The 144,179-nt window shown below is 51.2% G+C and overlaps 3 protein-coding genes across 16 annotated transcripts in view; 1 reads left to right on the top strand and 2 right to left on the bottom strand.

The window, feature by feature from the left end:
- The first annotated feature begins 14,998 nt into the window (after positions 1 to 14,998).
- Positions 14,999 to 18,766, top strand: LOC138643518 (proline-rich protein 36-like). Its single transcript, XM_069732417.1, has one exon. It carries the CDS (start codon positions 14,999 to 15,001, stop codon positions 18,764 to 18,766), a length of 3,768 nt encoding a protein of 1,255 aa, XP_069588518.1.
- Positions 18,767 to 33,527: 14,761 nt separating this feature from the next.
- Positions 33,528 to 106,960, bottom strand: FAM83H (family with sequence similarity 83 member H). The gene is made up of 5 exons (XM_069732142.1): positions 106,829 to 106,960; positions 62,782 to 63,270; positions 48,875 to 49,039; positions 36,812 to 36,936; positions 33,528 to 36,681 (listed from the first exon to the last, which is right to left on the bottom strand). Exons 2-5 carry the CDS (start codon positions 63,235 to 63,237, stop codon positions 34,035 to 34,037), a joined length of 3,393 nt encoding a protein of 1,130 aa, XP_069588243.1. The 5' UTR covers positions 63,238 to 63,270; positions 106,829 to 106,960; the 3' UTR covers positions 33,528 to 34,034.
- Positions 106,961 to 137,511: 30,551 nt separating this feature from the next.
- Positions 137,512 to 144,179, bottom strand: part of SCRIB (scribble planar cell polarity protein) — a 201,415-nt gene continuing 194,747 nt past the window's right edge. For all 14 annotated transcript variants that reach the window (XM_069732145.1, XM_069732154.1, XM_069732146.1 and 11 more), the window contains one exon: positions 137,512 to 141,194. In XM_069732145.1, coding sequence (XP_069588246.1) covers positions 141,019 to 141,194 — 176 coding nt within the window. In that variant the 3' untranslated portion in view covers positions 137,512 to 141,018. The remainder of the gene's footprint in view (positions 141,195 to 144,179) is intronic.

A 144,179-nucleotide genomic window follows, 5' to 3' on the forward strand; every position in this document is an offset into this window, starting at 1 on the left:
TCATTTCCCAGCTCTGGGTGCAGCTGAAGCCCCAATGAGCCCCCTCAATGTCTCCCATTATAGCGGCTTTGTAAGTAGAGATGGCTTATAAAAAAAGTTGGTTAGCAACTTAATTTAACCCCTTCATGACCCAGCCTATTTTGACCTTAAAGACCTTGCCATTTTTTGCAATTCTGACCAGTGTCCCTTTATGAGGTAATAACTCGGGAACGCTTCAACGGATCCTAGCGGTTCTGAGATTGTTTTTTCGTGACATATTGGGCTTCATGTTAGTGGTAAATTTAGGTCAATAAATTCTGCGTTTATTTGTGATAAAAACGGAAATTTGGCGAAAATTTTGAAAATTTTGCAATTTTCACATTTTGAATTTTTATTCTGTTAAACCAGACAGATATGTGACACAAAATAGTTAATAAATAACATTTCCCACATGTTTACTTTACATCAGCACAATTTTGGAAACAAAATTTTTTTTTGTTAGGAAGTTATAAGGGTTAAAATTTGACCAGCGATTTGTCATTTTTACAACGAAATTTACAAAACCATTTTTTTTAGGGACCACCTCACATTTGAAGTCAGTTTGAGGGGTCTATATGGCTGAAAATACCCAAAAGTGAGACCATTCTAAAAACTGCACCCCTCAAGGTACTCAAAACCACATTAAAGAAGTTTATTAACCCTTCAGGTGCTTCACAGCAGCAGAAGCAACATGGAAGGAAAAAATGAACATTTAACTTTTTAGTCACAAAAATTATCTTTTAGCAACAATTTTTTTATTTTCCCAATGGTAAAAGGACAAACTGAACCACGAAAGTTGTTGTCCAATTTGTCCTGAGTACGCTGATACCTCATATGTGGGGGTAAACCACTGTTTGGGCGCACGGCAGGGCTTGGAAGGGAAGGAGCGCCATTTGACTTTTTTAATCAAAAATTGGCTCCACTCTTTAGCGGACACCATGTCACGTTTGGAGAGCACCCGTGTGCCTAAAAATTGGAGCTCCCCCACAAGTGACCCCATTTTGGAAACTAGACGCCCCAAGGAACTTATCAAGATGCATAGTGAGCACTTTGAACCCCCAGGTGCTTCACAAATTGATCCGTAAAAATGAAAAAGTACTTTTTTTTCACAAAAAAATTCTTTTAGCCTCAATTTTTTCATTTTCACATGGACAACAGGATAAAATGGATCCTAAAATGTATTGGGCAATTTCTCCTGAGTACACCGATACCTCACATATGGGGGTAAACCACTGTTTGGGCACATGGTAAGGCTCAGAAGGGAAGGCGCGCCATTTGACTTTTTGAATGAAAAATTATTTCCATCGTTAGCGGACACCATGTCGCGTTTGGAGAGACCCTGTGTGCTTAAACATTGGAGCTCCCCCACAAGTGACCCCATTTTGGAAACTAGACCCCCCAAGGAACTTATTTAGATGCCCAGTGAGCACTTTAAACCCTCAGGTGCTTCACAAATTGATCTGTAAAAATGAAAAAGTACTTTTTTTTCACAAAAAAATTCTTTTCGCCTCAATTTTTTCATTTTCACATGGGCAATAGGATTAAATAGATCATAAAATTTGTTGGGCAATTTCTCCCGAGTACGCCGATACCTCATATGTGGGGGTAAACCACTGTTTGGGTGCACGGCAGGGCTCGGAAGGGAAGGCGCGCCATTTGACTTTTTGAATGGAAAATTATTTCCATCGTTAGCGGACACCATGTCGCGTTTGGAGAGCCCCTGTGTGCCTAAACATTGGAGCTCCCCCACAAGTGACCCCATTTTGGAAACTAGACCCCCCAAGGAACTTATCTAGATGCATATTGAGCACTTTAAACCCCCAGGTGCGTCACAGAAGTTTATAACGCAGAGCCATGAAAATAAAAAATAATTTTTGTTTCCTCAAAAATGATTTTTTAGCCTGGAATTTCCTATTTTGCCAAGGATAATAGGAGAAATTCGACCCCAAATATTGTTGTCCAGTTTGTCCTGAGTACGCTGATACCCCATATGTGGGGGTAAACCACTGTTTGGGCGCACGGCAGGGCTCGGAAGGGAAGGCACGCCATTTGGCTTTTTAAATGGAAAATTAGCTCCAATCATTAGCGGACACCATGTCACGTTTGGAGAGCCCCTGTGTGCCTAAACATTAGAGATCCCCCACAAATGACCCCATTTTGGAAACTAGACCCCCAAAGGAACTAATCTAGATGTGTGGTGAGGACTTTGAACCCCCAAGTGCTTCACAGAAGTTTATAACGCAGAGCCATGAAAATAAAAAATAAAAATTATTTTCTCAAAAATGATCATTTAGCCTGCAATTTTTTATTTTCCCAAGGGTAACAGGAGAAATTTGACCCCAAAAGTTGTTGTCCAGTTTCTCCTGAGTACGCTGATACCCCATATGTGGGGGTAAACCACTGTTTAGGCACATGCCGGGGCTCGGAAGTGAAGTAGTGACGTTTTGAAATGCAGACTTTGATGGAATGCTCTGTGGGCGTCACGTTGCGTTTGCAGAGCCCCTGATGTGGCTAAACAGTAGAAACCCCCCACAAGTGACCCCATTTTGGAAACTAGACCCCCAAAGGAACTTATCTAGATGTGTGGTGAGCACTTTGAACCCCCAAGTGCTTCATAGAAGTTTATAATGCAGAGCCGTGAAAATAATAAATACGTTTTCTTTCCTCAAAAATAATTATTTAGCCCAGAATTTTTTATTTTCCCAAGGGTTACAGGAGAAATTGGACCCCATAAGTTGTTGTCCAGTTTCTCCTGAGTACGCTGATACCCCATGTGTGGGGGTAAACCACTGTTTGGGCACACGTCGGGGCTCAGAAGGGAAGTAGTGACTATTGAAATGCAGACTTTGATGGAATGGTCTGCGGGCGTCACGTTGCGTTTGCAGAGCCCCTGGTGTTCCTAAACAGTAGAAACCCCCCACAAGTGACCCCATTTTAGAAACTAGACCCCGAAAGGAACTTAACTAGATATGTGGTGAGCACTTTGAACCCCCAAGTGCTTCACAGACGTTTACAACGCAGAGCCGTGAAAATAAAAAATCATTTTTCTTTCCTCAAAAATGATGTTTTAGCAAGCATTTTTTTAGATTCACAAGGGTAACAGGAGAAATTGGACCCCAGTAATTGTTGCGCAGTTTGTCCTGAGTATGCTGGTACCCCATATGTGGGGGTAAACCACTGTTTGGGCACACGTCGGGGCTCGGAAGTGAGGGAGCACCATTTGACTTTTTGAATACGAGATTGGCTGGAATCAATGGTGGCGCCATGTTGCGTTTGGAGACCCCTGATGTGCCTAAACAGTGGAAACCCCTCAATTCTAACTCCAACACACCCCTAACCCTAATCCCAACTGTAGCCGTAACCTTAATCACAACCCTAACCCCAACACACCCGTAACCACAACCCTAACCCCAACACACCCCTAACCCTAATCCCAACTGTAGTCATAACCCTAATCACAACCCTAACCCCAACACACCCCTAACCACAACCCTAATTCCAACCCTAACCCTAAGGCTATGTGCCCACGTTGCGGATTCGTGTGAGATATTTCCGCACCATTTTTGAAAAATCCGCGGGTAAAAGGCACTGCGTTTTACCTGCGGATTTTCCGCGGATTTCCAGTGTTTTTTGTGCGGATTTCACCTGCGGATTCCTATTGAGGAACAGGTGTAAAACACCGCAGAATCCGCACAAAGAATTGACATGCTGCGGAAAATACAACACAGCGTTTCCACGCGGTATTTTCTGCACCATGGGCACAGCGGATTTGGTTTTTCATATGTTTACATGGTACTGTAAACCTGATGGAAAACTGCTACGAATCCGCAGCCAAATCCGCACCGTGTGCACATAGCCTAATTCTAAAGGTATGTGCACACGCTGCGGAAAACGCTGCGGATCCGCAGCAGTTTCCCATGAGTTTACAGTTCAATGTAAACCTATGGGAAACAAAAATCGCTGTACACATGCTGCAGAAAAACTGCACGGAAATGCAGCGGTTTACATTCCGCAGCATGTCACTTCTTTGTGCGGATTCCGCAGCGGTTTTACAACTGCTCCAATAGAAAATCGCAATTGTAAAACCGCAGTGAAATGCGCAGAAAAAAACGCGGTAAATCCGCCATAAATCCGCAGCGGTTTAGCACTGCGGATTTATCAAATCCGCAGCGGAAAAATCCGCAGAGGACCAGAATACGTGTGCACATACCAAAACCCTAACCCTAGCCCTACCCCTAACCCTACCCCTAACCCTAGCCCTAACCCTACCCCTAACCCTATCCCTAACCCTAGCCCTACCCCTATTCTAACATTAGTGGAAAAAAAAATTTCTTTATTTTTTATTGTCCCTACCTATGGGGGTGACAAAGGGGGGGGGGGGTCATTTATTATTTTTTTTTATTTTGATCACTGAGATATAATCTATCTCAGTGATCAAAATGCACTTTGGAACGAATCTGCCGGCCGGCAGATTCGGCGGGCGCAATGCGCCCGCCATTTTGGAAGATGGCGGCGCCCAGGGAGAAGACGGACGGGATCCCGGCAGGATCGGTAAGTATGATGGGGTGGGGGGGACCACGGGGGGGGGGGGATCGGAGCACGGGGGGGGGGGAATCGGAGCGCGGCAGGCGTGGAACGGAGCACGGGGGGCGTGGAACGGAGCACGGGGGGGCTGGAACGGAGCACGGGGGGGTGGAACGGAGCACGGGGGGGTGGATCGGAGTGCAGGGGGGGTGATTGGAGCACGGGGGGGTGATTGGAGCACGGGGGGAGCGGACAAGAGCACGGGGGGGAGCGGAGCACTGGATGGAGGGGAGCCGGAGCAGTGTACCGGCCAGATCGGGGGGCGATCGGTGGGGTGGGGGCACATTAGTATTTCCAGCCATGGCCGATGATATTTCAGCATCGGCCATGGCTGGATTGTAATATTTCACCAGTTATAATAGGTGAAATATTACAAATCGCCACCCCCCCCTGGGGTAAACTACCACTCCCCCTGTCCCTGCAGATCGGGTGAAATGGGAGTTAACCCTTTCACCGGATCTGCAGGGACGCGATCATTCTGTGACACAGCATATGCGTCACAGGTCGGATTGGCACCGACTTTCATGACGCCTACGTGGCGTCATGGGTCGGGAAGGGGTTAACGTCCTGTCGTCATCCTCCCTCCTCCACCTCTGACATGTGGCCCTGATGTGGATTAGTGGTTTAGGTTGTTGAGAGCTTTGTTCCCTTCCGTGACCGCGAGGTTTCTGGACGATCCCTCTAGCCTTACCTTACCGGCTGTATTGGAGTTCTTCTCCGACTCATCCTGGCAGCAGAACAACGGCATGAATATACATTCAGGGGCTTCTCACAAAATGAGAAAATCATGAAAAAGTGAATTTATTTAAGTTCTTCAACACAAAAAGTGAATCTCCTATATTATATAGAGTCATTACACACACAGTGATCTATTTCACGTGTTTATAATAATAATAATCTTTATTTTTATATAGCGCTAACATATTCCGCAGCGCTTTACACACATTATCATTGCTGTCCCCATTGGGGCTCACAATCTAAATTCCCTGTCAGTATGTCTTTGGAGTGTTTATTTCTGTTAATGTTGATGATTATGGCTTACAGCCAATGAAAACCCAAAAGTCATTATCTCAGTAAATTAGAATACTTTATAACACCAGCTTAAAAAATGATTGTAAAATCTGAAATGTTCCCTACTGAAATGTCTGATCAGTAAATTCTCTCAATACTTGGCCTTTTGCATCAATTACTGCATCAATGCAGCGTGGCATGGAGGCGATCAGCCTGTGGCTCTGCTGAGGGGTTATGGAAGCCCAGGTTGCTTTGATAGCAGCCTTCAGCTCCTCTACATTGTTGGGTCTGGTGTCTCATCTTCCTCTTGACAATACTCCATAGATTCTCTATGGGGTTAAGGTCAGGCGAGTTTGCTGCCAATCAAGCCCAGTGATACTGTTGTTTTTACACCAGGTATTGGTACTTTTGGCAGTGTGGACAGGGGCCAAGTCCTGCTGGAGAATGACATTTCCATCTCCATAAATCTTGTCGGCAGAGGGAAGCATGAAGTGCTCTACAATGTCCTGGTAGACGGCTGCGCTGACTTTAGTCTTGATAACACACAGTGGACCTACACCAGCAGATGACATGGCTCCCCAAACCATCACTGATTGTGGAGACCTCACACCAGACCTCCAGCAGCTCGGATTGTGGCCTCCACTCTTCCTCCAGACTCTGGGACAACAGTCCGGTTCTTCTTCTCCTTGGCCCAGGTAAGACGCTTCTGGCGTTGTCTATGGGTCATGAGCGGCCGGACACAAGGAATGTGACACTTGTAGTCCATGTCCTGGAGACGTCTGTGTGTGGTGAAGCAATGACTCCAGCAGCAGTCCGCTCCTTGTGAATCTCCCCCACATTACTGAATGGCCTTTTCTTAACAATCCTTTCCAGGCTGCAGTTATCCCGGTTGCTTGTGCACCTTTTTCTACCACACTTTTTCCTTCCACTTTCCATTAATATTCTTGGATACAGCACTGTGTGAACAGCCGGCTTCTTTACCAATGACCTTTTGTGGCTTCCCCTCCTTGTGGAGGCTGTCAGTGACGCCTTCTGGACATCTGTCAGGTCAGGAGTCTTCCCCATGATTGTGGAGCTACTGAAACAGACCGAGGGACCTTTATAAACACTTAGGAGCCTTTACAGGTTATTATTAATTATTCTAATTTACTGAGATAATGACTTTTGGGGTTTCGTTGGCTGTAAGCCATAATCATCGACATAAATAATAATAATAATCTTTATTTATATAGCGCCAACATATTCCGCAGCGCTTTACAGTTACATCGACATTAACAGAAATAAACACGTGAAATATATCACTGTGTAATGACTCTATAGAATAGAAGAGATTCACTTTTTGTATTTAAGAACTGAAATTAATTAACTTTTTCATATTTTAATTTTGTGAGAAGCACCTGTGTGTGTGTGTATGTATATGTATAGAGATTGTGGATTAATATATATATATATATATATATATATATATATATATATATATATATATATAGTATATATCAGTGTGTATATGTATGTATATATATATACAGTGGGGCAAAAAAGTATTTAGTCAGTCAGCAATAGTGCAAGTTCCACCACTTAAAAAGATGAGAGGCGTCTGTAATTTACATCATAGGTAGACCTCAACTATGGGAGACAAACTGAGAAAAAAAAATCCAGAAAATCACATTGTCTGTTTTTTTATCATTTTATTTGCATATTATGGTGGAAAATAAGTATTTGGTCAGAAACAAACAATCAAGATTTCTGGCTCTCACAGACCTGTAACTTCTTCTTTAAAAGTCTCCTCTTTCCTCCACTCATTACCTGTAGTAATGGCACCTGTTTAAACTTGTTATCAGTATAAAAAGACACCTGTGCACACCCTCAAACAGTCTGACTCCAAACTCCACTATGGTGAAAACCAAAGAGCTGTCAAAGGACACCAGAAACAAAATTGTAGCCCTGCACCAGGCTGGGAAGACTGAATCTGCAATAGCCAACCAGCTTGGAGTGAAGAAATCAACAGTGGGAGCAATAATTAGAAAATGGAAGACATACAAGACCACTGATAATCTCCCTCGATCTGGGGCTCCACGCAAAATCCCACCCCGTGGGGTCAGAATGATCACAAGAACGGTGAGCAAAAATCCCAGAACCACGCGGGGGGACCTAGTGAATGAACTGCAGAGAGCTGGGACCAATGTAACAAGGCCTACGATAAGTAACACACTACACCACCATGGACTCAGATCCTGCAGTGCCAGACGTATCCCACTGCTTAAGCCAGTACATGTCCGGGCCCGTCTGAAGTTTGCTAGAGAGCATTTGGATGATCCAGAGGAGTTTTGGGAGAATGTCCTATGGTCTGATGAAACCAAACTGGAACTGTTTGGTAGAAACACAACTTGTCGTGTTTGGAGGAAAAAGAATACTGAGTTGCATCCATCAAACACCATACCTACTGTAAAGCATAGTGGTGGAAACATCATGCTTTGGGGCTGTTTCTCTGCAAAGGGGCCAGGACGACTGATCCGGGTACATGAAAGAATGAATGGGGCCATGTATCGTGAGATTTTGAGTGCAAACCTCCTTCCATCAGCAAGGGCATTGAAGATGAAACGTGGCTGGGTCTTTCAACATGACAATGATCCAAAGCACACCGCCAGGGCAACGAAGGAGTGGCTTCGTAAGAAGCATTTCAAGGTCCTGGAGTGGCCTAGCCAGTCTCCAGATCTCAACCCTATAGAAAACCTTTGGAGGGAGTTGAAAGTCCGTGTTGCCAAGCGAAAAGCCAAAAACATCACTGCTCTAGAGGAGATCTGCATGGAGGAATGGGCCAACATACCAACAACAGTGTGTGGCAACTTTGTGAAGACTTACAGAAAACGTTTGACCTCTGTCATTGCCCACATAGGATATATTACAAAGTATTGAGATGAAATTTTGTTTCTGACCAAATACTTATTTTCCACCATAATATGCAAATAAAATGTTAAAAAAACAGACAATGTGATTTTCTGGATTTTTTTTTCTCAGTTTGTCTCCCATAGTTGAGGTCTACCTATGATGTAAATTACAGACGCCTCTCATCTTTTTAAGTGGTGGAACTTGCACTATTGCTGACTGACTAAATACTTTTTTGCCCCACTGTATATAAAATGTGTTTATGGTTCCGTTACATATGTACACAATAAATATATATATACATATATATATATATATATATATTTATTGTGTACATATGTAACGGAACCATAAACACATTATATATATATATATATATATATATATATATACATACATACATATACACACTGGTACAGTTAGGGCCAGAAATATTTGGACAGTGACACAATTTTCGCGAGTTGGGCTCTGCATGCCACCACATTGGATTTGAAATGAAACCTCTACAACAGAATTCAAGTGCAGATTGTAACGTTTAATTTGAAGGGTTGAACAAAAATATCTGATAGAAAATGTAGGAATTGTACACATTTCTTTACAAACACTCCACATTTTAGGAGGTCAAAAGTAATTGGACAAATAAACATAACCCAAACAAAATATTTTTATTTTCAATATTTTGTTGCAAATCCTTTGGAGGCAATCATTGCCTTAAGTCTGGAACCCATGGACATCACCAAACGCTGGGTTTCCTCCTTCTTAATGCTTTGCCAGGCCTTTACAGCCGCAGCCTTCAGGTCTTGCTTGTTTGTGGGTCTTTCCGTCTTAAGTCTGGATTTCAGCAAGTGAAATGCATGCTCAATTGGGTTTAGATCTGGAGATTGACTTGGCCATTGCAGAATGTGCCACTTTTTGGCACTCATGAACTCCTGGGTAGCTTTGGCTGTATGCTTGGGGTCATTGTCCATCTGTACTATGAAGCGCCGTCCAATCAACTTTGCAGCATTTGGCTGAATCTGGGCTGAAAGTATATCCCGGTCCACTTCAGAATTCATCCGGCTACTCTTGTCTGCTCTTATGTCATCAATAAACACAAGTGACCCAGTGCCATTGAAAGCCATGCATGCCCATGCCATCACGTTGCCTCCACCATGTTTTACAGAGGATGTGGTGTGCCTTGGATCATGTGCCGTTCCCTTTCTTCTCCCCATCATTCTGGTACAGGTTGATCTTTGTCTCATCTGTCCATAGAATACCTTTCCAGAACTGAGCTGGCTTCTTGAGGTGTTTTTCTGTCTATTTTTGGTATTGATGAATGGTTTGCATCTAGATGTGAACCCTTTGTATTTACTGTCATGGAGTCTTCTCTTTACTGTTGACTTAGAGACAGATACACCTACTTCACTGAGAGTGTTCTGGACTTCAGTTGATGTTGTGAACGGGTTCTTCTTCACCAAATTAAGTATGCGGCGATCATCCACCACTGTTGTCATCCGTGGACGCCCAGGCCTTTTTGAGTTCCCAAGCTCACCAGTCAATTCCTTTTTTCTCAGAATGTACCCAACTGTTGATTTTGCTACTCCAAGCATGTCTGCTATCTCCCTGATGGATTTTTTATTTTTTTTCAGCCTCAGGATGTTCTGCTTCACCTCAATTGAGAGTTCCTTTGACCGCATGTTGTCTGCTCACAGCAACAGCTTCCAAATGCAAAACCACACACCTGGAATCCACCCCTGACCTTTTAACTACTTCATTGATTACAGGTTAACGAGGGAGACGCCTTCAGAGTTAATTGCAGCCCTTAGAGTCCATTGTCCAATTACTTTTGGTCCCTTGAAAAAGAGGACGCTATGCATTACAGAGCTATGATTCCTAAACCCTTTCTCCGATTTGGATGTGGAAACTATCATATTGCAGCTGGGAGTGTGCACTTTCAGCCCATATTATATATATAATTGTATTTCTGAACATGTTTTTGTAAACAGCTAAAATAACAAAACTTGTGTCACTGTCCAAATATTTCTGGCCCTAACTATATATATATATATATATATATATATATATATATATATATATATATATATATATATATATATATATATATATATATATATATATATATATATTATTAATCCACAATCTCTATTAGCCAGACAACACTGCGGCTGAGAGAAATATGTGCAGGCTTCCGTGTACCGATGCCACAGAAAATAAATGCTGAGCAGAAGGTGAAGTAGATCCAGGAGTCTCTATATATACAGTGGAGCAAAAAAGTATTTAGTCAGTCAGCAATAGTGCAAGTTCCACCACTTAAAAAGATGAGAGGCGTCTGTAATTTACATCATAGGTAGACCTGAACTATGGAAGACAAACTGAGAAAAAAAATCCAGAAAATCACATTGTCTGTTTTTTTATCATTTTTTTTGCATATTATGGCGGAAAATAAGTATTTGGTCAGAAACAAACAATCCAGACTTCTGGCTCTCACAGACCTGTAACTTCTTCTTTAAGAGTCTCCTCTTTCCTCCACTCATTACCTGTAGTAATGGCACCTGTTTAAACTTGTTATCAGTATAAAAAGACACCTGTGCACACCCTCAAACAGTCTGACTCCAAACTCCACTATGGTGAAGACCAAAGAGCTGTCAAAGGACACCAGAAACAAAATTGTAGCCCTGCACCAGGCTGGGAAGACTGAATCTGCAATAGCCAACCAGCTTGGAGTGAAGAAATCAACAGTGGGAGCAATAATTAGAAAATGGAAGACATACAAGACCACTGATAATCTCCCTCGATCTGGGGCTCCACGAAAAATCCCACCCCATGGGGTCAGAATGATCACAAGAACGGTGAGCAAAAATATCAGAACCACGCGGGGGGACCTAGTGAATGAACTGCAGAGAGCTGGGACCAATGTAACAAGGCCTACCATAAGTAACACACTACGCCACCATGGACTCAGATCCTGCAGTGCCAGACGTGTCCCACTGCTTAAGCCAGTACATGTCCGGGCCCGTCTGAAGTTTGCTAGAGAGCATTTGGATGATCCAGAGGAGTTTTGGGAGAATGTCCTATGGTCTGATGAAACCAAACTGGAACTGTTTGGCAGAAACACAACTTGTCGTGTTTGGAGGAAAAAGAATACTGAGTTGCATCCATCAAACACCATACCTACTGTAAAGCATGGTGGTGGAAACATCATGCTTTGGGGCTGTTTCTCTGCAAAGGGGCCAGGACGACTGATCCGGGTACATGAAAGAATGAATGGGGCCATGTATCGTGAGATTTTGAGTGCAAACCTCCTTCCATCAGCAAGGGCATTGAAGATGAAACGTGGCTGGGTCTTTCAACATGACAATGATCCAAAGCACACCGCCAGGGCAACGAAGGAGTGGCTTCGTAAGAAGCATTTCAAGGTCCTGGAGTGGCCTAGCCAGTCTCCACATCTCAACCCTATAGAAAACCTTTGAAGGGAGTTGAAAGTCCGTGTTGTCAAGCGAAAAGCCAAAAACATCACTGCTCTAGAGGAGATCTGCATGGAGGAATGGGCCAACATACCAACAACAGTGTGTGGCAACCTTGTGAAGACTTACAGAAAACGTTTGACCTCTGTCATTGCCAACAAAGGATATATTACAAAGTATTGAGATGAAATTTTGTTTCTGACCAAATACTTATTTTCCACCATAATATGCAAATAAAATGTTAAAAAAACAGACAATGTGATTTTCTGGATTTTTTTTTCTCAGTTTGTCTCCCATAGTTGAGGTCTACCTATGATGTAAATTACAGACGCCTCTCATCTTTTTAAGTGGTGGAACTTGCACTATTGCTGACTGACTAAATACTTTTTTGCCCCACTGTATGTATATATATATATATATATATATATATATATATATATATATCCTCCAATAATTGATATTCAGTGTCACAAACTTCTTTGCCTATTATAATGCAAAAAAAAAAATGCAAGCATAATGCACAAGGTGCCACTAGGTGGTGCTAGATTGACACGAAAGAAGGTTAATGGCTACAAAGTACAATTCAAGCGTAATGCACAAATGTGCCACTAGATGGTGATATACAGCAAAAATGCTAGAGTAATGCACACAAATTGCCACTAGGTGGTGATAGATTACCACAAAAAAAAATATCAAAACTTGCCATTCCTCTGTGGTCGATTCCTTTTAACCCCTTAAGGACCAGGGGCATTTTCGTTTTTGCATTTCCACTTTTCGCTCCCCTTCTTCCCAGAGTCATAACTTTGTTATTTTTCCGTCAATATGGCCATGTGAGGGCTTGTTTTTGGGGGACGTGTTGTACTTTTGAATGGAACCATTGATTTTATCAAATCTTGTACTGGAAAGCGGGAAAAAAATTCAAAGTACAGTGAAATTGAAAAAAAAAGTTCAATCCCACAATTGTTTTTTTGGATTTTTTTTTCTACCATGATCACTAAATGCTAAAACTGAGCTGCCATTATGATTCTCCAGGTCATTATGAGAATGCTTGGTCTGGGGGAAATTGTGTGTAAATGGGTTAGTAACTGGCTTAGTGATAGAAAGCAGAGGGTGGTTATAAATGGTATAGTCTCTAACTGGGTCGCTGTGACCAGTGGGGACCGCAGGGGTCAGTATTGGGACCTGTTCTCTTCAACATATTCATTAATGATCTGGTAGAAGGTTTACACAGTAAAATATCGATATTTGCAGATGATACAAAACTATGTAAAGCAGTTAATACAAGAGAAGATAGTATTCTGCTACAGATGGATCTGGATAAGTTGGAAACTTGGGCTGAAAGGTGGCAGATGAGGTTTAACAATGATAAATGTAAGGTTATACACATGGGAAGAGGGAATCAATATCACCATTACACACTGAACGGGAAACCACTGGGTAAATCTGACAGGGAGAAGGACTTGGGGATCCTAGTTAATGATAAACTTACCTGGAGCAGCCAGTGCCAGGCAGCAGCTGCCAAGGCAAACAGGATCATGGGGTGCATTAAAAGAGGTCTGGATACACATGATGAGAGCATTATACTGCCTCTGTACAAATCCCTAGTTAGACCGCACATGGAGTACTGTGTCCAGTTTTGGGCACCGGTGCTCAGGAAGGATATAATGGAACTAGAGAGAGTACAAAGGAGGGCAACAAAATTAATAAAGGGGATGGGAGAACTACAATACCCAGATAGATTAGCGAAATTAGGATTATTTAGTCTAGAAAAAAGACGACTGAGGGGCGATCTAATAACCATGTATAAGTATATAAGGGGACAATACAAATATCTCGCTGAGGATCTGTTTATACCAAGGAAGGTGACGGGCACAAGGGGGCATTCTTTGCGTCTGGAGGAGAGAAGGTTTTTCCACCAACATAGAAGAGGATTCTTTACTGTTAGGGCAGTGAGAATCTGGAATTGCTTGCCTGAGGAGGTGGTGATGGCGAACTCAGTCGAGGGGTTCAAGAGAGGCCTGGATGTCTTCCTGGAGCAGAACAATATTGTATCATACAATTATTAGGTTCTGTAGAAGGACGTAGATCTGGGGATTTATTATGATGGAATATAGGCTGAACTGGATGGACCAATGTCTTTTTTCGGCCTTACTAACTATGTTACTATGTTACTATGAGTTTGTAGATGCCAAACACGTCCAGGTTCTTTTTTATTTAAATGGTGAAAGAAAATCCAAAGTTTGTACAAAAAAAAGTCTCAATTTCTCGTGATCTCAGGTTGGCTTAGGGCTTATTTTTTGCGAGCTGAGCTGACGTTTTTATTGATACCAGTTTGGTGCAGATACAATCTTTTGATCGCCGGTTATTGCATTTTATTGCAATATTGCGACGACCAAAAAAAACGTAATTCTGGCGTTTTGACAGGAAGCTGCAATCATCCGATTACTTGTGTTACACATAGGGCCCTGCTCTGTGCAGCAGAAATGCTCACTTGCTCTGAGTGCCCACTATCTGGCTATGACAAACCCCAGGGGTCTCCTACAGACCCGGAGTTGTCATGCCAACCCATCGGCGACCCGCGGTCATGTCACAAGGGCGCCAATGGGCGGGGTTAATGATGCATTTCCTGCGTGTGCATGTTAAATGTCGCTGTCAGAGTTTAACATGTTAACAGTCACGGGTGGATCGCAATTCCACCCGCGGCTGTTAGGGGCACATGAAAGCTGGTCTGATCAGATCAGCTGTCATAGACCGGAAAAGGTGCGGGCTCATCGCCGGAGCCTGCACCAAACAGGGAGGTTTCTAATGTTGGATATAGCCATCATAGGACGTTAAGGGGTTAAAGTGCCCCAGTGATCAAGATTGTGCTCAGCAACTACAGAGACAGGTCGGTGCCATTATACTGATTACACTGAATCCATCTTGTGGTTGTTGCGTAATCCTTATTTTCAATTTTGAGTTAATGATATGCTGCGGGGCGGCCGGTGGGCTGTGGCGAGGTCTTCATGTGGTGCTCTGCTTACATACTCACCAGTATGTCTTCTGACAGGTCACTGATCCGTCTACTGCCACCCAGTGTCCCGCTCTTCTCCCCTCCAAGATCCTGTTACCCAGTGTCTCGCTCTTATCACTTCCAAGATCCTCTGCCACCCAGTGTCCCGCTCTTCTCCCCTCCAAGATCCTGTTACCCAGTGTCTCGCTCTTATCACTTCCAAGATCCTCTGCCACCCAGTGTCCCGCTCTTCTCCCCTCCAAGATCCTGTTACCCAGTGTCTCGCTCTTATCACTTCCAAGATCCTCTGCCACCCAGTGTCCCGCTCTTCTCCCCTCCAAGATCCTGTTACCCAGTGTCTCGCTCTTATCACTTCCAAGATCCTCTGCCACCCAATGTCCTGCTCTTCTCCCCTCCAAAATCCCCTGCCACCCAGTGTCCCGTTCCTCTCCCCTCCAAGATCCCCTGCCACCCAGTGTCCCGCTCCTCTCCCCTCCAAAATCCCCGGGCACCCAGTGTCCCGCTCCTCTCCCCTCCAAGATCCCCTGCCACCCAGTGTCCCGCTCCTCTCCCCTCCAAAATCCCCTGCCTCCCAGTGTCCCGCTCCTCTCCCCTCCAAGATCCCCTGCCACCCAGTGTCCCGCTCCTCTCCCCTCCAAAATCCCCTGGCACCCAGTGTCTCGCTCCTCTCCCCTCCAAGATCCCCTGCCACCCAGTGTCCCGCTCTTCTCCCCTCCAAGATCCTCTGCCACCCAGTGTCTCGCTCTTCTCCCCTCCAAGATCCTCTGCCACCCAGTGTATCGCTCTTATCACTTCCAAGATCCTCTGCCACCCAGTGTATCGCTCTTCTCCCCTCCAAGATCCTCTGCCACCCAGTGTCCCGCTCTTCTCCCCTCAATGTTCCCCTGCCACCCAGTGTCCCGCTCTTCTCCCCTCCAAAATCCCCTGGCACCCAGTGTCCCGCTCCTCTCCCCTCCAAGATCCCCTGCCACCCAGTGTCCCGCTCCTCTCCCCTCCAAAATCCCCTGCCTCCCAGTGTCCCGCTCCTCTCCCCTCCAAGATCCCCTGCCACCCAGTGTCCCGCTCCTCTCCCCTCCAAAATCCCCTGGCACCCAGTGTCCCGCTCCTCTCCCCTCCAAGATCCCCTGCCACCCAGTGTCCCGCTCCTCTCCCCTCCAAAATCCCCTGCCTCCCAGTGTCCCGCTCCTCTCCCCTCCAAGATCCCCTGCCACCCAGTGTCCCGCTCCTCTCCCCTCCAAAATCCCCTGCCTCCCAGTGTCCCACTCCTCTCCCCTCCAAGATCCCCTGCCACCCAGTGTCTCGCTCTTCTCCCCTCCAAGATCCTCTGCCACCCAGTGTCTCGCTCCTCTCCCCTCCAAGATCCCCTGCCACCCAGTGTCCCGCTCTTCTCCCCTCCAAGATCCTCTGCCACCCAGTGTCCCGCTCTTCTCCCCTCCAAGATCCTCTGCCACCCAGTGTCTTGCTCCTCTCCCCTCCAAGATCCCCTGCCACCCAGTGTCTCGCTCTTCTCCCCTCCAAGATCCTCTGCCACCCAGTGTATCGCTCTTATCACTTCCAAGATCCTCTGCCACGCAGTGTATCGCTCTTCTCCCCTCCAAGATCCTCTGCCACCCAGTGTCCCGCTCTTCTCCCCTCAATGTTCCCCTGCCACCCAGTGTCCCGCTCTTCTCCCCTCCAAGATCCTCTGCCACCCAGTGTATCGCTCTTCTCCCCTCCAAGATCCTCTGCCACCCAGTGTATCGCTCTTCTCCCCTCCAAGATCCTCTGCCACCCAGTGTATCGCTCTTCTCCCCTCCAAGATCATCTGCCACCCAGCGTATCGCTCTTATCACTTCCAAGATCCTCTGCCACCCAGTGTCCCGCTCTTCTCCCCTCAATGTTCCCCTGCCACCCAGTGTCCCGCTCTTCTCCCCTCCAAGATCATCTGCCACACAGTGTCCCGCTCTTCTCCCCTCCAAGATCCTGTGACCCAGTGTCCCGCTCTTACCACTTCCAAGATCCTCTGCCACCCAGTGTCCTGCTCTTCTCCCCTCCAAGATCCCCTGCCACCCAGTGTCCTGCTCTTCTCCCCTCCAAGATCCTCTGCCACCCAGTGTCCCGCTCTTCTCCCCTCCAAGATCATCTGCCACCCAATGTCCCGCTCTTCTCCCCTCCAAGATCCTCTGCCACCCAGTGTCCCGCTCTTCTCCCCTCCAAGATCCTCTGCCACCCAGTGTCCCGCTCTTCTCCCCTCCAAGATCATCTGCCACACAGTGTCCCGCTCTTCTCCACTCCAAGATCCTGTGACCCAGTGTCCCGCTCTTACCACTTCCAAGATCCTCTGCCACCCAGTGTCCTGCTCTTCTCCCCTCCAAGATCCCCTGCCACCCAGTGTCCTGCTCTTCTCCCCTCCAAGATCCTCTGCCACCCAGTGTCTCGCTCTTCTCCCCTCCAAGATCCTCTGCCACCCAATGTCCCGCTTTTCTCCCCTCCAAGATCCTGTGACCCAGTGTCTTGCTCTTATCACTTCCAAGATTCTCTGCCACCCAGTGTCCCGCTCTTCTCCCCTCCAAGATCCTGCCACCCAGTATCCCACTCTTATCACTTTCAAGATCCTCTGCCACCCAATGTCCCGCTCTTCTCCCCTCCAAGATCCTGTGACCCAGTGTCTTGCTCTTATCACTTCCAAGATCCCCTGCCACCCAGTGTCCCGCTCTTCTCCCCTCCAAGATCCTCTGCCACCCAGTGTCTCGCTCTTCTCCCCTCCAAGATCCTCTGCCACCCAGTGTCCCGCTCTTACCACTTCCAAGATCCTCTGCCACCCAGTGTCCTGCTCTTCTCCCCTCCAAGATCCCCTGCCACCCAGTGTCCTGCTCTTCTCCCCTCCAAGATCCTCTGCCACCCAGTGTCCCGCTCTTCTCCCCTCCAAGATCATCTGCCACCCAATGTCCCGCTCTTCTCCCCTCCAAGATCCTCTGCCACCCAGTGTCCCGCTCTTCTCCCCTCCAAGATCCTCTGCCACCCAGTGTCCCGCTCTTCTCCCCTCCAAGATCCTGTGACCCAGTGTCCCGCTCTTACCACTTCCAAGATCCTCTGCCACCCAGTGTCCTGCTCTTCTCCCCTCCAAGATCCCCTGCCACCCAGTCTCCTGCTCTTCTCCCCTCCAAGATCCTCTGCCACCCAGTGTCTCGCTCTTCTCCCCTTCAAGATCCTCTGCCACCCAATGTCCCGCTTTTCTCCCCTCCAAGATCCTGTGACCCAGTGTCTTGCTCTTATCACTTCCAAGATTCTCTGCCACCCAGTGTCCCGCTCTTCTCCCCTCCAAGATCCTGCCACCCAGTATCCCACTCTTATCACTTTCAAGATCCTCTGCCACCCAATGTCCCGCTCTTCTCCCCTCCAAGATCCTGTGACCCAGTGTCTTGCTCTTATCACTTCCAAGATCCCCTGCCACCCAGTGTCCCGCTCTTCTCCCCTCCAAGATCCTCTGCCACCCAGTGTCTCGCTCTTCTCCCCTCCAAGATCCTCTGCCACCCAGTGTCCCGCTCTTACCACTTCCAAGATCCTCTGCCACCCAGTGTCCTGCTCTTCTCCCCTCCAAGATCCCCTGCCACCCAGTGTCCTGCTCTTCTCCCCTCCAAGATCCTCTGCCACCCAGTGTCCCGCTCTTCTCCCCTCCAAGATCATCTGCCACCCAATGTCCCGCTCTTCTCCCCTCCAAGATCCTCTGCCACCCAGTGTCCCGCTCTTCTCCCCTCCAAGATCCTCTGCCACCCAGTGTCCCGCTCTTCTCCCCTCCAAGATCCTGTGACCCAGTGTCCCGCTCTTACCACTTCCAAGATCCTCTGCCACCCAGTGTCCTGCTCTTCTCCCCTCCAAGATCCCCTGCCACCCAGTCTCCTGCTCTTCTCCCCTCCAAGATCCTCTGCCACCCAGTGTCTCGCTCTTCTCCCCTTCAAGATCCTCTGCCACCCAATGTCCCGCTTTTCTCCCCTCCAAGATCCTGTGACCCAGTGTCTTGCTCTTATCACTTCCAAGATTCTCTGCCACCCAGTGTCCCGCTCTTCTCCCCTCCAAGATCCTGTGACCCAGTGTCTTGCTCTTATCACTTTCAAGATCCTCTGCCACCCAATGTCCCGCTCTTCTCCCCTCCAAGATCCTGTGACCCAGTGTCTTGCTCTTATCACTTCCAAGATCCCCTGCCACCCAGTGTCCCGCTCTTATCACTTCCAAGATCCTCTGCCACCCAGTGTCCCGCTCTTCTCCCCTCCAAGATCCTCTGCCACCCAGTGTCTCGCTCTTCTCCCCTCCAAGATCCTCTGCCACCCAGTGTCCCGCTCTTCTCCCCTCCAAGATCCTGCCACCCAGTGTCCCGCTCTTCTCCCCTCCAAGATCCTCTGCCACCCAGTGTCTCGCTCTTCTCCCCTCAATGATCCCCTGCCAGAGTCCTGCTCTTCTCCCCTCCAAGATCCCGTCACCCAGTGTCTCACTCTTCACCCCTCCAAGATCCCCTGCCACCTTTTGTCCCATTCTTCTCCCCTCCAAGATCCATCGCCACCCAGTGTCTCGCTCTTCTCCCCCCAAGATCACCTGCCACCCAGTGTCCAGCTCTTTCCCCTCAAAGATCCATCACCAACCAGTGTCCCGCTTTTCTCCCTTCCAATATTTCCTGCCATCCAGTGACCAGCTCTTCTCCCCTCCAAGATCGACTACCATCCAGTGTCTCACTCTATACCAGAATGAGGGCCATTATACCAGGATTCGGACATTATAACAGGATGGGGGACATTATACCAGGATGGGGGACATTATACCAGAATGGGGGACATTATACCACAATAGGAACAATATACCAGAATGGGGGACATTATACCAGGATGGGGGACATTATACCAGAATGGGGGACATTATACCACAATAGGAACAATATACCAGAATGGGGGACATTATACCAGGATGGGGGGCATTATACCACAATAGGGGCAATATACCGAGTGGGGGTTAATATACCAGGATGGGGGCCATTATACCAGGATAGGGGACATTATACCAGGATGGGGGGTATTATACCACAATAGAGGGAATATACCAGAATGGGGGCCATTATACCAGGATGGGGGACAATATACCAGGATGGGGACCATTGTACCAGGATGGGGGACTGTGAAGAGCAGAACAAAAATGATTACCTCAATGAACAAAAAAAAAAAAAAAAAGAATTTGTGATAAATATTGACCTGTCCATTCAAGGACATTTTAGCTATAGTATGAAATCCTGTTTTTCTTGTCTGTGGAATTGCCTTTGTACTGTTTGTTGTGAAACTGCCGCCCACGAAACTGTTTTCTTTTCTTTTCTTTCTTTCCTGTTTTGTCTCTTTGTTTAAACATGCAAAACTTGTATAACCACTAAACAACTATATAAAGAAGGGGTAGCACCTTGAAGGCGGGCGTGCTTCAGAGACTTCCCAGTGATACACTATACAAGACGTGTCTTGTGTATTATTTCTGGTGATTCCCCACTTCCAAAGGCTGCTCCGACTGAGTGTGATCCTGACATTTCCTGGCGCCCGAACAGGGACCCGAGGTCTGTGTATTCCTTCAAGAACACCGGCAGAATACGAACGAAAAGAGAATCTGGGATAATGGACGGCAGATGAACAAAAACCTGGCCAGGTAAGAGACACTGTTAGATCTCTTATATCTGCCCTGCACTGTCCGTAAGATTTTCTGTGTCGTGTTCTTTAGCGGGTAGTTCTAGTAGAGGAGGATACCTATAGCTCGGGTTCTTGAACTATTTAGGAATTGATCACCTCACGGAGTACAGCATTGAATGAGAGTGAATGTGAATAGAAGGTGTGTGGAAGTTGGGAATAGCCCTATAAGCCGCCCAGGGGGTTGAAACAGAAGAAGTGACTGTCCCACTGGGCAACGTGGTTGCGTCCTTTCGGGGAGACCTCCGCGCCTATGTTCAATCTCTGATCCTGTCTTTGACAAAAACCTGGTGACGGATAAGTGTATGATAGTATGAGCCCAGGACAGATAAATTAGCCTGGGACAAGAATACGTTGTATGTGATAGTATAAGCCCAGGACAGATAAATTAGCCTGGGACAAGATACGTTGTATGTTCTTTTTCTGTCTGGTTGCATTTGTGTTGTTTGCTATAGGTGCAGGAATCAGGATTTTCTTACATCAACACAGTTTAAACATCCTAGCTCCTTAGGAAGAAGATAACGAGGTATTCTCATACCCAAACGCCACCTAGGGCAAGAAAAAGACATCCTAGCTCCTTAGGAAGAAGGTAACGAGGTATTCTCATACCCAAACGCCACCTAGGGCAAGAAAGCTCAGGATAAGAAAATGGGGAATAAGCAAACAAAGTCGGAACCAGAAGAATTAGATATCTATACTATCATAAAGGAGAGAAGTGGTGAAGATGCCACTAAGGGGCTGAAAAAGATTTTTAGTAAGTTTGGAGTTACTAGGGCAGAAGCTTTTAGTAGAAAACTATGGGAAGGAATTCAGGAAAGGAAAAAAGGCATAATCAGAGACAAGAAATGGATAGATCAGATCCAAGCATTGATTGATGTCTCTAGGGTAGCAGAAAATGAGGGATGGACATATAATCAACAGAGTAAAAAGTGGTGTATTAGACCCACAGGCTGTGGAGAAAAACAAAATGTGGAATCTAAAAATACCCCACCCCCATACCTTAACCCACATGCCCCATCTTTTCTCCAAACACCACCTCAAAGTTTAGCCGGACCAGGAGGATGGGTATGTCCGCACTGTGGACAACAAAATCCAGACTGGAGAAATGATTGCCTAGCCTGTGGTACACCTAGACATGGCGCTGTACTTGCCCCTGTTAGGGTAGTACCAAGACCCTTTAGGGAACCTGGTGCTGACGGAGTAATGGGAACTAGATATCACCAAACTCGACAATATTTCCCTTGGTCCCCCGCTGAAGGCATGTCTCTCTTGCATAACGCACCAGATCCCACCCAGTGTCCAGTTAGATTTGCACAATATATACAGCAAATTATGCAGACTCACGCTGGAGTTTGGGCAGATGGAGAAGAATTATGTAGAATGAAAATGACTCCTGGACTCTTCCAGGAGCTATTAGCAAATCTACAGGTACATAGGCCCCAAGCAGGAGATGGTGCCTTACAAACGATAGAATCAGGTACACAATTTGTAGATCACTTAATGGTTTTCATGAGGGAGAGACAGAGGCAGAGAGGAACAACGGGAGTGGTGGCTCCGAAATCTGGACAATCAGTAGACGAATATTATCTAAGTGTAGAAAATAATTTCAGAGATGAAGGCATGGATCTAACCGCTCCAGGAATGATGAGGTTAGTTACAAAAACCTTTATAGATGGATTGTCTCCAAAAGTGAAGGAAAAGCTTAAGGCCGCAACCCCTGATTGGAGAACCTTGGAAGACCCACACCTGGCTAGACAGAAAGCTGTAGGGATAGAAATGGACTTAAGAGAAAATTCTAAGCCAGTAAGAATTGCACAGGCTAATACTGGCTCTGCTAATCAAAAGTTTACTTGTCATTACTGTAAGAAGCCAGGACATTTCCAAAGGGAATGTAGGAAGAGAAAAGCAGATATAGATTCAGGAACCTTTGTACCCAAAAATAGGATAAATAACCCAGTGCCTGATCAAACAGACAGCTCAGAATGACTGAAAGTTATGCAGGTCTCTCTTCCTTCTAGAAGACCAATAATACAAGTTGAAGTTGAGGGTAAAAATGTACCTTTTCTGATAGATACGGGAGCAACATCCTCCATTTTAAATCAGGACTTTTTACCATATCCTGACAATATATCCTCAAAGGTTACATATGCAGAAGGGTATGATGGTAAAATTCAGGCGTTGCCCTTTACAAAACCTTTAAATGTGAGCTTTGGCCCTAAAACTTTTGTATCCAAATTTTTATTTGCTAAAGGTGCACCTACCTGCTTGTTGGGTACTGATGTCTTAAGTAAAATGCATGCAAACATCCATTTTAGAGAAGATGGCACAGTTATGCTGACCATCCCTGAAGATGCAGAAACTCTGGAACCATATGTTAGAATACAGGCAATGGAGGATTTTCCCGAAATTTACACTCAACAAGCAAAAATTGACTTGTCTCGGGTTCCTGACAGCCTATGGGCAAAAGGAGACACTGATGTAGGATTTTTATCAGTAGCTCGTATACTGTTAGAAACTGCCCCGGGAACCATATTACCTCAGCTTAGGCAATACCCCATCAGCGCCCAGCAAGAACAGGCGATTTCTCAACAAATTCAGGATTATGTGTTACAAGGTGTTTTGGTAGAAATCAGGTCACCCGCCAATACACCCTTATATCCTGTTAAAAAGAAAGTGTCCTCCAAAGAAACTATGGTGAAATATCGCATGGTGCACGACTTACGGGAAATCAATAAGGTTTTGGCACCGGTCACCCCTGTGGTACCGAATCCTCATACCTTACTGTCTCAAATTCCCAGCACTGCTGCATATTTTACGGTAATTGACTTATCAAACGCATTTTTTTCTGTGCCACTACATAAGAACTGTTGGCATTTGTTTGCCTTTACATTCAAGGGTAAACAATTAGCATGGACAAGATTGCCACAAGGTATGGTACACTCACCAACTTTGTACTCTGAAGCAATGCAGACCGTGCTAAAAAATGTCATCCCAGAACCAGGAGTAGTCATTCTACAGTATGTAGATGACTTACTTATTTGTTGCCCTGATGAGCAGACGGCAGTTACCTCAACTGTTAATTTCTTAATTTTCCTAGCGCAAGAAGGCTGTAAAGTAAATAGACAGAAACTCCAGGCTTGTCAACAAACAGTCGTGTTTTTAGGTCACTGCATATCACAGGGCATCAGACACCTCACACCTCAACGTACGGAAGCCATACGTAACATGCTTGAACCCAGGAATCACAAACAGCTGCGTGCTTTCCTAGGTATTGTTTCACACTGTAGACAGTGGATCATACATGCAAGTCAACTCATGCAGCCTTTATATGACTGTATTGCCAACACACCATATTCACTCAGTGAAGAGGCTAAACAGTCATTTTCCTCTTTGAAAACAGCACTGGTATCAGCTCCGGCTTTGGGACTCCCAGACTACACTAAACCTTTTCAATTGATGGCCGCTGAGATATCCTCACATGCTACAGGGGTGCGCACACAAAAACATGGAAACAAACAGAGACCTGTGGCATACATATCAGCTCATCTGGACCCTGTAGCTAGAGCCGCACCTTCTTGTGTAAGAGTAGTAGCCGCAATGTTATTATATAAAGCGTCGGAGATTGTTCTTGATCACCCACTTCTAGTTCAGACCACTCATGATGTACATGGCATTCTTAACCAGGTCCAACCTAAACATATTTCAATGGCCAGACACCTCCGTCTCCAATGTTCCCTACTACTGCCGCCCAACATTTCCTTTGCCAGGATTCAGACTCTTAATCTCGCGTCTTTGCTCCCTTTAGAGTCTGAGGGGGGTACCATACCTGAGGAAACTGCACTCTCCAACTCCTTTGACCCATCAAAGTCAATGCATGATTGTGTACAATTAATGGAACAAGAGACTCAGGGCTTATGTAATGTACGTGACAAGCCACTCTGTAATGCTGCATTTGAACTTTTCATAGATGGCAGTAGATATGCAGATATGAATGGACAATTTCATACAGGTTATGCGGTAGTAACTCAGCATGAAGTGCTGAAAGCAGAACCTCTCCCTGCTAATCAGTCTGCACAAGAAGCAGAACTTACGGCATTAGTTGAAGCTCTAAAAATAGCCAAAGATCAGACAGCAAACATATACACTGAATTCTAGATATGCACATGGCATTATTTTCGATTTTGGCGTAATATGGAGAGCCAGAGGTTATGTGACTGCTTCAGGCCAGCCTGTTAAACATGCCTCCCTCATTAGACAGATTCTGGAGGCAGCACAAGAAACTAAAGAAATAGCGGTGATAAAGGTAGCTGCACATGTGAGACTCGACACCGAGGAAGCCAGGGGTAACGATAAAGCCGATAAGGCAGCAAAACAGGCAGCACGTAAACCCTTACATCATGCCCACACACTAGATAGCTCTGAAGATGATGAGGAAAGATTGAAGGAAGCTCAGAAACAGGTAGACGACGAAGAACGAGGGCAGTGGCAGAAAAAAGGGGCAGAAGATCAGCAAGGATTATGGAAAAAAGGAACTTTGTTGTGTTTACCCAGAGCCTGGTACCCCGCAGTGGCAAGTGACCTCCACCTACCCACGCATGTGTCGGCAAATGGTATGACGCTCAAGGTAAAAGAAAGGTGGTTGGCTCCAGGCTTTGGTAATTTTGCTCGGAACATGTGTGCTGCATGCGCTATATGCCTGGCACACAATCCAGGTCAGGCCATTAAAACCCCAACCAAGCATCATGTAAGACCACTGTATCCCTTTCAAAGACTCCAGATCGACTACATCCAACTTCCTAGGTACAATGGATACGAATATGTGCTTGTGTGTGTGGACATGTTCTCAGGGTGGCCAGAGGCTTATCCAGTTCGTAAAGCTTCAGCAAAAACTACTGCCATTCAAATAGCACATGAACTGATACCCCGTTACGGCATGCCTGAGGTGATCGAGTCAGATAGGGGTACCCATTTTACTGGGGAAAAATTCCAGAATGTTATGAAAATGTTGGGAGTAGAAAACCAGTTTCACACTCCATATCATCCACAGAGTTCAGGTAAAGTGGAAAGATTAAATGGGACAATAAAATTAAAAATCCAGAAGGCCATGGCAGAAACAGGAAAGCCTTGGACCGAGTGTCTACCACTTGCCCTGTATTCCATCCGAAACACCCCAAGGGGGAAGGCTAAGCTGTCACCACATGAGATTCTTTTTGGTAGAGCAGCAAATTTGGGTTGTTATTTTCCACAACAACTGATGTTGAATACTGAGACTTTAACTGCTTATGTACAAGAATTACAAAAACGTTTAACTAAAGTGCATTCGCAAGTTTTTGCTTCCCTTCCAGATCCAGAAAATCTCGAAGGAGGCCACAAGTTGGAACCTGGTGATCAAGTCTACGTGAAAAGACACACCAGAAAGACTCTGGAACCGAGATTTGACGGACCTTTCCAAGTCCTGTTAACAACTCCAACAGCAGTCAAGCTTGAAGGAAAGGCATCATGGATACATGCAAGCCATTGCAAAAAAGCAGTATAAGACTCATGATATTGATGTTAATAATGTTAACCTCAACGGAGGCATGGGAAAGACTGAATTCTCTAGCCCCTTTGAACAATAGATTCGTACAACATCATAGAAAATTAGTGCATGACTTGTTAAATAATACGCAACCCCTGGCAGATTGTTGGATCTGTACCCATTCACCAGTATCAGCCACAAGTATACCTTTTCTAGCAGTTCCCGTGTCAGCTGAAGAAATATTCGCTTGGCCTAATTGTTCAGACAACCTGGCCAACAACCAACCTGGCAATACTAGACTATGGAATACTACAATCGCCATACCAATTGTGGGATGGGTAGAATTTCCTTGGTGGCAGGGCAATCTTACAGGAAAAATAGACAACTTACAATATTTAGCATTCAAGGGAGGAAAATGGGTACCTAGGAATAAGACTGGATTAACTGATTTAGGACAGGTCCCCACTGAAAATCTACAGCTCAGTTTCAGTACAACCACCCCTTCCTCTGATGCTTTCAAACCTACAGTATTGGAAAGATACATACATAATAGAAAATGGGAACATTCTGAGTTGTTCCCCCAAGGTGATGCAGACAGTTGTACAAGTAAGCCGGGGAACCTGGTTTGTAATGAATCCAATGAGTATGAGATTTAAATTAAAAGACGTACAACGACTCAGGGATCAGTATGACAAAGACAATGACCAAAATAAGGATAGCTGGTGGTCAGATACCTTTTCTTTTCTTAACCCGGCCAATTGGTTCAGAGGGATCGGTGGGTGGGTTACCGGGATTATGCAAAGCCTAATACATACAGTTATGGTTATTGTAATTATATATGTATTATTCAAGGTTGTACTCAAGGGTATCTCGGTATGCACAAATAAATTTTGTGTAATGGATGCGAGAATATAAAGTTGTTTTTTTTTTGTAATATCACAAAAAGAATGACTAAAATGATCGACAAGGTTTTGAATGGAATATGTCAAAGGGGGGATTGTGAAGAGCAGAACAAAAATGATTACCTCAATGAACAAAAATAAAAAAAAAGAATTTGTGATAAATATTGACCTGTCCATTCAAGGACATTTTAGCTATAGTATGAAATCCTGTTTTTCTTGTCTGTGGAATTGCCTTTGTACTGTTTGTTGTGAAACTGCCGCCCACGAAACTGTTTTCTTTTCTTTCTTTCCTGTTTTGTCTCTTTGTTTAAACATGCAAAACTTGTATAACCACTAAACTATATAAAGAAGGGATAGCACCTTGAAGGCAGGCGTGCTTCAGAGACTTCCCAGTGATACACTATACAAGACGTGTCTTGTGTATTATTTCTGGTGATTCACCACTTCCAAAGGCTGCTCCGACTGAGTGTGATCCCGACAGGGACATTATACCTCAATAGGGACAATATACCAGAATGGGGGACATTATACCAGGATGGGGGACATTATACCACAAGAGGGACAATATACCAGGATGGGGGACATTATATGAGAATGAGGCCATTATATCAGGATGGGGGACATTATACCACAATAGGGACAATATACCAGAATGGGGGCCATTATACCAGGTTGGGGGCCATTATACCAGGATGGGGGACATTGTACAAGGATGGGGGACATTGTACCAGGATGGGGGACATCGTACCATAATAGGGACAATATATCAGAATGGGCCCATTATACCAGGATGGGGGGCATTGTGCCAGAATGGGCCCATTATTCCAGGATTGGAGGCACTGTGCCAGAATGGGGCCATTATACCAGGATGGGGAGCATTGTTACATGAGGGGATAAAACATATATGAGGTGGAGGTTCACCGGACTCTAATGACGCAACTGCGACAGTATATGGATCCTTTGCTCTCTCCTAGCTTTATACATTGAGGACATTACCCCTACGAATCCCCCATCCTCACAGATGACACCAGGCTATAATGTCAGCAGGTGTGCACCAGAGCTGAACTTTGAATTCTGCTCCTGAACTCTCCCCAGACCTGATGACGCCTTACATTTCTTAGGACAATGTCCTCTCACTTCTTTCCAATGTACATATCTTACAGACTTCATAGAGGGGAGTCCTGTTTGGGACCATCCACATGCAACCAGTATTTGTCCTTCATATATAGGGTTAATGAACTGTGCACGGTGATGATCATGGCACTGTCACATGGATGATTCAAGGTCAACATGCTCAACTGAGAAAGAAGAAGACCCCCATCTTCCTCCACGTCCATCATCCCAGGTGGCCCTAATAACAAACCAGTCCTCGGAGTTGGAGGACATTGCTCCTTCCTCTGTTATTCTTCAGTATGGCTGAGGTGATGCTGACGGGAGTAGGTATGGCAGGAACTCATCAGAATGGCTGCTGGAGAACCCCACCCCTGAGTGGGCAGCGGGCGACCCCACCCCCGAGTGGGCAGCGGGCGACCCCACCCCCGAGTGTGCAGCGGGCGACCCCACCCCCGAGTGTGCAGCGGGCGACCCCACCCCCGAGTGTGCAGCGGGCGACCCCACCCCCGAGTGTGCAGCGGGCGACCCCACCCCCGAGTGTGCAGCGGGCGACCCCACCCCCGAGTGTGCAGCGGGCGACCCCACCCCCGAGTGTGCAGCGGGCGACCCCACCCCCGAGTGTGCAGCGGGCGACCCCACCCCCGAGTGTGCAGCGGGCGACCCCACCCCCGAGTGTGCAGCGGGCGACCCCACCCCCGAGTGTGCAGCGAGCGACCCCACCCCCGAGGGATCACAAACGACCCGAACCCCGAGTGTGCAGCGGGTGACCCCACCCCCGAGTGTGCAGCGAGCGACCCCACCCCCAAGTGTGCAGCGGGTGACCCCACCCCCGAGTGTGCAGCGGGTGACCCCACCCCCGAATGTGCAGCGGGCGACCCCACCCCCGAGTGTGCAGCGGGCGACCCCACCCCCGAGTGATCACAAACGACCCGAACCCCGAGTGTGCAGCGGGCGACCCCACCCCCGAGTGTGCAGCGAGCGACCCCACCCCCAAGTGTGCAGCGGGTGACCCCACCCCCGAGTGTGCAGCGGGTGACCCCACCCCCGAGTGTGCAGCGGGCGACCCCACCCCCGAATGTGCAGCGGGCGACCCCACCCCCGAGTGTGCAGCGGGCGACCCCACCCCCGAGGGATCACAAACGACCCGAACCCCGAGAGTGGAGCACATGGCCCAGTGAGCTGATGGAGTGGTGCGTGACCTGGTCGGTCCATCAGGCTTGTCCAGTTATGGGAGCCCACCCGTCCGGAGTCCGTGGAATATTGGGGGCTACATACACAGGTTATCTGCACGGTGCACACAATGAGGAGACGGCTAGAGGAGAACGGCTTTATTCAAGCACATTATACCGGGGCGGTCTGTATTCCACCATGTACAGGTGCCAGGAGGGAAGGACACGCACAGAAGCAGAAGACGTCCTCACACCATTACACGTAGTAGTCACGGAGCGCCCGCTCTGCAGCCCAGCGGGATCCACCTCAGTAGTATATAATCAGTGCTGCCCCGATGCGATACGGAGCGCGGTCCATCACACAAGCCCTCCACTGTCCCATCCTGGCAGCAAAAAATACTTTGTTTCCATTCCTCACACTTCACAAAAGATCTGAACGTAAACTATGAGCATGGCCATTCCTGGACACCAAGCCGAGGATGAAAACACACAGAGCGCTGGTGCTGCCCCGGGTCTGCGGCGGTGTCACAATGCGTCAGCACTGCCCCGGGTCTGCGGCTGTGTAAGAATGCGACAGATTGCGCCGGGTCTGCGGCTGTGTAAGAATGCAACGGATTTCCCCGGGTCTGCGGCTGTGTAAGAATGCAACGGATTGCCCCGGGTCTGCGGCTGTGTCACAATGCGTCAGCGCTGCCCCGGGTCTGCGGCGGTGTCACAATGCGTCAGCACTGCCCCGGGTCTGCGGCTGTGTAAGAATGCGACAGATTGCGCCGGGTCTGCGGCTGTGTAAGAATGCAACGGATTTCCCCGGGTCTGCGGCTGTGTAAGAATGCAACGGATTGCCCCGGGTCTGCGGCTGTGTCACAATGCGTCAGCGCTGCCCCGGGTCTGCGGCGGTGTCACAATGCGTCAGCGTTGCCCCGGGTCTGCGGCTGTGTCACAATGCGTCAGCGTTGCCCCGGGTCTGCGGCTGTGTCACAATGCGTCAGCGCTGCCCCGGGTCTGCGGCTGTGTAAGAATGTGTCAGATTGCCCCGGGTCTGTGGCTGTGTCACAATGTGTCAGCGCCGCCCTGGATCTTCGGCTGTGTCACAATGTGTCAGCACCGCTCCGGATCTGCGGCTGTGTCACTGTCAGCGCCGTCCGGATCTGTGGCTATGTCACAATGTGTCAGCACCGCCCCAGATCTGCGGCTGTGTCACTGTCAGCGCTGTCCGGATCTGTGGCTGTGTCACAATGTGTCAGCACCGCCCCGGATCTGCGGCTGTGTCACTGTCAGCGACGTCCGGATCTGTGGCTGTGTCAGCGCTGCCCCCGGTCTGCGGCTGTGTCACTGTCAGCGCCGTCCAGATCTGTAGCGGTGTCACAATGCGTCAGCGCTGCCCCGGGTCTGCGGCTGTGTCACAATGCGTCAGCGCTGCCCCGGGTCTGCGGCTGTGTAAGAATGTGTCAGATTGCCCCGGGTCTGTGGCTGTGTCACAATGCGTCAGCGCCGCCCTGGATCTTCGGCTGTGTCACAATGTGTCAGCACCGCTCCGGATCTGCGGCTGTGTCACTGTCAGCGCTGTCCGGATCTGTGGCTATGTCACAATGTGTCAGCACCGCCCCGGATCTGCGGCTGTGTCACTGTCAGCGCTGTCCGGATCTGCGGCTGTGTCACAATGCGTCAGCGCTGCCCCGGGTCTGCGGCTGTGTCACAATGCGTCAGCGCTGCCCCGGGTCTGCGGCTGTGTAAGAATGTGTCAGATTGCCCCGGGTCTGTGGCTGTGTCACAATGCGTCAGCGCCGCCCTGGATCTTCGGCTGTGTCACAATGTGTCAGCACCGCTCCGGATCTGCGGCTGTGTCACTGTCAGCGCTGTCCGGATCTGTGGCTATGTCACAATGTGTCAGCACCGCCCTGGATCTGCGGCTGTGTCACTGTCAGCGCTGTCCGGATCTGTGGCTGTGTCACAATGTGTCAGCACCGCCCCAGATCTGCGGCTGTGTCACTGTCAGCGACGTCCGGATCTGTGGCTGTGTCACAATGTGTCAGCGCTGCCCCCGGTCTGCGGCTGTGTCACTGTCAGCGCCGTCCAGATCTGTAGCGGTGTCACAATGTGTCAGCGCTGCCCCGGGTCTGCGGCTGTGTCACAATGTGTCAGCGCCGCCCTGGATCTTCGGCTGTGTCACTGTCAGCGCCGTCCGGATCTGTGGCTGTGTCACAATGTGTCAGCACCGCACCCGGATCTGCGGCTGTGTCACTGTCAGCACCGTCCAGATCTGTAGCGGTGTCACAATGTGTCAGCGCTGCCCCGGGTCTGCGGCTGTGTCACAATGTGTCAGCGCCGCCCTGGATCTTCGGCTGTGTCACTGTCAGCGCCGTCCGGATCTGTGGCTGTGTCACAATGCGTCAGCGCTGCCCCGGGTCTGCGGCTGTGTCACAATGCGTCAGCGCTGCCCCGGGTCTGCGGCTGTGTCACAATGCGTCAGCGCTGCCCCGGGTCTGCGGCTGTGTAAGAATGTGTCAGATTGCCCCGGGTCTGTGGCTGTGTCACAATGCGTCAGCGCCGCCCTGGATCTTCGGCTGTGTCACAATGTGTCAGCACCGCTCCGGATCTGCGGCTGTGTCACTGTCAGCGCTGTCCGGATCTGTGGCTATGTCACAATGTGTCAGCACCGCCCCGGATCTGCGGCTGTGTCACTGTCAGCGCTGTCCGGATCTGTGGCTGTGTCACAATGTGTCAGCACCGCCCCAGATCTGCGGCTGTGTCACTGTCAGCGACGTCCGGATCTGTGGCTGTGTCACAATGTGTCAGCGCTGCCCCCGGTCTGCGGCTGTGTCACTGTCAGCGCCGTCCAGATCTGTAGCGGTGTCACAATGTGTCAGCGCTGCCCCGGGTCTGCGGCTGTGTCACAATGTGTCAGCGCCGCCCTGGATCTTCGGCTGTGTCACTGTCAGCGCCGTCCGGATCTGTGGCTGTGTCACAATGTGTCAGCACCGCACCCGGATCTGCGGCTGTGTCACTGTCAGCACCGTCCGGATCTGTAGCTGTGTCACAATGCGTCAGTGGTACCCCGAATCTGCGGCTGTGTCACGTGTCAGCACCGCTCCGGATCTGCGTCTGTGTCACAATGTGTCAGCGCCGCCCTGGATCTGCAGCTGTGTCACAATGTGTCAGCGCACAACTTATTTCTCCAGTAGAGATGAGCGAAGCTGCAAAAATTAAAATTCCGGAAATTGGAATTGCACCGAATTTATTTCACGTGAACCGAATGTGCGCTGCTCTGCTCCCAGCGCTCTGCATAGGCAAAAATAAAACCTCAAGCGGCCTTGCAGCCCTGCACCCGTCGTGTTCTTTGCACCGGGCCATCCTGACAGTCTTCAGCCGCCCACCATCTCCAGCGCCTCCTGCCCCATTCACTCTCACGACGTTGCGGAGCCGTCAGCACAAGAGGCGCCGGAGATGGCGGGCGGCGGATGCTGATGATGGTCACGTGAAGACGCCCAAAGTGGGGATGCGCTGTGGGGTATTTTTTTATTGTTCTTTTTAACCCCTTCCCAGCTTTTTATAATGCAGCAGAATTGTGGCGGTCTGGATTTAACCAAATCGATTGGCGAATACTGTGGATCCGCTTTTGTAAAATTTGCCGCAGGTTCGATTTGCTCAGATCTAAGCTGCAGAAGCAGAACCAGATCGGTGTTGGGTTTTCAGCCTCTGAATGTAAACAAGACTGTTTGTATTCACTGACGGAAGGCGAGGAATGGAAAAATCAAGTCTATTAGAAAGTTCCAGAACCCTTAATTCCACAAAGACCGTCCCTTTAATTTTCGGCCTCCCTGTATACTGCACTGCTGGAATGAATCTTATGTATTGCTGTATCCTCCCTCTGGAATCCTACAATATGTTGGTGCAGAGGGAGCAACCGACGGGGCAGTAATACCTTCCCCAAAGTGGTGCGGGAGAGGATCCGTCAGGACCGGGAGAGGATCCGTCAGGACCGGGAGAGGATCCGTCAGGACCGGGAGAGGATCCGTCAGGACCGGGAGAGGATCCGTCAGGACCGGGAGAGGATCCGTCAGGACCGGGAGAGGATCCGTCAGGACCGGGAGAGGATCCGTCAGGACCGGGAGAGGATCCGTCAGGACCGTGGGCCACCCAAGATTTAGTGCCAGGAAACCATCATTCACAGGATTTACATACTGCTAAGAAATATACACAGCTATATACAAATGGTAGAAAAATTCGGAATAGTTCAGTGCTTCAACCTGCAGGGGGAGCTGCACAACGACCCCACGCGGCCTCCACCCGAAGGTTGTCATTCGATACCGGTCAACTTTTTTCCCCTCCATTGAATAAATTAATATTGGATTCTGACTCAGGAATTTCTGAAGCTTGGAGTCCCACTAAGACAAAGCACGATGAGTCTTGTAGCTATGGAAGAGGCAGTAGTCATGGCCAAGACAAAAGGCACCGGTGGGATCGTTCTTTGGTGACAGGTCGGAGGTCAGTACCATTTCTGAAGGTTCAGTTCGTGCAGAAATTTCCTTCTAGCTACATGGAAGTTTCCATGACACAAGAGTCCAGATAAGCCAAAGATGGAGATTTCTATGTGCAACCTTAGCAGGGGTTATGACACAAAGAACGTTATTGGCACCAGATGGAAACACTTGGATCAGGTCTGTGGTCATTTCTTAATAAAAGTTCCTAATTTTCCTAGCAGTTTCCCCACTTTCTTATCCTTCGAGTCATCCTCGTTCTCCTCTACTTCTTCCTTTTTGCAAAACACTTCAAACCTGCTGTAAACACGTTTCTCCTTCCGGATACTCTCCATTCGCTTTAGCAGGTTATCTCTGTCCTCTGGAGAGGTCGGAGAAGGTCGTGAGAACCGGCTTCGACTTAGAAAACTTCCCGACCTAGTGATAGAAGTTGAGTCTGAAGAGCTGGCATCTTCTGCTTTGGTCTCTGTTGAGGTGGAATTGGCAGTAGCTATGTCCGAATCATTGGTGCTCAAAGCCTGAGATTGTTTGGCCATCTCCGCCCGATTCTTCTGGCTGTTGGCGGATATTTGCTCTAATATCACTTTGGTGTCATCACGTAGGTTACTACTGAAGATAACATTTGAGGTTGAAGAGGACAACCTGGACTGAGAAGTAGATGTGGTTTTGGGTGGAGAAGTAGATATTATCTTAGTGGTCTTGTCTTCAGTCTCCACCACTGATGTTGGCTCTGAGACCTCTGTTTTTGAGAGGCGTCTGAGGGCATTATTCTGTTTCTCTACTTTAGCTGCATCTGAAACAGCCTCTTCTTCTGCCTTCTTCTCTGTTTTTGACTGGAGAAATTGCTTAAGTCTCATGGAGCCTCTGCGGATAAACTCCATTGGTGTTGGCTCTGTTTTTGACAGTTCCTCCTCTGGTTTGGTTGTGGTGGGAGAAGTGATGACAGGCGTTGGGTTTTGGGACATACTTTCTAGAGCATTTCCAAATAGAAGACCAGAGTTTATTTTGCTCGAGGGCTTTGGCAATTCAACCTCTAAAGATGATTTTGGTGGGTCTATAATTTCAGTAATAATAGGTCCACTTTCTTTCGGCTCTGGAAGAGCAGCCATGTTGCTATCGACTGTCTGGATACTTGAAACCCTTTGTTCCACCTTGGTCATTGTGCTTGTCTGTCTATCTTTGCTGAAAAGATCTTGGAACTGAGAAGTGACCGAAGAGCGATATTGTGACTCGAGAAGTGTTCGGCTGAAGGAATCCTTATCTAGAAGTTTGGATTCTAGAGCTTTGTAAGCCACAGTTTCAGTAGTGCTCTTCTTCTGCCCTTCTTCTGTCTCCTCCTGGATGACTTTTGTGGCCGCTTTGGCTTGCATTACGGAGGTCACTTCATTGTCTTTGCTGCCTCCCCTGTATTTCTCCAGGATCTCAGCTACTTTTGATGACGTCTTGATGATTTCATTGTCTTTGACCACCTCACTCGTGCTCTGCTCCTTTTGAATGACCTGTACAGCCTCAGCAGTGGAGCTATGCTGCTCCAATTTCGAGTTACTAAATATCAGTGATGATCGTAGGCGGGAACTTCTTTGAATTAAGGGGTTAGTCCGCGTTCGGAAAGAATCATGTCGTGATAAGAAGGTGTCTTCTTTCTCCTTCTCCATCATAGCCATCTCTTTGCTTGCATCTACTTGCATAGGAGCTTCACTAACAGCTAATATGGGTTTATATGGGGGGATCGGATCAATGGAATACTTTGCTAATGTCTCAATTGTAGATACTGGTTTTTCCACCATAACTGGGGCTTCATCAAAAGGTTCAGAATCTAAAGTCATTATCATTCCTTCTTCATCCTGGTCAGGCTGAATTCCACTCAAGTATGAAGAGATGCGCCAGCTGCGCAAACCTTGTTTGTTATCTTGAACTTTTTTATCTGCATCTTGGTCTTGGAAAAATTGCTTTTGCTCGGTGCTCTGCTTTTGTGTGGGAGACATTTGACACATAAACTTCTGACGTCCTTGAGATCTTTGTCCAAATCTTCCTTCGTTTCCCAGCACCACTTGGTCTGAGCCTTGTTTAACTTCTCTTGAGGAGCTGGAGGGGTTGTAGCCCAGTCTGGTGTGTGGACCCTCAATTGCATAATTACCTTCTCCCTGCAAAGCTTTGTAAGGGGGAAATCTGGAATCCATGTCATCTGAGTCTTGCAAACCCTGTCGGTTGCCTCGAATCTTTTCGAACAGTCCCTGAGTCCTCCCTGTGCGATCCATTTGTACAAACTGACTTTTCTGGAACTGGCTGGACTGGAAGCGGTACTCGTTATTGTCGGTGTTCATAAACATCTGCCTCGAGTACTGCTTTGAAGCGGAGTAGTTCTCGAAGGTGCCTTCTGCAAAGCTGTGCCTCTTAAAGGCGTCAATGTCCAAGTGCTTGTTTTGCATGAAGGACATCTGCATTTTATCCATTTGCATCTGCATTTGGTCAGGAAATTTTGGCCCATGGAATCTCATGCCAGTATTTTCCATTGTGTGCCTCATCATATCTTCTCTGCGGAACGACTGCAGAAAATGTCGATCAGGATCTACACCGAAGGAATTGAAAGAGTTCTGGGAGCTGTCATCTCTGGGGTACATGAAATGAAGCTTTCGATCATAGAAAGGACGAGGGCCGGCAAATGGGACCATCCCCATGTAAGGCTTTTCCATCTTGATCAAAGCATTATCAAGGGGGATAAGAGGGTCAGACTGTGCAAACAGAATCCGGAACTCTTCATCAAAGCTGGAAACCAGTTCTCCCTGGAAGATGTGAGCGATGCTGCGATGGATCTTCTCAAATGACCACATAAAGCTGTGAAAACAGAAGAACACGGCACAGGTCTCAACAAAAATCCACAAAAAGATGCAAAAACATACAGCGGATCGAACTTGCAGGACCCGCCACACCAGTCAGGCAGATAAGAGTCTGACATGCAACTCACCTGTATGTACCACTCAACACCACCATGCAGTCCACCAGCATGAACTTCTCCAGGAGGTTCCCCTTGAACGTAGTTCCTGTCCTGCAGAAATATGTGGGGCCCGAGACGGTCCGCACCCTCAGGAACTGTGAAGGAAAAAAAAAAGAAGAGGCACATAAGTGTGAATCCAATAATCAGGAGACAGCATGACCATGTCAGGGGAAAAGAACCAGAACCTTGCAGGCTCCCAAATACCAGTATCACTCAAAATACAGAAAACTTTTACAAACTATTCCATGATTCCCAGAGGATCAAAAAATGTGTTAAGTTGACACCTGTCCATCCAGTGCAGTCCGGACAGGGAATGTCACAGCAGGGCAGATTGTGACGTCACATCGTACATAGTCTGATGACTTATCTACATGTACAGTACAGTGTAGCAGTGATACCCCGTGCCCCTCCAGCAACAGCAGTGCACCCCAATAGTTACACCTGCTTCAGTCCAAAAGCTGCTCGGCTTTATCTGCAGAGATACAGTGAAATAGAGCAGACGAGAGACAGAGGACAGACGGCATCTGAGAGACAAGGTCACACTGCACCGTCATCACAGGAAGAAAAACGCACACCGTGATGGGGGAAGAGTTCGAATATTCACAGGAAAATACAGTGAGAGTGCAGTCTACCATGGTCAAAAAGTGCCACCTGCAACCAGATGCTACAGTCAAGTCCCAGTGCCCCATTCACTCCTACACTGTGGTTATCATCCCGTACCAGTCACTGCCAGACTCTGGTCATCGTCTTCCCTGATCATTCTAATGCTCTGGTCATCATCCTGCCCCGGCCATTCACACATTGTGGTCCTCATCCTGCCCCGGTCATTCTCACATTGTGGTCATCATCCTGCACCAGTCATTCAATCATTCTAAGGCTCTGGTCATCATCCTGCCCCGGCCATTCTCACATTGTGGTCATCGTCTTGCCCCGGTCATTCTAAGGCTCTGGTCATCATCCTGCCCCGGCCATTCTCACATTGTGGTCATCATCCTGCCCCGGCCATTCTCACATTGTGGTCATCATCCTGCCCCAGTCATTCAATCATTCTAAGGCTCTGGTCATCATCCTGCCCCGGCCATTCTCACATTGTGGTCATCGTCTTGCCCCGGTCATTCTAAGGCTCTGGTCATCATCCTGCCCCGACCATTCTCACATTGTGGTCATCATCCTGCCCCGGCCATTCTCACATTGTGGTCATCATCCTGCCCCAGTCATTCAATCATTCTAAGGCTCTGGTCATCATCCTGCCCCGGCCATTCTCACATTGTGGTCATCGTCTTGCCCCGGTCATTCTCAGGCTCTGGTCATCATCCTGCCCCGGCCATTCTCACATTGTGGTCATCATCCTGCCCCGGCCATTCTCACATTGTGGTCATCATCCTGCCCCAGTCATTCTCACATTGTGGTCATCATCTTTCCCAGGTCATTCTCAGGCTCTGGTCATCATCCTGCCCCAGTCTCTCTCAAGCAGTGATAATTGTCTTGCCCTAGTCACTCTCATGCTCTGGTCATCGTCTTGCCCCTGTCATTCTCACACTGTGGTCATTGACCTGCCTCGGTCATGCTCATGCTCTGGTCATAGTCTTTCTCCAGTAATTCACACAGTGTGATCATAGTCTTATACCAGTCATTCTAACACTATGGTTATCGCCCTGCATTGATCTACATCCTGCCACTGACATTTTCACTCTGTGGTCAATGTCTTGCCCCGGTCATTCTTACTGTGTGGTTATCGTATTGCCCTGGTCATTCTCACGCACCAATCCCGGTCAAAGTCTTCCCCCGACCATTCTCACGCAGCGGTCATTGTTTTGCCCAGGTCATTCTTACTGTGTGGTCATCGTCTTCGTCTGAACATTCTCACGCACCAGTCATCGTCTTGCCCTGATCATTCTCATGCATCGGTCATCGTCTTCGTCTGAACATTCTCACGCACCAGTCATCGCCTTGCCCTGATCATTCTCACGCATCGATCATCATCTTCCTCTAAACATTCTCACACACCTGTCTTCATTTAACCTAGGTTATTCTCACACACCAGTCATTGTGTTCCTCCGACCAGTCTCGCGCACCGGACATCGTCTTGCTCCTGTCATTCTCACGCAGCGGTCATCATCTAGCCCTGGTTATGGTTATTTGCAGAACGACTGTCTTATTTGCCTAAACTTTAGTCAAAAACTTTTTGTTTTAAACTTTAGTAAAAACACAAACGTGGCAAGAAAAATCTCCATTAATGACACCTTCAGGGAAGAAGCTCCTCTCCTCTCTCCTGATGGGACAAATTTCAAGGAGATGAATCCACACAGAAAATGTAAAAATATTAAAAGGAGGGATAAAGAAAGATTTCAAGAGGTACAAGAACTGGGAACCAAAGTGAGGAGCTAAGCAGCGAGGGAGTGCAATATGAAATGCGCAATAGTGCCAAGACTAATGGCAGAGGAGAACAGCAGTGCATGATGGGAACTGTAGTCCATTACCCACATGAGCAGCTGGTGAACCACGACCGCTCCTGGTGCTCCGAGAACAAGCAACAGTGCGGCAAAAAAAGGTCATCAAACAGACGGTGCCAGTGGCCAAGAAGTCCGAGCTGGAGACAGAAAGTGCCAAGAACATGGAAGCCCAGAAGCCAGAGGACCGGTGCTGAGCATCTGCCCAGGACAGCCCATACTGCCACAGGAAGAAGCCGGGGGCTTGGTGGCCGACAGCCGGGGGCAAGTTATCTTATAGAACACGAGAAAACAACTTTATAACAGATCTGATAAGACAAAACCGCTTCTTTCTCCACCAGGACTGATCATCCAGTCTCAACATTCTCAATTCACCGGAACATTTGTATTCAGTGCAGACAGGTTGTCACATTACTGAAATCGGAGGGGACGGGTGGTGCCAATAATGGTCCATGGAGAATTGTACCTAGTGGTACAGAAGAACTTGCAGCAGAAATCTGTACTTGCCTTTAGCTCCTGCCCTATATGACTGCCTCTAGCTCCTCCCCATGACTGCCTCTAGCCCCTCCCCTCCCTTTAGCCCCTCCCCTATGACTGCCTCTAGCTACTCCCCATCTGGCTTATTTTAGCTCCTTCCCCTATGACTGTCTCTAGCTCCTCCCCCCTGCCTTTAGCTCTCCCCCTATATGACTGTCTCTAGCTCCTCCCCCCTGCCTTTAGCTCTTCCCCTATATGACTGTCTCTAGCTCCTCCCCCTGCCTTTAGCTCTTCCCCTATATGACTGTCTCTAGCTCCTCCCCCTGCCTTTAGCTCCTTCCCCTATATGACTCTCTAGCTCCTCCCCCTGCCTTTAGCTCTTCCCCTATATGACTGTCTCTAGCTCTTCCCCCTGCCTTTAGCTCTTCCCCTATATGACTGCCTCTAGCTCCTCTCCCGCTCTGCCTGCCTTTAGCTCCTCCCAGTATATGACTGTCTCTAGCTCCTCCCCCTGCCTTTAGCTCTTCCCCAATATGACTGTCTCTAGCTCCTCCCCCTGCCTTTAGCTCTTCCCCTATATGACTGACTCTGGCTCCTCCCCCTCTGTCTGATTTTAGCTTCTCCCCATATATGACTGCCTCTAGCTACTACCTCTATGTGTCTGCCTCTAGCTCCTCTCCCTCTCTGCCTGCCTTTAGCTCCTCCCCTATATGACTGTCTCTAGCTCCTCCCCCTGCCTTTAGCTCTTCCCCTATGACTGTCTCTAGCTCCTCCCCCCTGCCTTTAGCTCTTCCCCTATATGACTGTCTCTAGCTCCTCCCAGTATATGACTGTCTCTAGCTCCTCCCCCTGCCTTTAGCTCTTCCCCTATATGACTGACTCTGGCTCCTCCCCCTCTGTCTGATTTTAGCTTCTCCCCATATATGACTGCCTCTAGCTCCTCTCCCTCTCTGCCTGCCTTTAGCTCCTCCCCCCTGCCTTTAGCTCTTCCCCTATATGACTGTCTCTAGCTCCTCCCAGTATGACTGTCTCTAGCTCCTCCCCCTGCCTTTAGCTCTTCCCCAATATGACTGTCTCTAGCTCCTCCCCCTGCCTTTAGCTCTTCCCCTATATGACTGACTCTGGCTCCTCCCCCTCTGTCTGATTTTAGCTTCTCCCCATATATGACTGCCTCTAGCTACTACCTCTATGTGTCTGCCTCTAGCTCCTCTCCCTCTCTGCCTGCCTTTAGCTCCTCCCCTATATGACTGCCTCTAGCTCCTCCCCTCTGGTAGATTTTAGCTTTTCCCCTATGACTGCCTCTAGCTCCTCCCCCTTCCTGTGACTGCTTCTAGCCCTGCCCCCTCTGATTCAGGCCCCTCCCATTACATAGGAGACAATGTCGTTTATAAGATTCTCTCACTAGTGGAGCTTCTTTCTTCACTGAATCCAGAAATGAGAGTGAAAGAAGCAAGTTTTTTTCTGATAAGAGAAATTACAGAGTTTTTTATTTTCACTATGGATTTTGACATAAAAGTTATAATGAAGGCCGTGTCCAGTAGACAAAGCTCCTGTGCAGGAAGCGCCATTGTGGACTAAAGGTTTCCCTCTTCTCATTTTAGGAGCGGTGTAAGTGGAGCAGGAAAGGAGCAGCAGCAGTGGAGAAAGCGCCATGGACTCTTGGGACAACCATACTGCTGGCATTCACTGGTCTTGTGGCGCATGAGTTGGTACCCAAGTATCGAAGTGAAGAAACCCCACAGACGACTCTGCAGAGAGCACCGAGGAGGTGCCCAATTCAGTCTATACATGCCCAGGGGAGCGGGCTGTGAGGGGGCCCCATCAGACCAATGGCCACCGATCTGATACAAGAGAGGTCAGAGGTGGTGGAGTCCGTGCACAATAGGCCTGGAAACAGAAGAACAATGTCGGCCAGTAAGAACCAAAAGCATCGCCTGTGCCAATGGGAGGGGAGGAGTCCACCATCCCTAGCTCGGAGAGGAGAGAGGCTTAAGGAAAGAGGTGTAAGGAAAGAGGCGCAAGGAAAGAGGCGCAAGGAAAGAGGCACAAGGAAAGAGGTACAAGGAAAGAGGCACGAGGAAAAAGGCACGAGGAAAAAGGCACGAGGAAAAAGGCACGAGGAAAAAGGCACGAGGAAAGAGGCACGAGGAAAGAGGTACAAGGAAAGAGGTACAAGGAAAGAGGCACGAGGAAAAAGGCACGAGGAAAGAGGCACGAGAAAAAAGGCACGAGGAAAGAGGCACGAGGAAAGAGGTACAAGGAAAGAGGCACGAGGAAAAAGGCACGAGGAAAAAGGCACGAGGAAAGAGGCACGAGGAAAAAGGCACGAGGAAAGAGGCACGAGGAAAGAGGCACGAGGAAAAAGGCACGAGGAAAGAGGCACGAGGAAAGAGGCACGAGGAAAGAGGCACAAGGAAAAAGGCACAAGGAAAAAGGCACAAGGAAAGAGGCACGAGGGGGATCCTTTGTAGTGAACCTAAACTAAAACCACACATATCTGAACGGCCAAGCCTGATAGCGAGAAGACCAAAAAATCTGAAAGACTGTTTGAGTCACAGCCACTTTAAACGCCAGGTAACTAGGCTGAACAGAGGAATTAGGCTTACTGGCACATTTCCTTGTGGCAATTGTAGTATATGCCCGTTTATTGGCAGTAATGAAATGTTCTTCTCATCTCTTTCCCCCTCATTACAGATGGCTGTGAAAACGTATTTCAACTGCAAATGACGTAATTTGGTCTATGCCCTCATCTGCCCATGCCGAAAGACATATGTTGGCCAAACAACACAGGAGTTAAAAAGAAGAATACAACAACATCTTTCAACTATAACAACGGCAAAGAAGGACTTGGAAAAGGGCAAAACATTGTCCTCTGTGGCATCGCACTTTCTGTCGACACATAATTCACAGAGCAGAGGAATTAAGATCGTGGGCCTGGAATCTGTTCAACCAGACATCAGAGGTGGAGACATCACGCTCGAACTGCTCAGACGAGAGTCTAAATGGATTTTCAATTTGAATAGTCAAACCCCATTTGGACTTAATGAAGATCTATTGTTCACAGGGTTTTATAAACAATCTTGAAACCGTATTCCATAGGTTTTGGGTTTGAATAAGCAATTGAAGCCCTTTTGTCTGAGACTATGCTCAAGCGTATATGTACAGGATTGAAAGAAGGCCTGAGCAGGTTCATGATAAGCTTGTAATCTTACCTCCCTGTTTACCAGGTCTTGATCTCTGCATGAACAGTATGATCTTCTTAAGGGTGGTATGAGGTAACTGACCAAATGTCTGCGTGAACAGCATAGTATTCAACCCCCCCCCCCCACACCCTCCCACCCCCAGCTACATTTGCACCTGCCATGATATGAGTGCTCTATATCCTCCATGAGATATGGGGACATTGGGGCCTGCATATTGGTAGTTGGTGGCTGGTTTTGGTAATAAACCTAGGTTCTCTAAAAAAATGCGCCTTTGAACTGTTCTGTGGTAACTATGGTGTCTATAATCCCATGGCTTTGATAGTGAAGTCTAATATGTGGCTCTGGAGTCAATCTCCTCTGATGTTACTTCTTGGTTGGAGTCTCGGTCTGTCCACTCTCGGAGACATTTGACCCTCAAAAAATCCCTTTGTAATTTGAGAATAGCAGTATCCAGTGCTTACGGACATCCAATTTGGCTCGCCGTGATCCGTTTGTATTATGAACATTACCTCTATGTACACATATTTATCTCTACTGTATTGACGGTCCTTTCCCCGTTTCAATATATGCTGGATAATTGGTATCCCCACTGTATGAAGGTTGACCCCTAAGTAGTGGAGATCTACATGGGTTCCTGAGGATTCTTACTACACTGTATACCATATCAGTGATACTAATGTCCATGTTTATTTAATTTCAATGATCAGGGCTTGTAACGTGAGGATTTTCTTTATGTGTTCGTGCCGTTTTAATGTAGCGGAGGCTGTGCTTACCTATATGTACAGTGTTTGGTTGTCCGTATTGGGCACGCACTAAGCGTTTATGGCAAGTGTATCAGGGGTATGATGCTATAAAGTGGGGAGCGACCACCAGGCGTGTGTACACCAATGAGCTCACTAATGTTCATGAGTGATATTCAGTGCGTGTTGCACTGATGGTATTGGGGTCCATGGCTAAATAACCCCAACTAATATGGGGGTCAAATGGGGTGAAACCCCACAGGCACACGCATTACTGAAATCTTAAGGAGGTTGTATCCACTTAAATTTGCCCCTTTTGTGTGCCTATGAGGAATCTTGGCATTTGTATTGAGGGTGTGATGATAAAAGATGGTAGTTATCCTCTTCTGCATATGCGCTTTGATGGGTCCACTGACTGCTGCACGGTTTAATTATCACCTTGCAAAAACACGTTATAATCAGTATGACGTTTAACAGGGAGAGCTCTTTTATATTCCTGTGCCGCCAGTATGTAGTGGTGTGATTCACACTGAAGCGATAAGGTGCGGCAAGACATATTGGTATAGACTCTGTAGGTGCTGCTGTGCTCCTCAGTTTCTGTATACATCTGGTGACTATGGTAACAGGACTGAAAGTGTGACGACACACAGCAGGAGGAATCTCCTGACGTGTGCACACTGGTTAATCCAGGGATTGCAGTATTTACATGGTGCTATGGCAACCACTCCAAGGGCATGGTGAGGAAGGTAGGAGGAGGGGGGGAGCCCTCCAGGCTCACATGTTTGCTTAGCTCACTAAGCACCGCCTCTGGAATCACTGGGTGATGGAACACATGCCGGCCTCTGGTAAGCAGCACAGCTGCAACTGCTTAAATTGCAATTACTCGATTAGATAAGGACGCAGGATCTCCATAGGAGCTACCCCTGACGAAGCCACTGGTGTGGCGACACGCGTAGGGTCTCTGCTCCTCCTGTTGATACCCCCCTTGGCTATGTACAGAGCTTGAACAGCTCCTGGGTTTGCATACTGGTTTCTTGTTATTGGTGATCTGAATCCTCACTCCTCAGCAGATCCTTTTATTTCCCTTACTATGGGAGCTTTTGCAATTTAATGGCACAGGTTATATACCACGTTAGACTAGACCAGTGGAAGCGCTACACAACTAACTCTGCATTATATACAACTCTATACCTTAATGGAGTAGACCTACATGCTATATGTGTGGTTTGGGATCAATCTGATTCACTGTGTATGCTTTATTAAGCTTTTGTCTATGTCTTATGTTATTGCAAAAAGGTTATATTTTTTTTTTTTTTTGCATATCTGCTTATTTGTGTTACATAGGTAATCCTGCTGGTGTGAGGTATTCACAGACTGGTGCATTATATATCATGGTCACAACTATACTTCTTAGGTTGTGTTGCTTTACCCTATATTCCAATAGTGCTGTTCATGCAGACATCTTACACTGTACTATATATTATTATTAGCCATTACAGTGTGTTTGGGGAGGGATCGCATCTAGGAGGAGGGTTCTATTATGGGCCATTTGTTCATGTTTCTAGGTCCTATGTGTGACCAATTTTAAATGCTTTTAATTGTGTGCTCCATGTGGTTGTTTCCTATGTCCATGAGTGTTATTCTAATAAAATTTGTAATTTTCATATTTAATCCATTGCTTTGGGTGATCCCCTTTTATGGTCTATTTCTTGTGTTGTTTTTTCACAGGTACAAGGAAAGAGGCACGAGGAAAAAGGCACGAGGAAAAAGGCACGAGGAAAAAGGCACGAGGAAAGAGGCACGAGGAAAGAGGCACAAGGAAAGAGGTACAAGGAAAGAGGCACAAGGAAAGAGGCACGAGGAAAAAGGCACGAGGAAAAAGGCACGAGGAAAGAGGCACGAGGAAAGAGGCACGAGAAAAAAGGCACGAGGAAAGAGGCACGAGGAAAGAGGTACAAGGAAAGAGGCACGAGGAAAAAGGCACGAGGAAAAAGGCACGAGGAAAAAGGCACGAGGAAAGAGGCACGAGGAAAGAGGCACGAGGAAAAAGGCACGAGGAAAGAGGCACGAGGAAAGAGGCACAAGGAAAAAGGCACAAGGAAAAAGGCACAAGGAAAGAGGCACGAGGAAAGAGGCACGAGGAAAGAGGCACGAGGAAAGAGGCGCAAGGAAAGAGGCGCAAGGAAAGAGGCGCAAGGAAAGAGGCACGAGAAAAGAGGCGCAAGGAAAGAGGCACGAGAAAATAGGCACGAGGAAAGAGGCACGAGGAAAGCGGCACGAGAAAAGAGGCACGAGGAAAGCGGCACGAGAAAAGAGGCACGAGGAAAGAGGCACGAGGAAAGCGGTACGAGAAAAGAGGCACGAGGAAAGCGGCACGAGGAAAGCTGCACGAGGAAAGCGGCACGAGAAAAGAGGCACGAGGAAAGAGGCGCACGGAAAGAGGCGCAAGGAAAGAGGCACGAGAAAAGAGGCGCAAGGAAAGAGGCACGAGAAAATAGGCACGAGGAAAGGCACGAGGAAAGCGGCACGAGAAAAGAGGCACGAGGAAAGAGGCGCAAAGAAAGAGGCACGAGAAAAGAGGCGCAAGGAAAGAGGCAGGAGGAAAGAGGCAGGAGGAAAGAGGCACGAGGAAAGAGGCACGAGGAAAGAGGCACGGGGAAAGAGGCACGGGGAAAGAGGCACGGGGAAAGAGACACGGGGAAAGAGGCACGAGGAAAGAGGCACGAAGAAAGAGGCACGAGGAAAGAGGCACGAAGAAAGAGGCGCAAGGAAAGAGGCACGAGAAAAGAGGCACGAGGAAAGAGGCACGAGGAAAGAGGCACAAGGAAAAAGGCACAAGGAAAAAGGCACAAGGAAAAAGGCACAAGGAAAGAGGCACGAGGAAAGAGGCACAAGGAAAGAGGCACGAGGAAAGAGGCACGAGGAAAGAGGCACGAGGAAAGAGGCACGAGGAAAGAGGCACGAGGAAAGAGGCACGAAGAAAGGCACGAGGAAAGAGGCACGAAGAAAGGCACGAGGAAAGAGGCACGAGGAAAGAGGCGCGAGGAAAGAGGCGCGAGGAAAGAGGCACGAGGAAAGAGGCACGAGGAAAGAGGCACGAGGAAAGAGGCGCGAGGAAAGAGGCGCGAGGAAAGAGGCGCGAGGAAAGAGGCGCAAGGAAAGAGGCAAGAGAAAATAGGCACGAGGAAAGAGGCACGAGGAAAGCGGCACGAGAAAAGAGGCACGAGGAAAGAGGCACACGGAAAGAGGCACACGGAAAGAGGCGCAAGGAAAGGCACGAGAAAAGAGGCGCAAGGAAAGAGGCACGAGAAAATAGGCACGAGGAAAGAGGCACGAGGAAAGCGGCACGAGAAAAGAGGCGCGAGGAAAGAGGCACGAGGAAAGAGGCACGAGGAAAGAGGCACGAGGAAAGAGGCACAAGGAAAGAGGCACGAGGAAAGAGGCGCGAGGAAAGAGGCGCGAGGAAAGAGGCGCGAGGAAAGAGGCACGAGGAAAGAGGCACGAGAAAAGAGGCGCGAGGAAAGAAGCACGAGAAAATAGGCACGAGGAAAGAGGCACGAGGAAAGCGGCACGAGAAAAGAGGCATGAGGAAAGAGGCGCAAGGAAAGGCACGAGAAAAGAGGCGCAAGGAAAGAGGCATGAGAAAATAGGCACGAGGAAAGAGGCACGAGGAAAGCGGCACGAGGAAAGCGGCACGAGAAAAGAGGCACAAGGAAAGAGGCACAAGGAAAGAGGCACAAGGAAAGAGGCACGAGAAAAGAGGCACGAGAAAAGAGGCGCGAGGAAAGGGGCACGAGGAAAGAGGCACGAGGAAAGAGGCACGAGGAAAGAGGCGCGAGGAAAGAGGCACGAGAAAAGAGGCGCAAGGAAAGAGGCACAAGAAAAGAGGCCCAAGGAAAGAGGCACGAGGAAAGAGGCACGAGTAAAGAGGCACGAGGAAAAGGGGCGAGAAAAGAGGCGCAAGAAAAGAGGCACGAGGAAAGAGGCGTGAGAAAAGAGGCGCCAGGAAAAAAGCGTGAGGAAAAAGACGCGAGGAAAAAGGCGCAAGGAAAAAGGCGCAAGGAAAAAGGCGCAAAAAAAAAGGCGCAAGGAAAAAGCCACGAGGAAAGAGGCACAGGGAGAGACGCGTGAGGAAAGAGGTGCGGGTAAAAAGGGACACGAGAAGAGGGGCACGAGGAGAGGAGAGCGAGGAGAGAGGCGCAAGGAAAGAGGCCCGGGGAAAGAGGCGGTGGGAAAGAGGCCTGGGAAAAGAGGCCCGGGGAAAGAGGCCTGGGAAAAGAGGCCCGGGGAAAGAGGCCCGGGGAAAGAGGCCCGGGGAAAGAGGCCCGGGGAAAGAGGCCCGGGGAAAGAGGCCCGGGAGAGAGGCGCGATCAGAGCCTGTGGAGCCATAGATTCTGGTTCAGTGCAAAACACATTCACGAGCTCACCATGAGCGACAGAGCCAGAGAAGCCAAAGTGAGCACAGCAAAAGGGCACCTGGTGAACCGAGAGGCCGAGGGAAGCGGGAGGCCGGAGATCATCTGCCCCTCAGGCCCTGCCTTAGGAGGATACAATGCTTTTACTGGCATATTCCTTTAACATGTGTGACATTCTCCTGCAGAGTCCTTAGTCTGAACAGGGTTTACAGTTTCGTATGATCACCGTCAGGTACTGATGACCTTTGCACCACGACGTGACGCTGAGCATTCTGGGAGCTCACGCTCAGCAGCTGCCGCACCGTCGGCCGCTCCCTGCTGCACCGTGCAGTGTTTATCGATGGTGGAGAGAAAAGCAAGGCCCACCCTGACAGTAACTACACCAGGAGAGGATCAGCAGCTGCATGGAAATAGCAGAAAATATTCCCCTCCAAACTCAGAGCTATGATCCCCTGCAGTGAGGTCGGAGTCCCAAGAGAACGCTGTGCACGCGGGGGATCAACTATGGAAGGAAAAATATGGATATCTCTGGATCTCTCCAGACCGTACAGCTCTGCAGGAAGAGGGGCATCATGAAACTCCAGGGCCCAACACAATCTGGAACTGGCCCCCAGCAACGGTGTGCCATGAACTGGGGTCTGATGTGGAAGGTCCTCAGAGGGACAAATGCCTCTGCACCCCGGTAGCTACGCCCCTGTCTACAACATCGACTGCAGGTCGGAGCGCCATCTTTCTCCGGGGGTCTCACCTCCACAAAGTTCAGGTTGACTCTGCACTTGGACGCCATGTCAAGGAAGTGCTGAGAGTTCATCTCGTCCAGGATGATGTAGACTGGAACCCGCCGAGCGGCAGCATCCAGGAGGTCAGACAGGATGTCAACGTCGGTGAAGATGTCCATGACAATCCCAATGACCTGAAATGTGAAGACGACACAAATAATGAGAGATAGTTACCAACAAGGAGCTCTGAAGACCCCAGATAAGATTCTATCACATTTGTCAGAGAGTTAAGGGGACAAATGTATCTGGAGGAGACAGCGGAGGGAGGCTGGAAGGAGGAGGAGAACTGAGGAGCCTGGAAGGAGTAGGAGAACGGAGGAGCCTGGAAGGAAGAGAAGAACGGAGGAGCCTGGAAGGTAGAGGAGAACGAAGGAGCCTGGAAGGAAGAGAAGAACGGAGGAGCCTGGAAGGAAGAGAAGAACGGAGGAGCCTGGAAGGAAGAGAAGAACGGAGGAGCCTGGAAGGAAGAGAAGAACGGAGGAGCCTGGAAGGAAGAGAAGAACGGAGGAGCCTGGAAGGAAGAGGAGAACTGAGGAGCCTGGAAGGAAGAGAAGAACGGAGGAGCCTGGAAGGAAGAGAAGAACGGAGGAGCCTGGAAGGAAGAGAAGAACGGAGGAGCCTGGAAGGAAGAGGAGAACGGAGGAGCCTGGAAGGTAGAGGAGAACGGAGGAGCCTGGAAGGTAGAGGAGAACGGAGGAGCCTGGAAGGAAGAGGAGAACGGAGGAGCCTGGAAGGAGGAGGAGAACGGAGGAGCCTGGAAGGAAGAGGAGAACGGAGGAGCCTGGAAGGAGGAGGAGAACGGAGGAGCCTGGAAGGAAGAGAAGAACGGAGGAGCCTGGAAGGAGGAGGAGAACGGAGGAGCCTGGATGGAGGAGGAGAACGGAGGGGCCTGGAAGGAAGAGAAGAACGGAGGAGCCTGGAAGGAAGAGGAGAACGGAGGAGCCTGGAAGGAAGAGGAGAACGGAGGAGCCTGGAAGGAAGAGGAGAACGGAGGAGCCTGGAAGGAGGAGGAGAACGGAGGAGCCTGGAAGGAAGAGAAGAACGGAGGAGCCTGGAATGAGGAGGAGAACGGAGGAGCCTGGAAGGAAGAGGAGAACGGAGGAGCCTGGAAGGAAGAGGAGAACGGAGGAGCCTGGAAGGAGGAGGAGAACAGAGGAGCCTGGAAGGAAGAGGAGAACGGAGGAGCCTGGAAGGAGGAGGAGAACGGAGGAGCCTGGAAGGTAGAGGAGAACGGAGGAGCCTGGAAGGAGGAGGAGAACGGAGGAGCCTGGAAGGAAGAGGAGAACGGAGGAGCCTGGAAGGAGGAGGAGAACGGAGGAGCCTGGAAGGAAGAGGAGAACTGAGGAGCCTGGAAGGAGGAGGAGAACAGAGGAGCCTGGAAGGAAGAGGAGAACGGAGGAGCATGGAAGGAAGAGAAGAACGGAGGAGCCTGGAAGGAAGAGAAGAACGGAGGAGCCTGGAAGGTAGAGGAGAACAAAGGAGCCTGGAAGGAGGAGGAGAACGGAGGAGCCTGGAAGGTAGAGGAGAACGGAGGAGCCTGGAAGGAGGAGGAGAACGGAGGAGCCTGGAAGGAGGAGGAGAACGGAGGAGCCTGGAAGGAAGAGAAGAACGGAGGAGCCTGGAAGGTAGAGGAGAACAAAGGAGCCTGGAAGGAGGAGGAGAACGGAGGAGCCTGGAAGGAGGAGGAGAACGGAGGAGCCTGGAAGGTAGAGGAGAACAGAGGAACCTGGAAGGAAGAGAAGAACGGAGGAGCCTGGAAGGAAGGAAGAGAAGAACAGAGGAGCCTGGAAGGTAGAGGAGAACAAAGGAGCCTGAAAGGAGGAGGAGAACGGAGGAGCCTGGAAGGAGGAGGAGAACGGAGGAGCCTGGAAGGTAGAGGAGAATGAAGGAGCCTGGAAGGAAGAGAAGAACGGAGGAGCCTGGAAGGTAGAGGAGAACGAAGGAGCCTGGAAGGAGGAGGAGAACGGAGGAGCCTGGAAGGAAGAGAAGAACGGAGGAGCCTGGAAGGTAGAGGAGAACAAAGGAGCCTGGAAGGAGGAGGAGAACGGAGGAGCCTGGAAGGTAGAGGAGAATGAAGGAGCCTGGAAGGAAGAGAAGAACGGAGGAGCCTGGAAGGAGGAGGAGAACGGAGGAGCCTGGAAGGAAGAGAAGAACGGAAGAGCCTGAAAAGGAAGAGGAGAACGGAAAAGCCTGAAAAGGAAGAGGAGAACGGAAAAGCCTGGAAGGAAAAGGAGAACGGAGGAGCCTGGAAGGAAAAGGAGAACGGAGGAGCCTGGAAGGATGAGGAGAACGGAGGAGCCTGGAAGGAGGAGGAGAACGGAGGAGCCTGGAAGGAGGAGGAGAATGGAGGAGCCTGGAAGGAGTAAAAGAACAGAGGAGCCTGGAAGGAAAAGGAGAACGGAGGAGCCTGGAAAGAGGAAGAGAATGGAGGAGCCTGGAAGGAGGAGGTGAATGGAGGAGCCTGGAAGGAGGAGGAGAACAGAGGAGCCTGGAAAGAGAAGAATGGAGGACCCTGGAAGGAAAAGGAAAACGGAGGAGCCTGGAAGGAGGAGGAGAAGAGAGGAGCCTGGAAGAAGGAGGAGAACGGAGGAGCCTGGAAGAAGGAGGAGAACGGAGGTTCCTGGAAGGAGGAGAACGGAGGAGCCTGGAAGGAGGAGAACGGAGGAGCCTGGAAGGAGGAGAACGGAGGAGCCTGGAAGGATGAGGAGAACGGAGGAGCCTGGAAGGAAGAGAAGAACGGAGGAGCCTGGAAGGAAGAGAAGAACGGAGGAGCCTGGAAGGAGGAGGAGAACGGAGGAGCCTGGAAGGAGGAGGAGAACGGAGGAGCCTGGAAGGAGGAGGAGAACGGAGGAGCCTGGAAGGAGGAGGAGGAGAACGGAGGAGCCTGGAAGGAAAAGGAGAACGGAGGAGCCTGGAAGGATGAGGAGGAGAACGGAGGAGCCTGGAAGGAAAAGGAGAACGGAGGAGCCTGGAAGGATGAGGAGAACGGAGGAGCCTGGAAGGAGGAGGAGAACAGAGGAGCCTGGAAGGAGGAGGAGGAGAACGGAGGAGCCTGGAAGGAAAAGGAGAACGGAGGAGCCTGGAAGGATGAGGAGAACGGAGGAGCCTGGAAGGAGGAGGAGAACGGAGGAGCCTGGAAGGAGGAGGTGAATGGAGGAGCCTGGAAGGAGGAGGAGAACAGAGGAGCCTCGAAGGAGTAAAAGAACAGAGGAGCCTGGAAGGAAAAGGAGAACGGAGGAGCCTGGAAAGAGGAAGAGAATGGAGGAGCCTGGAAGGAGGAGGTGAATGGAGGAGCCTGGAAGGAGGAGGAGAACAGAGGAGCCTGGAAAGAGAAGAATGGAGGACCCTGGAAGGAAAAGGAACACGGAGGAGCCTGGAAGGAGGAGGAGAAGAGAGGAGCCTGGAAGAAGGAGGAGAACGGAGGAGCCTGGAAGAAGGAGGAGAACGGAGGTTCCTGGAAGGAGGAGAACGGAGGAGCCTGGAAGGAGGAGGAGAACGGAGGAGCCTGGAAGGAGGAGGAGAACAAAGGAGCCTGGAAAGAGGAGGAGAACGGAGGAGCCTGGCAGGAGGGTGAGGAGAACGGAGGAACCTGGAAGAAGGAGGAGAACGGAGGAGCCTGGAAAGAGGAAGAGAAAGGAGGAGCCTGGAAGGAGGAGGAGAATGAAGGAGCCTGGAAGGAGGAGGAGAATGGAGGAGCCTGGAAGGAGGTGAACGGAGGAGTCTGGAAGGAGGAGGAGAAAGGAGGAGCCTGGAAGGAGGAGGAGAAAGGAGGAGCCTGGAAGGAGGATGAAATCCAGGGAACCTGGAAGGAGGAGGAGAATGGAGGAGCCTGGAAAGAGGAAGAGAACGGAGGAGCCTGGAAGGAGGAGGGGAACGGAGGAGCCTGGAAGGAGGAGGAAAACGGAGGAGCCGGGAAGGAGGAGGAGAACGGAGGAGCCTGGAATGAGGATTACGAGAACGGAAGAACCTGGAAGGAGAAGAACGAAGGAGCCTGGAAAGAAGAAGTGAATGGAGGAGCCTCAAAGGAGGAGAACGGAGGAGCCTGGAAGGAGGAGGAGGAGGAGGACGAAAACGGAGGAACCTAGAAGGAGGAGGAGAACGGAGGAACCTGGAAGGAAGAGGAGAATGGAGGAACCTGGAAAGAGGAGGAAAACGGAGGAGCCTGGAAGGAGGAGAAGAATGGAGGAGCCTGGATGGAGGGGGAGAATGGAGGAGCCGGGAAGCACAAGGAGAACAGAGGAGCCTGGAAGGATGAGGAGAATGGAGGAGCCTGGAAGAAGGGGGAGAATGGAGGAGCCTGGAAGGAGAAGGAGAACAGAGAAGCCTGGAAGGAGGAGGAGAACGGAGGAGCCTGGCAGGAGGAGGAGAATGGAGGAGCCTGGAAGGAGGAGGAGACGGGGGAGGAGCCTGGAAAGAGAAGAATGGAGGAGTCTGGAAGGAGTAGGAGAACGGAGGAGCCTGGAAGGAGGAGGAGAACGGAAGAGCCTGGAAGGAGGAGGAGAATGGAGGAGCCTGGAAGGAGGAGGAGACGGGGGAGGAGCCTGGAAAGAGAAGAATGGAGGAGTCTGGAAGGAGTAGGAGAACGGAGGAGCCTGGAAGGAGGAGGAGAACAGAGGAGCCTCGAAGGAGTAAAAGAACAGAGGAACCTGGAAGGAAAAGGAGAACGGAGGAGCCTGGAAGGATGAGGAGAACGGAGGAGCCTGGAAGGAGGAGGAGAACGGAGGAGCCTGGAAGGAGGAGGAGAATGGAGGAGCCTGGAAGGAGTAAAAGAACAGAGGAGCCTGGAAGGAAAAGGAGAACGGAGGAGCCTGGAAAGAGGAAGAGAATGGAGGAGCCTGGAAGGAGGAGGTGAATGGAGGAGCCTGGAAGGAGGAGGAGAACAGAGGAGCCTGGAAAGAGAAGAATGGAGGACCCTGGAAGGAAAAGGAAAACGGAGGAGCCTGGAAGGAGGAGGAGAAGAGAGGAGCCTGGAAGAAGGAGGAGAACGGAGGAGCCTGGAAGAAGGAGGAGAACGGAGGTTCCTGGAAGGAGGAGAACGGAGGAGCCTGGAAGGAGGAGAACGGAGGAGCCTGGAAGGAGGAGAACGGAGGAGCCTGGAAGGATGAGGAGAACGGAGGAGCCTGGAAGGAAGAGAAGAACGGAGGAGCCTGGAAGGAAGAGAAGAACGGAGGAGCCTGGAAGGAGGAGGAGAACGGAGGAGCCTGGAAGGAGGAGGAGAACGGAGGAGCCTGGAAAGTAGAGGAGAATGAAGGAGCCTGGAAGGAAGAGAAGAACGGAGGAGCCTGGAAGGTAGAGGAGAACGAAGGAGCCTGGAAGGAGGAGGAGAACGGAGGAGCCTGGAAGGAAGAGAAGAACGGAGGAGCCTGGAAGGAAGAGGAGAACGAAGGAGCCTGGAAGGAAGAGGAGAACGGAGGAGCCTGGAAGGAAGAGGAGAACGGAGGAGCCTGGAAGGAAGAGGAGAACGGAGGAGCCTGGAAGGAAGAGGAGAACGGAGGAGCCTGGAAGGAGGAGGAGAACGGAGGAGCCTGGAAGGAGGAGGAGGAGAACGGAGGAGCCTGGAAGGAAAAGGAGAACGGAGGAGCCTGGAAGGATGAGGAGGAGAACGGAGGAGCCTGGAAGGAAAAGGAGAACGGAGGAGCCTGGAAGGATGAGGAGAACGGAGGAGCCTGGAAGGAGGAGGAGAACAGAGGAGCCTGGAAGGAGGAGGAGGAGAACGGAGGAGCCTGGAAGGAAAAGGAGAACGGAGGAGCCTGGAAGGATGAGGAGAACGGAGGAGCCTGGAAGGAGGAGGAGAACGGAGGAGCCTGGAAGGAGGAGGTGAATGGAGGAGCCTGGAAGGAGGAGGAGAACAGAGGAGCCTCGAAGGAGTAAAAGAACAGAGGAGCCTGGAAGGAAAAGGAGAACGGAGGAGCCTGGAAAGAGGAAGAGAATGGAGGAGCCTGGAAGGAGGAGGTGAATGGAGGAGCCTGGAAGGAGGAGGAGAACAGAGGAGCCTGGAAAGAGAAGAATGGAGGACCCTGGAAGGAAAAGGAACACGGAGGAGCCTGGAAGGAGGAGGAGAAGAGAGGAGCCTGGAAGAAGGAGGAGAACGGAGGAGCCTGGAAGAAGGAGGAGAACGGAGGTTCCTGGAAGGAGGAGAACGGAGGAGCCTGGAAGGAGGAGGAGAACGGAGGAGCCTGGAAGGAGGAGGAGAACAAAGGAGCCTGGAAAGAGGAGGAGAACGGAGGAGCCTGGCAGGAGGGTGAGGAGAACGGAGGAACCTGGAAGAAGGAGGAGAACGGAGGAGCCTGGAAAGAGGAAGAGAAAGGAGGAGCCTGGAAGGAGGAGGAGAATGAAGGAGCCTGGAAGGAGGAGGAGAATGGAGGAGCCTGGAAGGAGGTGAACGGAGGAGTCTGGAAGGAGGAGGAGAAAGGAGGAGCCTGGAAGGAGGAGGAGAAAGGAGGAGCCTGGAAGGAGGATGAAATCCAGGGAACCTGGAAGGAGGAGGAGAATGGAGGAGCCTGGAAAGAGGAAGAGAACGGAGGAGCCTGGAAGGAGGAGGGGAACGGAGGAGCCTGGAAGGAGGAGGAAAACGGAGGAGCCGGGAAGGAGGAGGAGAACGGAGGAGCCTGGAATGAGGATTACGAGAACGGAAGAACCTGGAAGGAGAAGAACGAAGGAGCCTGGAAAGAAGAAGTGAATGGAGGAGCCTCAAAGGAGGAGAACGGAGGAGCCTGGAAGGAGGAGGAGGAGGAGGACGAAAACGGAGGAACCTAGAAGGAGGAGGAGAACGGAGGAACCTGGAAGGAAGAGGAGAATGGAGGAACCTGGAAAGAGGAGGAAAACGGAGGAGCCTGGAAGGAGGAGAAGAATGGAGGAGCCTGGATGGAGGGGGAGAATGGAGGAGCCGGGAAGCACAAGGAGAACAGAGGAGCCTGGAAGGATGAGGAGAATGGAGGAGCCTGGAAGAAGGGGGAGAATGGAGGAGCCTGGAAGGAGAAGGAGAACAGAGAAGCCTGGAAGGAGGAGGAGAACGGAGGAGCCTGGCAGGAGGAGGAGAATGGAGGAGCCTGGAAGGAGGAGGAGACGGGGGAGGAGCCTGGAAAGAGAAGAATGGAGGAGTCTGGAAGGAGTAGGAGAACGGAGGAGCCTGGAAGGAGGAGGAGAACGGAAGAGCCTGGAAGGAGGAGGAGAATGGAGGAGCCTGGAAGGAGGAGGAGACGGGGGAGGAGCCTGGAAAGAGAAGAATGGAGGAGTCTGGAAGGAGTAGGAGAACGGAGGAGCCTGGAAGGAGGAGGAGAACAGAGGAGCCTCGAAGGAGTAAAAGAACAGAGGAACCTGGAAGGAAAAGGAGAACGGAGGAGCCTGGAAGGATGAGGAGAACGGAAAATTCTAGAAGGAGGAATCTGGAAGAGGAGAGAGGCAGCCAGAGGTGTAAAAGGAGTAAAGAGGAGTCAAAAGGCTGAAGAGGACAGAGGAGTCAAGTGGAGGAGGAGGACAGAGGTGTAAAACAAAAGAGTCTGGATGGCGGAGGAGAACAGAAAAGTCTGGAAGGAGGAAGAGAACAGAGCAGTCTAAAAGGAGGCAGAGAAAGCAAAAAAAGAAGGATGAGAACAGAGGAATTTGGAAGGAAGAAGAGAAGAACGGAGGAGCCAGGAATTAGGAGGAGAACGGAGGAGCCAGGAAGGAGGAAGAAAACTGAGGAGCCTGGAAGGAGGAAGAGAACCAAAAAGCCTGTACGGAGGATGATAATGAAAGAGCCTGTACGGAGGATGTGGAGAATGGAGGAGTCTGGAAGGAGGAGAACAGAGAATATGGGAGAAGGAGGATGAATTTAAGAAGAGAGGAGTCTGGAAGGAGGAGGGGAACAAAAAAGTCTGGAAGGAAGAGGAGGAAAAGGAGAACACAGGAGTCTGGAAGAAGGAGAACAAAGGAGTCTGGAAGGAGAAGAGGAGTCTGGAAGGAGGAGAACAAGAGAGGAATGTGGAAGGAGGAGGAGTGTGGAAGGAGGAGTCTGAAAGTAGGAGTAGGAGAACAGAGGAGTCTGGAAGGAGGAGAAGAAGAGAAGAATGTGGAAGGAGGAGGAGTCTGAAAGTAGGAGTAGGAGAACAGAGTCTGGAAGGAGGAGAAGAGAGGAATGTGGAAGGAGGAGTAGGAGAACAGAGGAGTAGGAGATCGAAGGAGGAGAAGAGAGGAATGTGGAAGGAGGAGTCTGGTACGAGGAGTAGGAGATCAGAGGAGTCTGGAAGGAGGAGGAAGTGGAGAACAGATGAGTCTGGAAGGTTTAACTATATATGCTGCCAACAACATGGAGGATTCTGCCTGCAGGCGGAAAAGTCTAGAGGAAAAAAAAATCAAAAGAAAAAACAGAGGAGTCTGGAAAGAAAAAAGGGTTCTGATAAAGCACAGTTGAGAGCAGGGGAACAATGCAGTCTTATGAAGGAAAGGAAAATCTAGCCTGGAAAAAAGAAAAGGGGAAAGCAGATTCAGAAGAACACGAGTTTGGAGCAGGACACAAAACGAGTCTGGAAGCGGACGCATGAGTCAGGGGAGGAAAAAGAATTCTGGAGTAGAAGAAAGGAGACTTGACGAAAACAGGGAAGTCTAAAAGGCAAAATAGGAGTTGGGAGGGGAAAAAGAATTCTGGAGAACAATGCAGTCTGGAGGAGAACAGAGTATACAACAGAAAAAAAGGGTCTGGAGGGGGCGAGTCCAGAGGGGAGAGAGTGGAAGTCCAGAGGGGAGAGAGTGGAAGTCCAGGGGGCAGACAGTGGAAGTCCAGAGGGGAGAGAGTGGAAGTCCAGAGGGGAGAGAGTGGAAGTCCAGAGGGGAGAGAGTGGAAGTCCAGAGGGGAGAGAGTGGAAGTCCAGAGGGGAGAGAGTGGAAGTCCAGAGGGGAGAGAGTGGAAGTCCAGAGGGGAGAGAGTGGAAGTCCAGGGGGCAGACAGTGGAAGTCCAGAGGGGAGAGAGTGGAAGTCCAGAGGGGAGAGAGTGGAAGTCAAGAGGGCAGACAGTGGAAGTCCAGGGGGCAGACAGTGGAAGTCCAGGGGGCAGACAGTGGAAGTCCAGGGGGCAGACAGTGGAAGTCCAGGGGGCAGACAGTGGAAGTCCAGGGGGCAGACAGTGGAAGTCCAGAGGGGAGAGAGTGGAAGTCCAGAGGGGAGAGAGTGGAAGTCCAGAGGGGAGAGAGTGGAAGTCCAGGGGGCAGACAGTGGAAGTCCAGAGGGGAGAGAGTGGAAGTCCAGAGGGGAGAGAGTGGAAGTCCAGAGGGGAGAGAGTGGAAGTCCAGGGGGCAGACAGTGGAAGTCCAGGGGGCAGACAGTGGAAGTCCAGAGGGGAGAGAGTGGAAGTCCAGAGGGGAGAGAGTGGAAGTCCAGGGGGCAGACAGTGGAAGTCCAGGGGGCAGACAGTGGAAGTCCAGAGGGGAGAGAGTGGAAGTCCAGAGGGGAGAGAGTGGAAGTCCAGGGGGCAGACAGTGGAAGTCCAGAGGGGAGACAGTGGAAGTCCAGAGGGGAGAGAGTGGAAGTCCAGAGGGGAGAGAGTGGAAGTCCAGAGGGGAGAGAGTGGAAGTCCAGAGGGGAGAGAGTGGAAGTCCAGGGGGCAGACAGTGGAAGTCCAGGGGGCAGACAGTGGAAGTCCAGGGGGCAGACAGTGGAAGTCCAGGGGGCAGACAGTGGAAGTCCAGGGGGCAGACAGTGGAAGTCCAGGGGGCAGACAGTGGAAGTCCAGGGGGCAGACAGTGGAAGTCCAGGGGGCAGACAGTGGAAGTCCAGGGGGCAGACAGTGGAAGTCCAGGGGGCAGACAGTGGAAGTCCAGGGGGCAGACAGTGGAAGTCCAGGGGGCAGACAGTGGAAGTCCAGGGGGCAGACAGTGGAAGTCCAGGGGGCAGACAGTGGAAGTCCAGGGGGCAGACAGTGGAAGTCCAGGGGGCAGACAGTGGAAGTCCAGGGGGCAGACAGTGGAAGTCCAGGGGGCAGACAGTGGAAGTCCAGGGGGCAGACAGTGGAAGTCCAGGGGGCAGACAGTGGAAGTCCAGGGGGCAGACAGTGGAAGTCCAGGGGGCAGACAGTGGAAGTCCAGGGGGCAGACAGTGGAAGTCCAGGGGGCAGACAGTGGAAGTCCAGGGGGCAGACAGTGGAAGTCCAGGGGGCAGACAGTGGAAGTCCAGGGGGCAGACAGTGGAAGTCCAGGGGGCAGACAGTGGAAGTCCAGGGGGCAGACAGTGGAAGTCCAGGGGGCAGACAGTGGAAGTCCAGGGGGCAGACAGTGGAAGTCCAGGGGGCAGACAGTGGAAGTCCAGGGGGCAGACAGTGGAAGTCCAGGGGGCAGACAGTGGAAGTCCAGGGGGCAGACAGTGGAAGTCCAGGGGGCAGACAGTGGAAGTCCAGGGGGCAGACAGTGGAAGTCCAGGGGGCAGACAGTGGAAGTCCAGGGGGCAGACAGTGGAAGTCCAGGGGGCAGACAGTGGAAGTCCAGGGGGCAGACAGTGGAAGTCCAGGGGGCAGACAGTGGAAGTCCAGGGGGCAGACAGTGGAAGTCCAGGGGGCAGACAGTGGAAGTCCAGGGGGCAGACAGTGGAAGTCCAGGGGGCAGACAGTGGAAGTCCAGGGGGCAGACAGTGGAAGTCCAGGGGGCAGACAGTGGAAGTCCAGGGGGCAGACAGTGGAAGTCCAGGGGGCAGACAGTGGGAGTCCAGGGGGCAGACAGTGGGAGTCCAGAGGGCAGACAGTGGGAGTCCAGAGGGGAGAGAGGGGGAGTCCAGAGGGGAGACAGTGGAAGTCCAGAGGGGAGACAGTGGAAGTCCAGAGGGGAGACAGTGGAAGTCCAGAGGGGAGAGAGTGGAAGTCCAGAGGGCAGACAGTGGGAGTCCAGAGGGGAGAGAGTGGAAGTCCAGAGGGGAGAGAGTGGAAGTCCAGAGGGGAGAGAGTGGAAGTCCAGGGGGCAGACAGTGGAAGTCCAGAGGGGAGAGAGTGGAAGTCCAGAGGGGAGAGAGTGGAAGTCCAGAGGGCAGACAGTGGAAGTCCAGAGGGGAGAGAGTGGAAGTCCAGGGGGCAGACAGTGGAAGTCCAGAGGGGAGAGAGTGGAAGTCCAGAGGGGAGAGAGTGGAAGTCAAGAGGGCAGACAGTGGAAGTCCAGGGGGCAGACAGTGGAAGTCCAGGGGGCAGACAGTGGAAGTCCAGGGGGCAGACAGTGGAAGTCCAGGGGGCAGACAGTGGAAGTCCAGGGGGCAGACAGTGGAAGTCCAGGGGGCAGACAGTGGAAGTCCAGGGGGCAGACAGTGGAAGTCCAGGGGGCAGACAGTGGAAGTCCAGGGGGCAGACAGTGGAAGTCCAGGGGGCAGACAGTGGAAGTCCAGGGGGCAGACAGTGGAAGTCCAGGGGGCAGACAGTGGAAGTCCAGGGGGCAGACAGTGGAAGTCCAGGGGGCAGACAGTGGAAGTCCAGGGGGCAGACAGTGGAAGTCCAGGGGGCAGACAGTGGAAGTCCAGGGGGCAGACAGTGGAAGTCCAGGGGGCAGACAGTGGAAGTCCAGGGGGCAGACAGTGGAAGTCCAGGGGGCAGACAGTGGGAGTCCAGAGGGCAGACAGTGGGAGTCCAGAGGGCAGACAGTGGGAGTCCAGAGGGGAGAGAGGGGGAGTCCAGAGGGGAGACAGTGGAAGTCCAGAGGGGAGACAGTGGAAGTCCAGAGGGGAGACAGTGGAAGTCCAGAGGGGAGAGAGTGGAAGTCCAGAGGGCAGACAGTGGGAGTCCAGAGGGGAGAGAGTGGAAGTCCAGAGGGGAGAGAGTGGAAGTCCAGAGGGGAGAGAGTGGAAGTCCAGGGGGCAGACAGTGGAAGTCCAGAGGGGAGAGAGTGGAAGTCCAGAGGGGAGAGAGTGGAAGTCCAGAGGGCAGACAGTGGAAGTCCAGAGGGGAGAGAGTGGAAGTCCAGGGGGCAGACAGTGGAAGTCCAGAGGGGAGAGAGTGGAAGTCCAGAGGGGAGAGAGTGGAAGTCAAGAGGGCAGACAGTGGAAGTCCAGGGGGCAGACAGTGGAAGTCCAGGGGGCAGACAGTGGAAGTCCAGGGGGCAGACAGTGGAAGTCCAGGGGGCAGACAGTGGAAGTCCAGGGGGCAGACAGTGGAAGTCCAGGGGGCAGACAGTGGAAGTCCAGGGGGCAGACAGTGGAAGTCCAGGGGGCAGACAGTGGAAGTCCAGGGGGCAGACAGTGGAAGTCCAGAGGGGAGAGAGTGGAAGTCCAGAGGGCAGACAGTGGGAGTCCAGAGGGCAGACAGTGGGAGTCCAGAGGGCAGACAGTGGGAGTCCAGAGGGGAGAGAGGGGGAGTCCAGAGGGGAGACAGTGGAAGTCCAGAGGGGAGACAGTGGAAGTCCAGAGGGGAGACAGTGGAAGTCCAGAGGGGAGATAGTGGAAGTCCAGAGGGGAGACAGTGGAAGTCCAGAGGGGAGACAGTGGAAGTCCAGAGGGGAGACAGTGGAAGTCCAGAGGGGACAGGGGGAGTCTATAGGGAGACGGGCGAGTCCTGAGGGGAGACTGTTGTGAATTCTGTTGTCAAGCTCCCTCCTGTGGTCATAAATGGTACTTCGGCTGGTTCTGTCCATGGGCTTCCTCTGTTGGTTGTGAGTGGGGCTGCGGCTTCTGAGTTTCCTTCCACAGGTGACGAGGTTAATTCGTTAGCTGGCTGCTCTATTTAACTCCACTTAGATCATTGCTCCTTGCCACCTGTCAATGTTCCAGTATTGGTCTAGTTCACTCCTGGATCGTTCTTGTGACCTGTCTTCCCAGCAGAAGCTAAGTTCCTGCTTGTTTTTCTTTAGTTTGCTATTTTTCTGTCCAGCTTGCTATTTTGATTTTTGTCTTGCTTGCTGGAAGCTCTGGGACGCAGAGGGAGCGCCTCCGCACCGTGAGTCGGTGCGGAGGGTCTTTTGCGCCCTCTGCGTGGTCTTTTTGTAGTTTTTTGTGCTGACCGCAAAGTTACCTTTCCTATCCTCAGTCTGTTCAGTAAGTCGGGCCTCACTTTGCTAAATCTATTTCATCTCTGTGTTTGTATTTTCATCTTTACTCACAGTCATTATATGTGGGGGGCTGCCTTTTCCTTTGGGGAATTTCTCTGAGGCAAGGTAGGCTTTATTTTTTCTATCTTCAGGGCTAGCTAGTTCCTTAGGCTGTGTCGAGTTGCATAGGGAGCGTTAGGAGCAATCCACGGCTATTTCTAGTGTGCGTGATAGGATTAGGGATTGCGGTCAGCAGAGTTCCCACGTCTCAGAGCTCGTCCTATATTATTAGTAACTATCAGGTCATTCCGTGTGCTCTTAACCACCAGGTCCATTATTGTCCTTACCACCAGGTCATAACAGGAGACAGTGGAGGTCCAGAGGGGAGACAGTGGAAGTCCAGAGGGGAGACAGTGGAGGTCCAGAGGGGAGACAGTGGAGGTCCAGAGGGGAGACAGTGGAGGTCCAGAGGGGAGACAGTGGAGGTCCAGAGGGGAGACAGTGGAGGTCCAGAGGGGAGACAGTGGAGGTCCAGAGGGGAGACAGTGGAGGTCCAGAGGGGAGACAGTGGAGGTCCAGAGGGGAGACAGTGGAAGTCCAGAGGGGAGACAGTGGAAGTCCAGAGGGGAGACAGTGGAAGTCCAGAGGGGAGACAATGGAAGTCCAGAGGGGACAGGGGGAGTCCATAGGGAGACGGGCGAGTCCAGAGGGGAGACAGTGGAGGTCCAGAGGGGAGACAGTGGAAGTCCAGAATATGAATCTAGAGATTACAATAAATATACTGCTATGAGGAGTTTGATGGCACAAAGGTGTCTGGAGAGGACATTACATAGTATGAACATGTTATGCCTATTGATAGTGAGTAGATAGGACTCTACGTGAGTCCTAATACGAGTTGCCGCTCTCTCACCTGCTGTGCTGACCGGATCATCCTCCGCACCTCCTCCTTAATACTGGGACTATCAGGTGGGGGTGGATGAATCAGAGTTGTCACCTCCGTCCCCTGAAAGCCAAATATAGTGGGCCACCCGAGGTCCAGCTCTGGGGCGGCTGTGTCTGAGTGCATGGGCCAGTAGGTCCCTGACGAGCCATCGTCCTCCTCTTGTCCAGTGTAACTATGGTCCGGGTAAAAGCTTTCCTGCGTGGCCTCTGGGGGTCTTTGCAGGTGTTTTGAGATATGGTCAACTTCAGATTGACACAAGAAGTCTGGAGCCCCCTCCTCGGACAGGAATCGATCGTACGCTTCTGCTCCATCCTCAGCTAGGACATCAATTGCAATGCGGTAATACTCCTTGTAGTGTGGGGGCAGGTAATTGGGGTCCAGAGGATTATCCCCCTGTGAAGAACTCTGGGACCGACGTGCCATGGGTCTACACCAGAGAGAGGGGAGGGAAGAGACCTAGAAAGAAACAAAAAAATATTACAACATGGCCCCATTACTGGGAGAGACCCCCAGCCCACCCTCTATACTGGGATTGGCCTCCATCATTCGGCTTCACACCATATTCTGGATTTCTACTATGTTGAAGAAACTTTTACAAACCTGTGATCTCCCACTATGGAGACCCATGCTACTACTCTCTGTTATCTGCTAAGGCTATATCATACTACTGCACATGGACACATATTTGCCAAAAACGTACAAAGGCAAGGCATGCTGGGTAATGCTCATCGTCATTTAATGCATTTTGGGTACGAGCCCAACTGCGGGTGGATAGGAGAGGGTCCTGGAGAGAGGCGAGTGGGCCGCTATGACAGGGTGTTGGAGAGGAAAGAGCAGTGAGAGACAACAGGGTGCCGGATATGGACAAGTGGGGCGAGATGGCAGGGTACTGGAGTGGGGCGAGACAGCAGGGTACCAAAGAGGGATGAGTGGGGCGAGACGACAGAGTACCGGAAATGGACGAGCGGGGTGAGATGGCAGGGTGCTGGAGTCAGGGACGCCGAGCGATACGGCAGGGTGCTGGAGTCAGAGACGCCGAGCGATACGGCAGGGTGCTGGAGTCAGGGACGCCGAGCGATACGGCAGGGTGCTGGAGTCAGGGACGCCGAGCGATACGGCAGGGTGCTGGAGTCAGGGACGCCGAGCGATACGGCAGGGTGCTGGAGTCAGGGACGCCGAGCGATACGGCAGGGTGCTGGAGTCAGGGACGCCGAGCGATACGGCAGGGTGCTGGAGTCAGGGACGCTGAGCAATACAGCAGGGTGCTGGAGTCAGGGACAAGCGGGGCGAGACGACAGGGTGCTGGAGTCAGGGATGCCGAGCAATATGGCAGGGTGCTGGAGTCAGGGATGCCGAGCGATACGGCAGGGTGCTGGAGTCAGGGACGCCGAGCGATACAGCAGGGTGCTGGAGTCAGGGACGCCGAGCGATACAGCAGGGTGCTGGAGTCAGGGATTCCGAGCGATACGGCAGGGTGCTGGAGTCAGGGACGCCGAGCGATACGGCAGGGTGGAGTCAGGGACGCCGAGCGATACGGCAGGGTGCTGGAGTCAGGGACGCCGGGGCGATACAGCAGGGTGCTGGAGTCAGGGACGCCGAGCGATACAGCAGGGTGCTGGAGTCAGGGACGCCGAGCGATACAGCAGGGTGCTGGAGTCAGGGACGCCGAGCGATACGGCAGGGTGCTGAAGTCAGGGACGCCGAGCGATACGGCAGGGTGCTGGAGTCAGGGACGCCGAGCGATACGGCAGGGTGCTGAAGTCAGGGACGCCGAGCGATACGGCAGGGTGCTGGAGTGACGCCCGCTGGGTGCTGAGGCCTCGTAGAGCAGCTCTGGGTGTGACCAGGATTTACAAGGAGAGTATTTATGAATGGAATTTAAGAGGATTTGCAGACTGTCGGTTCCACTCCTGACACATAACTTGTATAAATATATATACAGCCGCAGCGACTCCACCCAAAACACACAGCCCCAAACCAATAACCTTCCCACTATGGACGCTGACCAGAAGGCCCAGGCGTCCTCCAGGGGCCGAGCGTCGGGGGCCAGCATCACCTGATGTGGAATATTGCAGCACATACAGAGAGGCCTCTGCTGGCGGCAGCTCAGGACGCCCCGGGGCGTCTCATACAACCAGGTGTATCACCTTCAGAGATTGACCGCCGGCGGAGCCCACCCTGCACCACCGCTATGTCAGGAATGACAGGCAGCCTTCACAACCAGGCGACTGCAGCGGAAAACCCGGAACAGGCAACGGCTCATGGGAGGAAAGAAGACGATCTCACCGATTCCACCGTCTGGGACACCGCGTGTGAGGAGACACCCTGGTCCTACGTCACTTCCTCACTGCTCGGAATAGCCTGATGACTCTCCAAAAGGTGTGGTACTACAACGCTCAGAAATCCTTGAGCAGACTACGGGGACGGCGTAGATTAGTCATTGTGCACTCCTAGCACCAAACTCCTAATCACTGAGGTGCGTCTATGGGAATCGGTTCATTCTGGAGGACCGAGATCCACCACTAGGTCACACGATCCACAATTCTTGGTTCTGGAGGTCATTTGGCTTCTTCCAATGATTATCGGGGCCCCGGCGGCAATCACCAGCTCCACATACGGCGACTGCGGGGACTTCAGGCCACTGCATTAACCAGGAGTTTTCATCTTCATGAAGTCATTGACGCATTTGAGGAGCGGAAACCTGGGGAACATCCGCGCACCAAACACGCAGGACCATGATGGTCGGTGGACACCTTTGGACATCTGGGACCTCTCGCTGATGGCCAGTGGGCTCTCATCAGATAAAGGGCAATGACTTTACAGACTTTGTTTCAAGACACAACTGCAAATATGGTGGAGCTCAATGACCCCGAGAAGAGGAAAATCTGAAAACACAAGGACAACGCTGAACGCAAACACGAAGATCTGGGACCAGATCATAAACCTCTACAACGCCCCGCAAGCTTTATTCTAGGAAACACAACTATCAGCAAGACGAGCACAACCACAAGAGAAATGGTGGATCCCGGGAAGGCAGAAGGTGACATCCTGGCATGTTGTGTCACTATCTGACGTCCATAGGCCCGGGCCTCCTCACTGGATGAGGAATGATGGCTGATTGAAATCTCAGTCCCCTCCCCGCTGTCACCCACCGATCCAGATCTGGCCTCATAATGGAGGCACTCACCACAGAATGCCAGGAATGAGCCGGAGAATTTGGAAATTGTAAAACCACATTTTAAATAGATTTGTGAATGAAGTGCCTATCCCCCAGCACGCGACCGCACCCCAAGGCATGACCCCCCCCCTCAATGCACAAATCCCAGCCCAGCACCCTAAGACATGACTCCCCCCCAATGCACGAATCCCCGCCCAGCACCCCAAGACATGACTCCCCCCCAATGCATGAATCCTTCCCCAGCACCCCAAGACATGACTCCTCCCCCCAATGCACGAATCCCTCCCCAGCACCCCAAGACATGACTCCCCCCCAATGCACGAATCCCCGCCCAGCACCCCAAGACATGACTCCCCCCCAATGCACGAATCCCCGCCCAGCACCCCAAGACATGACTCCCCCCCAATGCATGAATCCTTCCCCAGCACCCCAAGACATGACTCCCCCCAATGCACAAATCCCTCCCCAGCACCCCAAGACATGACTCGCCCCAATGCACAAATCCCTCCCCAGCACCCCAAGACATGACTCGCCCCAATGCACAAATCCCTCCCCAGCACCCCAAGACATGACTCGCCTCAATGCACAAATCCCTCCCCAGCACCCCAAGACATGACTCCCCCCAATGCACGAATCCCAGCCCAGCACCCCAAGACATGACTCCCCCCCAATGCATGAATCCTTCCCCAGCACCCCAAGACATGACTCCCCCCCAATGCACGAATCCCTCCCCAGCACCCCAAGACATGACTCCCCCCCCAATGCACGAATCCCCGCCCAGCACCCCAAGACATGACTCCCCCCCAATGCATGAATCCTTCCCCAGCACCCCAAGACATGACTCCTCCCCCCAATGCACGAATCCCTCCCCAGCACCCCAAGACATGACTCCCCCCAATGCACGAATCCCAGCCCAGCACCCCAAGACATGACTCCCCCCCAATGCATGAATCCTTCCCCAGCACCCCAAGACATGACTCCCCCCCAATGCACGAATCCCTCCCCAGCACCCCAAGACATGACTCCCCCCCCAATGCACGAATCCCCGCCCAGCACCCCAAGACATGACTCCCCCCCAATGCATGAATCCTTCCCCAGCACCCCAAGACATGACTCCCCCCAATGCACGAATCCCAGCCCAGCACCCCAAGACATGACTCCCCCCCAATGCACGAATCCCTCCCCAGCACCCCAAGACATGACTCCCCCCCCCCCCCCCCCCAATGCACGAATCCCTCCCAGCCCCCCAACATTTATCTCCCTTATGGAGGGGACATCTCTCATGTGAACGCTGCACCATTTCCCACATTTCCTCCCTCAGAGGGTTGTAGTAGACTAACGATGGTGGAACAGTTTTCTGACAATGTCAGTCCCAGCACTGATAACGAGAACCTACAGCACTGTGCTCGGCGCCGGCAGCCATTCTGCTACCATACTTCATAACCATAAATCATCTCCATCTATTAAAGACCAGTGTGAGCACGAAGCTCCGGCCTCTGGCTGACAACCATGGCTGCAAGCCCGACTACTCAGCACACTGGGCCGAGGTCTCAAACTGCATTCCTCAAGGGCCGCAAACAGGTCACGTTTTCAGGATTTCCATGTACTGCACAGATGATAATTTAATCACCTACACACATAATGATTCCAGCACCTTGTGCAATGCTAAGGAAATCCTGAAAACACAAATGGTTTGAGGCCCTCGAGGAATGCAGTTGGACACCCCTGGTGTAGGGGAACTGTGGGGGCATCATACTGTGTAAAGTAAACTCTTAGGGCATCATACTGTGAAGGGTAACTGTGAGGACATCATACTCTGTAAGGGAACTGTGAGGACATCATACTCTGTAAGGGAACTGTGGGGGCATCATACTCTGTAAGGGAACTGTGAGGACATCATACTCTGTAAGGGAACTGTGAGGACATCATACTCTGTGAGGGAACTGTGAGGACATCATACTCTGTAAAGCAACTGTGAGGACATCATACTCTGTAAAGGAACTGTGAGGACATCATACTCTGTAAGGGAACTGTGAGGACATCATACTCTGTAAGGGAACTGTGAGGACATCATACTCTGTAAGGGAACTGTGGGGGCATCATACTGTGAAGGGGAACTGTGAGGACATCATACTCTGTAAGGGAACTGTGAGGACATCATACTCTGTAAGGGAACTGTGGGGGCATCATACTGTGAAGGGGAACTGTGAGGACATCATACTCTGTAAGGGAACTGTGAGGACATCATACTCTGTAAAGCAACTGTGAGGACATCATACTCTGTAAAGGAACTGTGAGGACATCATACTCTGTAAGGGAACTGTGAGGACATCATACTCTGTAAGGGAACTGTGAGGACATCATACTCTGTAAGGGAACTGTGGGGGCATCATACTGTGAAGGGGAACTGTGAGGACATCATACTCTGTAAGGGAACTGTGAGGACATCATACTCTGTAAGGGAACTGTGGGGGCATCATACTGTGAAGGGGAACTGTGAGGACATCATACTCTGTAAGGGAACTGTGAGGACATCATACTCTGTAAAGCAACTGTGAGGACATCATACTCTGTAAAGGAACTGTGAGGACATCATACTCTGTAAGGGAACTGTGAGGACATCATACTCTGTAAGGGAACTGTGAGGACATCATACTCTGTAAGGGAACTGTGGGGGCATCATACTGTGAAGGGGAACTGTGAGGACATCATACTCTGTAAGGGAACTGTGAGGACATCATACTCTGTAAGGGAACTGTGGGGGCATCATACTGTGAAGGGGAACTGTGAGGACATCATACTCTGTAAGGGAACTGTGGGGGCATCATACTGTGTAAAGTAAACTCTTAGGGCATCATACTGTGAAGGGGAACTGTGAGGACATCATACTCTGTGAGGGAACTGTGAGGACATCATACTCTGTAAGGGAACTGTGAGGACATCATACTCTGTAAGGGAACTGTGGGGGCATCATACTGTGAAGGGGAACTGTGAGGACATCATACTCTGTAAGGGAACTGTGGGGGCATCATACTGTGTAAAGTAAACTCTTAGGGCATCATACTGTGAAGGGGAACTGTGAGGACATCATACTCTGTGAGGGAACTGTGAGGACATCATACTCTGTGAGGGAACTGTGAGGACATCATACTCTGTAAGGGAACTGTGAGGACATCATACTCTGTAAGGGAACTGTGAGGACATCATACTCTGTAAGGGAACTGTGGGGGCATCATACTGTGAAGGGGAACTGTGAGGACATCATACTCTGTAAGGGAACTGTGGGGGCATCATACTGTGTAAAGTAAACTCTTAGGGCATCATACTGTGAAGGGGAACTGTGAGGACATCATACTCTGTGAGGGAACTGTGAGGACATCATACTCTGTAAGGGAACTGTGAGGACATCATACTCTGTAAGGGAACTGTGGGGGCATCATACTCTGTAAGGGAACTGTGAGGACATCATACTCTGTAAGGGAACTGTGAGGACATCATACTCTGTGAGGGAACTGTGAGGACATCATACTCTGTAAAGCAACTGTGAGGACATCATACTCTGTAAAGGAACTGTGAGGACATCATACTCTGTAAGGGAACTGTGAGGACATCATACTCTGTAAGGGAACTGTGAGGACATCATACTCTGTAAGGGAACTGTGGGGGCATCATACTGTGAAGGGGAACTGTGAGGACATCATACTCTGTAAGGGAACTGTGAGGACATCATACTCTGTAAGGGAACTGTGAGGACATCATACTCTGTAAGGGAACTGTGAGGACATCATACTCTGTAAGGGAACTGTGAGGACATCATACTCTGTAAGGGAACTGTGGGGGCATCATACTGTGAAGGGGAACTGTGAGGACATCATACTCTGTAAGGGAACTGTGGGGGCATCATACTGTGTAAAGTAAACTCTTAGGGCATCATACTGTGAAGGGGAACTGTGAGGACATCATACTCTGTGAGGGAACTGTGAGGACATCATACTCTGTAAGGGAACTGTGAGGACATCATACTCTGTAAGGGAACTGTGGGGGCATCATACTCTGTAAGGGAACTGTGAGGACATCATACTCTGTAAGGGAACTGTGAGGACATCATACTCTGTGAGGGAACTGTGAGGACATCATACTCTGTAAAGCAACTGTGAGGACATCATACTCTGTAAAGGAACTGTGAGGACATCATACTCTGTAAGGGAACTGTGAGGACATCATACTCTGTAAGGGAACTGTGAGGACATCATACTCTGTAAGGGAACTGTGGGGGCATCATACTGTGAAGGGGAACTGTGAGGACATCATACTCTGTAAGGGAACTGTGAGGACATCATACTCTGTAAGGGAACTGTGAGGACATCATACTCTGTAAGGGAACTGTGGGGGCATCATACTGTGTAAAGTAAACTCTTAGGGCATCATACTGTGAAGGGGAACTGTGAGGACATCATACTCTGTGAGGGAACTGTGAGGACATCATACTCTGTAAGGGAACTGTGAGGACATCATACTCTGTAAGGGAACTGTGGGGGCATCATACTGTGAAGGGGAACTGTGAGGACATCATACTCTGTAAGGGAACTGTGGGGGCATCATACTGTGTAAAGTAAACTCTTAGGGCATCATACTGTGAAGGGGAACTGTGAGGACATCATACTCTGTAAGGGAACTGTGAGGACATCATACTCTGTGAGGGAACTGTGAGGACATCATACTCTGTAAGGGAACTGTGGGGGCATCATACTCTGTAAGGGAACTGTGGGGGCATCATACTCTGTAAGGGAACTGTGGGGGCATCATACTCTGTAAGGGAACTGTGGGGGCATCATACTCTGTAAGGGAACTGTGAGGACATCATACTCTGAGGGAACTGTGAGGACATCATACTCTGTAAGGGAACTGTGAGGACATCATACTCTGTAAGGGAACTGTGAGGACATCATACTCTGTAAGGGAACTGTGGGGGCATCATACTCTGTAAGGGAACTGTGGGGGCATCATACTCTGTAAGGGAACTGTGAGGACATCATACTCTGTGAGGGAACTGTGAGGACATCATACTCTGTAAGGGAACTGTGAGGACATCATACTCTGTAAGGGAACTGTGGGGGCATCATACTCCGTAAGGGAACTGTGGGGGCATCATACTCTGTAAGGGAACTGTGAGGACATCATACTCTGTGAGGGAACTGTGAGGACATCATACTCTGTGAGGGAACTGTGGGGGCATCATACTCTGTAAGGGAACTGTGAGGACATGATACTCTGTAAGGGAACTGTGGGGGCATCATACTGTGAAGGGAAACTGTGAGGACGTCATACTCTGTAAGGGAACTGTGGAAGCATCATACTTCATACATACATCATCAAGTATGTACACACTTCATACATACATCAAAAAGGGCTCTAAAAGTGAACCTGGAAATTATAGGCCAGTAAGTCTAACCTCTATTGTTGGTAAAATATTTGAAGGGTTTCTGAGGGATGTTATTCTGGATTATCTCAATGAGAATAACTGTTTAACTCCATATCAGCATGGGTTTATGAGAAATCGCTCCTGTCAAACCAATCTAATCAGTTTTTATGAAGAGGTAAGCTATAGGCTGGACCACGGTGAGTCATTGGACGTGGTATATCTCGATTTTTCCAAAGCGTTTGATACCGTGCCGCACAAGAGGTTGGTACACAAAATGAGAATGCTTGGTCTGGGGGAAAATGTGTGTAAATGGGTTAGTAACTGGCTTCGTGATAGAAAGCAGAGGGTGGTTATAAATGGTATAGTCTCTAACTGGGTCGCTGTGACCAGTGGGGTACCGCAGGGGTCAGTATTGGGACCTGTTCTCTTCAACATATTCATTAATGATCTGGTAGAAGGTTTACACAGTAAAATATCGATATTTGCAGATGATACAAAACTATGTAAAGCAGTTAATACAAGAGAAGATAGTATTCTGCTACAGATGGATCTGGATAAGTTGGAAACTTGGGCTGAAAGGTGGCAGATGAGGTTTAACAATGATAAATGTAAGGTTATACACATGGGAAGAGGGAATCAATATCACCATTACACACTGAACGGGAAACCACTGGGTAAATCTGACAGGGAGAAGGACTTGGGGATCCTAGTTAATAATAAACTTACCTGGAGCAGCCAGTGCCAGGCAGCAGCTGCCAAGGCAAACAGGATCATGGGGTGCATTAAAAGAGGTCTGGATACACATGATGAGACCATTATACTGCCTCTGTACAAATCCCTAGTTAGACCGCACATGGAGTACTGTGTCCAGTTTTGGGCACCGGTGCTCAGGAAGGATATAATGGAACTAGAGAGAGTACAAAGGAGGGCAACAAAATTAATAAAGGGGATGGGAGAACTACAATACCCAGATAGATTAGCGAAATTAGGATTATTTAGTCTAGAAAAAAGACGACTGAGGGGCGATCTAATAACCATGTATAAGTATATAAGGGGACAATACAAATATCTCGCTGAGGATCTGTTTATACCAAGGAAGGTGACGGGCACAAGGGGGCATTCTTTGCGTCTGGAGGAGAGAAGGTTTTTCCACCAACATAGAAGAGGATTCTTTACTGTTAGGGCAGTGAGAATCTGGAATTGCTTGCCTGAGGAGGTGGTGATGGCGAACTCAGTCGAGGGGTTCAAGAGAGGCCTGGATGTCTTCCTGGAGCAGAACAATATTGTATCATACAATTATTAGGTTCTGTAGAAGGACGTAGATCTGGGGATTTATTATGATGGAATATAGGCTGAACTGGATGGACAAATGTCTTTTTTCGGCCTTACTAACTATGTTACTATGTTACTATACTGTGTTGGGGGCACTGTGGGGGGCACCATGGGGGCATTACACTGTGGGACCAGTAATGGCCATCACTAGCAGAGTCTTTCCGTGGCTGTGGCTCAGGCTGTGTGCACACAGTTATATTGGAGGAGCCAAATACGACGACTTTTCTCATGGAAACCTCTTCAGGAAATGTTTTTTCTTGGAGGAGTTTTTGGAGTATTTTTTCCTGGAGCGTTTTTTGCAGACATTTCGCGGGGCAGTGATACGGTTGCAGCGGTTTCCACCAGTTGGGACCTTCTTTCTCTATTTCCCACCTGGCGTTTTTCAAAACCTGATGCAGAAAAAAATGCGCCAAATACTGAACATGTGAACGGGAAAATGGTTTTACAATAGAAATGAAGAGGAAAAACCTTTTCTGGGGGAGATTTTTCAGGCGGTTTTTGAAGCGGATCTGCTCCAAAGACTCCTCAAAAAACTCAGTGCTCACGTATAATGGTCCACGGTGGATTTTTCCGCAACGGATTTGATAAATCTGCAGGGCACAAACGATGAGTTTTTGCTGCAGATTTACCGTGGATTTCACTGCTGTTTTACAACTGCGGTTTTCCATAGGAGCAGCTGTAAAACCGCTGCGGAATCCGCAGAAAGAAGAGACATGCTGCGCAATGTAAACCGCTGCGTTTCCGCATCTTTTTTTCCGCATGTGTACAGCGTTTTTTGTTTCCCATAGGTTTACATTGTAATGTAAACTCATGGGAAACTGCTGCGGACCCGCATCGTGTGCACATACCCTTAGGCTATGTGCACACGTAAGAAAAGAGGTGCAGAATTTTCTGCACAAAATCCGCAGCTCCTGGCAGAATCTGCAGCCGCGGATTTGCTGCAGTTTTTATGCGGAATTGATGCGGATTTTGTGCGGTTTTTGCTACTGTGGAATTTTAACATGGAGGGTGCAGAAATGCTGCAGATCCGCACAAAAGAAGTGACATGCACTTCTTTGAAATCTGCAGCAATTCCGCACTGATTTTTCCGCACAGGTATTTTTTTTTACCCCATTGATTTACATTGTACTGTACATCACAGTGCGGATCTGCAGCAAATCCACATGGTGTGCACACGGCCTGACTGCCACAACGAACGCCCCCAAGTGTGAGAGAGGGGAACACATCCATGTCTGCAGCGGGAGGAGCGAGCGCGACCAGAGAGCGGCCACCTGCGGCCATATCAAGGAGGAGGCCGAGACGCCCTGAACTTTACCCCACAGCGTTATCAACCAGCGAAACGGCACGTCAGGTGCAGAGTCACCTCCTACCCCACCTGCAGTGCCAGTCCTCAGCTACACCAGTCACCTCCAGAGCTGCACTCACTATTCTGCTGTTACATCATGTCTTATCCTCCAGTCACCTCCAGAGCTGCACTCACTATTCTGCTGTTACATCGTGTCTTATCATCCAGTCACCTCCAGAGCTGCACTCACTATTCTGCTGTTACATCCTCCAGTCACCTCCAGAGCTGCACTCACTATTCTGCTATTATATCCTCCAGTCACCCCCAGAGCTGCACTCACTATTCTGCTGTTACATCCTCCAGTCACCTCCAGAGCTGCACTCACCATTCTGCTCACTGACAAGACTTTTGCATCGGCTCAGACCTCTCCTTGTCCTACCTAGACAACTGTTCTCTGTTATCAGCCACCGCGGGGTGGGAGCTGTATACACTTTTCTTGCAGTCTGGACCCTCGATGATTTCATATACTGCAGCCAGGGTGGGGGGACACATATAATGGGGGGGTCCAAAGCCAAAATCTGTATATTGGTGACTACATCAACAGGAAGGAGGAGAACAATGCTCGGGATTCAGGAGAGCGGAGCGCCCGGGGAATGATCTGTGGACGGGCAGAATTAGAGGAGGACATTTGTGGTGAGGCCGGGGGCTGCACGGTGTCGGCCCCCCAGCACGGATGAGGAAATACCGCGCAGCCTCATTCACACAGCACTGATCAGTCTCATACGCAAAAAAAACGCTCCGAGTTTCATTCACGGTTTTGTTGTTGTTTTATCATTTTTTTTTTTAGGAGCAAAAGAAACCTGATGGCGGATTCTCCAGCTTCTCCTCCCAGAGCCACAAGAACAGAGAGCGCCCGGTGCCACAGAGAGAGCGGTGTCCGAGCCGCGCGTGACGCGCACAGTCGCTCCGCAAACATCCACAGACCCGTGAACAATGGGAAAAGCTCCATGAGAACCGCGGCTACAAGGAAACCCAGGTCTGAACGAGGACGGAATGTTCCATGGTTTACCCATTACCAAAAGGCGGAGCGGACGCCATCTACTGAGCGGACGTCATCTACCGAGCGGACGTCGTCTACCGAGCGGACGGCGTCTACCGAGCGGACTCCGTCTACCGAGCGGACGGCGTCTACCGAGCGGACGGCGTCTACCGAGCGGACTCCTTCTACCGAGCGGACGTCGTCTACCGAGCGGACGGCGTCTACCGAGCGGACGGCGTCTACCGAGCGGACTCCGTCTACCGAGCGGACTCCGTCTACCGAGCGGACTCCGTCTACCGAGCGGACGCCGTCTACCGAGCGGACGGCGTCTACCGAGCGGACGGCGTCTACCGAGCGGACGGCGTCTACCGAGCGGACGGCGTCTACCGAGCGGACGTCGTCTACCGAGCGGACGGCGTCTACCGAGCGGACGGCGTCTACCGAGCGGACGGCGTCTACCGAGCGGACGGCGTCTACCGAGCGGACGTCGTCTACCGAGCGGACGGCGTCTACCGAGCGGACTCCGTCTACCGAGCGGACTCCGTCTACCGAGCGGACTCCGTCTACCGAGCGGACTCCGTCTACCGAGCGGACGCCGTCTACCGAGCGGACGGCGTCTACCGAGCGGACGGCGTCTACCGAGCGGACGGCGTCTACCGAGCTGACGGCGTCTACCGAGCGGACGGCGTCTACCGAGCGGACGGCGTCTACTGAGCGGACGCCGTCTACTGAGCGGACGCCGTCTACCGAGCGGACGGCGTCTACCGAGCGGACGGCGTCTACCGAGCGGACGGCGTCTACCGAGCGGACGGCGTCTACCGAGCGGACGGCGTCTACCGAGCGGACTCCGTCTACCGAGCGGACTCCGTCTACCGAGCGGACTCCGTCTACTGAGCGGACTCCGTCTACTGAGCGGACTCCGTCTACCGAGCGGACGCCGTCTACTGAGCGGACGCCGACTACTGAGCGGACGCAGTCTACTGAGCGGACGCCGTCTACTGAGCGGACGCCGACTACTGAGCGGACGCCGTCTACTGACCGGACGCCGTGTACTGAGCGGACGCCGTCTACTGAGCGGACGCCGTCTACTGAGCGGACGCCGACTACTGAGCGGACGCCCTTCTGTGTCTGGTGATGTTACATAGGACTGCAGGTGGCATCTCCTATATTATCTGAACTCCGAGAGCTATCACTGTGCTATCTGTGGTTTTACATAGGACTGCAGGTGACATCTACTACATTATCTGTACTCAGAGAGTTATCACTGTGTTATCTGTGATGTTACATAGGACTGCAGGTAACATCTACTACATTATCTGTACTCAGAGTTATCACTGTGTTATCTGTGGTGTTACATAGGACTGCAGGTGACATCTCCTACATTATCTGTACTCAGAGAGATATCACTGTGTTATCTGTGGTGTTACATAGGACTGCAGGTGACATCTCCTACATTATCTGTACTCAGAGAGATATCACTGTGTTATCTGTGATGTTACATAGGACTGCAGGTGACATCTACTACACTATCTGTACTCAGAGAGTTATCACTGTGTTATCTGTGGTGTTACATAGGACTGCAGGTGACATCTACTACATTATCTGTACTCAGAGAGTGATCACTGTGTTATCTGTGGTGTTACATAGGACTGCATGTGACATATACTACATTATCTGTACTCAGAGAGCTATCACTGTGTTATCTGTGGTGTTACATAGGACTGAAGGTGACATTCACTACATTATCTGTACTCAGAGAGTTATCACTGTGTTATCTGTGGTGTTACATAGGACTGCAGGTGACATCTACTACATTATCTGTACTCAGAGAGTTATCACTGTGTTATCTGTGGTGTTACATAGGACTGCAGGTGACATCTACTACATTATCTGTACTCAGAGAGTTATCACTGTGTTATCTGTGGTGTTACATAGGACTGCAGGTGACATCTACTGCATTATCTGTACTCAGAGAGGTATCACTGTGTTATCTGTGGTGTTACATAGGACTGCAGGTGACATCTACTACATTATCTGTATATAGAGAGATATCACTGTGTTATCTGTGGTGTTACATAGGACTGCAGGTGACATCTGCTACATTATCTGTACTCAGAGAGTTATCACTGTGTTATCTGTGGTGTTACATAGGACTGCAGGTGACATCTACTACATTATCTGTACTCAGAGTTATCACTGTGTTATCTGTGGTGTTACATAGGACTGCAGGTGACATCTACTACATTATCTGTACTCAGAGTTATCACTGTGTTATCTGTGGTGTTACATAGGACTGCAGGTGACATCTACTGCATTATCTGTACTCAGAGAGGTATCACTGTGTTATCTGTGGTGTTACATAGGACTGCAGGTGACATCTACTGCATTATCTGTACTCAGAGAGGTATCACTGTGTTATCTGTGGTGTTACATAGGACTGCAGGTGACATCTACTACATTATCTGTACTCAGAGAGATATCACTGTGTGATCTGTGGTGTTACATAGGACTGCAGGTGACATCTACTACATTATCTGTACTCAGAGAGTTATCACTGTGTTATCTGTGGTGTTACATAGGACTGCAGGTGACATCTACTACATTATCTGTACTCAGAGAGTTATCACTGTGTTATCTGTGGTGTTACATAGGACTGCATGTGACATCTACTGCATTATCTGTACTCAGAGAGTGATCACTGTGTTATCTGTGGTGTTACATAGGACTGCATGTGACATCTACTGCATTATCTGTACTCAGAGAGTGATCACTGTGTTATCTGTGGTGTTACATAGGACTGCAGGTGATATCTACTACATTATCTGTACTCAGAGAGTTATCACTGTGTTATCTGTGGTGTTACATAGGACTGCAGGTGACATCTACTACATTATCTGTACTCAGAGAGTTATCACTGTGTTATCTGTGGTGTTACATAGGACTGCATGTGACATCTACTGCATTATCTGTACTCAGAGAGTGATCACTGTGTTATCTGTGGTGTTACATAGGACTGCATGTGACATCTACTGCATTATCTGTACTCAGAGAGTTATCACTGTGTTATCTGTGGTGTTACATAGGACTGCAGGTGACATCTACTGCATTATCTGTACTCAGAGAGGTATCACTGTGTTATCTGTGGTGTTACATAGGACTGCAGGTGACATCTACTACATTATCTGTACTCAGAGAGTTATCACTGTGTTATCTGTGGTGTTACATAGGACTGCATGTGACATCTACTGCATTATCTGTACTCAGAGAGTGATCACTGTGTTATCTGTGGTGTTACATAGGACTGCATGTGACATCTACTGCATTATCTGTACTCAGAGAGTTATCACTGTGTTATCTGTGGTGTTACATAGGACTGCAGGTGACATCTACTGCATTATCTGTACTCAGAGAGGTATCACTGTGTTATCTGTGGTGTTACATAGGACTGCAGGTGACATCTACTAGCCGCTGTCGGTGTGTGCGGAGCCGCCCGGTGCTCGTACCTGTCTCTGCCTGTCATCGCCGCATACCTCTCTGACAACCTGCCTCTACCTGAGCGCGTCTCCCGGACAGTAATTACCCCCCGGCCGGTAACCCCTTCACTGCCGGCAGCTCTGCAGACACCTGACGATGTGCACATTGCAGAGCCGCGGTGCTGCGTACATTAGGCCGCGTCCCAGAAATCTGCAGCAGAATCCTCATAGAATCGCACGGGAAAACGCATGTAATCTGCACAGGACTGCATCAAGAACGTGTAATCAACGCAGAATACCGAAGAATCAGAAACGATCCGAGTAATAAGATCGGGGGCTTCGTAGACCTCTTACCTCACACAATATGTAATCATGCGGTTTGGGGCTTTTCTGGATCTTCTCTTAGGAGCAAATTGTGTTTTCTGTTCATTTTAAGACAAATTTTAATGGTTATTTAATAAAGAATATATAAAAACACCAGTAACTTCATTTACCTAATAATATGGAAATAATATGCAATCTCTCCAAATCCTCATTGTGGGAATGCAGCCCAATAGGCAGCGGCCAATCATCTGCCCCTGTGCGGGGGTCCTGGGGGGTGGGACAGCCTCCGAGGATGATGGATCTGGAGAGGAGTCATCACCTGGACCCTCCGACCATCATCTGCCATTAGGAGCAGTACAAAGTGAGACTGATGATACATGTTACATCCACATGATGCCTGCGGAGCTTCACTCCGACCCTCGAGCAGTCTGCTGCCATCTCTTTCCAGATAAGTGACGGACACAACAGTCCCCATGATGGAAAATACAATTCCTCAGATCAGGCCACTCCACCTTACATGGGAACTAACTAAAACGCACCAGGGGGCGCTGCCGCGTGCCGGGGGGACACTGCCCCAGAGCTGCCCCAGGCCAGAGGGACGCTGCCCCAGAGCTGCCGCAGGCCAGAGGGACGCTGCCACAGGCCAGAGGGACGCTGCCACAGAGCTGCCGCAGGCCAGAGGGACGCTGCCCCAGAGCTGCCGCAGGCCAGAGGGACGCTGCCCCAGAGCTGCCGCAGGCCAGGAGGACGTTGCCCCAGAGCTGCCGCAGGCCAGGAGGACGGTGCCCCAGAGCTGCCGCAGGCCAGGAAGACGCAGCCCCAGAGCTGCCGCAGGCCAGAGGGACGGTGCCCCAGAGCTGCCGCAGGCCAGGAGGACGGTGCCCCAGAGCTGCCGCAGGCCAGGAAGACGCAGCCCCAGAGCTGCCGCAGGCCAGGACGACGCTGCCCCAGAGCTGCCGCAGGCCAGGAAGACGCAGCCCCAGAGCTGCCACAGGCCAGGAGGACGCTGCCCCAGAGCTGCCACAGGCCAGGAGGACGTTGCCCCAGAGCTGCCGCAGGCCAGGAGGACGGTGCCCCAGAGTTGCCACAGGCCAGGAGGACGCTGCCCCAGAGCTGCCGCAGGCCAGGAGGACGGTGCCCCAGAGCTGCCGCAGGCCAGGAAGACGCAGCCCCAGAGCTGCCGCAGGCCAGGAGGACGCTGCCCCAGAGCTGCCGCAGGCCAGAAGGACGCTGCCCCAGAGCTGCCGCAGGCCAGGAAGACGCAGCCCCAGAGCTGCCGCAGGCCAGGAGGACGCTGCCCCAGAGCTGCCGCAGGCCAGAAGGACGCTGCCCCAGAGCTGCCGCAGGCCAGAAGGACATTGCCCCAGAGCTGCCGCAGGCCAGGAGGACGGTGCCCCAGAGTTGCCACAGGCCAGGAGGACGCTGCCCCAGAGCTGCCGCAGGCCAGGAGGACGGTGCCCCAGAGCTGCCGCAGGCCAGGAAGACGCAGCCCCAGAGCTGCCGCAGGCCAGGACGACGCTGCCCCAGAGCTGCCGCAGGCCAGGAAGACGCAGCCCCAGAGCTGCCGCAGGCCAGGAAGACGCAGCCCCAGAGCTGCCGCAGGCCAGGACGACGCTGCCCCAGAGCTGCCACAGGCCAGGAGGACGTTGCCCCAGAGCTGCCACAGGCCAGGAGGACGGTGCCCCAGAGCTGCCGCAGGCCAGGAGGACGCTGCCCCAGAGCTGCCACAGGCCAGGAGGACGGTGCCCCAGAGCTGCCGCAGGCCAGGAGGACATTGCCCCAGAGCTGCCGCAGGCCAGGAGGACGTTGCCCCAGAGCTGCCGCAGGCCAGGAGGACATTGCCCCAGAGCTGCCAAAGGCCAGAGCGACGCTGCCCTAGAGCTGATGACACCGTACACAGGGGGACGCTGCCCCAGAGCCGCTGACACCGTGCACAGGGGGACCCCACAGTACACTGAGGGGCAGTTTCCAAGACAAGCAGCATAAAGGGGACCCACCACAAGACCAGTCATTCTAGACTCGGACCTGGTTGTCTGGACATTACTGATTCTTGTCAGTCACTTAGATCCTTGTGAGAAAGAGAATAGTGAGGAGGACGCCGACTACACTGGGATCAGGAAAACGCGCACTCAGTATACGCCATAAACAAGAGGAAAGAAGTCTGCAATATCATGGGATCATCCTGTAATGTAAGCTTTATTATAACGGGACAAACCAAGACAAAAATATTAACAACATATTAAAAAGCCAAAAGGCTCCATAGATATAAAATAGGACAAGAACCACATAACCCGGCCGCCTCCTGAGGACGACCACAGTGAACACAAAGCATCAATGTCCAACAATGAGAAGCAATAAGAGATCTCCTCTTCCCAGACGAAGGAACGATTGCCGACGACCAGAGGGAGGAATACACACAATCATCTGAGGCCGCATGATGGTCACTGCCACAAGACATGAGCTCAGGGTGGGACTACATACAAGAGGGACCTGTGGGGCGAAGAGAGACCCCGCGTATCGCCACCGGCCCAGGGGTAACGGGGTACGGCTTGTATGATATTACCCCCTCAGGTCGGCTTTATTGCTTCTCATTGTTTGGAGAAGACCCTTGGACCTGCGGTCGTCCTCCGGAGGCAGATCAGGTTATTATTTGCTTTTCCGCATACTGGCTTTTTAATATGTTTTGTAATATTTGTGTATTTATTTGACTGTTCACTTACTGATAACATGGCAGCCCCCATTGTCATATCGCTGCCCCCGATGGGGGTATATAGCGGCAGGGAAGCCATCGTACTACACCTCTCATCATTGTGAGGCAGCAGCACACCGAACATATGGTACAGTAGATACCAGCACCGGCTCCGTGGACCCAGCCCCCCGGGTCCTCTCTGGAGATGATCGACCATCAGTCACTAATTAACCACATCGGTAGTAAAGTCCCCATCATTACAGTCCAAGTACCAGACCTCCACTGGAATGTATATATATTGTCGGTAATGCGGGAGGGTCCACAGAGCACATACCCCCCAACTCTGCCCCTTCCGGAAGGCTTTAGAATGATGGCACCTACCGGAGAATGCTGCCAGGAGCCATCCGAGGAGCAGAGCGACTCCTGCAGGGGGCCATGAAGCAGGAGCGGCGGCGGGGTCACTGCCATCCACACCTCTCTCCCCCACGCTTTTGCCTCCTGGATCAGAGGCAGGTACAGACTCCATGTTGCCGGCCACTGGGATTGCACTGCCCGGCTGTGGTGTTTGCACACGGCATGAGACATCCTCGCTCCCTTCCTCAGTCACTGCGTCCGGACTGGGAGGCCCATAGGCGACTGTGAGCTGGGTCAGGGCCTGGATAATGGTGTGACACACAGGGAGGGATCGAGTCGCCACTGGCATGTGTCACATAATCCTTCACTGGGACCAAACTCTCATTAAAAACTTCAATCGTTCTCCTGCGCTGAGTCCTCCAGCTTTTGAAGACGACTAAAAGATGCTTGAGAAGCTTTACAAGAAGTAATCCCACCCCACTGAAGGGCAAAAGATCCCAAGAGAAGTAATCCCAACCCACCACGGGGCAAATGAACCCAAGAGAAGTAATCCCAACCCACCGCGGGGCAAATGAACCCAAGAGACGTAATCCCACCCAATAGCGGACAAAAGAACCCATGAGAAGTAAATCCCATCCCACCATGGGGCAAAAGATCCCAAGAGAAGTAATCCCAACCCACCGCGGGGCAAAAGAACCCAAGTGATGTAATCCCACCCAATAGCGGACAAAAGAACCCATGAGAAGTAATCCCACCCCACAGCAGGCAAAAAGATCCCAAGAGAAGTAAATCCCATCCCACCGCGGGGCAAAAGATCCCAAGAGAAGAAATCCCATCCCACCGCAGGACAAAGATCCCAAGAGAAGTAATCCCAACCCACCGCGGGGCAAAATAACCCAAGAGAAGTAATCCCAACCCACCGCGGGGCAAAAGAACCCAAGAGAACTAATCCCACACCAGTGCGCGTCTAAAGATCCCAAAAGAAGTAATACCACCTTGCCGCTGGGCAAAAGAATTCAAGATTAGCATTCCCACCCCCTTGCAGGGCAACAGATCCCAAGAGAAGTAATCCCACCCCACAGCGGACAAAAGGTCCCAAGGGAAGGAATCTCACCCCACCACTGGACAAAAGAAACCAAGAGAACTAATTCCACTTCACGGCAGAGGAAAAGAACCCAAGATTAGCAATCCCACTCCACCACAGGGCAAAAATCTCAAGAGATGTAATTCACCCACTGCAGGTCAAAAGATCCCAAGAGAGGAAATCCAACCCCACCACAGGGCAACAGAACCCAAGAGAAGTAATCCCACCCCAACACAATGCAACAGAACCCAAGAGAAGTAATCCCACCCCACCACAGGGCAACAGAACCCAAGAGAAGTAATCCCACCCCACCACAGGGCAAAAGATCCCAAGAGAAGTAATCCCACCCCACCACAGGGCAACAGAACCCAAGAGAAGTAATCACACCCCACCACAGGGCAACAGAACCCAAGAGAAGTAATCACACCCCACCACAGGGCAACAGAACCCAAGATAAGTAATCACACCCCACCACAGGGCAACAGAACCCAAGATAAGTAATCCCATCCCACCACAGGGCAACAGAACCCAAGAGAAGTAATCCCACCCCACCACAGGGCAAAAGAAACCAAGAGAAGTAATCCCATCCCACCACAGGGCAACAGAACCCAAGATAAGTAATCCCACCCCACCACAGGGCAACAGAACCCAAGAGAAGTAATCCCACCCCACCACAGGGCAAAAGAAACCAAGAGAAGTAATCCCATCCCACCACAGGGCAACAGAACCCAAGAGAAGTAATCCCACCCCACCACAGGGCAAAAGAAATCAAGAGAAGTAATCCCACCCCACCACAGGGCAAAAGAAACCAAGAGAAGTAATCCCACCCCACCACAGGGCAAAAGAAACCAAGAGAAGTAATCCCACCCCACCACAGGGCAACAGAACCCAAGAGAAGTAATCCCACCCCACCACAGGGCAAAAGAAACCAAGAGAAGTAATCCCACCCCACCACAGGGCAACAGAACCCAAGAGAAGTAATCCCACCCCACCACAGGGCAACAGAACCCAAGAGAAGTAATCCCATCCCAACACAGGGCAAAAGAAACCAAGAGAAGAAATCCCACCCCACCACAGGGCAAAAGAAACCAAGAGAAGTAATCCCACCCCACCACAGGGCAAAAGAAACCAAGAGAAGTAATCCCACCCCACCACAGGGCAACAGAACCCAAGAGAAGTAATCCCACCCCAACACAGGGCAAAAGAAACCAAGAGAAGTAATCCCACCCCAACACAGGGCAAAAGAAACCAAGAGAAGTAATCCCACCCCAACACAGGGCAACAGAACCCAAGAGAAGTAATCACACCCCACCGCAGGGCAAAAGAAACCAAGAGAAGTAATCCCATCCCACCACAGGGCAACAGAACCCAAGAGAAGTAATCCCACCCCAACACAGGGCAAAAGAAACCAAGAGAAGTAATCCCACCCCAACACAGGGCAAAAGAAACCAAGAGAAGTAATCCCACCCCAACACAGGGCAAAAGAAACCAAGAGAAGTAATCACACCCCACCGCAGGGCAAAAGAAACCAAGAGAAGTAATCCCACCCCACCACAGGGCAAAAGAAACCAAGAGAAGTAATCCCACCCCACCACAGGGCAAAAGAAACCAAGAGAAGTAATCCCACCCCACCACAGGGCAACAGAAACCAAGAGAAGTAATCCCACCCCACCGCAGGGCAAAAGAAACCAAGAGAAGTAATCCCACCCCACCACAGGGCAACAGAACCCAAGAGAAGTAATCCCACCCCACCGCAGGGCAAAAGAAACCAAGAGAAGTAATCCCACCCCACCACAGGGCAACAGAACCCAAGAGAAGTAATCACACCCCACCACAGGGCAACAGAACCCAAGAGAAGAAATCCCATCCCAACACAGGGCAAAAGAACCCAAGAGAAGAAATCCCACCCCACCACAGGGCAAAAGAAACCAAGAGAAGAAATCCCACCCCACCACAGGGCAAAAGAAACCAAGAGAAGTAATCCCACCCCACCACAGGGCAACAGAACCCAAGAGAAGTAATCACACCCCACCACAGGGCAACAGAACCCAAGAGAAGAAATCCCATCCCAACACAGGGCAAAAGAACCCAAGAGAAGTAATCCCACCCCACCACAGGGCAAAAGAAACCAAGAGAAGAAATCCCACCCCACTGCGGGGAGACGTTTGGCTGAACAGAATATACATTTGAACGATCAGCTGCCCCCAAAACCTGCTCCATCTGCACGGAAAAGATTCACTATGAACATTGTTCTATGTAAATGGAAAACAAGATCTAGACGACTCGAGATTCCAGAAACAGACAGAGAACGAGGACTGGGAAGAAGATAAATCATCCCACCAAGAATCTCACGTTTACTGGAGAATCCCTCACAGACCCATCAGCAGGGAACCAGACGGCGGATCCACTGGGCCCCAAGTATCAGAAATGGCAGCACAAAGCAGCCCTTGTTGTCCATAGCAACCAATCAGAGCACAGATAGCTTTTCAAAAACTGCTCTGGGCAGGTGAAAACTGCACTGTGACTGGTTGCTAAGGACAGCTTCTCTGTGGCTTATGATGCCTAACTGGAGACCCAAAAGATCAGGGACCTGAGCGTGGACCACTCACTGACTCTCACCGGACATGGCTATAGAGAATGGCGCAGGACCCCGCCGGTAAGAGGATAGCACAGTGTGACCGCTAGGACCTGAGTGCGGACCACTCACTGACTCTCACAGGACATGGCTATAGAGAATGGCGCAGGACCCCGCCGGTAAGAGGATAGCACAGTGTGACCGCTAGGACCTGAGTGCGGACCACTCACTGACTCTCACCGGACATGGCTATAGAGAATGGTAGGACCCCGCCGGTAAGAGGATAGCACAGTGTGACCGCTAGGACCTGAGTGCGGACCACTCACTGACTCTCACCGGACATGGCTATAGAGAATGGTAGGACCCCGCCGGTAAGAGGATAGCACTATGTGACCGCTAGTACCTGAGTGCAGACCACTCACTGACTCTCACCGGACATGGCTATAGAGAATGGCAGGACCCCGCCGGTAAGAGGATAGCACTGTGTGACCGCTAGGACCTGAGCGCGGACCACTCACTGACTCTCACCGGACATGGCTATAGAGAATGGCAGGATCCCGCCGGTAAGAGGATAGCACAGTGTGACCGCTAGGACCTGAGTGCGGACCACTCACTGACTCTCACAGGACATGGCTATAGAGAATGGTAGGACCCCGCCGGTAAGAGGATAGCACTGTGTGACCGCTAGGACCTGAGTGCGGACCACTCACTGACTCTCACTGGACATGGCTATAAAGAATGGCAGGATCCCGCCTGTAAGAGGATAGCACTGTGTGACCGCTGGGACCTGAGTGCGGACCACTCACTGACTCTCACAGGACATGGCTATAGAGAATGGCAGGACCCCGCCTGTAAGAGGATAGCACTGTGTGACCGCTAGGACCTGAGTGCGGACCACTCACTGACTCTCACCGGACATGACTATAGAGAATGGCAGGACCACACCGGTAAGAGGATAGCACTGTGTGACCGCTGGGACCTGTGTGCGGACCACTCACTGACTCTCACAGGACATGGCTATAGAGAATGGCGCAGGACCCCGCCGGTAAGAGGATAGCACTGTGTGACCGCTAGGACCTGAGTGCGGACCACTCACTGACTCTCACCGGACATGGCTATAGAGAATGGTAGGACCCCGCCGGTAAGAGGATAGCACTGTGTGACCACTAGGACCTGAGTGCGGACCACTTACTGACTCTCACCAGACATGGCTATAGAGAATGGCAGGACCCCTCCTGTAAGAGGATAGCCCAGTGTGACCGCTAGGACCCGAGTGCGGACCACTCACTGACTCTCACAGGACATGGCTATAGAGAATGGCAGGACCACACCGGTAAGAGGATAGCACTGTGTGACCGCTAGGACCTGAGTGCGGACCACTCACTGACTCTCACTGGACATGGCTATAAAGAATGGCAGGACCCCGTCTGTAAGAGGATAGCACTGTGTGACCGCTGGGACCTGAGTGCGGACCACTCACTGACTCTCACTGGACATGGCTATAAAGAATGGCAGGATCCCGCCTGTAAGAGCATAGCACTGTGTGACCGCTGGGACCTGAGTGCGGACCACTCACTGACTCTCACAGGACATGGCTATAGAGAATGGCAGGACCCCGCCTGTAAGAGGATAGCACTGTGTGACCGCTAGGACCTGAGTGCGGACCACTCACTGACTCTCACAGGACATGGCTATAGAGAATGGCAGGACCACACCGGTAAGAGGATAGCACTGTGTGACCGCTGGGACCTGAGTGCGGACCACTCACTGACTCTAACTGGACATGGCTATAAAGAATGGCAGGACCCCGCCTGTAAGAGGATAGCACTGTGTGACCGCTAGGACCTGAGTGCGGACCACTCACTGACTCTCACTGGACATGGCTATAGAGAATGGCAGGACCACACCGGTAAGAGGATAGCACTGTGTGACCGCTAGGACCTGAGTGCGGACCACTCACTGACTCTCACTGGACATGGCTATAAAGAATGGCAGGACCCCGCCTGTAAGAGGATAGCACTGTGTGACCGCTGGGACCTGAGTGCGGACCACTCACTGACTCTCACTGGACATGGCTATAGAGAATGGCAGGACCCCGCCTGTAAGAGGATAGCACTGTGTGACCGCTGGGACCTGAGTGCGGACCACTCACTGACTCTCACTGGACATGGCTATAGAGAATGGCAGGACCCCGCCTGTAAGAGGATAGCACTGTGTGACCGCTAGGACCTGAGTGCGGACCACTCACTGACTCTCACCGGACATGACTATAGAGAATGGCAGGACCCCGCCTGTAAGAGGATAGCACTGTGTGACCGCTGGGACCTGAGTGCGGACCACTCACTGACTCTCACAGGACATGGCTATAGAGAATGGCAGGACCCCGCCTGTAAGAGGATAGCATTGTGTGACCGCTAGGACCTGAGTGCGGACCACTCACTGACTCTCACCGGACATGACTATAGAGAATGGCAGGACCACACCGGTAAGAGGATAGCACTGTGTGACCGCTAGGACCTGAGTGCGGACCACTCACTGACTCTCACCGGACATGGCTATAGAGAATGGCAGGACCCCGCCAGTAAGAGGATAGCACTGTGTGACCGCTAGGACCTGAGTGCGGACCACTCACTGACTCTCACCGGACATGGCTATAGAGAATGGCAGGACCCCGCCTGTAAGAGGATAGCACTGTGTGACCGCTAGGACCTGAGTGCGGACCACTCACTGACTCTCACAGGACATGGCTATAGAGAATGGCAGGACCCCGCCGGTAAGAGGATAGCACTGTGTGACCGCTAGGACCTGAGTGCGGACCACTCACTGACTCTCACCGGACATGGCTATAGAGAATGGCAGGACCCCGCCTGTAAGAGGATAGCACTGTGTGACCGCTAGGACCTGTGTGCGGACCACTCACTGACTCTCACAGGACATGGCTATAGAGAATGGCAGGACCGCGCCTGTAAGAGGATAGCACTGTGTGACCGCTGGGACCTGAGTGCGGACCACTCACTGACTCTCACTGGACATGGCTATAGAGAATGGCAGGACCCCGCCTGTAAGAGGATAGCACTGTGTGACCGCTAGGACCTGAGTGCGGACCACTCACTGACTCTCACCGGACATGGCTATAGAGAATGGCAGGACCCCACCGGTAAGAGGATAGCACTGTGTGACCGCTAGGACCTGAGTGCGGACCACTCACTGACTCTCACAGGACATGGCTATAGAGAATGGCAGGACCCCACCGGTAAGAGGATAGCACTGTGTGACCGCTAGGACCTGAGTGCGGACCACTCACTGACTCTCACAGGACATGGCTATAGAGAATGGCAGGACCCCACCGGTAAGAGGATAGCACTGTGTGACCGCTAGGACCTGAGTGCGGACCACTCACTGACTCTCACCGGACATGGCTATAGAGAATGGCAGGACCCCCCCGGTAAGAGGATAGCACTGTGTGACCGCTAGGACCTGAGTGCGGACCACTTACTGACTCTCACCGGACATGACTATAGAGAATGGCAGGATCCCGCCGGTAAGAGGATAGCACTGTGTGACCGCTAGGACCTGAGTGCGGACCACTCACTGACTCTCACCGGACATGGCTATAGAGAATGGCAGGACCCCCCCGGTAAGAGGATAGCACAGTGTGACCGCTAGGACCTGAGTGCGGACCACTCACTGACTCTCACCGGACATGGCTATAGAGAATGGCAGGACCCCCCCGGTAAGAGGATAGCACAGTGTGACCGCTAGGACCTGAGTGCGGACCACTCACTGACTCTCACCGGACATGGCTATAGAGAATGGCAGGACCCCCCCGGTAAGAGGATAGCACAGTGTGACCGCTAGGACCTGAGTGCGGACCACTTACTGACTCTCACCGGACATGGCTATAGAGAATGGCAGGACCCCGCCGGTAGGAGGATAGCACTGTGTGACCGCTAGGACCTGAGTGCGGACCACTCACTGACTCTCACCGGACATGGCTATAGAGAATGGCAGGACCCCCCCGGTAAGAGGATAGCACTGTGTGACCGCTGGGACCTGAGTGCGGACCACTCACTGACTCTCACAGGACATGGCTATAGAGAATGGCAGGACCCCGCCTGTAAGAGGATAGCACTGTGTGACCGCTAGGACCTGAGTGCGGACCACTCACTGACTCTCACCGGACATGGCTATAGAGAATGGCAGGACCCCCCGGTAAGAGGATAGCACTGTGTGACCGCTAGGACCTGAGTGCGGACCACTCACTGACTCTCACCGGACATGGCTATAGAGAATGGCAGGACCCCCCCGGTAAGAGGATAGCACTGTGTGACCGCTGGGACCTGAGTGCGGACCACTCACTGACTCTCACAGGACATGGCTATAGAGAATGGCAGGACCCCCCCGGTAAGAGGATAGCACTGTGTGACCGCTAGGACCTGAGTGCGGACCACTCACTGACTCTCACCGGACATGGCTATAGAGAATGGCAGGACCCCCCCGGTAAGAGGATAGCACTGTGTGACCGCTAGGACCTGAGTGCGGACCACTCACTGACTCTCACCGGACATGGCTATAGAGAATGGCAGGACCCCCCCGGTAAGAGGATAGCACAGTGTGACCGCTAGGACCTGAGTGCGGACCACTCACTGACTCTCACCGGACATGGCTATAGAGAATGGCAGGACCCCCCCGGTAAGAGGATAGCACTGTGTGACCGCTAGGACCTGAGTGCGGACCACTCACTGACTCTCACCGGACATGGCTATAGAGAATGGCAGGACCCCCCCGGTAAGAGGATAGCACAGTGTGACCGCTAGGACCTGAGTGCAGACCACTCACTGACTCTCACAGGACACGGCTATAGAGAATGGCAGGACCACGCCAGTAAGAGGATAGCACTGTGTGACCGCTAGGACCTGAGTGCGGACCACTCACTGACTCTCACAGGACATGGCTATAGAGAATGGCAGGACCGCGCCTGTAAGAGGATAGCACTGTGTGACCGCTAGGACCTGAGTGCGGACCACTTACTGACTCTCACCGGACATGGCTATAGAGAATGGCAGGACCCCCCCGGTAAGAGGATAGCACTGTGTGACCGCTGGGACCTGAGTGCGGACCACTCACTGACTCTCACAGGACATGGCTATAGAGAATGGCAGGACCCCGCCTGTAAGAGGATAGCACTGTGTGACCGCTGGGACCTGAGTGCGGACCACTCACTGACTCTCACCGGACATGGCTATAGAGAATGGCAGGACCCCGCCGGTAAGAGGATAGCACTGTGTGACCGCTAGGACCTGAGTGCGGACCACTCACTGACTCTCACCGGACATGGCTATAGAGAATGGCAGGACCCCGCCTGTAAGAGGATAGCACTGTGTGACCGCTGGGACCTGAGTGCGGACCACTCACTGACTCTCACCGGACATGGCTATAGAGAATGGCACAACCCCGCCTGTAAGAGGATAGCATTGTGTGACCGCTAGGACCTGAGTGCGGACCACTCACTGACTCTCACCGGACATGGCTATAGAGAATGGCAGGACCCCGCCGGTAAGAGGATAGCACTGTGTGACCGCTAGGACCTGAGTGCGGACCACTCACTGACTCTCACCGGACATGGCTATAGAGAATGGCAGGACCACACCGGTAAGAGGATAGCACTGTGTGACCGCTAGGACCTGAGTGCGGACCACTCACTGACTCTCACAGGACATGGCTATAGAGAATGGCGCAGGACCCCGCCGGTAAGAGGATAGCACTGTGTGACCGCTAGGACCTGAGTGCGGACCACTCACTGACTCTCACAGGACATGGCTATAGAGAATGGCAGGACCCCGCCGGTAAGAGGATAGCACTGTGTGACCGCTAGGACCTGAGTGCGGACCACTCACTGACTCTCACCGGACATGGCTATAGAGAATGGCAGGACCACACCGGTAAGAGGATAGCACTGTGTGACCGCTAGGACCTGAGTGCGGACCACTCACTGACTCTCACCGGACATGGCTATAGAGAATGGCAGGACCCCCCCGGTAAGAGGATAGCACTGTGTGACCGCTAGGACCTGAGTGCGGACCACTCACTGACTCTCACCGGACATGGCTATAGAGAATGGCAGGACCCCCCCGGTAAGAGGATAGCACAGTGTGACCGCTAGGACCTGAGTGCGGACCACTCACTGACTCTCACAGGACATGACTATAGAGAATGGCAGGATCCCGCCGGTAAGAGGATAGCACTGTGTGACCGCTAGGACCTGAGTGCGGACCACTCACTGACTCTCACCGGACATGGCTATAGAGAATGGCAGGACCCCCCCGGTAAGAGGATAGCACTGTGTGACCGCTAGGACCTGAGTGCGGACCACTCACTGACTCTCACAGGACATGGCTATAGAGAATGGCAGGACCCCCCCGGTAAGAGGATAGCACAGTGTGACCGCTAGGACCTGAGTGCGGACCACTCACTGACTCTCACAGGACATGGCTATAGAGAATGGCAGGACCCCCCCGGTAAGAGGATAGCACTGTGTGACCGCTAGGACCTGAGTGCGGACCACTCACTGACTCTCACCGGACATGACTATAGAGAATGGCAGGACCACACCGGTAAGAGGATAGCACTGTGTGACCGCTAGGACCTGAGTGCGGACCACTCACTGACTCTCACCGGACATGACTATAGAGAATGGCAGGATCCCGCCGGTAAGAGGATAGCACAGTGTGACTGCTGGGACCTGAGTGCGGACCACTCACTGACTCTCACCGGACATGGCTATAGAGAATGGCAGGATCCCGCCGGTAAGAGGATAGCATTGTGTGACCGCTAGGACCTGAGTGCGGACCACTCACTGACTCTCACCGGACATGGCTATAGAGAATGGCAGGACCCCGCCTGTAAGAGGATAGCACTGTGTGACCGCTAGGACCTGAGTGCGGACCACTCACTGACTCTCACCGGACATGACTATAGAGAATGGCAGGACCACACCGGTAAGAGGATAGCACTGTGTGACCGCTAGGACCTGAGTGCGGACCACTCACTGACTCTCACCGGACATGACTATAGAGAATGGCAGGACCCCGCCTGTAAGAGGATAGCACTGTGTGACCGCTAGGACCTGAGTGCGGACCACTCACTGACTCTCACCGGACATGACTATAGAGAATGGCAGGACCACACCGGTAAGAGGATAGCACTGTGTGACCGCTAGGACCTGAGTGCGGACCACTCACTGACTCTCACCGGACATGACTATAGAGAATGGCAGGACCCCGCCTGTAAGAGGATAGCACTGTGTGACCGCTAGGACCTGAGCGTGGACCACTCACTGACTCTCACAGGACATGACTATAGAGAATGGCAGGATCCCGCCGGTAAGAGGATAGCACTGTGTGACCGCTAGGACCTGAGTGCGGACCACTCACTGACTCTCACCGGACATGACTATAGAGAATGGCAGGACCCCGCCTGTAAGAGGATAGCACTGTGTGACCGCTGGGACCTGAGTGCGGACCACTCACTGACTCTCACCGGACATGACTATAGAGAATGGCAGGACCCCCCCGGTAAGAGGATAGCACTGTGTGACCGCTAGGACCTGAGTGCGGACCACTCACTGACTCTCACCGGACATGGCTATAGAGAATGGCAGGACCCCCCCGGTAAGAGGATAGCACAGTGTGACCGCTAGGACCTGAGTGCGGACCACTCACTGACTCTCACAGGACATGACTATAGAGAATGGCAGGATCCCGCCGGTAAGAGGATAGCACTGTGTGACCGCTAGGACCTGAGTGCGGACCACTCACTGACTCTCACCGGACATGGCTATAGAGAATGGCAGGACCCCCCCGGTAAGAGGATAGCACTGTGTGACCGCTAGGACCTGAGTGCGGACCACTCACTGACTCTCACAGGACATGGCTATAGAGAATGGCAGGACCCCCCCGGTAAGAGGATAGCACAGTGTGACCGCTAGGACCTGAGTGCGGACCACTCACTGACTCTCACAGGACATGGCTATAGAGAATGGCAGGACCCCCCCGGTAAGAGGATAGCACTGTGTGACCGCTAGGACCTGAGTGCGGACCACTCACTGACTCTCACCGGACATGACTATAGAGAATGGCAGGACCACACCGGTAAGAGGATAGCACTGTGTGACCGCTAGGACCTGAGTGCGGACCACTCACTGACTCTCACCGGACATGACTATAGAGAATGGCAGGATCCCGCCGGTAAGAGGATAGCACAGTGTGACTGCTGGGACCTGAGTGCGGACCACTCACTGACTCTCACCGGACATGGCTATAGAGAATGGCAGGATCCCGCCGGTAAGAGGATAGCATTGTGTGACCGCTAGGACCTGAGTGCGGACCACTCACTGACTCTCACCGGACATGGCTATAGAGAATGGCAGGACCCCGCCTGTAAGAGGATAGCACTGTGTGACCGCTAGGACCTGAGTGCGGACCACTCACTGACTCTCACCGGACATGACTATAGAGAATGGCAGGACCACACCGGTAAGAGGATAGCACTGTGTGACCGCTAGGACCTGAGTGCGGACCACTCACTGACTCTCACCGGACATGACTATAGAGAATGGCAGGACCCCGCCTGTAAGAGGATAGCACTGTGTGACCGCTAGGACCTGAGTGCGGACCACTCACTGACTCTCACCGGACATGACTATAGAGAATGGCAGGACCACACCGGTAAGAGGATAGCACTGTGTGACCGCTAGGACCTGAGTGCGGACCACTCACTGACTCTCACCGGACATGACTATAGAGAATGGCAGGACCCCGCCTGTAAGAGGATAGCACTGTGTGACCGCTAGGACCTGAGCGTGGACCACTCACTGACTCTCACAGGACATGACTATAGAGAATGGCAGGATCCCGCCGGTAAGAGGATAGCACTGTGTGACCGCTAGGACCTGAGTGCGGACCACTCACTGACTCTCACCGGACATGACTATAGAGAATGGCAGGACCCCGCCTGTAAGAGGATAGCACTGTGTGACCGCTGGGACCTGAGTGCGGACCACTCACTGACTCTCACCGGACATGACTATAGAGAATGGCAGGACCCCCCCGGTAAGAGGATAGCACTGTGTGACCGCTAGGACCTGAGTGCGGACCACTCACTGACTCTCACCGGACATGACTATAGAGAATGGCAGGATCCCGCCGGTAAGAGGATAGCACAGTGTGACTGCTGGGACCTGAGTGCAGACCACTCACTGACTCTCACAGGACATGACTATAGAGAATGGCAGGATCCCGCCGGTAAGAGGATAGCACTGTGTGACCGCTAGGACCTGAGTGCGGACCACTCACTGACTCTCACCGGACATGACTATAGAGAATGGCAGGACCCCGCCTGTAAGAGGATAGCACTGTGTGACCGCTAGGACCTGAGCGTGGACCACTCACTGACTCTCACAGGACATGACTATAGAGAATGGCAGGATCCCGCCGGTAAGAGGATAGCACTGTGTGACCGCTAGGACCTGAGTGCGGACCACTCACTGACTCTCACCGGACATGACTATAGAGAATGGCAGGACCCCGCCTGTAAGAGGATAGCACTGTGTGACCGCTGGGACCTGAGTGCGGACCACTCACTGACTCTCACCGGACATGACTATAGAGAATGGCAGGACCCCCCCGGTAAGAGGATAGCACTGTGTGACCGCTAGGACCTGAGTGCGGACCACTCACTGACTCTCACCGGACATGACTATAGAGAATGGCAGGATCCCGCCGGTAAGAGGATAGCACAGTGTGACTGCTGGGACCTGAGTGCAGACCACTCACTGACTCTCACCGGACATGGCTATAGAGAATGGCAGGACCCCCCCGGTAAGAGGATAGCACTGTGTGACCGCTAGGACCTGAGTGCGGCCATGTTGTCTGTGCCCGGGTCCTCCTAGGACGGGAACCATGGTGGGGCGAGGCGATGATGAAGGAGCGATGACACAGCTCTGAGTAGTGAAGATCCCAGAGACTGACTCACTCCAGGTAGGAGGCGCAGGGAGCCTCTGGCCTCATTCCTGCCTCCTCTCTGCTCCCACCCAATTATTAGGCAGAGTGGAGATTGGAACAAAACAAAATCCTCTAAACTGCATGCTCGCAAACGCCAGAAGCCTGACAAACAAGATGGAAGAACTAGAAGCAGAAATATCTACAGGTAACTTTGACATAGTGGGAATAACCGAGACATGGTTAGATGAAAGCTATGACTGGGCAGTTAACTTACAGGGTTACAGTCTGTTTAGAAAGGATCGTAAAAATCGGAGAGGAGGAGGGGTTTGTCTCTATGTAAAGTCTTGTCTAAAGTCCACTTTAAGGGAGGATATTAGCGAAGGGAATGAGGATGTCGAGTCCATATGGGTTGAAATTCATGGAGGGAAAAATGGTAACAAAATTCTCATTGGGGTCTGTTACAAACCCCCAAATATAACAGAAACCATGGAAAGTCTACTTCTAAAGCAGATAGATGAAGCTGCAACCCATAATGAGGTCCTGGTTATGGGGGACTTTAACTACCCGGATATTAACTGGGAAACAGAAACCTGTGAAACCCATAAAGGCAACAGGTTTCTGCTAATAACCAAGAAAAATTATCTTTCACAATTGGTGCAGAATCCAACCAGAGGAGCAGCACTTTTAGACCTAATACTATCTAATAGACCTGACAGAATAACAAATCTGCAGGTGGTCGGGCATTTAGGAAATAGCGACCACAATATTGTGCAGTTTCACCTGTCTTTCACTAGGGGGACTTGTCAGGGAGTCACAAAAACATTGAACTTTAGGAAGGCAAAGTTTGAACAGCTTAGAGATGCCCTTAATCTGGTAGACTGGGACAATATCCTCAGAAATAAGAATACAGATAATAAATGGGAAATGTTTAAGAACATCCTAAATAGGCAGTGTAAGCGGTTTATACCTTGTGGGAATAAAAGGACTAGAAATAGGAAAAACCCAATGTGGCTAAACAAAGAAGTAAGACAGGCAATTAACAGTAAAAAGAAAGCATTTGCACTACTAAAGCAGGATGGCACCACTGAAGCTCTAAAAAACTATAGGGAGAAAAATACTTTATCTAAAAAACTAATTAAAGCTGCCAAAAAGGAAACAGAGAAGCACATTGCTAAGGAGAGTAAAACTAATCCCAAACTGTTCTTCAACTATATCAATAGTAAAAGAATAAAAACTGAAAATGTAGGCCCCTTAAAAAATAGTGAGGAAAGAATGGTTGTAGATGACGAGGAAAAAGCTAACATATTAAACACCTTCTTCTCCACGGTATTCACGGTGGAAAATGAAATGCTAGGTGAAATCCCAAGAAACAATGAAAACCCTATATTAAGGGTCACCAATCTAACCCAAGAAGAGGTGCGAAACCGGCTAAATAAGATTAAAATAGATAAATCTCCGGGTCCGGATGGCATACACCCACGAGTACTAAGAGAACTAAGTAATGTAATAGATAAACCATTATTTCTTATTTTTAGTGACTCTATAGCGACAGGGTCTGTTCCGCAGGACTGGCGCATAGCAAATGTGGTGCCAATATTCAAAAAGGGCTCTAAAAGTGAACCTGGAAATTATAGGCCAGTAAGTCTAACCTCTATTGTTGGTAAAATATTTGAAGGGTTTCTGAGGGATGTTATTCTGGATTATCTCAATGAGAATAACTGTTTAACTCCATATCAGCATGGGTTTATGAGAAATCGCTCCTGTCAAACCAATCTAATCAGTTTTTATGAAGAGGTAAGCTATAGGCTGGACCACGGTGAGTCATTGGACGTGGTATATCTCGATTTTTCCAAAGCGTTTGATACCGTGCCGCACAAGAGGTTGGTACACAAAATGAGAATGCTTGGTCTGGGGGAAAATGTGTGTAAATGGGTTAGTAACTGGCTTAGTGATAGAAAGCAGAGGGTGGTTATAAATGGTATAGTCTCTAACTGGGTCGCTGTGACCAGTGGGGTACCGCAGGGGTCAGTATTGGGACCTGTTCTCTTCAACATATTCATTAATGATCTGGTAGAAGGTTTACACAGTAAAATATCGATATTTGCAGATGATACAAAACTATGTAAAGCAGTTAATACAAGAGAAGATAGTATTCTGCTACAGATGGATCTGGATAAGTTGGAAACTTGGGCTGAAAGGTGGCAGATGAGGTTTAACAATGATAAATGTAAGGTTATACACATGGGAAGAGGGAATCAATATCACCATTACACACTGAACGGGAAACCACTGGGTAAATCTGACAGGGAGAAGGACTTGGGGATCCTAGTTAATGATAAACTTACCTGGAGCAGCCAGTGCCAGGCAGCAGCTGCCAAGGCAAACAGGATCATGGGGTGCATTAAAAGAGGTCTGGATACACATGATGAGAGCATTATACTGCCTCTGTACAAATCCCTAGTTAGACCGCACATGGAGTACTGTGTCCAGTTTTGGGCACCGGTGCTCAGGAAGGATATAATGGAACTAGAGAGAGTACAAAGGAGGGCAACAAAATTAATAAAGGGGATGGGAGAACTACAATACCCAGATAGATTAGCGAAATTAGGATTATTTAGTCTAGAAAAAAGACGACTGAGGGGCGATCTAATAACCATGTATAAGTATATAAGGGGACAATACAAATATCTCGCTGAGGATCTGTTTATACCAAGGAAGGTGACGGGCACAAGGGGGCATTCTTTGCGTCTGGAGGAGAGAAGGTTTTTCCACCAACATAGAAGAGGATTCTTTACTGTTAGGGCAGTGAGAATCTGGAATTGCTTGCCTGAGGAGGTGGTGATGGCGAACTCAGTCGAGGGGTTCAAGAGAGGCCTGGATGTCTTCCTGGAGCAGAACAATATTGTATCATACAATTATTAGGTTCTGTAGAAGGACGTAGATCTGGGGATTTATTATGATGGAATATAGGCTGAACTGGATGGACAAATGTCTTTTTTCGGCCTTACTAACTATGTTACTATGTTACTATGTTACTAGAGTATGAAGATGTCACCTGGATGAGTCACGGCCGAGGATTATCCCAGGAGTCGCCGCCTGCTCCCGGGAAAGCTCGGTGACAACCAATATGGCTGCCCGTGTCCATGGGGAGGGTTGTCAGGCTCGGACATGTTGTGGTCTCTCAGGCAGCGCTAATGGCGTCCGATTAGAATTCCCGACCATCATTAATAACACTCCAGATACCGGTTTATCAGCCCCGACACGTTGATGCGCCGCCCCGGAGGATGCTGGGAGCGGGAGAGCGAGGAGTCATCCGGAGAGAAACCGGAGTCACACCACAATGAAACGCCACTTACTGTCCTGCTTGTTGTCAGTGAGTGGAAACATTGTGACCCGGTCCGGGTGACACAGCAGCGGAGATGTCACAGTGTGTCAGTGCAGGAGGCCAGATCACACAGGATTCCTGATACACTGTAACAACCCTTCAGCTGTGGTGAGGGCCTCACATGCAGAGCGGAGGGCGCCAGATGCTGACAACCAAGATGGTGGCGGGTCTCACATGACTGACAGCTCAGCGCTGAGGTTAACCCCTCACTGTCTGCACATCTGCGGCTGGAGGGGATTTCTAACGATAACTGCTGACAGCTTCTCTCCTCGCCCACAAACGTCGCACCTGGCGCCATCCAGAACCGCGACAGCGGCCATCATCTCTGAAAGGTGAGGACCAGGAGAAAGACTGCTCGACCGGTGCCCTGTGGTGATCCTCCGCTGCCCTGTGGTGAACCTCCGCTGCCCTGTGGTGATCCTCCGCTGCCCTGTGGTGATCCTCCGCTGCCTCCTGTGGTGATCCTCCGCTGCCCGTGTGGTGACCCTCCGCTGCCCTGTGGTGACCCTCCGCTGCCCTGTGGTGACCCTCCGCTGCCCTGTGGTGATCCTCCGCTGCCCTGTGGTGATCCTCCGCTGCCCTGTGGTGATCCTCCGCTGCCTCCTGTGGTGATCCTCCGCTGCCTCCTGTGGTGACCCTCCGCTGCCCTGTGGTGACCCTCCGCTGCCCTGTGGTGACCCTCCGCTGCCCTGTGGTGATCCTCCGCTGCCCTGTGGTGACCCTCCGCTGCCCTGTGGTGATCCTCCGCTGCCCTGTGGTGACCCTCCGCTGCCCTGTGGTGATCCTCCGCTGCCCTGTGGTGATCCTCCGCTGCCCTGTGGTGATCCTCCGCTGCCTCCTGTGGTGACCCTCCGCTGCCCTGTGGTGATCCTCCGCTGCCCTGTGGTGATCCTCCGCTGCCCTGTGGTGATCCTCCGCTGCCCTGTGGTGACCCTCCGCTGCCCTGTGGTGATCCTCCGCTGCCCTGTGGTGACCCTCCGCTGCCCTGTGGTGATCCTCCGCTGCCCTGTGGTGATCCTCCGCTGCCCTGTGGTGATCCTCCGCTGCCCTGTGGTGACCCTCCGCTGCCCCGTGGTGACCCTCCGCTGCCCCGTGGCGACCCTCCGTGGCCCCCAAGATCCCGTGGATAACCAGTTATCATAAGGAGACCACCAGGCCACATGAAAAACATGCAGAAAATGAGATTAGGAAAGTAGAGATCTGATTGGCTCCTGGAAGATCCAGTGTCCCCAAGGTAACACTAATCTGCAAAGGACAGGAAGTGTTGACATAGGGACAAAGACTTCAGAGCTGCAAAGTGAATGCAGTGAGGCCTCCGTCAGGGACGGGATTGGCCGGCCACATGTTCCAGGAGAGAGTTAACCTCTTCCCTGCTGGACGCCTCAGCAGTGCATTGTGGGTGCGGTGCCCGGTGCCTGCCAACAATGCAGCTCGGTATCTGGGCCAGGGGTGGGCACGGCGGGGAGCAGCGAACGGAACCTTAAAGGGGTCTCCAGGCGTAGAAGAAAACTCCCACAACTTTCTGACTGCCAGGTGTCAGTGAATGAGAACCCAGGGCTGCGCACAGCTGAGGGGTCGTTACAGTGTGTCAGTCCAGGCCGCACAGAGGATGCTATAGACTGGATACAAGTGTAACAAACCCTCAGCTGTGTCCAGGGATTGTCAGGAGCCCAGGATCCAGCCTCGTTACTGACAGGACAGGAATGCCATCATCCCCTCATCACATCCTGCACGATGGAGGTCGTAGTCACCCAGCTCTCCCGGGCCACGGAAGGCGGCAGCCGACAATAAAGGCGAACTCTGGAGCCGCGTCGTAGATAACCGGAGAGGATCGGCGCAGCGGTGACCAGACCTGTGCTGCCGGCCTATTCATGCAGCAGGAGGCTCAGGATGAGCGCAGCAGTGCCTCCATCCCGCAGAGCAGGCGCAGTGATCAGACCTCCGGGCGAGCGGCCAAAACCTCCGCACATAAAGCACGAGCCAGAAATAACCAGACTACAACTCCCAGCAAGCCCGACCACTGCAGACCCCTGGACAGTCTGGCCAGATTACAGTAGAGTTACACAGGATGGCTCTGCCGTCTACACCAACCGCTCAGATCTGACCCCCAGTGTTCTGCGCTGAGAAGAAGAGCTGCCCGTGTCGGCCATTACTACAGCCTGACTGCTGGAACTGTAGAGAACCCTTCCCTGATCAGCTGCCGGCACCACCGCCCTCCCCCGGTCCTTAGTGTGGTCCTTGTAAGGAAAAAGTCCTGGATGAACAGAGCTATAGAACAGTCAGAGGAAGACCCTCAGGAACCACCATCCTACTACCAGTCACAGAGGAGTATTCCCTCAATGCCTGGAAGCCCCCCACCACATGTGTAACCATACCCTCCCTCCATGAGAATATGGGGGGCCCCAGACAGAAGAATATGGGGGGCCCCAGACAGAAGAATACGGGGGGCCCCAGACAGAAGAATACGGGGGGCCCCAGACAGAAGAATACGGGGGGCCCCAGACAGAAGAATATAGGGGGCCCCAGACAGAAGAATATAGGGGGCCCCAGACAGAAGAATATGGGGGGCCCCAGACAGAAGAATATGGGGGGCCCCAGACAGAAGAATATGGGGGGCCCCAGACAGAAGAATATGGGGGGCCCCAGACAGAAGAATATGGGGGGCCCCAGACAGAAGAATATGGGGGGCCCCAGACAGAAGAATATGGAGGGCCCCAGACAGAAGAATATGGAGGGCCCCAGACATAAGAATATAGGGGGCCCCAGACATAAGAATATGGGGGGCCCCAGACATAAGAATATGGGGGGCCCCAGACATAAGAATATGGGGGGCCCCAGACATAAGAATATGGGGGGCCCCAGACAGAAGAATATGGGGGGCCCCAGACAGAAGAATATGGGGGGCCCCAGACAGAAGAATATGGGGGGCCCCACAATGCAGCATTGTACTACGGCACCGTCATCAGAGGTGAGCGACGGCCGCCATATTTACATGTGCAGTGGGTAGGGCTGATCCCAGATGTGCTCCAGCTGAGTGCGGGGTTTGTGGATCCTCCCGTGCATGCGGGGTCTATGGTCTGTGGATCCCCCCGTGTGTGCGGAGTCTATGGTCTGTGGATCCCCCGTGTGTGTGGGGTCTATGGATCCCCCTCATGTGTGCGTAGTCTATGGTCTATGGATCCCCCCGTGTGTGCAGGGTCTATGGTCTGTGGATCCCCCGTGTGTGTGGGGTCTATGGATCCCCCTCATGTGTGCGGGGTCTATGGTCTGTGGATCCCCCCGTGTGTGTGGGGTCTATGGTCTGTGGATCCCCCCGTGTGTGCGGGGTCTATGGTCTGTGGATCCCCTGTGTGCGGAGTCCATGGTCTGTGGATCCCCCCATGTGAGGGGTCTATGGTCTGTGGATCCCCTGTGTGTGGGGTCTATGGTCTGTGGATCCCCTGTGTGTGCGGAGTCTATGGTCTGTGGATCCCCTGTGTGTGCGGAGTCTATGGTCTGTGGATCCCCCTGTGTGCAGGGTCTATGGTCTGTGGATCCCCCCGTGTGCAGGGTCTATGGTCTGTGGATCCCCCTGTGTGCAGGGTCTATGGTCTGTGGATCCCCCCGTGTGAGCGGGGTCTATGGTCTGTGGATCCCCCCCGTGTGTGCGGGGTCTATGGTCTGTGGATCCCCCCCCGTGTGTGGGGTCTATAGATCCCCCTCATGTGTGCGGGGTCTATGGTCTGTGGATCCCCCCGTGTGTGGGGTCTATGGTCTGTGGATCCCCTGTGTGTGGGGTCTATGGTCTGTGGATCCCCCCGTGTGTGCGTGGTCTATGGTCTGTGGATCCCCTGTGTGCGGAGTCCATGGTCTGTGGATCCCCCCGTGTGAGGGGTCTATGGTCTGTGGATCCCCTGTGTGTGGGGTCTATGGTCTGTGGATCCCCCGTGTGTGCGGAGTCTATGGTCTGTGGATCCCCCGTGTGTGCGGAGTCTATGGTCTGTGGATCCCCCCGTGTGTGCGGGGTCTATGGTCTGTGGATCCCCCCGTGTGCAGGGTCTATGGTCTGTGGATCCCCCTGTGTGTGCGGGGTGATTGGTCTGTGGATCCCCCCGTGTGTGCGGAGTCTATGGTCTGTGGATCCCCCCGTGTGTGGGGTCAATGGTCTGTGGATCCCCTGTGTGTGCGGAGTCTATGGTCTGTGGATCCCCCCTGTGTGCGGAGTCTATGGTCTGTGGATCCCCCCGTGTGTGCGGGGTCTATGGTCTGTGGATCCCCCCGTGTGTGCGGGGTCTATGGTCTGTGGATCCCCCCGTGTGTGCGGGGTCTATGGTCTGTGGATCCCCCCGTGTGTGCGGGGTCTATGGTCTGTGGATCCCCCCCGTGTGTGTGGGGTCTATGGTCTGTGGATCCCCCCGTGTGTGCGGGGTCTATGGTCCGTGGAACCCCCCCCCGTGAGTGCAGAGTCTGTGGATCCCCATGTGTGCGGGGTCTATGGTCTGTGGATCCCCCCATGAGTGCGGAGACTATGGTTTGTGGATCCCCCTATGTGTGCGGGGTCTATGGTCTGTGGATCCCCCCGTGTGTGCGGAGTCTATGGTCTGTGGATCCCCCCTGTGTGCGGAGTCTATGGTCTGTGGATCCCCCCGTGTGCAGGGTCTATGGTTTGTGGATCCCCCCGTGTGCAGGGTCTATGGTCTGTGGATCCCCCCGTGTGTGCGGGGTCTATGGTCTGTGGATCCCCCCGTGAGTGCGGAGACTATGGTTTGTGGATCCCCCTATGTGTGCGGAGTCTATGGTCTGTGGATCCCCCCGTGTGCAGGGTCTATGGTTTGTGGATCCCCCCCTGTGTGCGGGGTCTATGGTCTGTAGATCCCACCGTGTGTGCGGGGTCTATGGTCTGTGGATCCCCCCGTGTGTGCGGGGTCTATGGTCTGGATCCCCCCGTGTGTGCGGGGTCTATGGTCTGTGGATCCCCCCTGTGTGCGGGGTCTATGGTCTGTGGATCCCCCCCGTGTGTGCGGGGTCTATGGTCTGGATCCCCCCGTGTGTGCGGGGTCTATGGTCTGTGGATCCCCAGTGTGTGCGGGGTCTATGGTCTGGATCCCCCCGTGTGTGCGGGGTCTATGGTCTGTGGATCCCCCCGTGTGTGCAGAGTCTATGGTCTGTGGATCCTCCTGTGAGTGCGGAGTCTATGGTCTGTGGATCCCCCCGTGTGTGCGGTGTCTATGGTCTGTGCATCCCCCCCGTGTGTGCGGAGTCTATGGTCTGTGCATCCCCCCCGTGTGTGCAGGGTCTATGGATCCCCCCGTGTGTGCGGGGTCTATGGTCTGTGGATCCCCCCGTGTGTGCGGGGTCTATGGTCTATGGATCCCCCCGTGTGTGCGGAGTCTATGGTCTGTGGATCCCCCCGTGTGTGCAGGGTCTATGGATCTCCCCGTGTGTGCGGAGTCTATGGTCTGTGGATCCCCCCGTGTGTGCGGGGTCTATGGTCTGTGGATCCCCCCGTGTGTGCGGGGTCTATGGTCTGTGGATCCCCAGTGTGTGCGGGGTCTATGGTCTGGATCCCCCCGTGTGTGCGGGGTCTATGGTCTGTGGATCCCCCCGTGTGTGCAGAGTCTATGGTCTGTGGATCCTCCTGTGAGTGCAGAGTCTATGGTCTGTGGATCCCCCCGTGTGTGCGGTGTCTATGGTCTGTGGATCCCCCCGTGTGTGCGGAGTCTATGGTCTGTGGATCCCCCCGTGTGTGCAGGGTCTATGGATCCCCCCGTGTGCGGAGTCTATGGTCTGTGGATCCCCCCGTGTGTGCGGGGTCTATGGTCTGTGGATCCCCCCGTGTGTGCGGGGTCTATGGTCTGTGGATCCCCCCGTGTGTGCGGGGTCTATGGTTTGTGGATCCCCCCGTGTGTGCGGGGTCTATGGTCTGTGGATCCCCCCGTGTGTGCGGAGTCTATGGTCTGTGGATCCCCCCATGTGTGGGTTCTATGGTCTGTGGATCCCCGTTTCCATTCTTTACCAAGGTCAGGATCTCTGTTTCCTGTCAGTGAAGAGGAGGATCCAGTGCTGATGTCCATCAAGATACAAAGCTCTGAGTCCGACGTACCGGACCCCCGAGAGCGACCGCGGCACAAGTGTGATACAACGCAACAAACCTTCAACTAGGGGGAAGGGTCACAATCAGGAGGGCATCCCCCCACCTGCCCATCATTGTGCCCACCACACAGATCACTGCGCCGGGGCCCAAGACGGAGCCCAACACTGCCAGGGGGCCCAATACAGAGCCCACCACTGCTGGGGCCCAATACGGAGCCCACCACTGCCAGGGGGCCCAATACAGAGCCCACCACTGCCGGGGCCCAATACGGAGCCCACCACTGCCGGGGCCCAATACAGAGCCCACCACTGCCGGGGCCCAATACGGAGCCCACCACTGCCGGGGCCCAATACAGAGCCCACCACTGCCGGGGCCCAAGACGGAGCCCAACACTGCCAGGGGGCCCAATACAGAGCCCACCACTGCCGGGGCCCAATACGGAGCCCACCACTGCCAGGGGGCCCAATACAGAGCCCACCACTGCCGGGGCCCAATACGGAGCCCACCACTGCCGGGGGGCCAATACGGAGCCCACCACTGCCGGGGGGCTCAATACAGAGCCCAACACTGCCGGGGGGGCCCAATACAGAGCCCAACACTGCCGGGGGGCCCAATACAGAGCCCAACACTGCAGGGGGGCCCAATACGGAGCCCAACACTGCCGGGGGGGCCCAATACAGAGCCCAACACTGCCGGGGGGCCCAATACAGAGCCCAACACTGCCGGGGGGCCCAATACGGAGCTCGACACTGCCGGGGGCCCAATACGGAGCCCAACACTGCCGGGGGGCCAATACAGAGCCCAACACTGCCGGGGGGGCCCAATACAGAGCCCAACACTGCCGGGGGCCCCAATACAGAGCCCCACACTGCCGGGGGCCCAATACAGAGCCCACCACTGCCGGGGGGCCCAATACAGAGCCCAACACTGCCGGGGGCCCCAATACACAGCCCACCACTGCCGGGGGCCCAATACGGAGCCCACCACTGCCGGGGGGCTCAATACAGAGCCCACCACTGCCGGGGGGCCCAATACAGAGCCCACCACTGCCGGGGGGCCCAATACAGAGCCCAACACTGCCGGGGGCCCCAATACAGAGCCCACCACTGCCGGGGGGCTCAATACAGAGCCCAACACTGCCGGGGGCCCCAATACAGAGCCCACCACTGCCGGGGGGCTCAATACAGAGCCCAACACTGCCGGGGGGCCCAATACGGAGCCCAACACTGCCGGGGGGCCCAATACGGAGCTCGACACTGCCGGGGGCCCAATACGGAGCCCAACACTGCCGGGGGGCCCAATACGGAGCTCGACTCTGCCGGGGGCCCCAATACAGAGCCCACCACTGCCGGGGGGCCCAATACGGAGCCCACCACTGCCGGGGGGCCCAATACGGAGCCCAACACTGCCGGGGGGCCCAATACAGAGCCCACCACTGCCGGGGGGCCCAATACGGAGCTCGACTCTGCCGGGGGCCCAATACGAAGCCCACCACTGCCGGGGGGCCCAATAAAGAGCCCACCACTGCCGGGGGGCCCAATACAGAGCCCACCACTGCCGGGGGGCCCAATACGAAGCCTGACGAAAAGTACAGCCCAACGCCAAGGGTAAGACTGAGCCCACACCGACAGCACCTGCCGAAAAATGGAGCCCAGCGCCAGCGGTGAGAAGACGGAGCCCACGGCGCAGACACGGCGGCAGCACAGCATCCAGAGTGGGCAGAGGAGCTGACAATCCCCCGGGCCCCGACCTCCTACCTCCCACCCTATACCCCCTATCTCCCACCTTCTCCCTTCCTACCTCGGCTGCGGATCCGTCTCCTTCTCCGGCTCGGTCTCTTTACTTCTCTGAACTTCAGGAAGAGAAAACATGAAAGCTCCACCCGGGGGCAGAGATAGACATTCCTCAGCTGCTGCACCTCCTCCTCCCTCGCTGCACCCTCTGCCCAGCCGGCAGTGCCTGTGTGCAACCAGAAACTACGTCCTCTCACCTGTGTACAACCAGAAACAAACATCCCCTCACCTGTGTGCAACCAGAAACTACGTCCCTTCACCTGTGTGCAACCAGAAACGCCGTCCCCTCACCTGTGTGCAACCAGAATCACCATGCCCTCACCTGTGTGCAACCAGAAACAAACGTCCCCTCAACTGTGCGCAACCAGAAACACCGTCCCCTCACCTGTGCGCAACCAGAAATACCGGCCCCTCACCTGTGTGCAACCAGAATCACCGTCCCCTCACCTATATGCAACCAGAATCACCGTCCCCTCACCTGTGTGCAACCATAAATACCGGCCCCTCACCTGTGTGCAACCAGAATCACCGTGCCCTCACCTGTGCGCAACCAGAAATACCGTCCCCTCACCTGTGTGCAACCAGAATCACCGTCCCCTCAACTGTGTGCATCCTGAATTACCATCCCCTCACCTGTGCACAACCAGAAATACCGTCCCCCCACCTTTGTGCAACCAGAAACAACGTCCCCTCACCTGTGCGCAACCAGAAATACCGCCCCCTCACCTGTGCGCAACCAGAATCACCGTCTCCTCAACTGTGTGCATCCTGAAATACCGTCCCCTCAAATGTGTGCAACCAGAAACACCGTCCCCTCACCTGTGTGCAACCAGAATCACCGTCCCCTCACCTGTGTGCAACCAGAAACGCCGTCTCAACTGTGTGCATCCTGAAATACCATCCCCTCACCTATGTGCAACCAGAAACACCGTCCCCTCACCTATGTGCAACCAGAAACGCCGTCCCCTCAACTGTGCGCAACCAGAAATACCGCCCCCTCACCTGTGCGCAACCAGAATCACTGTCCCCTCAACTGCGTGCAACCAGAATCACCGTCCCCTCACCTGTGTGCAACCAGAAACAAGGTCCCCACACCTGTGTGCAACCAGAATCACCGTGCCCTCACCTGTGTGCATCCAGAAACGCCGTCCTCTCACCTGTGCGCAACCAGAATCGCCATCCCCTCAACTGTGCGCAACCAGAAATACCGTCCCCCTCACCTGTGTGCAACCAGAATCACCGTCCCCTCATCTGTGCGCAACCAGAAACGCCGTCCCCTCACCTGTGCGCAACCAGAATCGCCATCCCCTCAACTGTGCGCAATCATAAATACCGTCCCCTCACCTTTATGCAACCAGAATCAGTCCCCTCATCTGTGTGCAACCAGAATCACCGTCCCCTCACCTGCGTGCAACCAGAATCACAGTCACCTCACCTATGTGCAACCAGAAACACCGTCCCCTCACCTGTGCGCAACCAGAAATACCGGCCCCTCACCTGTGTGCAACCAGAAATACCGTCCCCTCACCTGTGTGCAACCAGAATCACCGTCCCCTCAACTGTGTGCATCCTGAATTACCATCCCCTCACCTGTGCGCAACCAGAAATACCCCCCCTCACCTGTGTGCAACCAGAAACACCGTCCCCTCAACTGTGTGCAACCAGAATCACCGTGCCCTCACCTGTGCGCAACCAGAAATACCGTCCCCTCACCTGTGTGCAACCAGAATCACCGTCCCCTCAACTGTGTGCATCCTGAATTACCATCCCCTCACCTGTGCGCAACCAGAAATACCGGCCCCTCACCTATGTGCAACCAGAAACGCCGTCCCCTCACCTATGTGCAACCAGAAACGCCGTCCCCTCACCTGTGCGCAACCAGAAACGCCGTCCCCTCACCTGTGCGCAACCAGAATCACCGTCCCCTCATCTGTGTGCAACCAGAATCACCGTCCCCTCACCTGCGTACAACCAGAATCAGTCGCCTCACCTGTGTGCAACAGGAAACAAGGTCCCCTCACCTGTGTGCAACCAGAATCACCGTGCCCTCACCTGTGCGCAACTAGAATCACCGTCCCCTCACCTGTGCGCAACCAGAATCACCGTCCCCTCACCTGTGTGCAACCAGAATCACCGTCCCTTAACCTGTGCGCAACCAGAATCACCGTCCCCTCACCTGTGCGCAACCAGAATCACCGTCCCCTCACCTTTGTGCAACCAGAATCACCGTCCCCTCACCTGTGTGCAACCAGAAATGCCGACCCCTTCCCTGTGTGCAACCAGAATCACCGTCCCCTCACTTGTGTGTGCAACCAGAAACAAGGTCTCCTCAGCTGTGTGCAAACAGAATCACCGTCTCCTCACCTGTGTGCAACCAGAATCACCGTCTCCTCACCTGTGTGCAACCAGAATCACCGTCCCCTCACCTGTGTGCAACCAGAATCACCATCCCCTCACCTATGTGCAACTAGATTCATCGTCCCCTCACCTGTGTGCAACCAGAAACGCTGTTCTCTCACCTGTGTGCAACCAGAATCACCGTCCCCTCACCTGTGCGCAACCAGAAACGCCGTCCCCTCACCTGTGCGCAACCAGAATCACCGTCCCCTCACCTGTGTGCAACCAGAAACGCTGTCCCCTCACCTGTGCGCAACCAGAAATACCGGCCCTTCACCTGTGTGCAAACAGAAATGCCGTCCCCTCCCCTGTGTGCAACCAGAATCACCGTCCCCTCACTTGTGTGTGCAACCAGAAACAAGGTCCCCTCACCTGTGTGCAACCAGAATCACCATCTCCTCACCTGTGTGCAACCAGAATCACCGTCTCAACTGTGTGCATCCTGAAATACCATCCCCTCACCTATGTGCAACCAGAAACACCGTCCCCTCACCTGTGTGCAACCAGAAACGCTGTCCCCTCACCTGTGCGCAACCAGAAATACCGGCCCCTCACCTGTGTGCCACCAGAAACAACGTCCCCCCACCTGTATGCAACCAGAATCACCGTCCCCTCACCTGTGTGCAACCAGAAACGCTGTCCCCTCACCTGTGCGCAACCAGAAATACCGGCCCTTCACCTGTGTGCAAACAGAAATGCCGTCCCCTCCCCTGTGTGCAACCAGAATCACCGTCCCCTCACTTGTGTGTGCAACCAGAAACAAGGTCCCCTCACCTGTGTGCAACCAGAATCACCATCTCCTCACCTGTGTGCAACCAGAATCACCGTCTCCTCACCTGTGTGCAACCAGAATCACCGTCCCCTCACCTATGTGCAACCAGAATCACCGTCCCCTCACCTATGTGCAACCAGAATCACCGTCCCCTCATCTGTGTGCAACCAGAAACGCTGTTCTCTCACCTGTGTGCAACCAGAATCACCGTGCCCTCACCTGTGTGCAACCAGAAACGCTGTTCTCTCACCTGTGCGCAACCAGAAATACCCCCCTTCACCTGTGCGCAACCAGAAATACCGGCCCCTCACCTGTGTGCAACCAGAAATGCCATCCCCTAACTTGTGTGTGCAACCAGAAACAACGTCCCCTCACCTGTGTGCAACCAGAAATGCCATCCCCTCACTTGTGTGTGCAACCAGAAACAACGTCCCCTCACCTGTGTGCAACCAGAATCACCGTGCCCTCACCTGTGCGCAACGAGAAACACCGTCCCCTCACCTGTGCGCAACCAGAATCGCCGTCCCCTCAACTGTGCGCAACCAGAAATACCATCCCCTCACATGTGTGCAATCAGAAATACCGACCCCTCACCTGTGTGCAACCAGAAATGCCGTCCCCTCACCTATGTGCAACCAGAAACAACGCCCCCTCACCTGTGTGTAACTAGAATCACCGTGCCCTCACCTGTGCGCAACGAGAAATACCGTCCCACCACCTGTGCGCAACGAGAAACGCCGTCCCCTCAACTGTGCGCAACCAGAAATACCGTCCCCTCACCTGTGTGCAATGAGAAATGCTGTCCCCTCACCTGTGTGCAACCAGAATCAACGTCCTCTCAACTGTGCGCAACCAGAATCACCGTGCCCTCACCTGTGCGCAACCAGGAATGCCATCCCCTCACCTGTGTGCAGCCAGAATCAACCTTCCCCTCACCTGTGCGCAACCACACACACCGCCCTGTTAATCAGCCATTACTTGGGACGGTGACTGTAGTTACTCCCTGCTAGGGGCAGCACCTGTCCTGTGAGCTCCATGAGGAGGCCCAGAGTCGGCCTCTCTTCTCCCCAGGGGAGGCTGGCATGGCTTCCCAGGCTTCTGTTCCCCGGTCTGTGCCGGTGGGTGACAGGGAGTGAGGAGGTCGGGACGGGTGAGAAGAACCATACCCACCTCCACCAACCCTGAGACGGCTCATCGTTCGCCCAGAGAGGGAGACAGGGGCGCCCCAGGAAGGAGAGCCCGGGACCATCCTGGGGGGAGAGGAGCTCCACGAGTACCTTCTCCTCCCGAGTGGTCGCCATGCTACGTGAGTACGAGGACGCCGGCAAAGCACTGACCGGGCTGAAGGAGAAGGTGCGGGTCCTGAACACCTTTGCCCCACAAGGACAGACCCGCGACCTCCCAGAGGTTCAGAGCCCTCAGGGATGAGGTGGTCCGGTTAGTGTTCCTCCTGGATTTTGTCCACGCCGTTGTGAGAAGGTGACGGTGTGACAAAACTCCATCCCTGCTCACTGTGGCTGAGCCAGCCGGGGCTGCGGTGGGCAGAGCCGAGGAGAGTGTCACGGCAAAAGGGGGCGCACTATTGTGACAGAGGCACAATGCGCCTCAAAGGAAATGAGGTACGCATTTGGAACAGGGGAGCCGCGAGTCAGATAAGAAGCAGGAAACAAGAGCTGCAAAGAACGCTGGGCGCACTGCTGCGACAGAGGGGCAGTGTGCCCCGGCGCCCAAACCGGACACTAAAGCCCTGACGTCTGTGGCTGCAGGGCAGGCGGCTGACAATCTTCCCAGGACAATATGGGGCAGCGCGCTCCAAGAGCACAGCAGAGAGCCAGCACTGATCCAAAGAGAAGGGGTGTGGTGCTTCAACCCTCCCCCGGTCCAGCAGGTGTGAGTGCAGAGACCCCAGACACAAGGGAGAAATGAATGATGTGACTGTGGAGGATGCAGAGAACAATGGAATAAATGGTGGTGGGAATAGTGGTAATGGGGTGACAGGAGGTGGCAGTAATCGTAAGGGGCACGAAAGGAGGTGAGCATAAATGATGGGAGTAGTGGTGGAGTGAATGAGGAGAGCATTACTGGTGTTGGTGGAGGGGAAGCAGGTAGTGGTCCCGCTGTCCTCCCGGCGGTGGTGGGGGCTTCAGCCCCAAGCTATTCAGTAGCTGTCACTGCTGGGTGTAGTAGTGCGCCCTTGTCTGGTGACCCTGAGGATGGTGACTTGCAGCAGCGCTTCCTGGACGCCCTGAGGAGAGGGGAGAGTTCCATCAATGTAGATGGGAGGGAGGTTGATCTGTCTTTCTGGATAGAGAGACACGGTCTTTCCGAGATAGAGGGGCAGAGACTGTCTGGTCTCTGCCGACAACGGGGCAGAGGAGTAACCGTAGAAACGTGGCCCGTCTCCAGTGGGTAACAAGGATGCCTGTCCTGATCGGTCAAAGGTTGCTGAGCTCCTGCTGGGGATGGGCTTCATGGCATCTTCGTCTTGATCCATCCCTATGGGACCTCCTACTTCGATGTCAGCTTCGTGAGACCAGAGGGCCTTGAAGTTTTCTGGACTCGCCATGAGCTGACTTGGGGTTGCCCCGAATGGCGGGGTTTCTTTCCTTGAACTCAGTCAGGAAGGTGACTGTTTTGACCAGCAACGAGTCACTTTCCTGTATGGACATCTCCACCTGGGTTGGTTGATACGACAACATCATTGGTATTCCCAAGAAGACCCACGACGACCATGGTATCTGGTCAGGAGCCTGGACCTTCATGGTGAAATTGAAGGTTTCAGGAAACACCGTTACCCATATCCCTTCCTCAACCTCTTTGGGGAGGGACAGGATCTTGTTTTTCTACCGGGGGCAGCCTAAGGTCTATCACAGGTGCAGCAGCCCCACACTTTAGTGCGCATTTCTGGGTGGTACACTGCCCACTAAAATGGAACAGAGAGCAAGTCTCTAAACTCTGACCAAGGTACTTCACTTGCAACTGAGGATCCTAAAGACAGCGAATTGAGTGAGGAAGTCAAGAGACTTGAAATGGAGGAGCAAAAGAACACCATGTCTTCCAGGAACCTTCTTCTGGTGACAGTCTGGATGAGGGAGAGGGGGAGTGGTCACAGAAAAAAAAAAGAAGGGTAACAGGAAAACAACAAGAGGTAAGAAGCAGTCCAAGTCTCGAGCCTCCTCCTTGGAGTGCGACCCCTCTGACTCTCTAGCCCTGATCCAGGTGCCATTGGAAGGTCCAGCCACCCCCCTTCTCGTGGATCTCTCCAACCGGTTCCGGGCCCTCCAGAACTCCCCACCAGAGGGGAAGGATGGGTATCTGGGCCCGGAGGTCGCAGACAAGGTTGTTGGGGCTCAGGAGGTCGATGGGTCTTCTCTGGTGGCAAATAAAAGGCCCTCTAAGGGGGGACTAACTCAGGACCATCAGACAAGGGCCAGAGTGTATGTAAATAGAAAGGATGAGTCTGTTTGTCTTAAGCGCACTAAAAACTCATCATTGTCAGAGGAAGAGGGTGAGGGCTCAGGCCCAAAAAATTGGCAGGTCCGGATGGCTTAACATCCTAGTTCTTTATGACCTTTAGGGACTCCTTGGTTCCCCTCTTGACTCAGGTGCTCAACAAGTGTCTTTCCTCGGGCACTCTGCCGAGATCATTACAGAGGTCAGCTTTGAGCGTTTTGTTAAAGGGTAAGGATCCATCACGCATTGGGAATTGGCGTCCCATAGCACTTCTCAATGTGGACAGGAAGGTTTTGGCTAAGATACTTTTCAACAGGGTGGTGAAGTTTGCACCGCGGCTCCTTTTGGAGGCTCAGCACTGCTGCATTCCTGACCATAGCACTTTCAGTGCTGTTCTAGGTGTACGGGAGGCCATGGTGCAAGGCAGGGAGGGCCTTTGGAAAGGGTTCTTGCTGACCCTTGATCAGGCAAAAGCCTTTGACCGGGTCGACCATGAGTACCTCTGGTCCACTCTATTGAGGTATAGTCGGTATAGTCTGCCTGAAGAGTTTGTGGACTGGCTTAAGACCTTGTATGCAGGGGCTGAGACTTTCCCTCTGGTGAACAGGTGGATTGGACTACCTTTTGGGGTAGGATCTGGTGTCCGCTAGGGCTGCCCTCTTAGCCCTTTGCTTTACGCATTTGCAATTGATCCCTTCCTCAGAAGGGTCGATTATGGACCGTTGGCTGGGGTGAGGATGGGTGGGCTGGCGCCAGAGGCTATCCTGAGGGTAGTGGCCTATGCGGACGATGTCACCATCTTTGTTCCTTCGCGATGGTGGTGATGTCGGAAGTGGAGAGCTACTCGGAGGCATCCGGGTCCAAGGTCAACCAGGACAAGTGTGAGAGTCTCTGGCCGGACACCCTCCCCGAACCCCAAGAACATGCAAAAGTCCTAGGCATCGAATTTGGCCAGGCTGATTGCCCCACGAAAAACTGGGAAGGCAAAATCAAAGGTGTCGCACAAAGAATGGACCAATGGAGGAGTAGGTCTTTGACCCTGAGGGAAAGGGTTGACCTGTGCAAAGCTTTCCTGCTCCCTTTGCTAATCTACCTGGGCAGCGTCTGTGTCTTGTCGGAGCCTCTCTGGACACGGGTCTACAGTCTGTTCTTCCAGGTGTTATGGGTGAATAGAATGAACCTAGTCAAGCGGGAGGTCACTTACCGCACAAGGAGACTAGGGGGGTTGAATAAGGTGAACCCTGTGGTGTTTCTAGTGAACACCTTTTTGAAAGTCAACGTGGCAAACCTCTGAAAAAAGTGGGCTCCTCCGTAGGTATTCTGCAAGGGATGGTTTCAGCCTTTCTTCCTGGAATGGGAGACAAGGGGAAGATTGAAGGATCTTCACACACCCAACGGGCATCTCCCGGCTTATGTTACCTCGGTTCTGAAAATGATGCGCCGGTGGGGTCTGGGAATGTGGGAGGTGAGGTCCCTCCTGAGGAAACTCCTTGACATGAAGGTCTTGCTTTCGCATTTTTAGGGAACACTGGTCCTGAAGGACTGCCCAAGTCAGGATCTAGAGGTTGGGTTGAGTTTGTTCAATTCTAGCAGGATCCCCAAGAAGTATTGGGACTTGACTTGGCGCTGCTTCCAAGGTAAGTTGAATGTGAGGGACAATTAGAAGTACAGGAGCTCCGAGGACAGGAATTGTCCCCGTGAGGCTTGTGCTACCATGCTGGAAAGCATGGAGCACTTCCTGCTTCATTGTCCCTTTAATACAGAGGTGTACAACAGGGTGGGCGCTTCCATTGGTTGGCAGCGGCTGGCCACTCTGTCCTATGCCGAGTGGGCCTATGGAGCGTTCAGAGACCTCGGGAGAAGGGACTGAGCCACTTTATTCTTAGTCAGCGCAGTGGTCAGGTACTTCACGTGGAACGCATGAGTTTTAGTTTCGACGCAGAGTAAAATCCTCTGTGTAGATGAAGTTTGTAGCAGCATCCTAGGTGCAGGTGCGTTCTCTGGAGTGCGGAGGACTGGGTGCCCGGAGGGCGGCCCATCTCTGGAGAGGTTTCTCCTTCAGGGTGCCTTAGTCCATTAGCGCTCCTACAGTGGGGCAAAAAAGTATTTAGTCAGTCAGCAATAGTGCAAGTTCCACCACTTAAAAAGATGAGAGGCGTCTGTAATTTACATCATAGGTAGACCTCAACTATGGGAGACAAACTGAGAAAAAAAAATCTAGAAAATCACATTGTCTGTTTTTTTTAACATTTTACTTGCATATTATGGTTTGAAAAAAAGTATTTGGTCAGAAACAAAATTTCATCTCAATACTTTGTAATATATCCTTTGTTGGCAATGACAGAGGTCAAACGTTTTCTGTAAGTCTTCACAAGGTTGCCACACACTGTTGTTGGTATGTTGGCCCATTCCTCCATGCAGATCTCCTCTAGAGCAGTGATGTTTTTGGCTTTTCGCTTGGAAAACACGGACTTTCAACTCCCTCCAAAGGTTTTCTATTGGGTTGAGATCTGGAGACTGGCTAGGCCACTCCAGGACCTTGAAATGCTTCTTACGAAGCCACTCCTTCGTTGCCCTGGCGGTGTGCTTTGGATCATTGTCATGTTGAAAGACCCAGCCACGTTTCATCTTCAATGCCCTTGCTGATGGAAGGAGGTTTGCACTCAAAATCTCACGATACATGGCCCCATTCATTCTTTCCTGTACCCGGATCAGTCGTCCTGACCCCTTTGCAGAGAAACAGCAACAAAGCATGATGTTTCCACCACCATGCTTTACAGTAGGTATGGTGTTTGATGGATGCAACTCAGTATTCTTTTTCCTCCAAACACGACAAGTTGTGTTTCTACCAAACAGTTCCAGTTTGGTTTCATCAGACCATAGGACATTCTCCCAAAACTCCTCTGGATCATCCAAATGCTCTCTAGCAAACTTCAGACGGGCCCGGACATGTACTGGCTTAAGCAGTGGGACACGTCTGGCACTGAGGATCTGAGTCCATGGTGGCGTAGTGTTACTTATGGTAGGCCTTGTTACATTGGTCCCAGCTCTCTGCAGTTCATTCACTAGGTCCCCCCGCGTGGTTCTGGGATTTTTGCTCACCGTTCTTGTGATCATTCTGACCCCACGGGGTGGGATTTTGCGTGGAGCTCCAGATCGAGGGAGATTATCAGTGGTCTTGTATGTCTTCCATTTTCTAATTATTGCTCCCACTGTTGATTTCTTCACTCCAAGCTGGTTGGCTATTGCAGATTCAGTCTTCCCAGCCTGGTGCAGGGCTACAATTTTGTTTCTGGTGTCCTTTGACAGCTCTTTGGTCTTCACCATAGTGGAGTTTGGAGTCAGACTGTTTGAGGGTGTGCACAGGTGTCTTTTTATACTGATAACAAGTTTAAACAGGAGCCATTACTACAGGTAATGAGTGGAGGAGAGAGGAGACTCTTAAAGAAGAAGTTACAGGTCTGTGAGAGCCAGAAATCTTGATTGTTTGTTTCTGACCAAATACTTATTTTCCACCATAATATGCAAATAAAATGTTAAAAAAAACAGACAATGTGATTTTCTGGATTTTTTTTCCTCAGTTTGTCTCCCATAGTTGAGGTCTACCTATGATGTAAATTACAGACGCCTCTCATCTTTTTAAGTGGTGGAACTTGCACTATTGCTGACTGACTAAATACTTTTTTGCCCCACTGTATATCCTGGTGGTGGGCTGATATCTTTACACCCTAGACTCTTGTTTTGTATTTCTGTTCCCTGAATAGAAGGTTTGCCGTCATCGAACTTGAGCCTTGGGTGGTGAGAATGTAGGTTGTGTTCTGTGACGTTGGTTTATGTATATATTGTATATAGTGTATTGTATATAGTGTGTTTAATAGAGGGTCTTAGGTTGGGTGGGGTTCAACAATGGTGGTAAGAAACTGACCTGGCCTGGCCCAGGCCCCACCTGGGGAAAAACTTTGGGGCTTAATCCTAGCTCGGAGGTTAGCCTGTTATACTATTAGCATATGTTCCCATGGTCAGTAATCGGCAGCGCTTTAGATGCAGCACGTCTGCTCCGTCCAAAGCGCTGCCGGCTTCTGTGCACGCGGTGATTCCGCATGTGTTCATTGAACCATGCGGAATCACCGCATCCTATACATTGGACGGGAAATTTATCTTGCGGAGACTGAGCGTCTCCACAAGATAAATTGACATGCTGCGGTCTGGAAAGAAACGCTGCATGTCCATTTACGCAGGAAAGATGGATGCGGCCCTGCACGCATAGTGGAGATGGGATTTCTTGAAATCCCATCCACTATGCGGTAACATCTGGCCGCACAGCGTCCAACCCGCAGCGTTTACTGACCATAGGAACATGCCCTTAGGAGTGATGGCGCCACAGACGATGCGGTGTGATCCTTGTTAAATTCGGTAGACGATGCCGAGAGTTGTAGTACGTGGAAGGATCCGGTAGACACATGGGCACTGGTTTTGGTTGCTGGCCCTTATATAGAGGATGATGTGACTTGTAGTACATGGAGGGGTCAGACAGATATTTAGATCATTGTTTTAGCAGTAGGGTCCTGTGGTGGATTACCAGAGTTGTATACAGAGAAGTGTGGTGATTCTCGGCCTCTGATGTTATAACATTTTTCTCTGAAATTCTTTAAACAAGAACAAACTAGTTACCAAAAACTGCAAAAGTTCAGAAAATAGAGAAACTGAGTAAAATGGGGGCAGCAGTTGTGTCCAGGAGGCTGGTCTTCATGGAGGGAGTGGTTCTGTTAGGTGAGATTCCTTGAGGTATTCTGGCTCTGACCATAGGGGACGGCTGGCTTGGGGTTGTAGTGTTCTTCTTCGGGTTCTCGTGTACAATACCCCACTCACTGGCGACCAGTGCAGGACAGTAAGGCTGTGTTCACACTTTACCTTTTGCTGTGTTTTTTTTCCTCAGACAAAACCTGCTCTCTTGGCAGTAAAGAAGCCACTTACAAAAAGCCAGTTTTTCTGTTTTTGTGGCGTGTTTTTGTTGCCTCTTGCACACATTGATAAGGTTTAGTGCCCCCCCCCCCCCCCCAAAAAAAACCATCATGCAACTTCATTAAGGTTTTTGCACCAAAACCACCGCAAAACCTGATACCTGTGTTTTTTACTGCGTTTACATTAAGGGCGAGAGGTGTTCTCCTGTCCTGGGCTTTCTCCTCTCGTGAGGTATGTTCTCTTGTTGACCTGTCCTCCTTTAGTGAGGTTCTCTTATGGATGGGTTGTCCTGTAGAGGTGTTCTCATTTAGTGAGGCTCATCTGTGGACAAGTTGTCTCCTGTAGAGGGTGTTCCCTCTAGAGGGGTTGCTCAGTAGATAGGATGTCTCCTGTCCTGGGTGTTCTCCTCTCGCGAGGTTCTCTTGTGAGGTATGTTCTCTTGTTGACCTGTCCTCCTTTAGTGAGGTTCTCTTATGGATGGGTTGTCCTGTAGAGGTGTTCTCATTTAGTGAGGCTCATCTGTGGACAAGTTGTCTCCTGTAGAACGTGTTCCCTCAGAGGGGTTGCTCAGTAGATAGGATGTCTCCTGTCCTGGGCTTTCTCCTCTCGCGAGGTTCTCTTGTAAGGAATGTTCTCTTGTTGACCTGTCCTCCTGTAGTGAGGTTCTCTTATAGATGGGTTGTCCTGTAGAGGTGTTCTCATTTAGTGAGGCTCATCTGTGGACAAGTTGTCCCCTGTAGAGGGTGTTCCCTCTAGAGGGGTTGCTCAGTAGATAGAATGTCTCCTGTCCTGGGTGTTCTCCTTTTAGATGGGTTCTTCTGTACAAAGGTTCTCCTTTCAGGGGATTCTCCTGTATAGATGTTCTCCTGTAGAAATATTCTCCTATAAAGGGTGTTCTCCTGTAGAGAGGCTTTCTTCTATATAGGTTACTATCTAGGGTGTGTTCTGTAGAGGTTCTCCTGCTATAGTGAGGGGGGTCTTGTCCTTTAAATGGCTTCTTCTGTAGAACATAAAAACAGAATGGGAGAACCCCATGGTATAACCCTCACTAACAGGCCATAAAACTTAGCTTTTATTCAGGATCAAAATAAATGAGTATTACAGGTAAGATTTTTTTAAATAAATCTGCCCCTAATCTGCTAATATTGCACATGTTGTATAAGCCATTGCTTTTGAAATGTTCTATATAACTTACGTTTTATGGCCTGTTAGTGAGGATTATTCAATGGGGTTCTCCCCTTCTGTTTTTAATTACCGTAGTAATACATCTATCCCAGGTCATTTGTTCCCCAATGGTTTTCTCTTCTGTAGAAAGGTTTTCCTTTAGAGGGATTCTCCTATAGAGATGTTCTTTTGTAGATGGGTCTTCACGCAGGGGTTGTTCTCCTGTAGAGAGGTTGTCGCCTTTAGAGGTGTTCTCCTGTGGATGGGCTGTTCTGTAGAAGAGGAGGGTGTTCTGTAGGGGGTGTTCTCCTTGAGGGGTTTTCCTGAAGGTTCTCCTATAGTGGGTCTTATCTTGCAAAGTTGCTCTACTTTTGAGGAGGGTGGGTGGAAGGGGGGTCCTGAGGAGGTATTCTTCTGTAGAAGGGTTCACGTGTAGAGAGAATATTCTGTAGAGTAGTTCTCCTTTAGGGTGTGTTCTTCCGTAGAGGGGTTCTCCTGTAAAGGGTATTCTCCTGTAGGGGGTATTCTCCTGTAGGGGGTGTTTTCCTGTAGGAGGTATTCTCCTGTAGTAGTTATTCTCTTGTAGGAGGTAGTCTCTTTTAGGGGGTATTCTCCTGTAGTGGGTATTTTCCTGTACTGGGTATTCTCCTGTAGTAGTTATTCTCTTGTAGGGGGTATTCTCCTGTAGTAGGTATTCTCTTGTGGAGGGTATTCTCTTGTCGGGGGTATTCTCTTGTAGGGGGTATTCTCCTGTAGTATGTATTCTCCTGTAGGGGGTATTCTCCTGTAGAAGGTATTCTCTTGTAGGGGGTATTCCCTTGTACAGGGTATTTTCCTGTATGGGGGGTGTTTTCTAGTAAGTGGGGGGTTGGTTTCTCTAGAGGATGTCTTCTTTTGTAGGGGGCATTCTCCTGTAAGGGGTATTCTCTTGTATGGGGTATGCTCTTGTAGGAGGTAGCCTGTTGTAGGGAGTATTTTCCTGTAGGAGGTATTCTCCTGTAGGAGGTATTCTCTTGTAGTGGGCATTCTCTTTTAGGGGGTATTCTCCTGTAGTGGGTATTTTCCTGTACTGGGTATTCTCCTGTAGTAGTTATTCTCTTGTAGGGGGTATTCTCCTGTAGGAGGTAGTCTCTTGTAGGGGGTATTCTCCTGTAGTAGGTATTCTCTTGTGGGGGGTATTCTCTTGTGGGGGTATTCTCTTGTAGGGGGTATTCTCCTGTAGTATGTATTCTCATGTAGGGGGTATTCTCATGTAGGGGGTATTCTCTTGTAGGGGGTATTCCCTTGTACAGGGTATTTTCCTGTATGGGGGGTGTTTTCTAGTAAGTGGGGGGTTGGTTTCTCCAGAGGATGTCTTCTTTTGTAGGGGGTATTCTCCTGTAAGGGGTATTCTCCTGTAGGGGGTATGCTCTTGTAGGAGGTATTCTCTTGTAGGGGGTATTCTCATGTTGGGGGTATTCTCCTGTAGGGGGTATTCTCCTGAAGGAGGTATTCTCTTGTAGGAGGTATTCTCTTGTAGGAGGTATTCTCTTGTAGGAGGTATTCTCTTGTAGGGGGTATGCTCTTGTAGGGGGTATTTTCCAGTAGGGGGTATTCTCTTGTAGGGGGTATTCTCTTGTACAGGGTATTCTCCTGTAGGGGGAAGTTTTCTAGTAAGTGGGGGGTTGGTTTCTCCAGAGGATGTCTTCTTTTGTAGGGGGTATTCTCCTGTAAGGGGTATTCTCTTGTAGGGGGTATGCTCTTGTAGGAGGTAGTCTGTTGTAGGGAGTATTTTCCTGTAGGAGGTATTCTCCTGTAGGGGGTATGCTCTTGTACAGGGTATTCTCCTGTAGGGGGGAGTTTTCTAGTAAGTGGGGGTTGGTTTCTCCAGATGATGTCTTCTTTTGTAGGGGGTTTTCTCCTGTAGGAGGTAGTCTCTTGTAAGGGTCATTCTGTTGTAGGGGGTATTCTCCTTTAGGCCGGCGTCACACTAGCGGGTTTTACGGACATGAGCGCAGAAAATACGCATTGCACATGGCCCAATGATTCTCTATGGGGCAGTTCCTATCTGCCGTATATTACGCATCTGTAATATACGGTATGTTACGGGCGTAGAAAATCGCAGCATGCTGCGTTTGTCAGCGTATTGCAGAAAAAATACGCCAATGAAAGTCTATGGGGGTGAGAAAATTACGGATTACACATGGACCATGCGTGTGACTTACGAGAAATACGCAGCAGTGTTCTATAGAAAAGCCGGCAATTCAGTGCGGTGTACAGTAAAATCACACTGACAGGTTGGAATAGATAAAATAAATGTGTACACATAGTGTAGGTGTATATATATATATATATATAATGTCAGTGAGACACACATTTAATTCAGCGCTAGATGGCAGAAAAGCCGGTAATTCAATTGCCGGCTTTTCCTATCTCCTTCACAAACCGGACATGATATGAGACATGATTACATACAGTAAACCATCTTATATCCTTTCTTTTATTACATATTCCTCTTTAGCAATGTAAGAAGTGTCTTTGTGTCAAATTTGGGGTCTCTAGCTATTAAATTAAAGGGTTAAATCCTGGAAGAAATTGGCATGGGCTCCCGCGCAATTTTCTCCGCCAGAGTGGTAAAGCCAGTGACTGAGGGCAGATATTAATAGCCTGGAGAGGGTCCATGGTTATTGCCGCCCCCCGGCTAAAAACATCTGCCCCCAGCCACCCCAGAAAAGGCACATCTGGAAGATGCGCCTATTCTGGCACTTGGCCACTCTCTTCCCACTCCCGTGTAGCGGTGGGATATGGGGTAATGAAGGGTTAATGTCACCTTGCTATTGTAAGGTGACATTAAGCAAGATTAATAATGGAGAGGCGTCAATTATGACACCTATCCATTATTAATCCAATAGTATGAAATGGTTAAAAAACACACAAACACATTATTAAAAATTATTTTAATGAAATAAAGACACATGGTGTTTTAATATTTTATTATACTTTTAATCCACCTGAAGACCCTTGTCACCTGAAACAAAGTAAAAAAAAAAACAAACAACAATATTCCATACCTTCCGTCGTTCAGTCTTGTCCCACGCTGTAAATCCATCTGAAGGGGTTAAATCATTTTACACCCAGGAGCTCTGCTAATGCAGCCCTGCTCCTGACTGTAAAACTTGGTGAATGAATGGAATGCAGGGGAATGTACTATAGTTACCTCGAGTCGCGGTGATGCGCCCCCTGCTGGATGAACTCATATGAACTCGAGCCTGGGAACTTTTCAGAATATTTTCCCACATATATTGTCGCATATCCTGTCGGGTTTATGAAGGAGATAGGAAAAGCCGGCAATTGAATTACCGGCTTTTCTGCTATCTAGCGCTGTATGAAATATATATATGTGTGTCTCACTGACATATATATATATATATTTTTGTATATACACTGTATATGTTTTTAAGAATTTGAGCCGATGGATCCATGATATGTCCATTTTGAAAGCCTGCGAGAGAAAATCGCCGTACGGAAGCCATACGGATGACGCGTATTCCCCTGTAGGGGAGGGAGAGGGGGGGGGGGGGAGTTTTCCAGTAAGTGGGGGATTGGCTTCTTTTGTAAAGGTTTTTTCAGGTATAGAGGCTCTCCAGTAAGTGGGGGAGGGGATGATAGCCTGTAGAGAAGTTCTTTAGTAGAGGGGTTTCTTCTGTACAGAGGTTCTCCAGTAGGTGTGGGGGGTTTCTTCTGCAGGTGTTTTCCTGTAAGCCGGCCCTCCGGAATATTTTTGTGCTACAACTTGGAATATTTTTTATTTAGATATTGTGGTCGAGGAGCCTTCCAGCAGCAGACGGGTTAAGTCAGGGCCAGGGTGGAGCCAACTGTGTTGTTTACCTGGTAACAGGGACAACAGGTTGTATACTGGGTGCGGCTGGGCAGCTGGGAGGGAGCGCCAGTGTTTACCCCCAGGGGCAGGGGGAAGGAATGGCGGAAGAGGAGAACTGACAGCAGGAAACTCTGCAGCCTTCTCCCTGTCCTAACTAGGGGCTCCAGACATTCTAAGAAGCAGAAAAATGACTCATAGTCCCACCCAATGTCAGTGTGAGAATGACCTGTGTGTCAGTGTCGTTATCCCGCATCCCAAGTGTCAGCGTCGTTATCCCGCGCCCCGAGTGTCAGCGTTGTTTTTATCCCATACCCGGAATGTCAGCGTTGTTATCCCGCGCCCCAAGTGTCAGCGTCGTTATCCCGCGCCCCGAGTGTCAGCGTTGTTTTTATCCCATACCCGGAATGTCAGCGTTGTTATCCTGGGCCCCGAATGTCAGCGTCGTCGTTATCCCACGCCCCGAGTGTCAGCGTCGTTATCCCGCGCCCCGAGTGTCAGCATCATTATCCCACGCCCCGAGTGTCAGCGTCGTTATCCCGCGCCCCGAGTGTCAGCATCATTATCCCACGCCCCGAGTGTCAGCGTCGTCTTATCCCGCGCCCCAAGTGTCAACATCGTTATCCCGCGCCCCGAGTGTCAGCGTTGTTTTTATCCCATACCCAGAATGTCAGTGTTGTTATCCCGGGCCCCGAGTGTCAGCGTCGTTATCCCGCGCCCCGAGTGTCAGCGTCATTTTTATCCCGCGTCCCGAGTGTCAGCGTCGTTATCCCGCACTCCGAGTGTCAGCGTCGTCGTTATGCCGCGCCCGACTGTCAGCGTCATTTTTATCTCGCGCCCCGAGTGTCAGCATCGTTTTTATCTCGCGCCCTGAGTGTCAGCGTTGTTTTTATCCCACGCCCCGAGTGTCAGCATCGTTATCCCACGCCCCGAGTGTCAGCGTTGTCTTATCCCGCGCCCCAAGTGTCAACATCGTTATCCCGCGCCCCGAGTGTCAGCGTTGTTTTTATCCCATACCCAGAATGTCAGTGTTGTTATCCCGGGCCCCGACTGTCAGCGTCATTTTTATCCCGCGTCCCGAGTGTCAGCGTCGTTATCCCGCACTCCGAGTGTCAGCGTCGTCGTTATGCCGCGCCCTGACTGTCAGCGTCATTTTTATCTCGCGCCCCGAGTGTCAGCGTCGTTTTTATCCCACGCCCCGAGTGTCAGCATCGTTATCCCACGCCCCGAGTGTCAGCGTCGTTATCCCACACCCCGAGTGTCAGCGTCATCATTATCCCGCACCCCGAGTGTCAGCGTTGTTTTTATCTCGCGCCCCGAGTGTCAGCGTCGTTTTTATCTCGCGCCCCGAGTGTCAGCGTCGTTTTTATCTCGCGCCCCGAGTGTCAGCGTTGTTTTTATCCCACGCCCCGAGTGTCAGCATCGTTATCCCACGCCCCGAGTGTCAGCGTCGTTATCCCACACCCCGAGTGTCAGCGTCATCATTATCCCGCACCCCGAGTGTCAGCGTCATCATTATCCCACGCCCCAAGTGTCAGCGTCGTTATCCCACACCCCGAGTGTCAGCGTCATCATTATCCCGCACCCCGAGTGTCAGCGTTGTTTTTATCTCGCGCCCCGAGTGTCAGCGTTGTTTTTATCCCGCGCCCCGAGTGTCAGTGTCATCTTTATCCTGCGCTCAGAGTGTCAGCGTCGTTTTTGTCCCGCGCCCCGAGTGTCAGCGTCGTTTTTATCCCGCACCCCGAGTGTCAGCGTCGTTTTCCCACGCCCCGAGTGTCAGCGTCGTCGTTATCCCACGCCCCGAGTGTCAGCGTAGTTTTTATTTTACACCCGGAATGTCAGCGTCGTTATCCCAAGCCCCGAGTTGTCAGCGTCGCTTTTATCCCACGCCCCGAGTGTCAGCGTTGGTCATGTCCTGCACCCCGAGTGTCAGCGTCGTTATCCTGCACCCCGAGTGTCAGCGTTGGTCATGTCGCGCATCCCGAGTGTCAGTGTCGTTTTTATCCCGCACCCAGAATGTCAGCATTGTTATCCCGCGCCCAGAGTGTCAGCGTCAGTCATGTCCCGCACCCTGAGTGTCAGTGTCGTTGTCCTGCACCCCGTGTCAGCGTCTCCTTGTGTGCAGTTCTTGCCATAGACAGGTATGTGACGGCGCCCTCTGCTGGCCAGAACATGTGGTGCTGCAGATGATACATGCGGATGTACATTCCAAAGACATACTGATGGGGGATGTAGATTGTGAGCAAACTGTAAAGTGCTGCGGAATATGTTAGCGCTATATCAAAGTAAACATTATGTGGATCTGTCTGCAGCTTTCTAATGAGATGAGACTTGGAGTAACTGTGAGCACTTCGCTTCAGTGCTGCCGAGGTTGTCCCACGCTTGTGCCGCCGAGGGTGTCACACTCGTGCCATGCTCCAGTCACATCAAGAGCTGCATTCTCCAACAACAACCCTTTGGCTCTGATTAATCAAAGCTTTCCCAGAGTTCTGTCGTAAAGGTGAAGTGGTGGAGAATGTTGGGGCCACTTGTACCTGTGGAAAGATTTGGGGACTTTTGGAGTCTTTACATCGGCCCCCACAAACTGTTTGAAAAGTGTGAAGATTTTATCTGGAAGGAGATGTGGCCGAGCTCTGCCCACCACATGTGCCCGGGTCCTGACCACAGCGCACGGCTTGTGGTGGCCCAGGGCAGCAGACGCCTCGGCCGTGAAGGATCGGGGCTAGTGTGGTGATAACTTTGTATTACTGCACTCATCATCCACTCCCGCTGCAGAACCGGAAGAGGATGGAATGAAGTCCGGCTCCAGGTTTTCGTGGGCCCTGGGCGATAGTCTCAGTGGCCACTTTAACACCAACCACGATTCCTGATTCACCTATAAGAAATACAGGTAAAGTACAAAGACGTCACTTCTTACATTACATGACTGATATCTATTGTACAATAGCTCAGAAACCAGCGAATCCTCGCAGCACAGTGTGACTGCAGACTTATCAATAAGGACCAGACACTATAGTCCTCCATACAGTATTATGGGCACCGCATAGTCCTCCATACAGTATTATGGGCACCACATAGTCATCCATGCAGTATTATGGGCACCACATAGTCCTCCATACAGTATTATGGGCACCACATAGTCCTCCATACAGTATTATGGGCACCACATAGTCCTCCATACAGTATTATGGGCACCACATAATCCTCCATACAGTATTATGGGCACCACATAGTCCTCCATACAGTATAATGGCCCCATATAATGTTCCATACCGTACAACGGCCCCAATATAATGCAACATACAGTATAATACCCTTCATCTAATCCTCCATACAGTATTATGGGCACCACATAGCACTCTATGCAGCATTATGGGCACCACATAGTCCTCCATACAGTATTATGGGCACCGCATAGTCCTCCATACCCTGCTGTAACTAAATAAGTAAAAAGCAAAAGTGCATCTCAATAACACAGAGCTCTTAGTAATACTGTTTTTGATCAAAAATAGCATAAAAGCCATTCCACTTCGACAAGGTAACTCTGATCGGGACGGTCCTACGATGTCGAATATTAAAAACCTTACCATGTGTCAAAGTTGACCTGAGTGTGTGATTAAGGACAGACAAAAAGACCGGGCCCCAACCAGTGGACACCCAACCTATGGACACCAGTCTGGAGAAACCTTTAAATGTAATTTCCAGCTCAGGAGAGGGAGGCCACACAGAATGCAAAAAATACAAAGAAAAAACACAAAAATTGAGCACCCCAGCTCAATTTTTGTGTTTTTTTTCTTTGTATTTTTGCATTCTGTGTGGCCTCTCTCTCCTGAGCTGGAAATTACATTTAAAGGTTTCTCCAGACTGGTGTCCATAGATTGGGACCTGGTCCTTTTGTCTGCCCTTATTCACACACTGAGGTCAACTCTGACACATGGTAAGGTTTTTAATATTAGGCAGCGTAGGACCGTCACGATCAGGGTCACCTTGTCGACGCTGGAATGGCTTTTATGCTATTTTTGATCAAAAACAGTATTACTAAGAACCCTGTATCATTTAAATGCACTTTTGCTTTTTACTTATTTAGTTACAGCAGGGTTTTTGTTCATTTTGTTTCTTGTAGGTTCTGTAGATACCAATTTAGAGTGGACCCAATTTATAGGAGGGCACTTTGAGACTGATGTACTGAACGGACAGCCAGACTTTATCTCCAGGATGAAACAGAGGCGTATCTAGACGTCTCTTGCAATCCGCTCAAAGGATTTTAATAAGGATGACTTGGTGTCCTCCCAGATCTCCGAAAAACTCTTGACGAGGGAATCAACAGCAGGAATATCTGAGGTGGTAGACACAGGAAACGGGATTTTAGGGTGTTGACCACAGACCACAAAAAACTGAGGTTTAGCAAAGGATTCACTGATGTGATTATTGTTTGAGAATTTGGCCCAAAGCAGGAGTTCTCCCCAATCACTGTGGTGAGCATCGACAAAGCGGAGGAAATTATTCAGGATATGATTGACCCGTTCCACCTGGCCATTGGACTGCGGATGGTAGGACGATGAGAAATCCAAGGTAACATTCAGTAGCTTACAGGTAACCCCTCCAGAAATGAGAAATAAACTGGAAGCCTCTGTTTGAGACAATGTTTAACGGTAGACCATGGAGATGGAAAATATGTAGAATAAATTCCTTTCCCATCTTGAGCCATCTTGGAGAAGCAATCCACAACAACCCAGATTAATAAGCTCCTGGCAGATCAGTGATGAAATCCATAGCAAGATGATGCCAAAGGAAGTAAGCGACTGGCTGGAAGCTACTTTGGTTTCTTATTTTGGGCACACAAGGAGCAGGCCGAGACAAAATCAGCGACGTCTTTGTGCAGAGTTGGCCACCAACAGTGTTGGGAAATGAGGAAAGACATTATCTTCTGTCCAGTATGGCCCACCAGTTTAGAGGAGTGACCCCAGAGCAAAGCCAGTCTCCTATCTGGTTCAGTTACATGTCCTACCAGAGGGAATATGAGGGAATATGAGAAAAGTTCAACAGAGCGACAACAATTGTCTTGGAGGGCTCCACAATGATGGGGTTAAGCTTCTATTCCTGGTCGGAGGCCTGGAAGGATCTGGAGAGGGCTTCCACTTTGATGTTTTATCAGCCGGCCGAAAATGTAGAGTTAAGTTGAAGCGAAGGAAGAACAAAGTCCACCTGGCTTGTCGAGGGTTAAGTCGCTGTGCAGACTGCGGATAGGCAAGGTTCTTGTGATCAGTATATATAACCACAAGGTACAACGCTCCTTCAAGCAAGTATCACCACTCTTCCAGAGCCAGGATGATCGCGAGCAGTTCTCTATTGCCAATAGTGTGATTGCATTCACCACGCTACCAGATGAAGACTTCTGAGTAAGAACGGCACCAGCTCCTCAGGAAGAAGCGATCTCATCCAGAAAGAATTGTTTATTATGGTTTGGGCAGTGCAGCACAGGAGCCAAGGAGAAGCCCTGCTTGAGAGATACAAAGGAATTTTCCACTTCTGGAGTCCACTATTTAGGATTTGCCCCCTTGTAGGTCAGAACAGAAATAGGAGCGGTCCGAGAGGAGAAGTGTAGTATTAATTGGCGATAGTAATTCAGAACCCACGAAAAAACGCTGAATAGCCTTACGACCGTCTGGACGGGGCTACTTCAGAACGGTGGATACCTTATTGGGATGCATTTTCAGGCCGGTCTCAGAAAATGATGCACTCAAGGGAGGTCTGCTCGAAGACGCATTTTTCATACTTGACGAACAGACAGTTCGTTCTTGGCCTCAGCAGAACATGACGAATGTCCCTCCTGTGTGTAGGAGAGAATACCAAGAGGTCATCTAGGTACACTACCACTCACGTGTAGAGGAGCATGTCGTTAACCACTTTCTGTCAGATGGTTGCGGCATTACAAAGTCCAAATGGCATAACGCGATACTCGTAATGGTCGTCTCGGGTGTAAAAGGCTTTTTTCTATTAGTCTCCATGGAGAATTCGAATACGATTATATGCCCCTCATATGGCAAGTTTCGTGAAGACTCTAAACCTTTTAAGGTGATCAAACAGCTCAGAAATTAGGGGCAGGGGATACATATTCTTAACCGTGGTTTGATTGAGACCACTATATTCGATGCAGGGTCGCAGAGTACCGTCCATTTTAACAAAGACCCCTGCTCCAGCCGCAGAGAAAGATTTCCAGATAAATCCCCTGGCAAGGCTCTCCTCTATATTTTCGGGCATGGCACGGATCTCAGCCTTTGACGGGATAGAGTCGGCCTTGTGGAGTGGATGTGCCAGGCAGGAGATTAATCGGGCAATCATACGGCCTATGAGGTGGCAATGTATCAGCCTCCTTTTTGTCATAGACATCCGCCTACGTCCAATATGCTGCAGGCAAACCAGGCAAATTAGCAGGAGAAGTCGGCGGTCGGGCAAGACAAATGGAAGCAAGGCAAATCTCGTGACAGATTTGACCCCAGCGGATTACTTCTCTGGACTTCCAGTCCATGATTGACTTGTGTTTTGCAGCCATGGCAGACCTAGATGCAGAGGTTGAGACAGGCTGGACAGCACATAAATAGGTATCTTCTCAGAGTGCAACATTCCTACCCGCAACTCCACAGGTTTGGTAATGGAAAGGATGGTCTCGGAGAGGGGTCTTCCATGCACCGATAAAATCACCAACGGATCCTGTAGACGTTGGACCAGGATCTTATATCACTCCATGCGAGCCTGATTCTACCAAACTGATGTCGCCACATATAACAGCTACTCTCAGAGACAGTGATGGAGAGGGCTAATTCTTGCCCAGAGTGGCCTCTCCAACAAACCTCAGGCTCTGGAGCTTCCCGGTGTCTCAGGACAGGAGCGGATGACATGCTCGGAAGTGCCACAATAGAAGCACCTACCCTCGATACGACGGGCCGCCTGGCTATGCTTGGCCATAGTCACCTGCTACACTTGCATAGGCTCTTGGGAGGATGCCAAGGTTGAGACTTGCTGTTAGAACGGCCTTTGGAAGAGACAGGAGTCACAGTAGTGAGTAAACTAGCATCTCTGCTGGAGGAAGGGGAGAGGAGGCAGAGACGCCTGCGCTACAGTCTATTTCTTCATATAGTAAAATGGGCCCCAAATATTTCTCCATACTGAATAATGGGCCCCATAAAGTGCTCCATACAGTATAATGGGCCCCATATATTACTCAATACAGTATAATGGGCCCCATAGACTACTCCATACAGTATAATGGGCCCCATATATTACTCTTTAAAGTATAATGGGCCCCATATATTACTCACTACAGTAGAATGGGCCCCCATAGATTACTCCATACAGTATAATGGGCCCCATATATTACTCCATACAGTATAATGGGCCCCATATATTACTCCATACAGTATAATGGGCCCCATATATTACTCCATACAGTATAATGGGCCCAATATATTACTCAACAGTATAATGGGCCCCCACAGATTACTCCATACAGTATAATGGGCCCCATATATTACTCAATACAGTATAATGGGCCCCATATATTACTCAATACAGTATAATGGGCCCCCATAGATTAATCAATACAGTATAATGGGCCCCATATATTACTACATACAGTATAATGGGCCCCATATATTGCTTCATACAGTATAATGGACCCCACATAATGCTCCATACAGTATAATGGGCCCCATATAGTGCTCTATACAGTATAATGGGTCCCATATATTACTCCATACAGTATAATGGGCCCCATATATTGCTTCATACAGTATAATGGACCCCACATAATGCTCCATACAGTATAATGGGCCCCATATAGTGCTCTATACAGTATAATGGGTCCCATATATTACTCCATACAGTATAATGGGCCCCATATATTGCTTCATACAGTATAATGGACCCCACATAATGCTCCATACAGTATAATGGGCCCCATATAGTGCTCTATACAGTATAATGGGTCCCATATATTACTCCATACAGTATAATGGGTCCCATATATTACTCCATACAGTATAATGGGCCCCATATATTACTCCATACAGTATAATGGGCCCCATATATTGCTTCATACAGTATAATGGACCCCACATAATGCTCCATACAGTATAATGGGCCCCATATAGTGCTCTATACAGTATAATGGGTCCCATATATTACTCCATACAGTATAATGGGTGCCATATATTACACTATACAGAAATACAGAATAATGGGCCCCATATAATACTCCTTACAGTATAATGAGCCCCTTATATTACTCCAGTGTAATGGGCCCCATATTTCATACAGTATAATGGGTACCATATAGTGCTTTATACAGTATAATGGGCCCCATATAGTGCTCTATACAGTATAATGGGCCCCATATATTACTCCATACAGCATAATGGGCCCCATATATTACATCATACAGTATAATGGGCCCCATATATTACACTATACAGAAATACAGAATAATGGGCCCCATATAATACTCCTTACAGTATGAGCCCCTTATATTACTCCAGTGTAATGGGCCCCATATTTCATACAGTATAATGGGTACCATATAGTGCTCTATACAGTATAATGGGCCCCATATGTTACTCCATACAGCATAATGGGCCCCATATATTACTCCATACAGCATAATGGGCCCATATATTACTCCATACAGTATAATGGGCCACATATATTACTCCATACAGTATAATGGGCCCCATATATTACTCCATACAGTATAATGGGTACCATATAGTGCTCTATACAGTATAATGGGCCCCATATATTGCTCCATACAGTATATTGGGCCCCATATATTACTCCATACAGCATAATGGGCCCATATATTACTCCATACAGTATAATGGGCCCCATATATTACTCCATACAGTATAATGGGCCCCATATATTACTCCATACAGTATAATGGGCCCCATATATTACTCCATACAGTATAATGGGCCCCATATATTACTCTATACAGTATAATGTGATCCATAGAGTAAAATGAGCCCAATCATTTCCTCATTAGGATGTATAGTGTCAGCTCTATAGTATTTCCCCACTGAGGGGCGCTCTTGACCTCCTTTCCTCAGTAGGATGTACATGTACAGCTCTTGCAAAAATGTTCAGTTTGTCTGATTTTTCTCTTTCTAGGTATATTTTTGAGTAAAATGTAAATTGTTCTTTTATTCTATTCTGACAACATGTCTCCAAAGTTCCAAGCAATAAATTTTGTATTTATTTTCTGAAAATGAGAAATGGTCAAAATAACAAAACATTGCTTGAAAACCTCAAATACTGCAAAAAAAAAACAAAACCCACAAAAAACAATTTCATAATCATTTAGAAACAACAATACTAATGTTTTACCTCAGGAAGAGTTCAGAAATCAATATTTTGTGGAATAACCATGATTGTTAATCGCAGCTTTCCTGCGTCTTGGCAGCTTTCCACCAGTCTCTCACACTGCTTCTGGTACAATAATGTCAGCAGTTCTTCTGTGTTTGATGGCTTGTGAAGATCCATCTTCCTCTTGATTACATTCCAGAGGTTTCCAATGGGGTTCAGGTCTGGAGATTGGGCGGCCATGACAGGGGTTTGATGTGGTGGTCCTTCATCCACACCTTGATTGACCTAGCGGTGTGGCGTGGCGCATTGTCCTGCTGGAAAACCAGTCCTCAGAGTTGGGGATCATTGCCTGAGCAGAAGGAATCAACTGTTTTTTCCAGGATTGTGTGCAGCTTGATTCATACGTCCTTCGCAAAGAACAACCTGCCCAATTCCAGTCTTGCTGAAGCATCCCCAGATCATCACCGATCCTCCACCAAATTTCACAGTGGGTGCGAGACGCTGTGGCTTGAATGCCTCTCCAGGTCTCCGTCTAACCATTAGACGACCAGGTGTTGGGCAAAGCTGAAAATTAAACTCATCAGAGAAGATTACCTTACTCCAGTCCACTATGGTCCAATCTTCAGGGTATGTGCACACGTTGCAGATTTGCCTGCAGATCTGCAGCGGATTGGATGCTGCAGATTCGCAGCAGTTTTCCATCCAGTTTACATTACTATGCAAACCTATGGAAAACAAAATCTGAAGTGCACATGCTGCAGAAAATACCGCGCAGAAACGCTGCGGTTTGTTTTCCACAGCATGTCAATTCTTTGTGCGGATTCCGCAGCATTTTACACCTGCTCAACAGGAATCCGCAGGTGATAAAACGCAGGTGAAATCCGCACAAAAACTGCGGTAAATCCGCGGGTAAAGCACAGTGTGTTTTACCTGCGGATTTTTAAAAATCTGAGAGCAAAAATACGCACACAAATCCGCAACGTGGGCACAAAGCCTTATGGTCTTCGGCAAACTTCAGCCTGGCTCTCCTTTGCTTCTCATTCATGAAAGGCTTTTTTCTAGCTTTACATGACTTGAGTCCTGCCTCTAGGACCCTGTTATGAACTGTTCTTGCCGTGCACTTCACCCCAGCTGCCATTTGCCATTCCTTTTGTAGGTCACTTGATGTCATCCTGCTATTGCTGAGTGACATTCCAATAAGATGGCGGTCATCCCGGTCAGTGGAGTCGTTTTTGCCCTCTGCCGCTCTGTAGCTTCGTTGTCCCTAATATCTGCTGCTTGACCTTGTTGTAATGGACCGCCTGGAGGCAATATGAGGCTCACTGTGTCCTTCTGCTAGTAAAGCCAGAATTGAGCCCTTCTTTTCATCACTCAAGACTTTTCTTTTCCTCTCCTTTGGCATGGTTAAACATTATTTTTTCATTCCTATTACTTTTGGGATATTCCTAGCACTTGTTTTGCCATCCAGCTTGTCCTATTGCAGGAGGATTGTGAACACCACAGCAGGGTTTTTATACTTTCCCTCATTAAATAAGATTTGGTTCAGGTGATCACCTAATCAGAAGCTCATTAAGTAGAACGAGGCGTCCTCTGGTGGGAATTCAACTGACACTGGAATGGAATGTCAAGTAAAGAAATCCGGCACTCTCAATTCATATGCAAAAATAGTTTGGCAGAGTTTTATTGATCCACTGTGACAAATAATATGTTGACGTTTCGGCCAATACCTAGGCCTTCATCAGAACTATTTGTCTTCAGAGTATATGGATCGCTGGACAAGTGATGTAACATACGATGCCGCATATTGGTGCATAAGGAGTAAGGGCACACAACGTGCTGGAAGACAAATAGTTCTGATAAAGGCCTAGGTATTGGCCGAAACGTCAACATATTATTTGTCACAGTGGATCAATAAAACGCTGTCAAACTTTTTTTGCATATGAATTGAGAGTGCCGGATTTCTTTACTTTATATTGGGATTGGTACCCTATTCGTGCACCTCACTATATACAGAGTGCCGTGCTATTACCTTACTACTGGAGTGGAACGGCTCAGACATGGAGAGAAGCGGATTTTTATACTGGGCAGTGCTCTCTTAATTTTTGCCAGAGCTGTATAGTGTCCGCTCTATAGTAGCTATCAATTCAAAGAAGCTTTATTGGCAGGACTAAATAAACATTAGTTTTGCCAAAGCACGAGTTCAGTAGGAAGTAGGGACTGTGGGGACAATGGATGGGGTGCAGGGTGGGGGCTATAGTCCATGACATATCATGATTGTCTTTCTCGCAGTCTATGGCACGCGCTCACATACTGCGCTGATATCTCCACCGCTCTCTCTTCTTCCCCCAGCAGGATATATGTTTTCTCTTCCTCCTTCATGGAGCTGAAATCCGGGAAGAGATCGGAGTTTCCTGAAGTGAGTGTCCCTCACTGCCTGGTATTTGGTGCAGTGTAGCAGGAAGTGGGTCTCATCCTCCAGGGTCTCCAGGTTACAGTGTAGGCACAGTCTGTCCTCCCTGGGCTTGTGGCTCTGTCTATGGCCAGACTGTGGGCACTGAGTCTATATCGGCTCAGGATCTTGCGATCTCTGGGGTCCGAGAGTTTCTCCAGATATGGGGCCAGTCTGTAGTCTCTCTGTAGACTCTGGTACACGGTCAGTTTCTGTGAGCTGCTCTCGTTCCTCCAGACGTTCCTCCAGACTCTGACGTACCTCTCCTGCCCCTCCTCTACCATCTTCCTGATTGTGTCTTTTGGGTAGTCAGGAGCGAAATATCGTGTTTAGTAGGGATCAAGTACCTAAAAGAACATAGATCGGCCACAGTGCGGATCTGTGATCATTATTGGGCAAGTTTGTAGGAGAGGAGGTGTGAGGGACAAGGGAGACTCCATTTTGGATTTATTAATTCAGGCTCCATAGATTAACCAGACATCTCCCTTCACAGCAGGGTTGTGGCTCCCCCCCTCCCACAATTCCCAAGAGAACAGAACTTCACCAAATGGCCAGAGAATTAGAGGCCACGTGTTAATGAAGGTGAGGAGGAGCAGAGCTGGGACCACCTGTTCTTTTGTGCAAGGCGGCCAACATCAATTAGCTTTCAACGGAAGCTCTAGACCGAGTGTCACCGACACCTAGAGATGAATTATGAGAGTACCGTGCATTTCAGGGTTAAGTCCAATATACCATCAGAATCCTGGGAGCCTCCTGCACGCACCCCTTATCTTTTTCTAGTTGTCCCTATTACAGAGCTATCGAGACTGGCTCTCCAGAACCATTTAGACGACCCAAATTTGGACTCTCCATATAGGTCCAGCCGCAACAAACCCGTTGAGACCTCAGTCGTCCCGATTGGACTTCCCGCTAGGAAGTTACGACCCATCCTAGATATTGGGAATTATTTCAGCTAGGAGGTCGGGGAGGAGATTTCAGTCCAACCAGAGGGTAGGTGACAAATATGGGAGGGGCAAGCTAGGGGTAAAAAAAGGCTGCCCTGTCACATACTGGTTATCGGGGGCACTCTGCAGTGAGGGCAGAATATGTCACCAGTCTCAGGCCAGGAATAATATATATATCTCTATCCCCGACCCATCACTGCCAGGCAGGAACCCCAATAACACCAGAACGTTATGCTGCCACCAGTTCCTCGCTAGATATAAGCCTGGTCTGTTAACAAGCCTATATCGGGTCACAAACCAACCCCAGGTAGCGTATAAGGACTAGCCGGACTCATGGACGTGGGAGATTAGGTTTCGAGATAAAAGAGCAGCCCAAAATTAATTGATCATTAATTGCCGAAAGCTGCACTACAAACTGCAAATGTATACAGATATTACAGTCAGAGGTACAGATTAAAATTAGGGTACGGGTTGGGAATAGCAGTTAGCTGTATCTGTCCCATTACCGTGTCTTATAGCATGTGGCCCTAGCGTAGCGCTGAGTCCACAAGTATGTCCTTAGTTCCTGGTCTGTCTCCACACGTAACGCGACGTGGTTTCCAAGGCAGAACGAAGATGGGGCTAAAAGTGTGTAGCTTTTAGCCCCTATCTTGCCCCTCCTATATTCGCCACCTCCCCTTTGGGATGTATTTATTTCTCCCTTGACCTCCTAGCCGAAATAATTCCCAATATCTGGGAAGTGTCATAACTTCCCAGAGGGAGGTCCAAACAGGAAGACTGATGTCTCAACGGGTTGATTGGAGCTGGACCAATACAGAGTCCAAACTTGGGCTGGCAAAGTGGTTTTGGAGGGCCAGTCCCCATAGCTCAGTATCCGAGACAGCTAGAGAGGTATGAGATGCAGGGGTGCGTGCAGGGAGCTCCCAGGGTTCTGGTGGAATATCGGACATTTGATAGGATGTGGGCTGCTTTGCACAAAAGACAGCAGGTGGTCCCAGCTCTGCTCCTCCTCGCCTTCAATTAACAAGTGGCCTCTAATTCGCTGGCCATTTGACATAAGTCCTGCTCTGGTGGGAATCTGTGTGCTTTTCCCAAGAGTGGGGCCACATTTCCGGAATTTTCAATTCATGAATCCAAAATGGAGTCTCCCTCGTCCCTCACATCCATCATCTCCAATCTGTTAGCCATGGAAATGCTGCCCTGGTGCAGTATGTTCTTTTGCATAGCCTGGGCCAACACAGTCCAGACGTGGTGCAAATCATGAGTGCAGCTCTGGAGGATAAGACACAATGTAACAGCAGAATAGTGGCCAAAGACTGGCCAAGCAGCGATGTAATGTAAAGTAAACTTTATTGTTTGTGAGCCACAAAATAAAGTTCTTTGGTTGTACAAATATCACTAGTTACAGCCTCGGCGCCCGACGCCTCCAGCGCTTAGTGCCCAAGAAGAGGCGAGAGAGACCCCATAACATCACCCCAATACGAGAGGCTCAGTAATAAGAATTCATAGAAAACCCCCAGAAGAGACGTCGGTAACTTCAGACCCCATCGTCATTCACTTGCCTGGTCCATGGCTGCAATAAGGCACCACGCGGGCAGCGGCTCTCGCCTCAGCGGCGGCATTGGGTGTGGGGATGATCCTGGGGGGCAACATGAATGATATCAGACCCCCGCGGCTGCCGCCCTCCGACCGACCTCCTGCTGTGGCCCCATAGTGACATACGGAGGTGAATGGTGCGGGCCCCGAGCAGAGGAATCATGTCCGTGGATTGTGGGGGAGGGGTATAAGTGATGGCTGCTATCTTGGCCCTACTACAGTGGGGTAGTAAAACTACAACTCCCAGCAGACCTTAGCACGCATAGTGAGAGTTGGAGTTGTACATCTCCTGGATGAGGAGCAAGAAAAAAAACAAACATTCCAGAAAGGTAAGAAAAGTTTCTCGAAGAATGAGACTTGGGGGCGGCCGGCAGTGACCCCTAATGGACACCATGGCACCCCCTGGCTGACCAGTGGGGACGATTTATTGGATGTGTATACTTTTGCAACAATGGGGAAAATTTACTAATAAAAATGCGGCAAAATTCACCCCTCAAGGAACCCCAGCGCCACATCACATGGTCCTGCTATGGGGGAGGATAACGGCGATGCCAAAAGGCGGCAGATTTCCTGAAATTCTGAAACAATTGTGCCGGGCGGCAGTGTAAGAGCAATGGCCGACAGTAAGCACCGGCCTAAACTTGCCAGCATTTCTGCCTGTGTGGTCTCGCTTCGTGCCATCTGTGTGGTTAGTGCCTCACTGTCTGCACTCGTTCTGTGTCCACAGCTCCTATGCAGAGCTACGCGTCTCCATGGTTACAGACTACAACCGCAGCAAAATCTGATGCCGTGGCTCCTCCCGGGGAATGTAAGCCACAGACAACACGTAGGGCTTGTTTGTAGTCTGTTACCATGGAAACACATCGGTGCTGGAAACACAAAACGGTCGATTGGAAATAACTTTAATGTATTGTTTAATAGTGTTGCAAAAAGTGCCCCCCCCCCCCATACAGGCCATATCCTGATCCTCACCCCCCAGGATGGGGGCAGTGCATTGACCATGCTGGCATCATGCGGGCAGTGTCTGCCACATCTGCGGCGGGAGGGCATGATCAGCAGCTGGTGTCAGAATACACCATACATCCCCCGCGGACTACGCCGGGCCCCACCGCCAGTGACCAGGGCCCCAGCGCCCTATGGGAAGGCAGGGAGATCGCCAGCTGCACTCACACACTATAAATAAACTCAGTCACCCATAAATATTCACACCCGACACGGTCACCATCCTCGCCCAGTCACACACACACCTGTACAAGCCACGCTCACCTCGTTGTGACCTCCATCCTGGACCCCATAAAAAATATAAAAAAAAAATAAAATGATATATATCACCATTATTGGAAGACTCGTCTACGAGAAGCTCTAAAATCAGAGATCAGTGTCCGCGAACACGGGCTAAAAAACACCCACCCTAAAAACAGTCCCTCTAAAAACACCAAGGGCCGGGCAATGGGCCCCCAACACTGCTTCCTATAGACTGGAAAAGCAAAGCTACTGCCCACCCCACCCCCGAAACCGCCGTCTATCAATGTTCCCCCACCGAGACCACAGTCTGGCAATGCCCCCCCGCGTCCGCCATCTGGCAATGCTCCCCCGAGTCAGACAATACCATCCGAGGACCAAGCTCGGTAGTTCCTCTCCAAAGCGAACGCCTACGTAATCTCTCCTGCTACCACCAGCCCACTGGTGCCTACATCTGGTAATGGCCACAAAGGCTGCCGTCTGATAATCGGAGCACACGGTAATCCCACCGCGGACACGCCGTACATCGGCTTCAGAGTCACCACCATCAACAGGTAGTTGCACAATTGCCCTCATCCTGAAAACCCCACCTCAGGCTTTTCCAGGTAATGCCTCCTGAGGCCTTCATCTGGCAACAGCCATCGCGGTCCTCACTGGGTAATGCCCCTGCGGCCCCCATTAAGTAACACCGCTGCGGTTCTCACCAAGTAACGCCCCCGGGGTCCTCACCCAGCCACATGCACCTCGCTTCTCACCGAGAAATGCCCCCAGGGTCCTCACCCAGCCACACGCACCTCGCTTCTCACCAAGTAACGCCTTTGGGGTCCTCACCTAGCCACACGCACCTTGGTTCTCACCAAGTAACGCCATTGGGGTCCTCACCCAGTCACACGCACCTTGGTTCTCACCAAGTAACGCCCTTGGGGTCCTCACCTAGTCACACGCACCTTGGTTCTGACCAAGTAACGTCCTTGGGGTCCTCACCCAGCCACACGCACCTTGGTTCTCACCAAGTAACGCCCCCGGGGTCCTCACCCAGCCACATGCACCTCGCTTCCCGCTGAGAAACGCCCCCGGGGTCCTCACCTAGCCACACGCACCTCGGTTCTCACCAAGTAACTCCCTTGGGGTCCTCATCCAGCCACATGCACCTCGCTTCTCACCGAGAAACGTCCCCGCAGTCCTCACCTAGCCACACGCACCTTGGTTCTCACCAAGTAACGCCCTTGGGGTCCTCACCCAGCCACACGCACCTTGGTTCTCACCAAGTAACGCCCCGGGGTCCTCACCCAACCACATGCACCTCGGTTCCCACCGAGAAACATCCCCGCAGTCCTCACCTAGCCACACGCACCTCGGTCCTCACTCAGTCACGCGCACCTTGGTTCTCATCAAGAAACAACCCGGCGGTCCTCACTCAGTCAAACGCACCTCGGTCCTCATCGAGAAACGCCCTGAGGCCCTCACCCAATCACATGCACCTCGATTCTCAGCAGGAAATGGCATTAAGAGCCCCCAAATCATCATACACACAAAGGTCTCATACTGCAATCCACGCCCCTCCACAAAACAAAGTGTTTTTCTTTTTTTTCGGTCATCTGATTGAAAGTCCAATGAGAACAGTCAGTAAGAAGGCCGAGAGCGCCCCCACTCCGTGGACCTGGGGTGACGACGCTGCTGGTTATCAGACACTACACAGCCAGTGACTGACGGTTTCTTCAAGTCGTCCATCCACCACACGGAGATTGTGAAACTGCCACCAGGAAAAGAGCAAGTAATGGCCGCACCAGAAGCTGGAGTCAGAGCGTGTCCCTTCACCGAGCGGGGAAAAGCACAAAAACCCAAAAAAATCAGCGGCGGGTGAACGGCTGGTATCACAGTGTCTCTGATGGAAGTGGTCCGTGCCTGGCTCAGTGTTGCGGGGGGCAGAGTATTCGGCGGCGGCCCCGCATGTGCAGTCTGTGTATAGTGAGTGTTCACAGTGCTGGCTGAGGGAGACCCTCTAGGTGGGAACGGCGGTCTCGAGGCTCCGCCGGGTGTGCCGCAGCTTCCGCTTGTTGCTGTAATTGGCCACTTCCTCCAGTGCTGATGTATTGGGGGCCGGGAGGAGGCCGTCCTGTTCCTCCCCAAAATCTTCCAGAGCCTCTCTCTGGTCCTCCTCCTCAAAGGTGTACGGCGCTGCAAAGGGGGAAGAAAGCGAGCGTGAGTTGATGGGAACTGACGACACGGTGCGAGGGCACAGGAGGGTAAGTCACACATCTGGCCCGGCCATAGGCCTGTCAGGGGAGCCTGAGGTGGTCAGTGTGAGGTGCTGATACAAATGAGGGTCCGGTATCTGTACGAGGGGACATGCGGCAAGAGAGTTAGTATCACTCCATGCTGAAAGCAGCACACGGTAAATCCTACCCAGAAGGCCGAACTGCCAGGAAGAGCAAACAGAGGAACGGGCTCAATCTGTCAGAGTAGAAGGAGAATTAGGACGAAAGTAAAATCAGGCCCCCCCAAACCTAACAAGATGGCAGAAAAAGAGGAAGACCTGTAGGGGAGCAGGCAGACAGCAAGGAGGAAGGACAGACAGCGTCTCCTCTGTACCAGGAGCTGTACACGTCATCTAGTCAGGAATAAGGCAGGATAGACGGTGTCTCCTCTGTACCAGGAGCTGTACACGTCATCTAGTCAGGAGTAAGGCAGGATAGACGGTGTCTCCTCTGTACCAGGAGCTATACATGTCATCTAGTCAGGAGTAAGGGAGGATAGACGGCGTCTCCTCTGTACCAGGAGCTATACATGTCATCTAGTCAGGAATAAGGCAGGATAGACAGCGTCTCCTCTGTACCAGGAGCTATACATGTCATCTAGTCAGGAATAAGGCAGGATAGACGGCGTCTCCTCTGTACCAGGAGCTGTACACGTCATCTAGTCAGGAATAAGGCAGGATAGACGGTGTCTCCTCTGTACCAGGAGCTATACATGTCATCTAGTCAGGAATAAGGCAGGATAGACGGCGTCTCCTCTGTACCAGGAGCTATACATGTCATCTAGTCAGGAATAAGGCAGGATAGACGGCGTCTCCTCTGTACCAGGAGCCATACATGTCATCTAGTCAGGAATAAGGCAGGATAGACAGCGTCTCCTCTGTACCAGGAGCTGTACATGTCATCTAGTCAGGAATAAGGCAGGATAGACAGCGTCTCCTCTGTACCAGGAGCTGTACATGTCATCTAGTCAGGAATAAGGGAGGATAGACGGCGTCTCCTCTGTACCAGGAGCTATACATGTCATCTAGTCAGGAATAAGGCAGGATAGACGGTGTCTCCTCTGTACCAGGAGCTGTACATGTCATCTAGTCAGGAGTAAGGCAGGATAGACAGCGTCTCCTCTGTACCAGGAGATGTACATGTCATCTAGTCAGGAATAAGGCAGGATAGACGGCGTCTCCTCTGTACCAGGAGCTATACATGTCATCTAGTCAGGAATAAGGCAGGATAGACAGCGTCTCCTCTGTACCAGGAGCCATACATGTCATCTAGTCAGGAATAAGGGAGGATAGACAGCGTCTCCTCTGTACCAGGAGCTATACATGTCATCTAGTCAGGAGTAAGGGAGGATAGACGGCGTCTCCTCTGTACCAGGAGCTATACATGTCATCTAGTCAGGAATAAGGCAGGATAGACAGCGTCTCCTCTGTACCAGGAGCTGTACATGTCATCTAGTCAGGAGTAAGGCAGGATAGACGGCGTCTCCTCTGTACCAGGAGATATACATGTCATCTAGTCAGGAGTAAGGCAGGATAGACGGTGTCTCCCCTGTACCAGGAGCTATACATGTCATCTAGTCAGGAATAAGGCAGGATAGACGGTGTCTCCTCTGTACCAGGAGCTGTACATGTCATCTAGTCAGGAGTAAGGGAGGATAGACGGCGTCTCCTCTGTACCAGGAGCTGTACATGTCATCTAGTCAGGAGTAAGGGAGGATAGACGGCGTCTCTTCTGTACCAGGAGCTATACATGTCATCTAGTCAGGAGTAAGGGAGGATAGACGGCGTCTCCTCTGTACCAGGAGCCATACATGTCATCTAGTCAGGAATAAGGGAGGATAGACGGTGTGTCCTCTGTACCAGGAGCTATACATGTCATCTAGTCAGGAATAAGGCAGGATAGACAGCGTCTCCTCTGTACCAGGAGCCATACATGTCATCTAGTCAGGAATAAGGCAGGATAGACAGCGTCTCCTCTGTACCAGGAGCTATACATGTCATCTAGTCAGGAATAAGGGAGGATAGACGGCGTCTCCTCTGTACCAGGAGCCATACATGTCATCTAGTCAGGAATAAGGCAGGATAGACAGCGTCTCCTCTGTACCAGGAGCTATACATGTCATCTAGTCAGGAATAAGGGAGGATAGACGGTGTCTCCTCTGTACCAGGAGCTATACATGTTATCTAGGCAGGAATAAGGCAGGATAGACGGCGTCTACTCTGTACCAGGAGCTGTACATGTCATCTAGTCAGGAATAAGGGAGGATAGACGGCGTCTCCTCTGTACCAGGAGCTATACATGTCATCTAGTCAGGAGTAAGGCAGGATAGACAGAGTCTCCTCTGTACCAGGAGCTGTACATGTCATCTAGTCAGGAATAAGGCAGGATAGACGGCGTCTCCTCTGTACCAGGAGCTATACATGTCATCTAGTCAGGAGTAAGGGAGGATAGACGGCGCCTCCTCTGTACCAGGAGCTAAACATGTCATCTAGTCAGGAGTAAGGCAGGATAGACAGCGTCTCCTCTGTACCAGGAGCTATACATGTCATCTAGTCAGGAGTAAGGCAGGATAGACGGTGTCTCCTCTGTACCAGGAGCTGTACATGTCTTCTAGTCAGGAGTAAGGCAGGATAGACGACGTCTCCTCTGTACCAGGAGCTATACATGTCATCTAGTCAGGAGTAAGGGAGGATAGACGGCGTCTCCTCTGTACCAGGATCTATACATGTCATCTAGTCAGGAGTAAGGGAGGATAGACGGCGTCTTCTCTGTACCAGGAGATGTACATGTCATCTAGTCAGGAATAAGGCAGGACAGACGGTGTCTCCTCCGTACCAGGAGCTATACATGTCATCTAGTCAGGAGTAAGGGAGGATAGACGGCGTCTCCTCTGTACCAGGAGATG

Source organism: Ranitomeya imitator, chromosome 6, assembly GCF_032444005.1.
Source record: "Ranitomeya imitator isolate aRanImi1 chromosome 6, aRanImi1.pri, whole genome shotgun sequence".
Taxonomy (NCBI): Eukaryota; Metazoa; Chordata; class Amphibia; order Anura; family Dendrobatidae; genus Ranitomeya; species Ranitomeya imitator.

Bases quoted from the DNA above. Each gene is read 5' to 3' on its own strand.
- LOC138643518 (XM_069732417.1), top strand. From the start codon at position 14,999: ATGTCTTCTGACAGGTCACTGATCCGTCTACTGCCACCCAGTGTCCCG.
- FAM83H (XM_069732142.1), bottom strand. From the start codon at position 63,237: ATGGCACGTCGGTCCCAGAGTTCTTCACAGGGGGATAATCCTCTGGAC. The intron at 49,040-62,781 runs GTGAGAGAGCGG...TTCACATTTCAG, and splicing joins TGATCCGGTCAGCACAGCAG to GTCATTGGGATTGTCATGGA. The intron at 36,937-48,874 runs GTGAGACCCCCG...TTTCCTTCACAG, and splicing joins TCAACCTGAACTTTGTGGAG to TTCCTGAGGGTGCGGACCGT.